Here is a 144,179-nt window from a genome sequence, read left to right on the forward strand (position 1 = left end):
CCCTGCTCTTGCAGCTTTTCTCCTGAGCTTTGTTCCCAGCCTGTCACTGTAATGAGCGCAGGCACCCAGGATTTTGGCACAGAAGTGAGGCGAGGACCAGGACGGGTCCGGCCACGTCGATCAATCACAAAGCTTTACTTTGGACAGAATTGAAATCATCCACCAATTTACCAACTCCCAGCCTGATGAGGTCTGGGATGATCAGGAGCATTTGGGGATACGTATTTATGTTCCCAGAGATGAAAATATAGGGAGTTATTAATAAACGAACCTAAAGGCATCCCTGAGACTGTGTGAGCTCTCATCATCTGGCAACATTTTGCTATACCCACTGCCAGGAACGTAATCATGTATGTTGTCATCATGTGCACCCACCATTATCAGCAGCACCATGAGCTTAGCCCCGCTTTGGGACAAGCTCAGTCTCCACCAAAAGGGCAGCAACATTTTGGCCCCCATCCAAGGCACTTGCAGAGGAAATGGGTGCCAGAGCCTGGGCACAGCCAGGACATGACTGGACTTTCATCTTACCAGTTCAGCTGTTTCCACCTTCCCTTGGGAGGACAGGCTCCCTTCTCCTCTCTTCCCAGACAGACCAAGGGGAAAGCCTGGAGCCACCCTGTGGTTTAGTGACAAAGGTACACTTGGGAACAGGAGGGCACCAGTGAAGGATGCGCCTGTCTTGGGGCAACAACAAAGGAGGATTGAGAACTTAACTTTGCTATCCTTACCTTGGAATAGGACCTGGCCAGGGCTGGGGAATGGCTGGACCAGTCTCAACTTCATGCCTAGACCTTGTCAGCATGCAGATTGGGAGGCTGGAAGTGCTTCTCACCACCTGTACCCAGTGGGGCCAGAGGATCAGGTAGGACCTGGCTGCACAGGCCAGGTTTCCAATGCACTGTGCATCACTATTTACCACAAGGAACAGAAACACAACATCCTTGTCCATTTGTTTTTATGTCCACTCCTCTATCCCCCCCCCACCCCCCGCCATGAGTTTCCCTTGAACCTGTGGCCAGAAAAGACTTTGCTGTCCAGCTCCAAGGTAGCTGGTATGCAAATAGACGATGTAGTACGAGAGGATACTGTCCTTTTCCAATAACGTCTCCCAGGTCTCTGCTGTTGGTCTGTAAAGGCGGAGGCGCTGGCAGAGAGCAGACTGGGGTACCTGCTGCTGGAAGGGGAAAGGCTGGAGAGGAAGGTGGTGGAGCAACCTGATTCCTGGTTCGAGTGCTTGAGTCCTGGGTATGGCAGCGTGCCGAACATCTAGGGGGACAATATTATGTAAAGCCAACTACATTAAATAAATGAACAATTTTACCTATTTTTTTTTCTAGAAGCCTATGAGTTTTCTAGGCAAAACTTTTCTGAACATGTTAAAATACAGGTAGCTCACATCTGCTCTGTTCTCATCCTTTAGTGTGGTCATCTGGCACCCCCTTGTAATGCTCTATTTCTAGAAGGTCATTCTACTATGAGGCTATTTCAAATAGCTTAAAATTAGTTACAGACTTATAAACAATCACATATTTGTGTAAGGTGAGGGATTATTTTTTTTTAAATACACATTTAATAAGACACTCCAAATATAAACTGGCTATGTTTGGGGATTTTGTTCATTTTTATGGCGTTTCTACCCATTTATTTTATGGGCTCTGGGGAGTGGAGGCTAAAATTGAGAGCTTATAAGAGGCTATAAAAGAAAAGAACGGACATATTTTTCATGGCAGTTTGAGTAGCCAGGTTGGAAAATAAAAAAAAAAAAAAAAAAAGAAAAAAAAAACAGCAATGCTTTATATTCACATCTTAGCCAACACTTTTCAGCCAAAGGTAGTAATAAAAAGACACACACATAGAGCCCCTAGACTGAGCAGTACCTGCTCAGCCTGAGCTCAGCATCATTTTTTCTAAGAAAAAGTGTACTGGACTCAGGCACAGAGACCTTTATTTTTTTCTCATGGGCTTTTCTCCAGAGTGCCTTGGAGAAAAGCCCTCGAGAGCTTTTCTCCAGCTCCACCAGCATGAAAGCATCTGCTTTAACTGCAGCCCGAGGAGTGGAGGGCTGCCACTGCCCCCACCTGCGGGACCAGGACATGCCAAGGAGAGGCTGGGAACAGCCATGAAGTGCAGGGGCCCAAGAGGAAAGCTCCAAGACCTGAGTTGTCGGGGTACGTGACACCATGAAACTCTCTAGATGTTTAAAGCATCACTCCTGCTAACGTCTGTCAAAGCTGCAGGCACCTGGCACTTCTGTAAATCAGATTTTCAGGTCTTTGGCAGGCATTAGGAGAGGGAAGAAAACACATTTATGTGCCACCCACAGCCAAACACTGCAGAGGTCCAGACACAGATTTGCACAAACCAGGAGGTCCACATGACCAGGATGGACTGAGGAGCCAAAAGCTCAAACTCCTTGTGTGTGGCTGGTCACACATCTCACGAGCCCCGCTTCTGGCCCCTGGTTTTACAGCAAACTTCTTGAAAGGAGAGGAAACAACTGGTGAATAATTCATTGTGTACCCTCCCGGCTGTACTGCAGCCTCTCTGCTTGTTTGCAGGCAGGGTTGTCTGTACCACCACGAGCCATTCCCCCAACGCTGCTGGAAACAAAGACTCCCTTTTTGCGTCTGTTGATCCAAAGGACATAGAGAGGGACGTGGGAGGAGGTGGGGAAATAGCAGTGGTCGGAGGTCCCACCCAGCATGGTCCCTCCTCAAGGAGTAGAGGTACCTCCAGGCAAGGGGGGCTTGGGACTCCCAGCCACGTCCTGGGTTTATCTGCCAGCTCCATTCCCCTCACCACCAAGCCTTCTCCCAGCTTACTAACAATAAGGACTCATCCTCCCATATCAGAAAAACTACTTCTCAACTTGGTAATGAAACTGAAGTTGTGAAAGAATTAGTAAAATTAAAGGATTAAGCAAATTAATTAGCACAGTGGGGGAAGAAGGCTCCAGGAACATTTTGGAGGGTGAAGAGCAGGGCTGGGCACAGGATGTAACAGGGGCAGATTCCCAGTGGGAGCTGTGGCTGTACCAAAAAGTTGAGTAGAAGCATGGTGCCTCTTTAAAAAGTCCTACTGCCTGGGTAGGTACTGGCACTCTCCATGTGGAGTTTGCTGGCACACAGCAGCCCTGGGAGACATGTCAACAGGGGTGCTAGCTCCAGGGAGTGGTTTTTTGGGGAAAAATCCAAGTGAGAAACACTCCAAGTGGAGATGAGCCATTCCCCAGGACAGGGCTGCCAGCTGGGATAACCACGCTGCTTGTCTCCTGCCGAGGACCCCAGCCATCATCTCACTTCCAGTTCATCTTGAACTGGCAGAAAGTTATTATACTTACTGCACCTCCCAGCCCATAACTCGCACATCTATTAGTCAGAAACACCCCACTACATTTTTTTTTGCCATCACTCGCAGCGCTTTAGATGTTGCCAGAGTCCAGCACAGGGAATGTTTCTCCGAGATGTCTTCAGACATAGTTAATAAAAGGACTCCTTTATCAGCTGACCGTTCCAATTAGCCTGCAGCACGGACACCAGGAAGAGGTTTTGCAAGCACTTTTTACAGGATTGCAGTAAAAAGCTGTTTCCTCTGATATCCAAGAAATTTCCTGCGGGAAAGAGCCGGGTGCAGCCATGACGCCACGTGGAGGGTCACGGGCTCCATCTGCAGACATGGCTGCTTCAGGCAGAGGGCGAGGGGAGGTGGGCACATAGCCTGACAGCCCTCCCCCCCCCCCCCCAAGCCCACGACCCCACAAAAGGCTGGGGGAAGGGCCCAAGTCCAGGCCCCCACCACTGGCCAACGCTGCTCTTCGTGAGCTGCACAGATGCAGCGGGCGGGAAAATATTGGTCGAATCCTGATAGACCTTATGCTAATTCGCCGAAGAGCATTTTAGACCCTACACGGCCCCTTAATCAAGCGGGAGAGACAGCAGCGAACACAACATTTAATTACGGGAAAGAAAAATGAAGTCTTTTACCCTGCATTTGGCGATCTCCCAACACACAGTTAATTGTTAGGAGGGTATATTAGAAGGCAATGAAGGAGAAGATTGAAAACCCTGATTATGCCAAGGTCCTGAAAATGCTGAATTTATCAAATTTCACATGAGAAAACACAGGCTGTGCCACGCTGAGGGCTGTGCCAGCAGCCAGCTAAGAGCTCAGAGGGTCTGTACGTGCATGTTTGAGGAGGACAAAGCACTTCAATCTCTTTATGAACCCCTGCCAGCTGCTGGCCAAGGCCTGCTTCATCCCTAACATGGGGCAGGTCCATATAACGGGGTAGATGCCCTTGAAGCCTGGGCAGACCTTGGTGTAGGTGATGCCCAAGGCCAGCATGTTCTTCAGCAGCTCAATTTTCCTTTGGAAAGGATCTAAACAGGCAAAGCCGGAAAGGATGTTTCAGCTGTGACCTCTGTGTAATACATTGAGCTGCTTTTGCCTAAATTTGGCAAGAGTCTGCAGCAATAGCAAACCCGAACCACTTTGGGAAGCACTGGCACAGCTGCCCACAAGAGTTGGGCTGGATCACACGAAGGTCCGTCGGTCCCGGGTGCACCCGGAGGAGAGGGTACTATCAGAACAGAGAATCGACAAAAATCCTTCCCCAAAATTCCCGCTGCCTCCAACAGTTTGATTCTCAGGCACGTCCTCGGGCTGCGGTGTAGCTTTAGCATCCCTCAGCATGTTTCCCTGTGAATTTTCTCAGTTGCTCCTTGAACCACATAAACTTTTAGCCCCTTTTTTTTGTTCATGCCTGGTCGTGGGTGAGGGGCAAAGCTGCAGCTGGAGCTGACCTGTGGATTTAATCATTATAGCACAATTCTTGGCCTAACATATCTCCCTGGGAAACTCTCCCATCCCAGGAAGAAGAAAAGTGCTAATAATTGCTGATTCCTTCATGCCATTAACAACTCCACCTGTGTTTGCTGAAGTCAGTATAAATCGCTCAGGATTACAATGTAGCGAGATGCTTTTTTTTTTTTTCTCCTGCCCCCACCCCCCCTTTTTTCCCCCTTTAACATGAAAATGTGCACTGATAAATGAAACCCAGCTTGTGCCGTACCTGCAGTAGCTGGAGGTGTACTGCAGGGGGTAACCTTTGGCTGCTGATGCACTCTCTGCTGCAGCGAGGCGAGTGGAACCGGCACCGCAAGTCACCTTCTGCCGAGAGCAAACTTTTTGTACCCTGGTCCCAGTTTAATTACAGCAATCTTCTGGTTTTCCTAGTTTTAAATACCCTAGGAAAATTAGCCCTAAATATAAAGTAAAAAAAAAATAATAATTAAAAAGAGACAGAAAGACACTGACATTTGGGGTAAGGTAAATTATTATTTTGCTTCTCTGAAATCTCATTATTTTTGTGCCTGACCAATGTCACCGGAGACACCCCAATTGAACACCTGAAACTGCCTCACGGACACAGAGCTGTCACTGCAGAGGGGGAAGCACAGCAGAAAATGATATTTTCTAGCTTCTAACAAAGTGCAGTAAACTGGAGGGAACCTAAAAGTCTTATGGAACAAGAGCAACACACTCTTTGCACCAGCAGTCAAGTAGGTGTCCCAGTTCAGAGCGCTTGGCTCACGCTGAGCTTTGAAGTGAGCCCCAGCAGCTTCGATGGGAGTTAAGCTAATTCCCGAGTCAGGTCCCAAACCACTGCTCTGGGCGGCCATCAGGGGCCATGCGTCCCCCAGGACACCCCCTGGGTGCTGCTGCACGCACCCCCCCAGGACAGGGAGCTAAGGCAGAACTATGTGACACGGAGCATCTGCTCTTTGATGGAGATTTGGGGGTGAAACTCCACTGAGCTGAGAAAGAAAAAAAAAAAAAAAAAACCACCACCCAAAGAACTGACAGCGGGTCTGCCCCCCGCAGCCAAACGCACTTTGGTTTTGGCTTTGATTTACCAGGAGTCTGACCCAGCTCGCACTCAGCAGCGAGCACTGGCCAGGCCGTGTTTACGAGGCTGGCGGTGGGCAGGAGCTCTGGTGCCAGCGTGGGACCCCCGGGCAGAGCAGGGCCAGCGGCCGCGGGACCTGCCGAGAGGCGAGACCCAGGAGCTCCGGCTCAGCCCCGCAGCTCTGAGCTCTGCCTGCCTCGTGCTTGCACCCTCTACCCCTCGAGATACAGCATTTAGGTAAATAATTAAGTTGGGCTCTTTTTTTTTTTTTTAATTAATTAAAAATAAATTTTGTAGCTAAAACATCCAATATGCTCTTAAAAATTTAATTTAAACGCTTCCTATTGTTTTTATAACACTTGGCCCTCTCTGTGGGATTTTTTTTGGTGAAGCAATTTTCTCCTTCAAGCCCTACAAACATTTTCTTCCAATGAGCTCTTCGAGGAACGGGCTTGCTGATCATTTGCAAGAGCGCTGTTCCCCGGGGCCGTTTCCAGCGCTGCTGCTCCATAAATGCTCCAGGAGACCTGGCAATGATTCACCCCTGAGCTGTGCATGTCCTCAGTCACATCGAATTTTCAAGAAACATGTCAGCGTGGAGCTGCGTGCCAGGCGCCCGCTGCCCTGCCCGGGTTAGCAGGAGGAATGTGTGAGCCCACACCTACGGGCAGGTCACACAAGTGGAAACAAAGGTTAGAAAAGTGCCAAAGCCAGACAGCGGTTAAAAGCAGCCTCCTCCTTTTTGCAAGGATTGATTTGGATCATTTGCCTTTAGTCTGCAGCAGCACCCAGACCCCTCTTGTCCTGCCAATGCAAGTGTCCTCCGAGAAACCCAGAAGACCTCTTGATGTAAGGAAGAACGAAAGGCCTCAAGGTAGCATGGGCTCATCGTCACTGGAAAAGCAGTGACACAAACCCAGGCCTCACTGCAAAAGAAAGATGATAAATAAATACATTAATAAATACTTTTTTTTTCTTGTTAAAAAAAAAAAAACAACCACACAACAAAAACTCAGAACACAGCCACCTCATCTACAACATTTTTACTATGGAAGTCAAACTGAAGATCTAACGACTGGCCTGCGCAAGAAGCACGTTTTCCTGTCCCCTGTACAACAAGCAGAGAGTGGTTTCGGTTCAACAGTGGCTGAGCTGTTGCACAACACAACTTGCTGATGAATGAGCTAATTTAAAAGCAATGGAGCTTTGTCCTCTTGGTGGCTCAGCTTCTCCGCTGTCTCTAAATGTTTGCTTACAAGTGGGAAATGACTAACAGGCCTTTGCAGAAACGAAGGCAGCTGAGGCTCCAGCTTTGGGAAGTTACCCACAGCGTCAGGCAGATGGAGCCGGGGAAGCCCCATGAGAGCAGGGGCTGGAAGGCAGCAGAGCAGAATGGATCCAGCTCCATCCTCACCACCACAGGCGACCTGAGTTCAGCTGCTGGAGACTGGTTCAGTCCACCAGAGCCCCAAGAGCAGGCCTGAATGTCACATCCCGCTGCTCTGAGCTCTCCTCACCTCTCCCGACACCGCCATCCTTACACTTCTGCTAAAAAAATCCAACCCTCAGGCACACCTAGCCTCTGAGAGCACAAACCAAGCATCGCTCCCATCTTCTCCAGGTGACAAAAAGCTGGAAGTGGCAGCACCAAGAAGGCTTGCCTTGCCGTTGCATCTCCACAGGCTGTCAACTCTGAAACTTAACGAGGGTGGTAAAACAGCGACCATCGTTTAGTTGCTTCCAGGGACCACTGCAGAGGACTACCAGCTGCAATGGGCTCGTGCCACCATCCCACACTCCTTCCATGAAGTCCCAGCTCCTTGGAAAGAGCATCTAGCTTAGCCCACATGCTTGCCATAGCATAGCCACTGCAGCAGGCGGAAGACTGGAAACCTGAAAGCTCACCTCTGATGTAGGACAAAGTGCAACCCACACAGCACGACCTTACTGTACTCACCAAGAACAGCCCAGACGCTGGGAACAACAGACCAGCACCCTCAGGAGCCCATGGGTGCCAGCAGCAACTTCAGAAAAGCTGCTTTTACTCTATACAAGCAAGCAAAGACCTTGACCTCTTATCAGGCACTTATGACCAGGACAGAGAAAGGTGCTTGAACCCTCAACAAAACGTTTTTCTTTCTGCTCCACAGAACACATGAATTGCAAGAGCAGCCTGTCTCCAAGAGTACTTGTGCCACAGAGAGAGCAGCAAGATTTCCAGGGTAAACTGATATGAAGTCTTATGTTTCCTGTGGTCTAAACCTAATCACAAGTATAAGGAATCTCAAATGCTGACACTATTTAAAAAAACCCAATCCAACCCAGCCCAAGGGCATTACCTCTCCTGAGCACAAGCATTACTCCAAGACCTACATCCCCTCATCGTGCTACACTGATATATTAGCCCAGACCCACTCTCCTCAGTAGTTTAAGCTGAAACACCTGGCTGCAAATTGGGACACAGGCACTTCTGTCATCCTGGGTTTGAGGGTAGAAGAGTGGGGCTAAAGGCTGGCAACAACAAAGCAGAGATGTGAATAGGGGAGCCTGAGTATTTTGTCTGTCTCCTGCAATACTTCTTAGCATAAGCTATAAAACTCTGGAAAGTTTCATTACTCATACACATTTCCAGCCCCTGGAGCTGTATGTAAGTCACCATGCATAGACCTTTCCTCCTTGTTTGTGTTACCCACCTTCCTACTGGATTTAGTAAAAATTCTCATTTTACTGAAGTGAAATTCCCACCCGCGTTATCGGGTGCTTCAGCAGATGCTGCTGTACCCAGCTCCAGGTGAGCTGCCGAATGGCAGCACTCCCAAGAGCCCATCAAACGACCCCTGTCTGCAGTGGACTACATTGGCGTGCGTGGGGTATGTGGACAGGCTGCGTGGCCGGCATGGGCACAGGCCCTGCCCACACTCCGGGGCATGCCATGCTCCGTGGTCCTGCCTGCACCAGGATCTGGGAAGAGATCTGAAGGAGCCCAAGACCTTGCCCAAGCGCGCTTTGCACATTTCTGCAATGAAAAACCCACACGTGCTCCAAACACGCTGTTCACGTCAACGGTGGCTGCTGCTCCAGCCCCACCGCTGCCAAGGTGGAAGGCGATGGTGAGCCCAGCAAGCCCGTCCTGGTCCCGGTGTGCGAGCAGGGCCGCAGGAGAGGTCTGGGAGCAGAGCTGAGGTGGAGCAGCCCACCAGAGCCCCCACACTCACCCGTGATGGCTCAGGCGGCAGCAGGGAGCAAGCCGACCTTTCTGCCGTGCTTAGCAGCTGTGGGCTCAGGTGTTTCTCAGCCTCACTATTTATACCAACCTCACCGTTTATACCTGGCTTGTTTTTGTCACGCCTCTCACCTCCTCGTTACCTTACATCGTCTTTTAAACCTTTTTTGATTTCTCTTTCCTGGGCTGGAGGCATCACAAAATACTGGTGACACCTTGGAAACATCAGCCCTCCCATTTCCCTAAATTGCACGTGCCGGAGCAGAGGGAAATCCTGGCAAGGGGAGCCGCACCCTAATCCCCCAGCCACTTACTGAGCCATGAAAAGACATACTATCAGGTAATTACCAGAATTTCAGTGGCAAAAGCAAGGCTTCCAAATGGAGAATTGCACAAAACGATGCTAGTGCCAAATCTTGCAGGTAAAAAGCGTCGCCACCCTGATTTTAGGCGTCTTTACATGCACAAAATGATCTTGTTGCCTCTACACAGAGGATAGCTACTGATTTAGAAAAAGAAAAAGCAAACTGAAAAACCCTACTGTGAACTTGCTATGGTCTAACCTCCTGATTATAATTGCATTTGAAAATTTCATTAGAAAATAATTACAGAGAAACCGGAAATATTACGGAGGCCTCATCACCAGACCCGGGAGGTTTTCTTGGCAGCAGAGCAGTTTCAGGCCTCACCAGAAGACTTCTGACTATTTTTTTACAAAACGAAAGGGAAAGAAAGGCTCCTTCTGAACGCCACTTTGCAGCAAAAAGGCGTTTGACTGATAATCCAATCTTTTTCAGGAAAAAAACGGATTTCCTATTGGGACGTACACGCCAGATGAATATCTGCTTATTGAGGCGGCAGTTGCCATTGGAGTTAACTGCTGTAACGCAGCCGCTTCCCACCGAAGGAAGCTCGTGACAGAGCTGCCCTCTTTCCTCATCCCTGTTTGTTATTTCAACAGACCCAGCGGCAGCCAAGAGTGGAGAGAACGAACAAATGGGAATAAAAATAAATCCTCAAAGACATGCAAAGCATTAGCCTTTGTTTTTTATTTTTTTTTTTAATCTTTCTGCTTGGCCTTATATTTATTGTGTTTTACGATTCAAATGGCAGAGGGATTTATACAGCAAAACCAGATGAAACACACCCTTTGTTCTGTATGTATACATGTATGCATGCATTGTACTGTATGGATCTGCTCCTAAAGAAAAGTGAGGCGGCTGCTTTGCTTTTTCTTAGATAGGAGGAGATCACCCTGCAAGGAGCTACGAGGTCAGAACGATCCCACACTGAACAGCGGGGTCCGAACAGCCGCACCTGACACCAACATTAAATATACGCTAATCACAAGTGAACTCAAATCGTTTAGGCCCGATGGTTGAATAGGTAATTTGTGAGTTGCTGACCTCCCAGCTATAAATGCCTTGGGGGGGGGGAAGGGTAACAATCCCTGTGGCAACCTGAGCATCTCCACGGTGATGTTGCTGCAGCAGGAAGATTTCTTTCTGCTTTGCTCCAAAGAGGCTCTATCCACCAAAACCTCATCTAGAGATGGGCGTCTACACAGCCCTGACGAGTACAGCCTGCTCCAGAAACCAGGAGCCTGTGAACATACAGCTCACAGTATATACCTACGCATCCCTTGGCTTTACGCAAAGCCATCTCAGCATCCCCAGCAGCGTCCCCTGGAAATAGGACGTTGCTGCGCCAGCAGTCCTGGGGCCCTGAAGCCTGGAGAACCACAAGATTCATTCAAGCCAATTATAGCACATTATAAATAGAGGATCCTGCTTGTTTTGGAACCGGCAAATAGCGAGCGGCAGGTTCTGCTTCCACAAATAGCCCAGGGAAGCTGGTAAGGTCAGGCTCGTGTCAGCTGGCCTGAGAAATGCTGGGGTTAAAATGACATCTCCGGGGAGCAAATAGGTGCCCCCACCCCAGCCAGAAACCGGGGTGGACAAGCCTGGGCGCCCATCATCAGCAGGGTCAGGCTCTGCTTCAGCAAAGCCTTTATCTTACTTACCTGCGGGAAAATAGAGCTTTCATCCTACACCTTCCTCAAGTCTTTCAAGTCAGCAAACTTTAATAACCACAGCTACACTTTTATAGATAAACAGATGCTTTTGTAGTGATTTTAGGTACATTCATGATATACAATGCAAAAAAGCAGACACCTTGTTGGTTCATTACCTATAGCTCTATTCTTAGGGAGCAGAAGGGCAACAAATTCACACTGAATTGAATCAGGCGCCTGTTCAGAGCGATTCCCAACAGGGAAGGCAACTCCTTCTCTAATTGTAAAACACTGCATCATTTTTCTAACCTTTGAATATTATTGATTTATTTTTTTTTTGTTCAGGTGCAGAGAGAGAAATGCCAAGTGTGATGTCAGCAGGCAGCAGCACATGGCACAACTGCTCTTTCCAAAAGCAGAGCGCTGAATGCCAACTGGATGTTGCGTGATAAGAGAGACGAGCCACGCTGTGCACATTTGGGGTAAGGGAGATGAGGGTTTGACCCCTCAGGCCCGTGGGGTTTGCTCTGCCAAGGCCAGGTTGCTATATCATTATGATAAGGGTAATCCTGTTAGGCAAACACATCAAACAAATAGGCATTCCTGATTGCAGACCTTGTCTAGGCAAATCTAACCCCGGGTTAAAAATGTGCTGAGTGCACAGTCCTGTGGCACAGCACGCTAGGGGCTGAGCGAGGCATGCGTGGGGTCTTCTGTGCCCCAGGACCCCAGTGTACAGAAGCCTCCGAGGCTCAGGCTAATGCCTGGAAGCGTCTAAAAACTGCAACAGAATAAGTTCACTCTCTTTCCCCTTCGCTTCTTGTGTAGAAGAGGACAGATGACTCTTATGTCAGGCTGTTTTGCTTCTATATTTATGTTCTGCCTTAGGCTCACAATGTTCAGCTCAGATGCAATCCAGTCTGGTCGTATTAATACATCTGGGATAATATTTTTAACAACCAACATCAAGCTGAAGGCCATAATCGTCCGCCAGTGCCAGGAGCTCTCTGACTCCTCTCATCTGCTTGCTTACAAAACAGAAAGGTTCCCCAAAAAGTACCTTTTCATCTTTTAAGGGACAAGTACACTTTTCAGCTTCCCCCTGTAACATGCTGGATCAAATTTAATCTCTGCTGCAGCTCTGGGAGTTTCCCTAGGTTTCCGAAAGGATGAATGTAGCTCATTTATTACAGGTGCCAAAATCAAGGCTTAATGAGGAGTGCCCTGCCAGCCTAGCCAAAATAAAGAGGACACCGATGATAACCTGTGACCATCCCCGAGGGTTTGTGAGATAGCTACAGCTGAAGGACCTTATCACCTTGCTGCCCACCTCACTTCTGCCAGAACATGTTTCTCTGTTAAGGAACTAGAATGAAAAATATGTTTCAAAGCCTTAAAAATTGGGTTATCCCAACAGCGGACACTGACAACCTCAACAGATCTGTGACACCGTTTATTCAGCCTCCCATCAGCCAGCACTGACGTTTGAGAGCGGTCAACCCTCACGCTATGTACTTCCTCAAGAGCCCGTGGAGAGATTTCCTTTCTAAAACGAAGCGTTCCAGAGCTTCATTTGGGCTCCCAAGCCTCATTTGGGATGCAGAGTTTTGGAAGGGTGTCACATTCACTCAGCAGCAGCCAGGAAACAAGAGTAACAAGAGAAGGCTTGTTCGCTTTGCTGTTTCCAAAGCAGATTTTCTTTCATGCTGTGGGTCAGGATGGAGCTGACCCTATAAAGCAGCAGAGAAAGCAAAGCAGGCAGGGTTACGGGTGGCTCAGGCTCCATGTAAAATGATGACTCATACAAAGTCAGGCAAGTAGAGAGTGCCTGTAAGACAAAAGAAGACTGAGGAGGAAGAAGAGGCGGGTGCTGAGCGAGACAGTGTGGGGGTGAGTGGTGAGAACAGGATTCAAGGCCACGGCTCCTCCCCTGGGCAGAGGGATGTTGTCTGAAGGTTTCAGCAGGAGAGCCGGCAGCAGTGCCCCAACCCAGGTCACCGCTGACTCTGTGGCATCTTCAGCGGTCTTGTTTCTCAAACGAAAATATTTTCCCACTTCCCGGGAAAACTTCTGTGTCTTTGTTCCAAAGCAATTTGAGATTCTGAAATGACAGGACAGAGTGATTTTTGACAGCCACTTGCCAATATGCTACCCCCCCACCCCCCCAAAAAATGGAGCTGGGCAAAACAGGCATACACAGGGCACGTACACAATGGATGTTACAGGCTCAGAGGTGGGTGTAGGAGGGAGGTTGCTTTCCTCTCCACATCTGATGTGCAACAGACACCCATGGTGAGTTGCCCTCACCACCACGCAGGGAGGAGATGTGCCCTTCTCCTTCTTGGGGACTGAGAGGACAGTCCCCAGGCAGCCTTCCCGGGCTGCCTTCCCACCCCTGGTCCTGCAGGCAGCCAAGGGTCCTTCTAGCTGCTTCCCAGCTGGGGGCTCTGGAGATGATAGAAATAAGGATAAGCTCCTCAGGTGGAGAACCAGCAGCAGCAGAGGAAACGAAACAGAAAGTTTTCTGCAGAAAATGTTTATCTAAGGCTTCCACGAGGTGTCAGCAACAGCTATTAGTCATCACAGCTAAACAGGGGTGCCTGGGACTGCCATCCACCTCTTCACCTGGCACGTCCTCACCGAAGAAGAACATGTCCCACCTAGTGACTACCAGCAGCTCTGCCTCCTTGTCTCCTTGCAGGCCAGCACCAGATGACCAGTCTCTGTCCCCTGTCTAACACAGCAGAGCAGAGGGGTCCCAACGCAGAGCCAGGACCCCAAGGACCAAACCGATATGCTTGCATATCATCCCTAACCTAAAGAGCTCACCGGCTAAAACAGGATGGTCGAAGAGGCATCACTGCACCCCTTCTGCAGACAGGATGCTGGGGGCACAACGAGATCAAACTGGAGGTCAATGATGTACCCGTGGTGGGAGGGGGATATCCGGTGTGTATATTCCAGCCCCGCGCCCCTACTGCAAACCCCTGACCCTCCTTACGCATTACTTCTCTCTTAAGATGTTTAATTCCAGCTAAACGGGACATGAGGTGTTTCTGTCCGACTTGTTGACGAAGACCCCAGAGCCAGAGGCTTAAAGCAGCTCTGCTGCTCCAGCCCACCATGGGTCCGGGGCTGTTGTCTGAACTCTGCTGACCTTTAGTCCTGAGCCTGCTTTCAAGAGAGGAGACTGGTAGATGTTTGTCATCAAACTTGCATACAAAATCCTCGCCAGAACTGGAGTAAAACCCATATCTTTCAGCCCTTTTCAAAAATAGGGATGTACTTTTTGCCCATCCTTCCTCTCACACTCAAAACCAGCGCTAAACATTAACTATGTTCCTCACTGATACTGCCTATTTTCATATTGCTTTTAATTACACCCACAATCATGTCCATTAAGTCAATATGATCCTGCCCTCAATTCAATGACAAACTCAGGGAACAAATGACGTCTTGTACAAGAAACGACAGAGCTTTTCCTTTCGTCCCATTACGTGGCTGGGTTTCGATAGCATAAGGCAGGTTTTAGTTGACCACTGGCTGGAGAAACCAAAGGACCAACGTCCTGGAGGAGGGTGAAGAAAAAAATAGCTCCGAGAGGACACGTCACATTACTCAGACGCGCTCGCACCGACAGAGTAATCTTCGTCATGTGCCAAGGAACCTGTGATAAGCCCTCTCATAGTCGGATCAGTAATAAGATCAGTTACTTAATTCAAACTGATTAAAACCAGGCTGGGCTGCAAACAAACAAGTCACGTCCGTGGGTCTGTGCATAAAATATATATTGGAAAATTAAAACCTTTCTGGGCTATCATGATTCATCACTAGTGCTGGGCACGCTAGAAACAATTTTGTGGGCAAATGTAATACTTTTTCTCCAGCGCAGCCCACAAACAGGCTGCCTTTCCTACAGGCGGGCTCCTGCTTCAAATGTGTGTGACAAATGCATTTCACAAACAGGGACCAGACTCTGGGTTACTCACCGGCCACGAAGCTGCGAGGACTCAGCCCGCTCCAGCCTATTTTTAAGCCAGTGCTGAGGCCTGAGGCACCCTATGATTGTAGCTGGTCCCCCCAACTCCTTAGGAGAGCTTGGCCTGAGAAAAACAGTCCCACTTCCACACCAAAGACAATAATTTCCTATGCAAAAGCCAATTTGGCTTTGTGACTATGCTAATCATAGAATCATAGAATGGTTTAGGTTGAAAGGGGCCTTGAAGGTCATCGAGTTCCAACCCCCCTGCCATGGGCAGGGACACCTCCCACTACACCAGGTTGCTCAAAGCCATATCCAACCTGGCCTTGAACACCTCCAGGGATGGAGCTTCCACAGCTTCTCTGGGCCACCTGTGCCAGTGCCTCACCACCCTCACAGTGAAAAATTTCTTCCGAATGTCTAATCTAAATCTACCCTCTTCCGGTTTGAAGCCATTCCCCCTCGTCCTATGACTACATGCCCTAGTAGAAAGTCCTTCCCCAGCTCTCCTGTAGGCCCCCTTTAGGTACTGGAAGGCCACAATAAGGTGTCCCCGGAGCCTTCTCTCTCCAGGCTGAACAATCCCAACTCTCTCAGCCTGTCCTCATAGGAGAGGTGCTCCAGCCCTCGGATCATCCTTGTGGCCCTCCTCTGGACCTGCTCCAACAGGTCCATGTCCTTATTATGTTGGGGGCTCCAGAGCTGGACGCAGCCTGCCTTTCCTAATCCCTTGCCTTTGGTCTCTAACACCACTTCGGTACCAATTATCCCGTGGCCACAGTAATAGGATGGAACTGACAGGCAAGTGCCCTGGCGATAGCGGGGAGCAGTGGAAGCAGCTGCCTTTAATGAGTTTTCATCTGGAATCAGACACAAGCGACGAAAGAGGATTTTCCGTGCCGCAGCTGACATCCAAGACGCCAGGAGCTGTGGTGGATCTGCAGGGAACCTCGGGTGACGAATCGCGCTGACAAACGCTGGACGTAATTCTCGCTGGCAAAGCAGCTCAGCACAGGTTACCCTGATTTCTCTTCCCTCAGATGTGGTCACCGACAGTTTCCGAGCCTGACAGTGGCGTGCAGCGTTCCCGCCTGGCTGCCCCACACCTGCCTGCATCCCCCCCTGCGCAGACCCCCCCGGGGTTTCAGTGTGAGCATCGCGTGGCAGGGAAGAAGCTACAAAGCAAAGCGAGCACAGTTTAAGCATTGTTTCCCCGGCTGAATGGCGGTTCAGAAGAGGCATGACAAAGGCAGCGGTTGTTCTTCGCCAGCTTCGTTCTCCGCGGGGTCAAGGGGAAGGTTGGCAGTGTGCTGTGGGATCCCCCCCACACACACACTGCCCCGAGCAGCTTCACAGAGCCCCGCAGCCGATCTGCCCCATGTCGTGCTGGACAGTGGCGAGTGTCACCCGTTCCAGCGGCGACCAGCAGAAGTCATGCTGGTGAGGGGAAGGCTGGGGAACCCCAAGGACAGAGAAACCAGAGCTGTCGGCCATGAACCCGACAACAAGTGGCATCGCCAGCCTGCGGAGGGTCTGATCACACCCTCCTGGGTTGAGAGGGTGATGGCTGTGCGTGGGGGGAGACACCGGGGTCAAACACACGGCACGAAAGAGGGAAATGCTCTGAACCCGCCTGGGGGGGATAAGGATGGAGCAGATCCCAGGATTTGGTGTCTGTAAGGAGGCCTTACGAGAGAGCAGATCCCAGTAACAGCAGCACTTGCTTTACCAGCACGTGGCTGTTACCTGTATGTGTGCATTTGAGGGCCAAGGGACTGCAGGTGCCCGAGGGAGGCAGTCGGTGGTGCAGGGCTGCTGGCAGTGCCGGGCTCACCCCGCACTACGACCGCCTCCTCGCTCTTCCTCAGCCAAAGCCTGACGGGTGACTGCCAGCGGGAAGGGCTGCAGGCAAATGTCACTACCCGGGAGAGGAGCGAGAGCCACAAGTTCCACAGCAAACACGTGTGCGCACACACGTGGGACCCCGCAGCTGGCGCGGGCTGCAGGGCACTGCCAGCCTCCGGCCACCGCCACCTGCGGGGGGCGGGCAGGGGGTGACCCGAGAACTGGTGCGGGCCAGGCTGGCCCCTGCCAGGGCAGGCAGGGAGGTGTGACACCACTTGCCCGGGACCCCCTGTGCACGGCGCACTGTGTGTCCGCAGCCTCCTGCAGCCAGGAGACAGGGTGTCCCAAAGCCCCTGTACACAGGCCTCCCTCGACCCCATGTGTCCAGGCCCCTGTGTACCCCGGATCCCATAGACTCAGGACCCTGTGCCCCTGGGACCCTATGCTCTTTGTACCCCATACCACCTCATATCCCCAGGACCCCATGTGCCCTGGACCCATGCCCCCATGTCCCCATGCCCTCTGGACACCATGACCCTGGGACCCCAAACTCCCAGGACCCTATACCCCCTGGACCCCAGGCTCCCAGGCCCCCAAACCCCTGGGACTCCAAGCACCTGGGACCCTATACCTGCAGGACCCCATGCTCCCTGGACATCAAGACCCTGAGACCTCATACCCCCTGGACCCTATACTCCCTGGACCCCATGCCCCCGGGCCCCTATGCTCTTTGCATCCCTTACCCCCAGGACCTCATATTCCCAGGAGCCCATGTGCCTGGGACCCCATACACCCAGGACCCCACACCCCCTGGACACCATGCCCCCAGGACCCTGTACCCCCAGGACCTCATACCCCCAGGACCCCATGTCCCCGGGACCCATGCCCCCTGGATCACAGGACCCCACACCCCATACCTCCCCCCCCCTCCCCCCGCCCGGGCGGCCCCCGCCCCCGCCGGGACTCCGAGCCGGCAGCCAAGTTTCTTGGAACTTTGCCTCCCGTGACGCAGGCGATGGTGCAGGGCCCCGTCCTCTCGGCGCAGCCAATGAGCGCCCGGGGGAGCCGGGGCGGCGGCCAATCGGCGGCGGCTGGACAGTTCCCCGGTCCTGACCGACCTTCACCGCCCGGGGCGGGCGGGGGGTGGGGATAAAAGGGCCCGGCGGCGGCGCGCCGCGCTCCCGCCCCCCGCCCCTCCACTGCGGCACCGGCACGGGCGGCGGCACGGCGGGGCCAGCGGAGAGGTGAGCGCCGGGCGGGGGCGGGAAGGGAGCCGGGCGGCCGTTGCACCGCTGCGCGGGGGGTGGTTGGGGGGAGATCCCGTGCACCGGGAGCGGCGGGTTACCGTGTAGCCGGGGGGAGGAGGCGTTACCGTGCACGGGGGGTATGGTCGTCCTGTGCGCTGAGCGGAGGCCCTTCCCCTGTACCGGGTTCCCGTGCACCGAGTTCCCGTGCACCGGGGATATGGGAGCCCCGTGCACCGGCGATGAGTGCGTTCCTTGCACCGAGGGGGAGGGAGCTCTTGTGCACCGGCGTGTGGGTGTCCCCTGCACCGGCGGGTGTTGTCGGGTACAGCGGGGCCGCCGCGGCTCGGGGGGGACCCCGGCCGCACGGTACTGACCATCCTCCCGCCCCCGCAGGTCCGGGCCCGATGCGGGCTCAGTGCGCCGGAGCGGGAGGCAGCCCCCGGCGGAGCCCGGCCGCCCGCCATGCCCTGGAGCGTCCGGTGGGTCGGCGGCCGCGGCGCCCAGTCACAGAAGCAGTGCAAGAAATCCTCCTTCGCCTTCTACCAGGCGGTGAGGGACCTGCTGCCCGTCTGGTTCCTGGAGGACATGCGGACCATGGAGGTCTTCCACTGGGAGGATGGGGGCAAGGTGAGCGTGTACTCGCCCTCGGAGGCACTGCTCTACGCCCTGGTGCATGACCACCAGCCCTACGCCCGGCACCTCCTGACTAAGTTCCCGCAGAGCGCCCTGGCCGTGCCCAGCCAAAGCTTCAGCTGCTGCCAGTCCTCAGCCCCACACCTGGCCATGGCCGTCCGCTACAACCGCGTCCGCGTCCTCTTCCGAATCCTCAAGGCCATCCAAGCCTTCCCGCCCAGCGACAGAGTCGCCCACCTGGACCGCCGGGGCTGCAGCCGGGTGGAGGGCGGCAAGACGGCCTTGCACGTGGCCTGCGAACTGGTGCGACCCGAGTGCCTGCTCCTGCTGCTCGGGCACGGCGCGTCGCCCTGCTTGCAGGACAGCACGGGGAACACCCCCCTCGACACCTTGCTGCAGCAGATTTCCCACGCACCGGCCACTAACACGCGTGCCAAGCTCCTCTGCCTCGACTGCCTCTTCTTCTTCGTGCCTCAGGACCTCCAGTTCACCATGAAACAGCAACTGTTGGACAACCGGCAGCGGTGGCAGGACCTCTTGGGGGAGAACAGGTTCCAGTGCCTGGTGGGCTTAGCTCCCCCGTCGCTGTTTGTCGGAGCCATGCGTGTCTTGATCAGGACCATTGCGCCTGAGCATTTCCCAGAGGCTCTGGACAATCTGCCTCTGCCTCATTTTCTAAAGCCTTTGGACTTGAAACTGGAGAGCTAGAGAGGTGGTACGAGAGCCTCCCGCTCACCTGACAGAAATAGACTGTTGTGCTAAAAATGTTATCAGTATACAAAGCTGCTAATGCAGCAGCCAAGTATCTGTTTTAATTAGAACTGCATTTTTTAAAAGAATTGTATCTGGCACTTTACAATATATTTTATTTAAAGATCCTTGTGGTGAGGTGAGGTCCACACTGCATTTTATAAAAACATTCTATGGCATGTACAAATCAGGGTATGTGGGAGAAGATATTTGTAAATACATCTGAATAAACCAGTTGCAGATGCGATCAAAATACCACTTGAGCGACTGAAAACCCTGAAGTGGCACGTGCCTCGGAAAAGTGTGTGCGGGGTAGGAGAGTCTCTTTTCGTTAGGACTTCCCTCTTACATAAGCCTCGCGGTCCTGGAACAGGATGACTCCTTTTTTTATAGCTCTCCTAATACATCTTGGCAGGGATGCAGATTTTTTTTTTTTTTTTTAAAGGCACAGATGAAAACTTCCTCATCTTGTATACAAGACCAAAGAGAAGCAAGATACTGTTAAGACTCCCCTAAACAAGGCTGGTGGGGATGTGCAGCTGAACAAAATACATTTTAAAATATGCATAAAGAACAGTTGGTTTCCTTGCAAAGTTCCCTCTGTTCCCCTGGGAGAGTGAAGGTGCTTGTTGGAAGGCAGAGGAGAGCAGGAGTATGCACATTGCTCTGGCCAAAAATGTTCCTGCTCTGGCAGGAGGCAGGAATGGACCCTGCAGCCCCCTGTGTGATTGCTGCAGGATGAGGTGTGAGGAAGGTAGCATGGAGCAGGAGCGTCACCCTCCTTGTGCCTGCCCTCTGCCATGCCCAGAAGGATTTATGCAGGAATGACAATGGCCCAGGACCCCAGGGCAGCTTTTTTTCAGTGGGTTCTGGCCCTTCCACTGCCAGTCCCCAGCAGGATGTGACAGCTTAGGTTCAGCTGAGAGAGCTGTGGCAGCCAGTTGTCCTCTCTGGGTACCAGAGGAGTAGCTTAGATATCCACCCTTCCCCCAGCTACTCCTTCTGAGATGCGCCAAGGTACACAAAACACCTTTGCAGCTGCTCCAGATCAAAAAGCCCTCTAGGGGTAATGTCCTGCTTCCGACACTTGTGCTTAGACACATCAAAGTCCTGAGCAAAGGGTATAGCTTCAGTTCTTTGCTCTGTAACCTTTACTCTACAGCAGTAGAGTATTCTGGGCAGTCACGCTGCTTACTTCCCTGTAAAACTGGCACTGCCCCTGCCGGCTCTGCAGGGAGCGAGCTGCGCCGGCTCCACCAGCATCGCAACGACAGAAACCTCCCAGGCCACAGCGCCGTAGCTTTGCCTCTGTTCTTGGAAGTCATCAGTGAAATTGTAGGGTTTCGTTTCAGCACTTAAATTCGTAGCCAGGGAGTTGTTTGCCACTTGAACTACTTCAGCACTGTTGCTCCCTTTGGGGTCATCAAGGAACTGATGTGCTCGGAGAGAAGAGAGGCCATGTTCAAGTCACGAATTTCTTCTTTGGTGAATTAATTTTGGTTAGGGGAAAAAAATGCCAACACAGAATGAGGCACTATAAGCTGTTCATGCTTCAGCAGAACAGAGTGGTATTTCATCTAAAGTAATCTCCATACTGCATGCACAATAAAAGATAAGCCATACTTTTGAAATTCGAGATGCAACAGAAAGAAGATTGCTATTCTTAGACTGATGGCACTGAAAATGTTTCCTGGAAGAGCAAATGTTCCTTTTTCCCAAGAAACCAAGCTGATACGTGCTCAAGCTAATTACCATGGGAAATTTAGGTCCCTTGCTAAAAAGCATAGAGTAACTCTAACTGTTCTTTTCAGCTACCTTGTTGATAATAAAAATACAGAAATCGAAAAACCAATCCCTTGCTTAGCTGCTTAATTAAAAAACAACAACAACAAAAAAGCAGAAATAAAAAATCTATGTTGCTAAATTCTTTATTTGAGTACATGTTCCCCATTGCTTCTCTAAGAATGGTGTGGAAGCATCTTCCAAAACAGATGAGAAGTAAAGTAGTCAGGTCTAACTTCCCCACGGAAAAGTGTTTTGAGGCGGGGGAAGAGATGGAGCTGGGAGTGGAAGGAAAGGTTTACCAGCCTTGCTGACAAAGACATAATGAGATTCAGCAGTGGGGAGTTGGTCAGTTGAACTGAGCACTGGAAGACCCTCCAGCTCCCAAGCTGTGAGGGTAATTACACGTTGGAACAGTATGACAGGCCAGGCAGGACATCCTACACCTTAAAATGAGCCCATTAACAAAACAAGAATTCAAGGCCAAAGCTGCCCCTGTGATGCCCTACAGCCCTCCCACCAGCTCTCGGGTAATTCTCTTTGACAAACAGAAAGGGTCCCCTCAATACGTTGTGATGGGTCCAAAGTCAGCTAACTGCTGTGCCCCTCCTGTTATTCTAGGCCAGAAATCAAGGCTATTGCTGAGCCCATGCCAGGATTGCTCTGCTGAAGGTCACCGACAGACCTCGCTACGTGTGGCCCATTGATGTGTCTGGGATGCTTAATCTGGAGAGGCTGAGAGGCACCGTGTCGCAGCGGTGACTACACAGATCACTCACCCAACTGGGTCCAGGCTTGTTTTTCAAACAGAGCCGCAGCTTGGAAAAGGCTGGGGCTTCTCAGCTTTGGAAACAGAAGTCCTTTGTTTATAGACCAAGCAAGAGTGACATCAGCTTTCCTCAGACTTGTCCCGACTTGCCAGCATGTCTCTGTCCTCTGCCACCTTTGGAGCACAGCGGAGTGCAGGCTCCACAGCCCGTTCAGTTCTCCAGCTCTTGGCGAAGGCTGTCAGCAAAAAAATGCCAATTAGTGCCAGTTGCAACACCACTGAGAAGCTTAATAAAGCAAACACGAACAGTCACTATGTCTCTGCAGAAGAGGACTGCCAGTGGTAGAGTCAGGGAGCTGGCCACAAAGGTGCAGCAAAGAAGATTCACCAGGTCCTAACACCCTGAAAAACAGCGGTAAGGATACGTAGTTAAAAGCTTCCGTCTTACCTGCACAGGTTAATCTAGTCACACAAGGCAAATTACTCATCTGTACAAAATGCTTTCAAAAGCGTATAAAGGCAGCATATAGAGCCAGCATTCCTGAAAAGCTTAGTTACAGACAGTTCCTCTAAAAGGCTACTTTCTATCATGAAACAGTGATGAAATATAATAAATATTTCCCATGTGTTGCTCAAGCACTTTCAAAACAAAATATTCATACGCTACCCACCTTTTAGTACAAAGTGGTTTTATTTGCTGAGACAGGTGAAAAAGGCCTGGAACACTTTCATTCGTAAAGCAAGGAGAGAGGATAAGTACTGGGTTACTTTTATTTTTGACTCTTTGCAGTTGACTCCTCTCCGCAGCTGCCTTAAATATTCCAGTAGTTACAAAGCTTAGCCTGTCTAGAGTCTGCTGAAGGAGCTGAAGTATATTGTCATTTCAAGTAACTCGTTTAAAAGATGGATTTGGCGTCTTTAACAGTTGTCTTTTACAAGTATTGAGTAGTTAAAGAATTTAAATTGATGCGAACACAAAACTAGGTGGTTTAAATAGCCTAAAAGAATCCTTTACGGTAACATTTGTCTCAGTCTTGCTCGCTGATGTACTGTCCTGCCATAAAAGCTGCATCCTTTTTCTTGCCATGGTCACAGCCTGGTATGAGCATTGCCAGAGGCGGGCACCTTAAATTTAGCAGAAGATGCAGGTGTATTATGTACACCTAAAAATCACTCCCTTCGTGAAGACGTATAGATACGGAGTATCAAGCCTAACATCAGCTTAACACTCAGCGCCGCACAAAGAATATCTGCTGCAAATAGGTAAAGGATTCATACAGTTTCAGAGGGAGAGGAAGAGGGATGTTAACGAACAGACTCCTCCGCGTGGACAAGTCTTGCGAACTAAACCAAACTGCAGCAGGCATGAAGGAAAGAAGGAAGCGGGAATCCACCGAGAGCGAGACCTGTGGGGAGAGGAGGCCTTGGCTATAAGGCAGGGCTGCGATTACAGACCATTTTGAAAATGAAGCAGAAAATAGCAAGGACAAAGATCCAGCACAGCAGCATGGAAAGACAGAGACTAAAAATGGGCTAGGGTGCCAGGCTTGTTTCCTAATCCCTATTTGTCCTATGTCTGGCATTCAAGTCATACGCGTTCTTGACTTGCAATATAACGAATCTATTGACATCAGCAGATCGTTGTGCATTGCATCACCCCATCTTCAGACCAGTGTTCCCAACTAGACAAACAAAGCACCCATGCCATGTGCTTAATATTTAAACAGCACTGTAAATCCTTTTAAACCAACTTTTGTAACACCTACATTAATAACAGTACTTCCATCACTGGCTGGTGCCAGAAGCTCTCTGGGGTTAGATCACCATTAATTCCCAGCCTGGCTTCAGTGGTCTCTCCTCCACCTACGACGTGTGAAAAAGAAACTCTGCCTATTACTTGTTCAGACCACATCAAACTGTCCTCTATTGTCGTGCACAAGGATCACGTCTATGGTGTTGCAAGGCTGCTGCTTGCACTGGTTTACTGCTGCTCTTACCACCAAGCAGGTACACACACGTGTGTAGCACAAGAACGGAAGGAGCAAAGCTCTCACGAAACGTAACTCATCAGTCACAGCAGAAAACAGAAATACAGTTTGCAAAGACATCAGAGATCCCTCACTGGTGCTAAAAGAAATGGATCCAAGTTCAACTGGGATAAAAAGGTTTCCCCCACTTGCCCTGATGACCTCTGAAAGGACCAGTATCTTTTTGCCCAGTGTTTTAGCTGATAAATGAAAAGACCACATAAATCAACAAAGCGAATCTTCAGAAGCCTCAAATGATGAGAAACACATCACGTTTAGGAATTATTGCTGAAGTCAGAAACGTCTAGTCATCTAGTATATATTGCGCACGACGCGGGCCAGAAATTCCCATGTTGGACCTATCACATCTGATTGACTTGCAGCATCTGCTTTAAGTCACAGAATCACGGCATTTTCAGAGTTGGAAGGGACCTCTAGAGATCATCTAGTCCAACTCCCCTGCCAAAGCAGGATTGCCCAGAGCACATTACTCAGGACTGCATCCAGGCGGGTCTTGAAAATCTCCAGAGAAGGGGACTCCACAACCTCCCTGGGCAGCCTGTGCCAGTGCTCTGTCACCCTCACCGTAAAGAAGTTTTTCTGTGTATTTGAACGGAACTTCCTGTGTTCTAACTTGTGCCCGTTACCCCTCGTCCTGTCACTGGGAACCATTGAAAAGAGCCTGGCTCCATCCTCCTTCAACCCACCCTTTAGATACTTGTATGCCAAGTCCAACCTTACCTTATAGATTTTCAAACAGTGGAGCATCCAAGGCTCTCTGCAGAACTTCTAGCTGAGCCAAGAAAAGGTCCCATCCAGATCACCCCAATTTCTAATCTGTCCCTAAACCGCAAAACATCCCCTGCCATCAACCCTGCCTTCTTCTTCTGCAGGAAAAATTAATCACTTCCTAATGCAAACGCGAGAATTGACCAGAATGGATCTGAGTCAGTGAGGAGGGGAGGCTGAGACCCGCTTCAGTGAAGCAGGGAAGGCAGAAGGGGGCCCTGATCTGTCCCACACTTGGGCTTCAGCTCTGCGAGCAAGGTTTCAGCAAGGGTCTGAGCCAGCAAGTCAGGGCCCCGGGCGAGCTCCAGCCACACCAGCCGTTGTAAGGTTACATTTCCTGTACTAGAAGTCTAATGGGAAACAGTGCAAATCAACCCTTCTCCTTCAGGAAAGCATATTAGGCCCCAAAAGTTCGATTCCCAAAGTCAGGCTTGACGCAACCCATTCTGAGCCGTGGAGAGACACCTGCACGCCTGGGATATGAGGGGAGACCGTGGGCCAGTCTCCCCTTCCCCGCACTCCCCACCTAAGGCACACACAAGGGCAGGAAGCTCCATGGATCTCAACGGGGAGGTGAGCAAAGCACAGGGGCCAGCCAAGCCCTTCCCTTAGGCTCCTCTGTGGAAAGCAATGGAAGCAGGCCAAGGGAAGAGAGGCTTCCAGGCAGAAAGTACTTGGCTGCATTCCTCAGCCAGGACAGGGAGCAATTTCCAGCTCCGAGGAGGACAGCATCCTCCCTGCTGCTTGGGTCCCCGATTCCTGCCCCATTTGCCATGGCTCCTCTCCCACAGCCTCGTGGCTTTGAGGGCAAATTGCCTGTTGTCCCACCTCCTGCTCACACACCAGTGATTCGGCAGCGTCCGCAGACCCTGACTCTGGGCAGCCCCATCTTCTCTCTCAGCCAGCAAAGCTCCCCAGCCCAAAATTGTCCCTCTGCTCCTTTGTTCCAGCCCCAGTGGTAATTACTGTTTTGATGTAAGGGTGTTTTTTTGGCATCACGCTCTTAACATTCAGGCTTTATTTTATAATCATTAGGGATCTTCTTCTTAATGGTGCAAGTAAATTATAGTAAACACATTATACTACATCGCATTCATATTTCTCATGCGGTGTCGTTTCCCTGACAGTGTTTGAGGCAGCATTTTAGAGCAAAGCCTAAAAGGATAAGTAATTTCTAACTCACAGTAAGAGAGAGAATGAAGTCCCTTGAGAAACTGAACATCCTTTCCTCCCAAACCATCTGCTAGTGCTCTCCCGCTCTCTCCCGCTCCTGCAATAAGGAAAGCTAGCGATGGTTAGTGACTAAAAGTGACAAGACAGAAGGATGCAGACTCTCAAACTGATTTCAGTCCTTCGTTAATGACATGCACAGATAGAGCTATGGCCAAGGCAGGCTGGACAAGAATCTTGAACTAGTAATGGAGGTGACTTGAGCGACTTCTTGTCCACCACTTCTGCGAGGAGAGGGACACATTGCTTCTTTCACTTATAACGCATTTGCAGGCTTGCCCAGCAGGAGGGATGATGGGACCCTGGGGACCACAGGGCTTAAGGAAACTACCGAGAGCCATAGGGTCACAGCCGTCTGACAAAAGCCATCACAGAGCTCCCAGCGCAAGTGAGGGGGGGGAAACACTCACATGCCAGCAGGAAGAGCCTGGCACTCCCTCAGGTCTGCCTCCTTCAGATGGCCAAGGTTTGACTCAGCTTTGCTGCTGCCTCATCTTCCCTGCCAGGAGCAGCACCAGGGCGGGGGTTAGACCGAGAATGCCCTGGCAGAAAAACACCTTCTGAGACAGCCTTGAGGTAGGAGCTGCTGGGAGGGCAGACCAGGTGAATCACTCACTGAGTCACTCGTCTGGTGGAAGGATAAAACCAGGTCGTTTCCTTCAAAGTGAAATGCCAGCTGCACAGCTAAGGTAGAGCACGTATCGCCCAGGTTGCCTTCGCTGTAGAGAACATTGGCTGTGGTGTTGGAGCTCTGTTCAATGTGCTGGCCAGAGATGGCCACTTCACATCCAGTAACATCATCTCAACCTTCCTGATAGGTCGGCGAGCTATCACCCCATCAGCCATGGCCACAGTACCAAGCTCTAGGTGAAAGACTCCAGGTGTATCTCCTCATAACCCTTTGCTCCAGCCAGTCTGATCTCTTGGGAGACTATAGCTTCTCCTGAGGGTTGTCACCCCAGACTGGGCGTGTAGTGGGAAACACTCCACCCTCCATTCCTTCTCTCAGGAATAAAGCCCTCTCCCCCAACACAGCGTGTCCTGAGACCCTTGTCTGCTACTGGCCACTTCCAGCACTGCTTACACCCCTGCTCTTAGGGTGCAGGGGAAGCACACTGCCAGCACAGTGATGGGTGAAGAGCATGGCCAGCATCTGAGCTATCCTTCACTGCTGAAGAGACTTGGTAAGTCCTGGCTCCCCAGAGGGATCAGACCACTGGAAAGCACAGAGTAGGAGGCACCTAGGGGTGGGGGAGGACAGCACGGCCAGACAGACAGTGGGGCCAAGCACCACAACACGTGTATCCCAAATGCTGTGAGAACCTGAGCTCTTAATTCTTTGGTACCACATGGTATCAGCTATGCTTACGTACATGCTTAGATACACCTAGCAACGATATGCCTGTGGTACTGATGCATTGCCCACATGATGAACAGCCAGCTCACATCACATCTCCTCCCCTTTCCAGTCTAGGGAGACACAGAGCAGTTAAACCCTGGCTTCTGAGCTGGAGCTCTTTCTCAAGTGATATCAGCAAATCTTCTTATGACCAGAGGTGTCTGGCTCAATTTTGCCCTGCGGTGGCCACAGCAGTGGCCTTTAACTCCTCAAGTCTTACGGGCATTCACTCAACACAAGCCAACGAGCAGCAGATCTTGCCCTGCAATAGTCCACGCTGTACCTGCAAACCGCATTCTCGCTTGTACAAGCCAGGGAGTTACCGGGCAAATGTTTCTCTCTACGGCACAGCTAAGCCTGCCGAGGCCAAAAAGAGAACGGCAATCCTCTGCGCTCTGCTCAAACTGCAGGACTCTGCGGTGTTCTCATCCTCTTTCCACTTTTGCTGAAGGACGGAAAGAGAAAAAAGGGGGAGCGAATTGTCTCGCTGCCCCTGGTAGTGAGGGAGTAACTTTCCAAGCTAGAACCTGGCAGAAGAGGGGAGGAATAACACAGAACTTGGCTCTGCCCACCTCCAACACAAAAGGAAAAGCTCTGCTTAGCAAGTGCTGTGCACTTCAGATGGTGCTAAGCAGCACTGAGCACTCACTTTGGGAGGTGACAAGTCCCAGCTGGTGGTCTGCGTCTGCATCTATTCACCTTTTCAGCATTTGCAGTTCATGCATGGCGAAGTGGCACTGCACTGTACCAAACCAAGGCTACAGAGCTGGGAGGGTATTCGGAAGTCTTTTGTTCCAGAATCAAAAGAAGCCTTTCCTGCCTCCTGCTTGGGATTTGATGCTTTAGAAACTGGTTGCTCAGATACCAAACAAATCTTGTGTAGACTCCCTGTTATAACAAAAGCACAGAAATTTATGCAACAAAATCCCTGCTTTGGACTGGGACATTACCAGGCCCTGTTCATTAATTAGGCTACAATGAAGCTTTACTCGGATCCAAACCTGATACTGATGCAGCTGACTCTTTAGGAGACACCCTTCCTGATGGGACACATACCGAACATGCTGTTTTAATGCAATGTTGCCCGCAAGTGGCCTTGATGACCCTAGGCATTAAATATAGTGTGGCAGAAAGATACGTGTCTTACTTCTCTCTATTAGTTGGTATCCGTGGAGAAAAGAAAAACAACCACAGTTTAGCTATCTGAGCTGATGGCTCAGCTGGCAAAAGGGCTGCATGTACCATGATAGCAAGTCCTCCTATGGAGAACCTGTATTCTTTGTGGTATCAAAACCTGAAACTTTAGCACAATGATCATGGCATTTCTGCTCGCCTTCCCAGCTTCCCCAGCCTCTGCAATGGGAAAAACATAATTCTTTATTGGTTTGTTGCTCCCTTTTCTATTACTGTAGGACGTACCTGCCCTACCCATGCTACTCTCAAGCCCACATCCTCATTGTAAAGTCTACGCTTGACACCCTGCTGAACTTGTGGTTAGCGAGGGTCAACCCCCCTCCCCCCCCCTCACCACTCAGGTTTACTCCTTTCTGAGCAGCGTTTGGAAACAGCCCCTGAGCACAGTAAGTCTATCAGCAGCAAACCTTCAACTCCTGTTTCTTGTTTGCCTGCCCTTTTCGTTACGGGCCTACAGGTAAAGACAAGTTTACTGCTGATCATCCCTTTGGAAAGTGCTGCTACCACAAGAAAACATGGGGAAATACATGAGATGTCTGGCTTTGGTGAAAAATTAAAAGGTTAAAAAAAAAAAAAAAAAAGGCGTTACACCACACAGCTCAGACCTGTTGAAGAGAAAGGTTGATACTAAATGAGAGCATCCACTTGCGGAGGGATCACCTCTGGGAGAAAGATTATTGAAACCAGCACCTACAGCTTGACAAAAATGGATTTACTGCATAAGTCTAACCATTTTCCTTTTATAAATCTGCCATATGAATCACAGAATGGTTTAGGTTGGAAGGGACCTTAAAGATCATGTTGTTCCAACCTCCCTGCCACAGGCAGGGACACCTCCCACTAGACCAGGCTGTGGTGATGTCAAATCATCAGTGGTCAAATGAATCCCTCTCATCTTATGCTCGTCATACCGATCCCAAAAATAAAAACAACCAAACAAAATCCCACTTATGTTACAGCTATTACAGGTGATGTTACGTGTATTACTAGCCAGCTGGTTGCTTTCGTGCCTCCTCTACAATAAAGAGCATTGTTTTCACACAGGCTGTCAATAAGCCCTGAATGTTCTTACATATAAACCAAAATAGCTGGAGGACCGATTTGCAGAAATTCTGTGTCCACAGCACCAAATGACATCAATGGAAGATGCACATGTTCTGCACCGTCAAAAGCCCTGACTTTCTGCTAATGCCATTCAGATCTACCAAACAGAGCACAAAAGGACATAAGAGTACTTAAAGAAGCGAAAACAAGGCGATACCACCTACATAAAAGAATCAAACAAAGCAGCAAAACATTAAATGGCTCTGATATATGTTCTCATCCCTTGATATCATTACAGGGATTGTTCCCTTTGTCCAGTCTTAAATGGGACTGTCAACATTTCCTAACAACAGCACAACCAAATAAGCCATACTGTGAGGAAATGTTTACTGCCAGTAAGCCTGATCCTCCCTTCCTCATTCTTCATCCATAGGTCAGAATTATTCTCTTCACCATTCCCTGAAACCATCATATTACCTCCACTCACACTAGCAACCACGGATGAAGGCAGGTATTCTTTAAAGCCTCTTTGACTTTTATTCCCCTCCACTCCCCAAGTCACTGTCTCTGCTCAGTTCATTATTAATACTGGTTTTCTCAGAACTTCTTTTCTGAAATTCAGATGCTTCCAGCTGTTTGTAGTAACCTAGATGTGAACACCTTGATATCTGAGAGAAAAGAAACTATGTTAGCAATATGCAATGCAAAAGAACGGAAGGTCCTCCTGAACGAGGACCAAAACTGCAAATATTATACAAAACCTACTACACAGGTCTCTCTGGACCTTGACTATCTCCTGAAAAGATACGCTCTCGTTTCACAACCAGTGGCATAGAATGGCTTCCAAAGACACTCCTTACTTATCTGGACTACAGCAGAGACACTGGGAAAAAGAGGATGGAAAAAAAGACGGTTCCTTCCCCAACCGTCATCTACGTTAAAACTTTATGAGTCAGTGCCAAGGAAGACAGACGTTCAGTACCTGGCCATCACTTCATACAAAGTAGTTGCATTTATTTTGCAAAATCACTTGCCTGGGATGGCATCCAAAAGCATCCCTTACTTAGCTGAACAGAAGCAGAGTTGCCTCTAGAGACGTCATATGGTGAAGCCTCAGCTCCTACTAATGATGTTCCTGAAGCCATATTCAGATTCATTGTAGTGAAAGCTTTGCCATGGATTTTATGTAGGACTAAATATGAAAGACAAGCATTCCAATATCCCCTACTTGTCTGGCTGTGTTGTCACAAAATAATTTTTCAAAAGAATCGAAAGATGATTTTTTTTTCTAGTCACCACGGTATGGTTATAACCATATGGTTAGCAGTATTTCTTGAGCTTAATGTGACAACCGAATTCAGATATTGCAAATCTGATATTGGGAAAACAGCTAAATACAAGCCAAGAGATCAATGAGACCAATGTTAATAAACAAAAATGAACTAATTTTCAATAGTTGCCAGGTTATTTATTCTTATTCTATACACACTTCTACTGCAGCAGTGTTTCTAGAGCAGTGATTCTCCAACAATGGTCCATCAGGCCCTGACAAGTGGACTGTATTTGGTTTCCAGAAGCGTACTGCTTCTGCAGTGCTTTTTAATAAAAGCTTGATGGAAAAACGCAGGGAAATCTGCAAGGTCAACCCACTCAAGAATTTGGGGAAGCACTATTTTAAATTTACTCACTCTGTACAAGTTGGTACTTGTAAAACAGAGATCCATAATGAAAGATGAGAACCTTGAATGCAGAAAGCAAATAGGATAATGATATGCAAATCATCTGGGTACACAGAGACAGGTCTAATTGTTGGGTCCATTAGACACTGGATGTCAAAAATACCCAGCTCAAGCTGAAAGTCACTGTGACCCATTAAGGTCCTCGAAAAATTGTAGGTAGAACAAGAGCTGTGCTAACTTTTTAAATGAGAAAACTGCATGAAATTTGGTGAAATTCAGCACGAAGAAAGTTTCACTTGTAACAATTGATCGAGGATGTGTTTAATGTCTGCATTATGCTGACATGTTCCACCTTGGCTGTCAGGAACAGTAGCAGGGAACCCTAGACCCAAAGTAAGAATCCTTAGAGACAGACCTAAGAACCCACACATTTGCCAAAATCTGCAGAAGATTCCTATTACTCACCACAGAAGCTGGCAAAACTCACAAGGTAGGGAATCATACGTAGGCTATGAACCTGTCCGTGCTGCCCAGAACAAACGTGCTATGGGAGGCACTGAAGTCTAGCTCTTAGCAGTACGCTTCTGCAGAGACAATATTCTTCTCTAGGTCTGTGAACCTGACAGTAAGGTAGAAGCCAACCTGCTCCCAAAACTGGATTTGCAAAATCAGTGGATGTACGACTGCAAAACTTAGGGACTGAATGAAGCATGGCTTTTTAAGTGAAAGCAGAGCTCACCTTGCTCAGTATGTTTTGAAAACTCATCTGGCAAGATACGGCATCTCCTGCCCATTAAGAAAAAAAAAAACAAAACAAAAACAACCAACCATCTGTCACCTTCCATCTTGAAAGTTTTCTATGAAAAGCGAGTTACCATATTGCAAGCAGCCAGCAATAGTGATAAACACGCTGCAAAGGACTATCGACAAGGTTAGAAGTAATGCAAAAACCTGCTGGCTTTAGCTTTGGGTTTAATAAAATACCAAAGCTTAAGTAGAAGGAGCTGCTTTGTAACCTCCCTGGACCTCAACTCCTGTCCTAGAGCAATTAGAAGTGGCAAGGTGGGAAGGAAGGAAAGAAGGTGACACAAAACCACTCAAATTGCCTCTAAACAGTCCTGTGTTTTCCTCCCAGGAATGCTCTACATGGGCACCATATGATCATGTAGTTGTGCATGGAAGGACAAAAGAAAGATCTCTCCACTAAGCAAAGAACAGCATGAAAAGAAGTCAGCAGGCCTTAAAACCAACGGGATTCAGCTCTCCAATGTATCTGTTCTTAGTACAGACAAACGTGTATTTTGGACTTTTTTTGTTGTTGTTTTAAACACACACTCCCTGCCGATAGTATTTTAAGTAACCAGCTAATTAGACCTGAAGCCCGATAGATCTCCTACAGAAGTACCTACAGCATCAATGTTAATATTTAACAAGGTCAGCATTATTATTACAGTAATTATAAAGTCAATTAACAGTGCTAAACCTGTTATTTCAAAGTGTTACACTGATCATTTACCATGTTCTCCCTAACTTAGAAGGCCTGACTTTCACCCCGGCAGCATGGAACGAAGTGCAGATCCGCTGCTTCACATGTTTGCTATTCCCAGTTCGGAGCGCTGGGTGCGGCTCATGGAGGGAACAGACTATAGCCCATCTGTTGAGGGAGAGAACGGATTTAGCAAGACAAGCGTGGGAGCTGAGCAAGTAAAATCTCAGTCATCCTAGCAATTACCCTACTTACTTTGTACTGCCCCTGCTCAGTTGGCTGCTCTGTCCCCTATAACAACCAGGGATTGTGGGGTTTCTTGCTGGCAGTTGCATTTTTCCCCCAGCAGCTCAAGCAACCTCATTCTTTTTTGTACGTCCCCCGCTGCAAAGCCAGGCACATGTGCCAGGCAGTCTGCTGGGGGCTACCCTGGAACTTTCCTCCCAGTCTTTTTTTTTTGTTTTTTTTTTCTTCTCTGGCAGAGGTCTAATTAGCTTGATCTTTCACCTGACCCAGGGGAGTTTTGCTAAATTCATCCAGCCCCTGGTTAAGCAAAATACAGCAGTGTAATAACTTCAGCAAGGAGTCACCTATTGAGTATTCTTATGTATTCTTATTTCATGCTTTAACAGACATAATATCTATGCCACTTCCCCATTCTATATACAAGGCACCTATGCACGCTCGTAACAACAGAGAGCTCCTCCTAGCAAAGGCTCACTATACTGATTAGACTACAGGTCCACTGAATACAAATAAAGCATGCAGTCGACTTATGCAAATTCAGGATGGTAAGTAAAGGGCATTATAACAATTCTGTAAACTTCTCTAGGTATATTTTCTCTGCATATGAGAATCAAAACACAGGTGATGTAAATTGAAGTCTCCTTCCTTTGTCTGCCATAAATGAATCTCAGCTGAGGTTATTAGAAAGGTATATTAAAGAGGAAAAACCAAGTCACTAGTTTCTTCTATATTGGACAGAATAATGTTTGAAAGATTAATTCACAACTACAACTCCACTCAGCGCTATTCAGTTGTGCACTATTCAGTGCCTGTATCAGAATCACAGGCTATGAAAATCAGTATATTTTAGTAATTTCTAAGGGCCACAATAGAAAGGGCATTTTCCAGTTTGGAGGATTTAGTCTTTTTGGCATTTTATTATTATTGTATTAGCTTTTAGGGAACAGAAATCAAAGCTTCTATGTGTGTGTATATATATATATATAAATATATAAAGAGAGAGAGTCCACATTCCATAAGAACATAAAGTTTCTCAAACAGATCTTTAGTTTTTCTACAGTGGTTTGTTTGTTTGTTTTTTTTTTTTCCCCACTAGCACCAAGCAGGATTTTAACTTTATGGCTATTATAACAACTTTGACAGACCTATTCAAATATATTTCAAGTCAGATAAACTCAAAGACCAAAGGAATCATAATGGTAATTTCACCTAGCTTCCAGTATGATACCAGCCACAGCATTATCTACATTTCCTGCACTGACCCCAAAACCTCACTTCCTATCTGGATTTCAAGTGATGAGAAATCCATAACTATTTATGTGATAAACCTAGATATTGCCATTCAGCAGTCTAGGGAGATCATTTCATTTATTCAGATATTTTAATCTTTATCCACAGAGCTCTGCCTGTAATAATTCACAAAAGATAATGACTGCAGCTCAACTTTCATTTTCCAGTAATTAAAATCTAGTCCTCTATATTACAAGTTCTCTTCTGTTCTGCTGATGTGAGAGTCGTTATTTTTAACTACAATAACTCATTATCAACCACTCAGGGTGATCTACTTTGTTTGGCAAGGGATACATCAGCTTGCTTTGCTGGCTACTTGCCACCATACTACGACTTCCAACATGCAACTTTCACTTTTGGGAAGGCTATAAGAGGAATAAAGCCTGCATCTCACATTTTACAGCTAGAAATCCTCAATCCAGGTCTTATCTCTCCACTCCTGATGGTAGGAATGAGATGTGGACAGGGCTAGTTAATGTAAAAAATGAAGAACAGAGATTTTTCACCAAGGCAATGAGGAAATCTCCATACCTTCATGTGATTTATGCTTTTCTAATTGCTAGTTAACAAAGCAAAGCCATAGGCATACGTACGGCACTTGAATTTCAAGCCTTTACACTCAGAACAGCATTTACTGAAAAGTTGTCTCAAGGTAGTTCCTTGAAACCTATCCAGAAGTCTAGCAGAAACAACAAGCAACAACTCATTCATTAAAGGAAGTTGTATGAGAGAGGCAATAAGATGAGCCAGAATGGCACGCTAGTCTGAAATAACCCACAAGTGCCTTTGAGATACTTGACAGGACTCATCTATTGAGAAGTAACATAGAGAAGTAATGGGGTTCAGACCTTCTGATGTCCACGTGTGCGTGAGGGGAAGAAGGGAGGTGCTTGTCCATCGCATCAAAAACTTTTTGTAGGTGTACAAAGAGTCACGTTTAGTCCAAACTCTTTGTGACTCTTCGTACCTGTACAAATAAAGCTATGTTTAGACAATCACACAAGTCCATAATTAAGTGTTCCTCATTATAATTTTCTTAGTGGTAACAGTGTTTCTTAACAGCTGTTCTACTATCTTACTTAAGCAAAGAATGTATTCTCTTTGACACTTGATAGTGAAACATTTTCTCTATATCATTTAACATGATTGTATTCCCTTTTATTGCTGCGAGACAAAGAAAACCAAGAATTACTTACAAGATGGCTGTTTCACACCAACCCATCACAGTCATCTGAACTTCCATAAGTTGTGACATAAGGATCACTCCTGCATAATAGCAACGGGCTGGTGCTGTAAGGAGACTGCCATTTCCCTGCAGGAGCCAGCAGAAGCAACTGAACCGGTTTGTCAAGATAAAAGCTGTAATAATTAGCAAGGGCATTGCCATCTGAATCTGAACAGGATTCCTGTGGCTGGAAGTGGGTTTAACTGTCAGAAGGATCATTAATCATTGCTATGCTTTCTTGCGTGAAGTTACCCAAGTCGCAACTCCGTCAGTAAACAGCTGTCCCCTCTGGGAAGCGAAGCCAAGGTGCTCTCTTGAAGCCCCCCAGCTGCAGTTACAGTTAAAGGCCAGAAACACACTAAGCCTTCAGATGAGCTCAGATATTTTAAAACGCAAGGAAGGGTGCAGTTACAGCACGTGATACAATCACCTATTTTCTGCTTGAACATTTTCTAGCTGTGACCACACATGCATATTCTTCACTGAAAGCTAAGATATTTAACATACAAGTGCAATTTTTGTTTAGAATGTAAGGAAAGAAACTTGTTCACTTCTATTAGAGCAAGACCATCTTAATATGGAGGCAATAAGCTTCGTATTCAAATCGGAGGAGTGTTTAATTGTCTTTGCTTGGAACATGACCATGTTGCTGGTTTGATACACCTGTCACAATTTAAAAAAATATATGAAATAAGCTTTACAATATCCAGGTCCTTACATTGTCATTACCATATTGTCTGGGGTAACAGCAGGGGAGGGGTTTCCTAAGCATGTCTGTCTTTCGCATCAAGACAATTTCCAGACACAGAGAACTCTCTTGAGAATCATACAACAGATGAGTCTTACCACAGTAATTTATTTCTTAAAAATCTAGTTTATTGCACTTGTCTCAAAGCACAAACAAAACCAAAAACCTAAATACAGAAATAAAAGTAAAAAACCCATCCTACTTTAATTAAAACTACCCTAAAAAGTAGTCTGAGAAGAGCTCGACATCAATTTAATATTAATGACCATAGCAAGGTACAGTATTATACAGTAAACAAACAACTAGCAAGCTCAAGCCATTACTAAGATGACTTTGAAAAATGTAATACAAAAGTGTCACTATTAAATAATGCCATTGTACTTGAGCATCTGGTGCTTGGCAGGGCACAGAGAAGTACTCGTGTCCCTTCTCCAAAGCGATAGACTCAGGAGCTGCCACAACATACTTTTAAGCTGAATTTCAGCTTCTTTGGGGTCCTCAAGATACCAAGCCATGCTTGTGTTAAACAGACTGGGTTACTTCACAAGCTGATTCCATTACAATCCACTGCCAGACAGGCTAAAAAAACCCTCTGGGGTAATCTCCATATACGGATGAGATAGCAATGAAGCAAACATATCATCTGTAAAAGGGAAACAAATCTGTCCTCCCTGTAAGACTGAAAGATCAGATGGAGAACTGACAGCCAATATCACAAGTGCTACTAAAAAAAGTGACATAACTTGGTTCTCTCGCCACCGATTCACATTCTCACCTTGCACCATGTTTGTTCCAAGTTTAGTGCAGTACACACATGAATTATTCTGAAAGAGAACAGAAGTTAAAAAGAAAACACATCCTTTTCCGTATGTATTAAGTTCTCAAAACAGAAACATCCCCACTTTTCAACTCCTGGCCTTTTCTGAAGCTGGTTCTTTTACAGTATCGGTTAGCAGCTGCTTAAAACATTCTGATGATTTATAAGCTTAGAACGAACACAAAATAACTCCTCCGCCTACATACTGTACTGAAGTTCTCTCATCTATAGTTCTATTGCTTAAAAAAGATGAGGTATCTTTCAAAGAAGATTTAGAGTTTAAAGAAAAATAAACTACAATGATTAACTTAGGTTACTTCCCAGTTCATCACATACCTCTGCTGCAACATCTGTTAAGTTTAAGACACTTCAAAATTTAGCTAACATAGCTAAAAATGAGAATATTGTGAGAAATTCCTTAACAATATCACAATTTTTAATGGGATATATAGGTAATTCTATCAATCACCATTTTTCTTTTTAATACATCTAAGTTTGGTACTCAAAACAATTTGAGTCCAAACGTTAAAGCACTGGCTGGAGGCACAAATACAGCACAACAGGAATTATGAAAGCTGCCTTATACATTCCTGCTTTGTACTACAAACCCAACATGCAACTTCTTCCTATTCCAAAGTGGGACTTACCCCCCAAAATCTGTCAGCTTCCTGATGGCTGTGTGAAATGGGCAAAAGTCCCCCTGATACTAGGTGTAATCCAAACTTCTCCCTTGTGAATGAAGCCAAATTATGAACCAAATTTCTAGAAATGGAAGATTAGTATAGCCTTGCAGATATGTATATGGCAATGGATCAAACTGAGTTCATTTCAGTACCAATGCTGTGGAATCATGATGTTTTGAGATCTTACTAAGAAATACTTTGCCATATTTTCTTCCATGCTGCAAGGGAAAATAATTCTAAGTATATGTACAATAGTCAGAGAGCGTTCCCATCAGTTTGGAGTTCCAAGTACATGAAGAAATTGAGAAATGCTTAATGTTTCTGCTGTAGAGAAATATTTAATGCAACAGAATTCCTTCTCAAAATAAGTACACATGTATTAGTGTGCATGCTGTTGTGAAATAGTCACTTTCATTGCTAGTAAGATTAACTTAAGAGTTATATTTCCAAAGGAGCTTCTACAGTAGTACGGTATAACAATTGCAGTATGCCACACCTAAAGAGTCTCCCAAGAGATAATGGAACAAACATCAGAACTCACAGCTTGGGGGCTATTTAACAGGTCAGTTTTTCAATACAAAAGTGCTAATATCACAGGTCCAATATGAGTGGCTTTTAGATCCAACATTCTGTACATACATTACAGAAATTCTGTATGTCCTTCTGTTTTTTTCACTGCTTCACAAGCTTGAGAGACGTCATATCACTTCCCATTCATCTTCAAAATCATCAGGGTGAAGCAGAACAGAAGCGTCATTACTTTTCGGCAAACTATGGGAATGGCTAAAGGTCTTAGTGAGGCGCTGGAGAAGGGATCCTGAAGCACTGATGGCCCACAGTTCATCTAGAGGGGTCACTGCAAAGCATAAATTATCAATCTTTTAATTAAGGTAGCACGTTCTAATTATAAACATTAAATAAATAATATTTGGATCTATTTTCCTAATTATACCCAGAGAAGGTTTTTACTAATGTGATAAAAGCACCCTTGGTGAAACTCTCACTGTTAACAAAGCATTTAGATCACACAGCTCTCCCTGCATATAGTCAGCTTGAGCACCATCAGGCAGAAGTCAAAGCAGACATCACAATGTTTAGGACTGTCATACAGAACCAACTTGCCTGTTAAACGTGAGACATTTCCAGGAATCTTCTTCCAGTAGTCTCCTGCTGGATTCTTGTCAGTAATGCCGTATCGACGAGCTACATCTCCATTTGGACAGCGTGCCCAAACAGTCCTCGTACTTATAGCCAGCTGGCAAGCCTGCAAACCTAAAGATAATTGGACAGGAAGAGGGAATAGTCAGAGGCGTTCTTATATACTAAATACACTTGCAGAAAAGTTTATCAAGAGAAGATGGCAAGACTGTAACAGTTTTTATATACTCTTGTATTAATCTAGAGAAGAACTCTCCATTATAAAAAGGCACAAGGAAATACATAGTTTTGCAGGAGGCTTTCTAAAAAAGGATTGGCAAGAAGACAACTTAGTACTACCTATTTCCTTACACTGACTTTAGGGGAGTTGAACATAGTAGATGCTATTTGAATCTGAACTTCTGGCCCTGTGTAAGCAGAATATCAGAGAGTAGGCCATCTTCAGCCTATGAAGCACTGCTGAACAAAAACACTTTTTAATTGCAGACTTTGACCATAAGGATATCACACCGTGGACAGATTTTGTTATGTGGCCACAGCCACAAGCAACAACCAATTAGAGGATCTTCAAAACATACTTTTGGAGCCTCTGCTGCGTTTTACTACCACATGGGGAATAATCCAACAGTTACAATTTAGTTTGTCTAAAAATGGGTAATGTTATAAACATTGTGTACTTCTTGTTTCTTCCTCTTCACAAGAAAGCAACTAAGTGCCATGCATTTACGCAGTGCAAAATCTTTAAAAAGCAGACAGCATCAATAAACAGTTATTTAGAAACAAACAACTAAAGTTTAGTTTTATTTACAGGCAAGGCAAAAATGTAATTACCTAATCTAGAATGCATCCAGCACAGAGAATTAATAGAAAGATGTGCAAAATAGCATTAGTTTTTTGTTAGCCACATCTAGATAGGAACCCCATGTTGTATCCCATTTAAATACAGAACTTCCCACAACACAGTAGTCTCCCATTGCTTAGGAATACTGCCTTAGTTCTAACTGAAAGGGAACTGTACCATTTTTTTTAATTCAGTGGCAGCAGCCTGAAATAACACACAACGAATATTCATTAAAAAAAATCAGATTTCTATTCAGTTAACTACTTAGTGTTTTTACGTAAAACCAAGGTCCTCTTTAAAAGATAAGCCTTATCAAATACTTCGCTGTGTTTCCTATAAGTAAGCACGTTTGATGCTGAGAAAAATATTTAAGCATTGCTATCCAATTTGAAAAGCAACAGGAGAAAAAAAAAAACAACAAAAAAACCAACACGGAGAAAATGGCAGAAAGAACAAGGAACTGATGTATTAATTTTACCTGGTACATGTTCCCAGTCAGTGCCTACAGGCATTTCATCTGTAATTCCAACTCGTACGTGGACATTCCATTTGCTATCAATTGCCCACAACATCTGATCATTTGGACTTGAATGAATGCTGACCAAGTTGATTCCTACTGGCTATAAAAATTAAGCACAGTATTTAAACTTTGTACTGTTGTATCTTTGTACTATTGTATTACTTGTTGTTCAGAGAAGTACACAAAGGAAGTAAAATAGGCACCAGACACTAAAGACAGGAAGACATTTAACTGACATTTTATTTGTCATTGTGAAAAATTAGCAGCTTTCCAAAAAGTCAATCCCTTCCTAAATAGAAAAGGAACATGAATGAATGTCACCCAAAGTTACCGATAAAGATATTAATATTTAATGTTCTGCATCCAAGTCTAATAATATTAGTATTTGCTTAACCACTGTTATTCCAACAAGGTACGGTTTCAACTGCAAGTTGAAGAGAGAACTCCTCCACTGAAATGCACAAAGTGCAATATTTTCCTCTTGCTTTCCTGAAAGTTCTCCTAACATAATTAAACCTGCAGTTTATTTCTAAACATATACAAACAGTACATTTTTACAGTTTGAATGTCTCCTCTTTGCATTGAAATGGTCATCTACATTCTTCCCTGTACTCCATTCTACAAGATTATGACCATGGAACTCACTGCAGACCACTGCAGTACTGGAGCAGCCACACCTGCGGAAGAGTATCCACAACACTATCTGTTAGCAAACCCAGGTGTAACACACTTCCCATTTTGCTCCCAGGCAAGTCCTTACTCCATCTGCTTCTATGGGGATTTTCCTTAACTGCCGATCAAAATCAGTGTTACTGACCACAACATCGTACAGAGGTCAAAGATGGTGATTTTGTAGCAAAACATATCAGCTAACAGATTTAGTGAACGCAAATATTCTGCAAAATACGTGCTTTAAATAAAACACACATAAGAACAAGAAAAAATGTTTTTCTCTGCATCAGCCTTATAAAGTAACTGAAGAAGACAGTAAGATGCCCTGAAATGTGTCATCACCTCACAAAGCACTACATTTCTTGCTTTAGCCTCATTGGCATAAGCTGAATTTCAGTGTGATAAATACAAGAGCAAGCAGCCCTTCACATGCATAAACCCAGGAATACAGAAGCATAATCAGCACATATATATAAGCACACAGCTCAATCCCAGATGGGCCTTCTGTGTACATAACAGTTACCTGCTTTGGTTTTGCTATAAGAATTCTGGTGCTAAAATGTGTCTGACACGACTATAACCAAGTTTGACTTGGATCACCAAATCAACCCTGTCTATTCAGGTTGCAAGGCCTTTGACAGACTGTCTTCTCATGTTTGTGCTCTCATTAGGTACTTGCCCTCCGCTGGAAGTTTGAGGCTAGTAGAGGCTTGATGAAGTGTTTACCTCTGGTCACAGTAAATTCACAGTGGCTGCAGTTTGAACACTTACAGTAAAACACTAATTGTCTTGAAGAGTGTTGGCTATTTAGAATATATAACTGCCTAACTACTTTCAAATTGCTATTCTGCCATATTACAAATAAACTATACTACTGTATTGCAAGAAAAAACAACAAACAAAACCCAAACAAAAAAAAACCCCACACTTAAACCACAACAACAAAAAAAACCCACCCCAAAACCCCCCACAACTCTCCCCTCTGGTCTTCACTGGAAGTTATTCTCACTCCTGGCCTTGTTCCTGTTTTTTTTTTTTTTGCTTCTTTCTATGGCAACTTCATCTCCAACTCCTTCCTACTTCACCTCGCTCATCTCCCCACACCACTGTCATGGGGTGTGCCTCACTACTGTGCTGCTTCCAGCTTCATCACATCCCTCTCCATATTTCTGCTCTAGTAGTCTCATGTTTTCAAGTAAGGGAGCTGTGCGATTAACGGCTTGTGTAGACTGAGTTACTGCACATAACAGGAAACCTTTGCTTTTTTTTTTTTTTTTTTTTTTTAAATCCACTTATCTCCTTCTCCCTGCAATTTTCTTCTACCACAGTTACCTCTTCCTCAGATTTAGGACTTTCCGCTGCTCTTCCCCATCTCCTTCACACCACGAATTGACACTGTGTCTGTCTATGCTCCACCTCTGCAATACACTTCATGTTCCAACTACAGTCCTTCACAAACTGTGCCAAACAGCTTGGTGTGACCCTTGTTACTGAACTGCTGGGATTTGTGCACCTTGCTCTCCACTCTTCCATGTCAGGATCCCATCCCTCTTTTCCTCTGTCGGTTGTCTAGAAAAGAATTCCCTGAAAAAGAACTGGAGAAGTATTTCCATCCAGAAAGTTTTACTGAGTGCTTACACCCAGTACCTAAGCCTGTGCATTACTACAGATTTATAGGTAGTGGAAGCTAAGAAAAGCAGACAGAACACCCCAAAGGGGTAGCATGAAAGGAGATGCACGATGCTCAGCTACATTGCTTCTGATACCCCTGAAGGTTCAAGTATAACAAAAGCAATTACCTCTACCTTATTCTGCAGCACCAACATATCTAAGAAACAAATGGAAATTATCAAGTTCAAAGTAACATCTCTACAAGCTTGGTGAAAAATTCTTCTCATTCCCTGTTTAAGTGAGCTTCTGTATCCTCCTTAAGTTTCCATGCCTCTCTGGGTATTTCACTTTTGGCTTCTCTTCCTTTTTCAGGCTACTTAGCTCTTTCTGATAAACTCACATCAATAAAACAACCCTCCTACTCACTCTCATTATAAAGGATCCAGGCAATACACTGATGGCAGCATCCAATGCTCTTAACAGAAAACACCCCACTCAACTGCAGCTCTCTGCTGTGAAACAGACAGTAAAAGGCACACGTGACAGGACAGCTAGTGATACGACAATATACAGCAGCTTTTGGCACAAAACAGTAGCAAGACAGGAGGAAACAAGTACAGACAATTCTTAGAGCCTGTTGCAGAAGTTTTGCCAATGGGTTTTGCCTTTTTTTTTTTTTTAAACCCCAAAAGGAGCCACCTACAACAAAAAGGCGTTCTCATGGTTACCACAGTAGGCCGGATAAAATTAATTTAAAATTTTCTTGATATAATGTACCAGTTTTTGGAACAATCATACTGACATAATCTCAGATAGCCCTCATTTTCACTAAGCTGTAATTACCATAAGCATGCTTTAAGTATTTTATAATCGATATAACAAGAAACAGATCTCTACAGCAGCAGTTAAAGATTAAATAGAGTTCTCTCATAGCAGTAGATATCTGTGCAAATTTATAAATCTGCTGATAACATTTCAGAGACTGATAACCATGAAAACTAATGAATTATTTCAGTGTAGCCTTTTCTCAGCTGGTTTAACTTCCAATAGCATTCATGAGATTTATATACCTTGACTACAAAATATGTCATATTTGTAATTTACTGAAGAGTTTGGAATTTTGAGGAGTCTCTCAGCCTTCCTCCTCAGGTGCTGACACACCAAACTCTGTTTATAGGTTTATCCACAATACTCATCACTGCGACAGATTGACTTGTTACAGAGCATTAACAGACTCAGTGTTATCTGATAAAAAAAAAAGTAGAACATTGTTTTCCTTTTACTTGTCGTGCCAAAAATCCTAAACTTAAAAAAAAAAAAATATCTCAGGAGACTGACTGTTTTAGCCGAGAACAGAACACAGATCCTCCTGCCCGCTGGTCTTGTACTTCAGCTACAAAAAGCCCAGTCGCTCTCTGTCTTTTGAGGATTTTCCACTACAACCATAGACTGCATCACACACCAACCATGCACTTCTCAGCACTTAAAACTACATGCTAAGAGCTGTGCATACCATTATTGTTTGCTACAAATAAAACCAATGAAAAATAGTTTGCTAGCACCCACATGTCTGACAAGAAAACAGTACTGATAAAATGAAGTAAACTTGAAGGAAGTATTTAACCAACAAATTGATATCAAGATATAGTGTTTGTGCTAAATGTATTTAAGTTATAAAGTTGTCCATTAGCTTTATGATTCTCTGCAAGTCATTTCCTTTCTTTCTGCAAATCACAGAGAAATAAGCTTCAGCATAGGAACTTCATTTAAGCAATAGTATCTGACAAAATCCAAAGTAAAAACTAATGCAGTTCCCCCGACCTACTGCTCAACAGTTTTGTCTTATTGTAACTACTTTGGTCACGACTGAACTCAAAACACATTGATTCAACTTCCTTGTCAAGGAGGAAAGGACAAAACACAGACACACAGGCGCACACAAAAAAGGCATCAGAACATTTTCCACGTCACTTTTCAGGAGCAGAGAGTTGGTGTATCAGCAGACCTTCACTATCTCTGTTCTATTGCAAATATCCAGGACCAGAAAGACTAAACATAACGTTCTCAGTCTGTCCAAGCCCAATCCTTTTTATAACAGGTTGGTTGTTATAAGTAGCACAAATGTACTCCTCATCTTCAAAAGACAAATCAGAAACACCTTCCACTGGTCCAGTCCAGGCTGTAAGAAGCTCAGCTCAAACACACTTCTCACACTGTCGAGCATTATCTGTAGATCAGACTAATCTCACTATTTTCATGGCTAACAGACATCCAGACCCTATTAACTAGTATAACAAACACTTGACAACCCCCCAATATAGGCCTATTTGCATATTCTTTTCCGAGCTCCATTTGAATGAAAGTTGTAAAGCACTTTCACCATTAGAGATACCAAGAAAGCACAAGCAACCTAGGAGCAGTATTGATGAGAATGTTTTGCATTCAGACTTTGAAGAGAACATCTTGCTAAATTAAGTGCCCCTTTTTTTTCCTCTGCAGAGAAGTTCAAGGCAATATACAAGAGAAGGAAAGAAGAATCTATGTTTAGTCTTCCTGGAAGCCACGTGTTCTTCAGTAATACTGCCATTGAATTGTCAGAAAAAGATTATTATTTATTGACTGAAAAACTGGAGCACTATTTTCCTCAAAAGCCTTAGAACAACGTGGTCCTTTCCCCCACTTTCTGCCTCTAGCAAATAAACAGATGAGGGCCTTAGCTGGATATCTCCAGCCTATGGCTAGCACAATCAGGAAGAAAAGGCAAAGCCAAGGAGTCAACTCCTTGACCTCTCCTTTGCCTACTATAATTTTGTTTATTCCAAGGGGTTTTCTTGCAGAAACATGGGAAAGACTAGAACATATGGCATCAAATCCTAGAAAAGGTCATACCAAACCCATGAGACTATTCAACATGATAAAGCTCAAGAGAACCATAAAATACTCTCAAAATATTTAGTACAACTGTTCCTTCCAAGCAATAAAAAAAAATTAAAATTTAATGCAATCCAATTTGCCCAACTGTCATGCTGTCTTATACTTTAGATTATAAACTGTAGTGTAGGAGATGATAAGCTGTCTGTAATTACCACTACAGGTATTTTGAATAACATACTGAAAAACTGAACTATTAGGACAAGAACAACTAAGTTTTTCCAAAAACGTATGTTAAGCAAACACTACATGCAACAACTTCCCATGAAACCGAACATAATTTAGCACGAGGTAATAAAAACCTTGTATAAGCAAAGCTATGAGTAACCAAGGCTTTTTTTTGTTTTGTTTTTTTAAAAGACACCTTTAACAAGCATCAGTAAAACACCCTCTCACGCAAGCTATGCCAGTAAAATGCACCTCTCTAGTTTTTGAGACTTAAATGCCTTACCGAGGGAAGTAAAGCATTTTTGTAAGGTAAAAACACCCATGCATTTTTAAATTCAGCCTCAGCTCTGCTTTGCTCTGCCAATTTTAAACAGTTATTAAACTATTGCTTTTTCTGACATTTTGCTTTTTAATTTTTGTCCATATTTTTTAATACATTTATGACGAAAATGCCACACACCTCTGATAGTAACAGAAATTCCCGTTTCATTACTGCACTGCTTTATGAACAAATGTATAACCTTTATGTGTTAACAATTCATTTACATAACCAGAAGGGAAAAAAAAAAAATCAAAACACCTGTAAATAAGAAAAAACATACTTATTCAGAGGGGGAGTAAAATAAAATTTAAAAATAAATAAATAATAATTTTAAAAAATCAACAAATGTTTACCAATTGTGAAAAGTTACAATCTGTCAGGATGCAAAATACATTCTGTAAATCACAGGAACACTGGAAATGCACTCAGGATACAACAACTGCTACTCATCTAGTAGCACTGGACCAGCGCTAAAGCTCTGGACTAAGTACTGTCGCAGGTAAAGCGTGGCCCCCAAGTACAAGGCTATGCAATGTGTTTAACTAATGTATAAAAACAATAGTACTCCAGGGGTCAGGGTTCAGACATGAGGTTGATGCTTCCCAGACAGACTATATAGTCCAACCTCCTCTGCCTTGCTTACTTCTTAGCTTCAGTAGACTTGGGTACAGTGGACAGGGTCTTCCTACACACCAGACTATGTGGCAGTTGTGTAGGAAGGACCGTTCAAGCCGGAGATACATCACAACCCAACACTCCAGCTCCATGGGAAGGCAACTGATTCCTAGGTTGGTTTGCAAAAACAGGTCAACATCACCTTGTCTGCTTACAACATCATCATAAAATAGGGAGACAATAGTACACGGTAGGGAGGGGCCTCCAAGCTCCTAATTCAAGGTCAAAGGGTCTGATGTGCTCACCAGTTAACCCAGGGTGTCTCTTTACTCAGTGTGGACTTGTTGGCTCACTGAAGTTCTGTTCTCTTCACTGACCATAGACTCTGAGCTTAGCACCCACCTTCGCTGCCCCAATTTACTTCACAAAGCTACACTCCCAATTACACAGCTATCAACTGGATCTCCAGCCCCTCCCCTCCAGCTTTAAAAATCAAGTAAGCTGTAGTTCAGTCACACAAAAAACAACAGTAAAACCTACTCTAACCAGAATTCAGAAAATGTAGTTTTAATAAAAATGAAACAAAACAAAAAATCCACAAAACTCTTAGTTTATACTAGTACAATTTTTTATGACTGTGTCTCAAAATCAGTTTTCAAGGACTCCTACGTATTAAATATTTCAGGCTATCACTACCTGCAAGCACATGAACAGTTCCACTGAAACCAAGGCACATGCTTGCCAAATCAAGGCACATATCCTTTACCCATGAATTTTTACACCATTAACGTTTTTATTTTTAAATAGAAAAATTCTGCAAAACTCTCAAAATTCATCAACGATAATTGTAGTTACTTTATTTACCCAAACGAATGTTAAATATATTTCTCAATCGCTCTGAAAAATAATTAAACATATACTTCTGTGTCAGCTAACCAAAATATAGACACAACGGTAGAGTGCAGATGTGAGGATGTTTCTAGTACTGAACAAATGAAAGTATGAAAACAGACAGTTCTCCTTCCCACCATTTTTGGTTTCAGTGTAAGCTAGTCTTCCAAAAAGCAAATATACCACCTTGAGATCACATTTCAAAAGGATATGGAAGGATCGTCTACTCAGTTTTCTGGGTGTATCTCATTTTGTGCGTTTTTTGTGATCTGAAGCTGCTGGTGCTGATAATAATTGCTATCTAATGTGACAGGCTACATGCACGCTTTTCTGAACATGGTGATAGCAATGCCTTAAAACAAATATCAGAAGGCTAAAACTCCAAAGCAGAAAAATACAGTGAAATATAGTGACAGCATTTTCCTTAACTAGCAACAAAAGGAAGATAATAAGCACTGAACTGAGCAATGGAATCGGCATGAGGCAACTTTAGTAAAAATGCTGGAATTGCATTTTTGCAGTATCTAAAGCAACTTTTATGTAACTTATGATTTCTTAGAAAGGCATGCCTGTGAAGAACAGCACACAGTTGAACTTAAACATTATGGCATTCTAAATCAGCTAAACTTAATGAGTGTATTACCTCTCCAACCTAAGCAGAATTGGTCTAATAAAAGATACTTCCTCTGCATCTCGTCTTATCAGCCCAAAGTAGAACTCATAGGAACTCTGAAAGATAATTTGTGCAACAGCTAGGTAATGCAAGCTAGTCTGTGCTTAGTGAAAACAGCCAGGCTTGAAAAGAACAGTCATGTGGATTAGATGCATCAGTAAGAACAGTTTTCCATGGCAAGTACTTTCCAAAGGAGCTTGGAAGTACAAGTTATGAAGCATTTTCAACAGAAAAATACCTCCCGCTCCAAATATCCAATCCTGGAAGATCATTTCATACAAACCCTTCCTACATTTCAGCTTTGATTTTGGCACTACCAAAAAAGATCTAATAGCAAAATCTGATCTTGAGGAGTACTCACCACTTCCTCCTGTAAGTACCATTTAACACAAAACTGGCCTTAATAATAATGGAAACCTCACTGAAAAATGCAAAGGCAAAGCAGATGACAGAGGAAGAAAGTCTCCAGGTTTGCATTAAGTATTCTGTAAGGTAAGCAGAATTTTATTTAAAGAGAGGAAAGATAACAAAGATCATGACAACCATTTCTAACAAGTCACACTCATCCATTAGGCACAGCAAACCTCCTTACACCGAGGGTAGATTAAGACAAAGGAAGGTATTGAAAAGAAATGAAATCTAGCGTGTAGTGATTTTGCAGAATTACAGAGAAATTTCCTAAATTTCAAATGATATTTTTAACTACCATTTGCTTTCAAGTTTTACCAATTTTTGAATGACAGTGAAAGTGTAAACAGCCTTAATTTTTTTTTGTGCATGTGTGGGGGAAATAAAAATAGCTCCTCCTAGATCAGTAAGAATTTCGACCTTCTTATCTGTGATATCAAGCTTAAAATATAAAGAGACAATTACTAGGTTGTTTATGGGAGAAGCAGTAAAAGTTTCTCTGACTTGAAATGCACATACTGCAAGAGATCATTTTATGACCAACTAAGTTTAGGTTAAGCAGTATCCGTCTTCTGAGACCCTAGGAACTACAAAGGATATATGGTGGCCAAATAGCAAACATCTTAAATAAACCCCTTTTACTCCACAGTTTGAAAAAGTTATGTGGAAACATACATAAACCTCTCAGTTTAATAAAATTGTTTTTTCAACCCTATTTTCTATGAAATTTGGTTATAAAAGACCAAAGAATAGCAATTAAGCAAATGGCTATTAATAAACTGTTTAATCTATTTTTAGAGTAAGATTGATTCTTTACAAGGAATGCATGATTGGTCACTCATTACAAATACTTCTCCTGATCTTTATTTCCCTTAATTTTCTTAAATAAAGTTCTGCTTATCTGACAGAAACCCAGAAGGTGGTTCTTAAGACCAGTTTTTATGTTAAGTAGTACTTGCAGGAAGCGAGCATTCCCCAAGATCAGATTTTGCCTCTGCATCTTTTTCAGAAGGTACCAAAAATCACAAAATCGCACAGAATCACAGAATTTTCAGAGTTGGAAGGGACCTCTAGAGATCATCTAGTCCAACTCCCCTGCTAAAGCAGGATTGCCCAGAGCACATTACTCAGGACTGCATCCAGGTGGGTCTTGAAAACCTCCAGAGAAGGGGACTCCACAACCTCCCTGGGCAGCCTGTGCCAGTGCTCTCTCACCCTCACCGTAAAGAAGCGTTTCCGTGTATTTGAACGGAACTTCCTGTGTTCTAACTTGTGCCCATTGCCCCTCGTCCTGTCACTGGGAACCATTGAAAAGAGCCTGGCTCCATCCTCCTTCAACCCACCCTTTAGATACTTGTACGCCATAATAAGGTCTCCCCTCAGCCTTCTCTTCTCCAGGCTAAAGAGTCCCATCTCTCTCAGCCTTTCCTCATAAGGGAGATGCTCCAATCCCTTAATCATCTTAGTTGCCCTTCGCTGGACTCGCTCCAGCAGTTCCCTGTTCCTCTTGAACTGGGGAGCCCAAAACTGGACATAGTATTCCAGTTGTGGCCTCACCAGTGCAGAGTAGAGGGGGAGAATGACCTCCCTCGACCTACTGGCCACACTCTTCCCTATGCAGCCCAGGATTCCATTGGCCTTTTTAGCAACAAGGGCACATTGCTGGTTCATGGACAATTTACTGTCTACCACAACCCCCAGATCCTTCTCCTCAGAGCTACTTCTCAGCAGGTCCGCCCCTAACCTATACTGGTGCCCAGCATTCTTCCTCCCCAGGTGCAGGACCTTGCACTTGCTTTTGTTGAACCTCATTAGGTTCTTCTCTGCCCAGGTCACACTGGATGGCAGCATGGCCCTCTGGGGTGTCAGCCACCCCACCCAGTTTGGTATCATCAGCAAACTTGCTGAGGATACACTCTGTCCCCTCATCCAGGTCATTAATGACTATATTAAACAAAATTGGACCAATCAAAGCTGAAGTGTTGAGAGAATTGTTTTTAAACAAGTATTCAACTTCTGGGGACATTTTAAAGCAATTTGATGATTTTTAACTTTTGATCAACTTCTACTCCATAATCACCCAAATTAGTCTTATTGCCTATATTAATTTTATGTTTGATTTTTAGTTATTATTTCTTTAGGTCAGAAACCTGAAAGCATTATATCTTCATTAGTATACATGCAGAGACATGTAGAAACATACTCTATAGTACCCACCTAAATAATATTTGTATTTCCCATTCATTTATTTTTAATTAAATTTAAGGTATATTGAGGCATGCTTCAGCAGGTAATAGTTTTATCCTGTATATTAACAGTAGAATGAAAAACACTTTCTATTTCCTGGACTAAAATAATTTCTTCAAAGAATTGTGATCAGCTTTGTCAATCTCCTTAATGCAGCTTCCAAAAAGCTGCTTGACTACATAATTATTTTGACTTCTAAGACTGCAGAACAGAATGGATGAAGCACAGAAAACATCTGCATATAAACTACTACTGCTCAAGATACTGTAATGATGTTATCAACCACTTCTGAAGTGTTGGGTAAAATAAAGACAAGGGAGGGCAGAAAACATAAAATGTTATTTTTCATCTCAAGAGATACTGCAGTAGGGAGTTACAAAGGGAAGAATAACAAATGAGGATGGTTTTAGTCTAGATTAAAAACCAACCATACAGCATCACAGCGCAAAGACTGAACTTAAATTATACGTCCTGATTTTAGCATGAGTAAAATCCCATCAAAACTATTGTTTCTGAATACCTTTGTGAAGTTGTGCAAAGATGGATGCTGTGCAATTGCAGCACTCCTTTAACAAAAAGTGACACCATAAAAGCAGAGTCTGTAGCTGCTCATGAGCTGCTCGTGAGTCATGAGATCTGGGATATGGCAAGTCAGATTGGCTCTGACATTTACTAGGGAATGAAATATCCATAGTTGGTTTTAAATTACGTTATTTGAGAATGTTCCTGTACTTAAAGCAAGTGAAAGGCAATTTTGATTTCCTTCTTCAAACAGCAAATGACTGAATTGTTCACAAATACTTCTTAAAATATTTCTGTTGTTCTGAAGATAAAGTGATGCAGCATGAACTGTGTCAAAGTCAATTAAGGGAGAGGTAACAGTAAAGTGCTGCTAATAAGCAGATACTGTTCACTGAATAGTCCACTTCTCAGACATCATCTGTTACATTTGTTACCCAAACACTAAGCTAGCATTTGGAAATAATTGTAAAGTTCACATATTTTCTTATTTTGGATCAAGCCTTTGTAAAAGTATGAATGACTGCTCCTTCAGTACTTTAACGACTTGTTTTAACATGCTGGAATTGTCTCAAAACAAGCATGTAACCCACAAGTTTTCATCTTCTCTGCAAGCAATGTTTGCATTTTTGCCCTTTCATATTGACTCATTAAATTTGCAATGTCAGGTGTTGGCAAGATAACAGGAAAGAGAATGACACTGCTCTGAGTATCAGAAGGTTATCATTTTGGAAGGCAACATCATCCAGCTTCCTCAATAAGCTAATAGGAAATAACTTGATTTTCAACTTTGTCCACTTTAAGATTTTCTACATAAGGAAGTCACTGCTAAATAATGAGTCACAACAAATCCCAATTTCTTGTAAACACCTTTGTATTGAGTAGTTTAATCTACTTAAATGAAGGACTAGAGAGTGCAGTTAGTACAGACAAATAGTATCGGTGTAGAGAAACAGCTTTTTGGGCCAGTTTCCTGGATAGACAAATCTTTGGTAAGAAGATACTACAGAAGTTTGATTCTCTCTCTCGGCAAACTCAGTTGAAGTAGAACACATGCTGGAATGTGTTTCCCCCCTTTTTTAAGAATACTACCCTTATGGAAGACATCATCACTGATACCCTCATTCTCCTCTTCCTGCTGCTCTATCCCCTGTTAGCAGGAAAAAATTGTAATCTTACAGATTACATTAGAAAGATGCACTTGCAGCACACAAAGAATGAGCAGTATAATCCAGCCCTTGTTGCAAGTCATACTGGTAATTATTTATCAGTCTGTTCTGCAATTCTGCACAACTAGGTGTCATTTCTCTAGACCTGACTGACCACATCCCCAGCACAGAAGAACAAGTCCAACAAGTGCTGTGCTAACTGATGGGATGCAAATCTGCAGTTTCATTTCCCTGCTCTTCTATGCTGCTACACCCTGAGATTCACAGAAGGCACTAGTAATTGGCTGATGAGAGATAAGCAGAACTAAAAGTGAATGATGTAAAAAACAAACAAACTATCGCAACTCCACTGCCTCAGATTTACTTTTATTTCTTAATATGTCCTTTAAAAAGTACCACACATTTCAAAATCTTCAAGAGAAATTCTGTAACATTATAAAATGTAAATCAAGTATGCAAACACACCTGGTGCTACTATGCTCAATCAGCAGACAGTTCAAGTAATTTTGTGCCAAGGAGCAAAGAATGAAATCAGCAGTCAGCTCCGTTACAGCAGTCCCAACCCATGACACAGAAATTACTCCCATTTCATGGTTTAATTTGCAAAGTATTAGAGCAGCAACGAAAGCAAGCACTGAGGTTTAAGAGGAGATTAAAAAAGAAATCAGACACTGGAGAAACATATTTTGTCTATTCTCCATATTCAGAAAAGATGCTCCCAGGGTACTTCAGGAGGCTTCTTTCCACTCTCATCCTCCCAGCTGACAGGTAGAAAGGGTATAAAGTTTGCCCATTCCAGGAACAAGAGAGAAGAGCTGCAATTGTACTGCACACTTACTAACCACTGGATGACAAGGAAAGTCCCTAAATCCAGGCGTAGCACCCTGGCAAGCATCCCAGACTCATAAGGGTGAGGATAAAGAGAGAGGGAGGCAGGCACTTCAGCACGATGCCACTTGAGCAGAGCCTTCCCACACCCTCTGCTTTGCGCTGTTTGCTGGTCCAGCCTCTTGGCTGGAACACAGCAGGTATTCAGTTCAAGACTGTATGGTTCAAGACTGTATTCTACTACGTGCCTGTAAAGCTGCTGTGTTACAAGAAAAGTAAACTTTTATTAAGGATAGAAAGCGAAACAAACCCTTCCATTTTGGAGAAAAAAAACAACTAAAGTTATTCGATTTGTAATGATCAGATGACCTATGGGGATAAGGCAGCATATTCAGAGTACATTATACAGACTCTGGGGTTTCTTTCTTTTTTTTTCCTTGATTTTTTTTTATGTTTTTTCCTGAGAAAGAGAGAAATCCTGTAGAATTCAAACATGTGGGACAAAGTTTTAAGCTACACATTTAAAATCTGGCTCTGTTTTCTATGAGTGTTAAATTTATTCTTTTTCAAATCATAGAGCTAAACCACTGGGTTACAAAGAACTGTAATCAACATTTTACCTGTATAGGTGGCTCAATCATTATCCATGCAGGAAGCATCAAACTTGGGTTAAGAGGTTGAGTTCCTACACGGAAATAAATGCCACCACTGGTGTCACAGGCCCAAACATGCTGATTTCCACAGGTCAAGCTGATCAGCTTTACAGCACCTAATAACAAAGAAACTATTAGCAACCTGGCATTTTCCTTTCAAATTCAGCTAATAATGAGATTTTTTCTTTAGACTTATTGTATTAAACTAGCCTTAAACACAGTCACATAATAATGATTAAAAGCTGATACAACTTGTGAGAGACAAAAAATCACTAGATACAAAGAATAAAACCAACAGGTAATGTGCATGAGGTGTTTCTCTTTTAAATCTAAAAATAAATGTTTTAGTCATAGGATACCGCAATTTCTAAAGCGCACTGAAAATATGATATCAAAATAACCAAATTCAAGCAGGGAAACATTCCATGACAAATGTTATCAGTGCCTAGACAAACTTTCACATGACCCAATGTGAACTTTTCTCTGTAGCTGGCTGTTCTTCTAGACTGTTAAAGGTGTTGAACTGCTAATACATTCAGCAAAGAACATTCCTAATGCTACCAGCACTTTGAAAATATGAGAGCATATGGATTATGCATTTCAGTGTTAACATACCAGTGTCACATCTGTAAATAAAGGAGCTGATTTTCAAATGGATTTGTATTCAACTGTGTACATATTTATTACACCTATCTCCAAAGTGCAGCAGTATTTTAACCTTATGTAAGTCAGCACAAAGAAAATACTGCTAAATAAGCCTGTTTTGTAATTTTGGGACTTTTTTTTTTTTTTGCATATCCAATTGCACCCACCAACCTTGCTACTAAAAGTTTACAAAGACAGTAGAGAAGCATACCTGGTATTTTAGACTAAAAAGAGCTGCTAGTTAACTGTCAGCTGGAACTCTTACTCTTTCAAATTAATTTTAAAATAGCCATGCGATGTAATATACGTAACATTTGATTTATTTTTTTTTCTCCCAGTGCTGGGACAACACAATGCTACGTAATGGAAAACACGTTCTACAGAAACAGGGACCCAATCAGTACAGATATACTACAGAAGGAATGCTCTGGTCAGACTCCAAACTAAAGACACTAAAAATAGGCCTCACTGGTTGACTGAACATGCCAGTGCTGTTTGGGATATCCCATTCTTGGTAACAGTTCTTTCTTCAGTGATGTGAAATCTGGCAACAAATCCTTGTACAGTGCATCAGATACAGCATTCCTTAAAGAGGGAGGTGCAACTTTAAAGCACTTGTTTCTGCAGAAAGCAATATTCCCTGTCGTTAAGGCTTGCTGCAGGAAAGAACATGAAACAACAGCACTACACAGCTTTACCTTTTAGTTATCTGTAATAGTTAACAGATCTTCTCATGAATTATTTAGTTTTCTAAATCCTAGGAATTCAAATTGATTTATCTCACCCCAAAATTTCCTGTAATCATACAGCTTCATATTAAAAACAAATGACCAAACTATACATAAAAGCTTCTAGCGCTTGGGAAAAGAATATCTAGAAGTCTCTTTTGCAGACAGAGGCTTGACATTCAGCTACAAAGTCAAAATCTTACTTAAAACTTCATTATTCCTTCTAACATGAAGTATGACTCGAAGCAATGGCTTTGCCACGTGATGCCTCAGCTGTTGAAATGTTCTGATCCAAACAAGCATCAGCACTCAAACATGGAATCACATATCACCTACTTGGCATAGCTGATATTATTTATGTCTACAGTACAATTTGATATTCAAAAATGCAGTCCTTATGTAAATGTTTCGGGGTTTCTCCCTCCTCCCACTTACTGTTTTTATCTTATGAGAAGGTCACGCTAACCACATTCATCTGTTGTTTAGAGAAAGTAGCATGATTCAGAGGCATTGTTTATTGTTGAAACCTAAAGGTCATTCTACTGTGTTTAGAAACCTTGATATTGATAGTGGAATCCTAATCAAAATAATTTACTAGATACTACTCCCAGCACATAGTGTAAAGGTAACAGGAAGATACTACCAAGATAATATGAATATTTCAACATTAATGCTGGCAACTCCATCATTTCCATACAGAATTCTAAATTGCATTTTACAGCAACTTGCCCACCCCCCTCTCCCCCCTGTTACACTCCTAATGTTTCAGGAGTAAACTTAAACATACACTTGATCAATAACAATAGTTCTCCAATTTCTTCACCCTCAGCAGAGCAAATAAAGGCTCTTATATTATAACCATGTATATGCACTATCTTATCAGCAGTGATCTACCATATGCATTTAATTGGGGGAAAAATGCCTAAAACATTTTCACACTTAAGTATTAACCCACAGTGACAGGTAAAGCGGAGTGTCTGAAGTATTTCCTGATCCCAGATTTCTGCAATACCACCACAGACTGCCACAAAGCTAACAGGAACAGCTGAAAGTAAAGGTTGAACTTGTGAACTGCTGAAGTTCATAAGCAGATATTACAGTCAGCTGGCACAAATTACACTGATTTCCTTTACAAATGCTTTGAGGTTTTCAGACAATAGCAAGAAGTTATTTATTCTTTCAGTTAAACAGTTATTAATTATCTAAACTGCTGGAAAGCAATGGTATCATAAGAAAAGTTTCAAACTCTACTAAGCAACATGAGGTGGAGAGTGTAGACAAACCTATCCTGTAGGTCAGTGAAGGTAAAAGGCAACAAGCAGTGCTTAAACTATGGTACAATTAGTGATTTGGAAGCAATTCCTCAGGTCTGGAAAACCTGGTGTATAACTGGCAAACAAATTAATTTTAAAAACCACATTTTAAGAAGTTCTTCATGAAGTATTACAAATTGTATACTAAAATTGTACATATGGCTTAAAGCCTGCCATCTGCATCTGCCTTTCCTTAACCCTCAATTTAAGACTGCTTGTCTGTTCTCAGACCAGTCATGAACACTGCCATTAAAAATGGAAAAATTGCAAAACATTTGAATTATTTTAAAATGGTATGAGAATGGTGCATAGTGTGAGAATGGTGCATAGTGTCAATTTCTTTTTATCTTCTCTTGAAACAGGAATGCAGGTTAGCATGAAGAGAAAGATGTCCTAGCAGTCAGACCATGAAAGAAATAAATCTACTTGTAATATTACTGATGAAGCTGACAAGTGGCCTGATTATCCCAGAACCAAACTGAGAGGATATTTTAACGATCAAAACATGGTCAACAACCTTGGTCTTATGCTTAACCAAATAAAAAGAGCAGTTAACCAGCAGCACATTCTTAATTATGCCGAAACATTAAATCAATATCAACATGAACTTAAGAGAGTTACCCACTGCATCACTTATGGATGAGCATAATTTTTCCTTGACGGGATCCTGTTAAGAACGCATTTAACCACAATATTCCAGGCCTTTTGTATGGAACTGGCCAGGACCACGCGATTATGGTCACACTGCAGTACAAGAACTAGACTAGTTAAAGCTACCAATACACCTGCACAACATTGCCAGGCCGAGTTGTCCCAGACTGACAAACTGTAAGAAGCACGTCTACATAAAAAGCATCCTGCAAACAGTGAACATGCTGTCTCTAGCAAAAGGCTAAATGAAACAATGTTTGAAAGCCAAAGCTGCTCCTGACGTTTTACAGTCCTTTGCTGTGAGGCCCATTATCGTAAGGAACTATTTAACCCAGTAAATGTAGTATTCAGTATCAATAAACCAAAAGATACTTCTGAAGGGAAATACTGACTGTCTGCTAAGCGAGTTAATAGATACTCTTCTCAAAAAAAATGTCATACCTAGTTGAGAGAGATCCAGTTTTGTCCAGTGCATCCCTGTTGGACAGCTGGATGAAAGTGTTCTGATAAATATCTGCCCAAGACTATCCAAACCCCAAATGGCATCCTGGCAGGCAGAGTAGTGCACCATTTCAGCCTCTGGTGGCAGCTGCACCGTAGAAGGACGAAACTGAGGATTCTGATCACTGACACAAAACAGATCCTTGTTGCTTTGGCACAGCCACAGAAAGCTTCCTATGGGAGGGACATTTCTGTTATTAAAATCATTCCTAATCCACTCTGAGAAAGCTTACACATCTACTTCTGAAAAAATGATCAGTACGCTTGAAGACAAAACTAACGCTTCTTGGCTACGTTCGCAGGGTAAGATTTTGAAGTACAAATACATATCCTAAGCCCTTATTTAGGCACCTAAATACTCCCTTTCTCAAATCAAGTAAGTAGTAAGTGATCTCATTGGAAGAAACATCTCATTTGAAGAAACTAATAGAAGACAGACATAACAGTGCACTATCACTTCCCTTTATTCTTTTGCTTTTCTTTATCCTTGATAATTGCCTTTGAAAAACAACATTCTTTGTCAGCTCTAAATCATATATTTTTGCCAATAAAGCCAGTATAGTCAGATAATGCAATTGCTAACTAATTATAACTAGCAGTTGAATTCCCTAGCGTAGTTGCACTTTAACCAATAAAATGTGCAATTTTGCTGCAATAACTGCACTGACAGGAAGAAGTACTTGGTTACTACAGGCATTCCAGCAAAGCATGCTCCAAGATTTCAGATTACAAATTCTGGCAATTCATGCTGCAGCAACTTACGAAGTTACTGCTTCTAAAGGACTACCTGGTTTCTCTGTTGGATGCCACTCCATACCAAAGGTGGCAGAGTGAATTATAAATTATATACCTTTTTTTTTTATCTCAAGGAGTTTTACAGATGTATTTCTACCCTACCTCAAGGATTTTAGATCCCTGCATATAGAAGAGGCACCCAAAATCTGAAGTCATTCAGGATATTTAATCACTTACGCCATCATTTCCACTCTATTTAAAAATCAGATATTATATGCCTTCATTGTTGATTTACTAACCTTCTTTAGATGAAGCTGTGGAAGCCAACACAAAAATCCATTTTGTGGCAGAAGCAGTACCACGAGGCACAATATTATTCCAGTAAGTGCCTTGAAAGAAAGAACAGAGTGGTATTAGTACAAAACTTAATTTTCTATTAAAATCTGTTATTATTTAAAATGTTACCATTTAAAAGAAATTATATTGTAATAAATTATTAAATATCATCTAGACAAGATTTTCTATGTAAATCTTCCAAGAAACTGCTTTGCATAGTCACATCAATCATGAACCAGACTCCATTGTGCTAGATGTAACAGGTACAATACCTTAAGGTTGCCTTCTCACACCAGAGAAGAGACACGGTACTAAAAGGAGTAACTTGTGCACAGTTCCCTTGTGCAGAAAGAGTTTTCCATGAAAATATTTCCCTTTAAACAGTAAAGTATTTAAGACGAAATGCTAAGGAATCATTTTATCTAATTTTTAACCATGGAATTGTTTGTTAAAGCTTTCCTAATTCAGCATGCATAATTTTTGTGGTGACAGAACTGTCATTAGCTACTTTCTCCTATTATTTTTCTTAACTTAAAAATATTAGATGTAAAAGCACACCAACCTATTAAGTTTCCCTTTGCCACATGAAATTCATTTTTGCCTGAAGAGATCCAGACTCCGCTGCCATTAACTCCAAGGAGGCTGGGTTGACACTGAAGCTGCTGTGACCAAAATGCCATTCGAAGTTTATCAGCCACCTTCTCCACAGGTGCCTGAGCTGCTGTTGCCACTGTATGAGTTGCCTGGATTATCGTCTGGAACAGGCTGCACTGGTCAAACACTACATAATCAGTGATGCTTACCTGGGGAAAAAAAAAAAAAAGAAATCTTGATAATTAGTTAAGCTTTTAGGTGAACTGCAGAATTTTTAATCAGAAGCTCTGTGTGTGTGTGTGTATGTGCGCGTGCACGCACGTGCTTTATGTACAGGACGTCTACCAAGAGTTTAGAAGCCTTCAAAGTGTAGGAAGGGAAAAATAAAACCAGTATATTTTGAATAAGTACGAGTCTTGATAATAAACCAGAACCAATATTAAACATCATCTTATAACTCCCTCCTACCTGACAACCTATTTTGAATTCTGCATTTTAGGAAAGCTGTTTGTTTTGGGATGACTCTTCTCCCCCCCTAAAAATATGATGAACTCTGCAAATTTAAGAGGTGAATTTTCAGTTTCCTAAAGGAAGAGAGAAACTTGCATACCAATTTAAATCACATTGCAAAAACTTGTATATAATATTCCTTCACAACAATCTCATGGGCATTTTAATTTGTAAGGCAGAAGGGGGTCTAAATAAGCAATTGCCCAAGTTCTGTTATGGGCAACTAGGTTGGCAACACTCTGGGATACTTCTAGAAAGGAAGGAAATGCCTAAGAGCACAAAAAGAAAAGCAGTTTGCCAATAACCTCAAAGCCAAGCTGTTCGTAACACTCATATGCAAGAGGAGATCATATATGCACATAAACGGAAATTCTTTTAACTTAGGTAGACATGTAGACAAACGCATTTTTTGTACAACTGTTTTTGTATCCCTTTCTTCCCCACACCTGTCTCTGGGGAAAATAACAAAAGCTGAGGAAAACAAAGAGTTGAAAATTCTAAATCAATACCAGGGAGTACTTGCAATAACTTTTTTTTTTTTACCCACATGATCTGCAACTGAAGCAAGGAGCCCCACATGGTTCGAAGAAACCTCAACTGAATCAAAAAACGTGTCATAAAAGCATTTTTGCAAGGTTACTTACTATTTATTCCACCTAGCTAAGGAAAAGGGTGGGTGCTGGAAGGCAAGAGAAGAGACTGCATTCAGCAGCCACACTTGAACACTCTGCCTCAACAGCTTGTCCTATTGCCCCTGTTAAGATACCAAGCTACATGCACCATTGATATGACCTGGTAGAGCATTTCTTGTGGTCTTGAAAACTGCTGTGATGCTGCTCTGGATGACCACGGGATGGGGGATTTTTCCCCCCGTTTTTTATAGCAGACATGAAAAGGGATTTCAGCCATAGACACACTGTGGTTTTTATATATTGAATAAACAGTACTATAATATAACAAACAATTCATTGAATTTTATCTTAGAATCTCATGGGAAAACAATGCTAATAATAAACCCAAAGTAAAAGACTAAACTGAAAGCAAAATAAAAAAATGCCTACTTGCCACCAATGGTTATCATCTCCTTGTGGTTTCTTTGAAACTATACCAGTTCTGAACCACAGGTTTCCATGGATATCCAAAGCCCACAATGTCTGCTGATCTCCAAGGGTTATGCACACTGGTTCCAAAGCTTGCATTTCACTGGAAATGCAAACAAGTAAAAAAAAAATTAAAAACCTTACTTCAAATTTATGCTTGCGGTATTTTAAGGAAGCTGTTACAATGCTAACAGCAGTTCAAAATGATCGAACTCAGTGTGGCCAAGCTCAAAAACACATTTGATTTAAAATTTTCACAGTTATTCAGTAATTTAAATTTTGTTTGCATAAGTAAAAAACAAACATTCAACCACAAAAATGAGTCTTTCAAAGATCACTCAAGATTTGAAACTTAGGTACATAACAATGAAACTAAACAATAACTATTCTGCTCAGTAAATAAGAAATAAAGAGCTGTGTTCTTTAAGTTTTTGATAAAACAGCTTCATAAATGTATCTCCTCCAACTTCCTTGACCTATTCTGAGAACAATACTAGCAGTTCAGGGACCATAAATAGAAAACTCAACTTAACTATATGGCGAAGATCAAAGTTGAGTTTAGGACTGTACGTTTCATGCATGAGCAAACAATTTTCAAGCTCAAAGTCAACAGGATCAGGTGATCATATCAGACATTTAAAAGGTAGCCAACAATGCTATTTCTTTCAGAGAACTTTTCTCAACAATTTAAGAACAAATACGGATTGCTTTCTGCAATTTTAATACAAAGCCTGAGAACATTAAGTGTACCTAAGGCATAGGTCAAGCAGATATTTTCACTAAATAAACTAATCAAAGTACATGCAAATTTCAGATTTGAACCAAGACACTGAATATTTCCTTAGACTTTTTAAGAGCCAAATACCAGGTTGGGAGGTAACACAAGTTAAAGCTTCACAATAGGATATTCTGTAGAAGATAAAATCATATGATGACAAGAACTGGAATTTCTTCCTATACCTGCTTCAGGCTGATGTCAAGAGAGACTATATCAGAGATTCTCAAAGCCAGCTGTAAATGCTCAGTGCTTAACTTTATCACAAACTAGCTACCGCGAGCATAGGCTCAACCGCAAAGCTAAAAACCAATTACCCAGAATATTTATAAAAGTCTGTGACTGGGAAGTAGAAAAGTATTATCCAGCTGTGTGAATGACCAAGAAAACACTTAGATTTAATCTCAGAAAAAATTCACTCAAATATCTGGACAGCTCATTAAAGCCATTATGGCAAAGATTAAAGAAACAGTATTTAGTAAAAAAAAGTCATATTAACAGACATTATAAAGATCTTTTAAAAAATTTTCTCACTTTCTTAAACTCATTTTAACTGTGTTACCACTTCTGTTTACGTCAATTTCTTTCATTGTATAGCAGTCATTCATCAGACAGAAAAAACACCAGTTACTCTGAATATAGCTGGACAAAGACTAAAGGACAACTATAAACACACACACATATCTATGTATACACACGAGTTCAGGTAACATTTTTTCAAACATCAAGGAGATCCAGCACTGAAAACAATTATTTGTGTCATTCTGGTTATGATGCTGTCCCACCTGACAATATCACTCTTCCATTGTTCTCCTTCAGGACAAAAGCTGCGTACTCCCTCCCGGTATAGCAGGGCTCGCTGCTCACTCAGTGCCCACACAACATTATTTCTTGATGTAACCTGCGATAGTGGATAAGGGCAGTCAACCTTTACTGCTCGGGCACAAGGACGATCCACACTCAGGCCTAGAAATCAAAAAAGGAGGACTGCTTTACAAACTTTGGCTTTTTGCAGCTAAAAGAGACAAAGCTACCCAACAAAAGAAAATGAGGAGGGGAATATCCCCGACATGCTAACACTTTTCATTTGATCACTATTTCCTTTATTGACAGTTCTATAAACTATTATTTCCTCCGACATGGCTGAATATATGTTTTAAGAAATTAAACCCTGTGTATCCCCTTCAACATCCTGCAGAGCACCCAAGTCCTGTCCTGTCGTTTCTGTTCCTTTTCTCCCTCTAGTGTCACTATCAGGAATCTCCACTTATAAGACATGTATTAGACTTGACAGAAGCATCAAAGAAAAAGGCAGTAATGAAAGAAATTTTGCCCAAAACATGCCAGGGAGAGAGTCAACCTGATCTGAAAAGTGGCAGCAGAGCTATTACTAAAGAGCATGCCACAGCATGTAGTACTGAAAGAAGGAGAGAGGTTCAGGTAGATTTACAAGTTGTTTGCACACGTTTATACATATAATCTAGACGAACGTGTCTTCTTCACAGTTACACTGAAGCTCGATTTGCATGGCTGCATGTGAAAACACTTTGAGACAAAGCTTTGCTTAATCTTCTCATGCTGCCAAAGCAAGTATGAACTGACTTATCTGTATGGTATTCTAAAATAAGAAAAATGCTCATTTCCAAACCTCTGAACACACACTTTTGTTATAGAAGTTAGACAGGATCTTGGAGAAACAACTATCACTGACTGCCTCAAATTAACAAGACAGATATAGTGAGAATGTATTTTTGGCATCAGAGACAAATTTAGAAACCTAAGAACAGCAGAATGCAAGCTGATATAATCAAACCAATCTCTCAGAGGAAAGAAAAATATTGATTCAAACCTCCACAGAGCCCTGTGTGATTGGCATCAAAAGTTCACTCTTTATCACTACTATCCATGCTTGTTGGCAATATGCATGTGACCTTGGGCAGGCCGCTTGATTTCTCTGTAACTACTACAATTAATTAAAAGATAGTAATTCTAAGAGTAGAGACTCTTCGAAACAATGTTGTCTATTTAAACAGTTTTTTTCATCATGAAGAATTTCTATATTGTGTTACAGCAATTAAATCTACAAGACAAATTAGGAGAGTACCAGAATTAAACAGGAGACAAATAAGAATTTTCATAGTCACTCTGAAATACTGTCCAGCTTTAGTGTGTCTTACTGTTTCCCCCTTACCTAGTCGTCCTTTTACTCCTCCAGTAATTCCTTCATCATGTTATTTGCAATTTTTCTTTACCAACTCATCTCTCTGTGCAAAATCTGCATGCCAGAGTCCTTGATATTTTTCTCCTTTAACTCTAAATCTTAGAGCTCCACCCTTCATCCTAGATCCTTATATTTCACCTGAAGATTCTCTTCATATTACCTTCCAAATTCATCCTCTTCTATTCACTGAAGCAGATAAAACTAAGTCCCTCACTTCAAAGTTGCCACTGTACTGCCCCTGTTTCTGATTCTTACCTCATTCACGTCCAGTGAGAAGGCAGCTGTAAAGATTGTTGCTCCACAACCCGTCCCATTCCTCCACTGGCCTTGCTTTTTCTATCACATAAAATACATACCATTTCCCTATACTTCCAAAGCACTTTATGATTTTCTGTCTCTGAATACCTTCCTTTCATTATCAAGTGGTAACTCTTACCTTCAACAGATCTCTGCTTTTTAAAACAAACAGCTTGTACTTTCCTCACTCTGCCCTCCATACCTGAATTTCTTCTGAAGAGCCACACGCTATCTCATCGCCTTTCAAAGTCCTTAAAACTTTGTTAAAATCCTTAAAGCAAGAAAAGAAAACCCACTTAAGGCTCAGTTGTTTCGGTGCACCATACCATTTTCAAGGCAAGGATACTCTTTCAATATTTTCTGCAGTCCTTTTCCATTTATCTGCATCCATTCCATGTTGTTCCCATGTCTTAAATTCTCTATACTGTATGTACTCCTCGTGGCACAAAAAATAAGTGGCTAAGAACTGGCTTTTCCAGCCTCCTACACAGAATCTCACAATTGTTTCCAACCATTTCTCAAGATAAAAAGGTTTCCCTATGACCTGGCTGTGGATAAAAGTTTAAAACAAATTGTGATCATTCCATAGGCTTGAACTCTAATAATTTTAGCCTGCAAAGATTCAAAGAGCCGGCAGTTAATTCAGGTACCTGTTTGCAGATACAGATCTCCATTTGTTCTGATAATCCAGGCAGTGTCATCACTTAAAGCTACAAACACAGCCTGGGGTAAAGCCTCGTACCAGTGGCGTTTTCCTTTTATAGTTACTTTTCCACAAGCAAATGCTTTGTTAGTCTTCTGTTCAATCTTCCAGAGAAGAGCCCCTGTATGAGGAGTTAAGAGAGAACATAGTATCACTTGGTAGTTACTGTAGCAGAGACAGCTGATTTGTCCTACCTACACCTAAACTAATGTGAGGGGAAAGGCAAACCGATGGCATTAAACAAAAATGCAAGACTTAAAAATGCTTATTTTTTTTTTTTAAAAGCAAGACCAGAACAGCGGCCAACTTCTCTAAGAACCGCTGAAGTGCATTTCCCATTAGAGTATGTGGGATTTTTAAATGCTCAAGTGCAAGCCACTTCTCCTTAGTTATACATGGAAAACTAACAAACAAAAGTTCTGTCAGGCCAAATAAGCGCACCATTAAGTGACTGAAGTTCATGGCTTGCTTCTGTACTAGTTTGGTACATCCTCAGTACATAAAGGAAAAGGGGTTAATTGTAGTACTTTTTCCTTTTACAAATACTAGTAGCAAATCACAACTTTTGTGGACCAGTCATGAGCGGCAAACACCTGAAGAGGTGTGCTGTCCCACACTGCAGTGGGCAGTGCTAATACCTGCTCGTTACATAGCACATCAAGAGCAGACAAAACTCAGAAATGCAACTGCACAAATCCACCTTGAGAACTTTTTCCCTTCACTCGAATTAGAAAGGATAGCTCAGAAAAAGAAAACCAAATGGAATCCCAAACTTAACTGCTGATTGGCATCCATGCTGGTTCCTATCAGAGCAATACATTTCCATACTAACTTCCTTTGAATAATTCCACAAAGGAGCATTTTATTCCATTTTGGCATCTGTGGTTAACATGCTCTTGTCTTAACACATCCACAGTTTCCCATGGATGCTAGAAATTTGGATGGATTCAATGAAAAACTGGGTGAGTTCCTGGAATCGAGGGACAATAAATGCAGAGAAACGACCTTTTGCCCAGGAAATCTGAGCCACCAAGAACTGCAGTCTGAAACTACCAAAGGCAAATATCATACATGCTGGCCCGTTCCTTTCACTTTTCTGCAGGCATCTGCTTTTGGCCACTGTTAAGGACAAGATACTGAGCTGGATGAACCTAGTTCTCACCTAGTACAACTAGTCTTAAATTTTTTTGTCCATAACAAAGCTTAGCTACAGATGAAATAGAACATCTTCTTAAAATAGATAGCAAATCTTCCCCTACAAAGAAAAGGGAAGATTGACATGTCCTTTTAGAGATGACAGGGGAAGAAAAGTAGTGGCAAGGCAGGAGACTAAGTAAAGAAAATGGCTGAGAAACTTGCGTTTTCACACCAGTCCTGGAACAATGTGGAAGGCCAAAAGCGATGCAAGTTTATAACCAAAACCCATTTAATTTTAATCCAACATAATCCTCATTCCCAACCATCCAGAACAAACTCATATGTAAATGCACCAAAAATTAAGGTTTTTTTCTTTAGTACATAAAAAAGTCAAATCAACAAACAAACCCATACACAAAACCAATTCTACATTTACAACAAAAAGAATTTTAAATTTGGGAATCATAAATAGTTCTGTATCAAAAGCCAAGGTTTTGTATAGACAAGGACCTCTTCATTTATCTCTGCCTACCACTGAACTGCTACTTCTGAAGTTCACTTTAATCAGGCAGCGGCATGTTGAAAACTTCCCAACGTGCAGCATGAACCCGTTCGAAAGACAGCCACTTAAACTAGAACATGTTACGCAGAGGTAGTGAAGATGCAGTCATATCACCCAATATGACTTATTTTAAAAAAGAAAAACCAAGCCAACACACTACTTTTACATGAAACAAGCCTCAAACAGCCAAGTTTCTAGAAGCGCTGTATTAAAAAACAAAGAATAAACTGCCTACGCAGAAATTACATATGCACTGAACTGTATATGTAATCTCAGAAAAATGACAAGTTTCAGCTAATTAAATAATAGCCATTATTAAAAAAAAATAAGAAAGCAAAGAAAATGCACGATTCTATGGAAGTTTCATATTTAGGAGGTTGCAGGGGAGCAGAAACCAACCGACCTGAGGGGGAAACTGCCACCTGCTGGACACCATCTTCGAACTTCTGCCACCGCAGGCCTGCGGCGGGCAGGGCGCTGCAGTACAGGCTGCCTCTGTAGTCCAGGCACCAAATATATTTTTCTGAGACAACCAGGCTCAGGATGCCGTAACCAGGGCCAGAGTATCCCATCCAGCTCTCTGCAAACTAAAAACTGGAGAGTCAGAACAGCGTCAAGTGTCTTCAAACCGCACAAAACAGCTATATAAGCACAGCAGCTCCCATATTTTGATTAAAAAAAGCTAAACTTACAGTTCTTAAGTACCTTAATCAATGAATAAATTTGCCTTGTATAAAATAAAACTACATCTGTCAGTGTTCTCTAAGATAGGATGTACTGTGGAATAAGACTGCTAGAACAAAAGTTTTAGCAAAAAACTCAATTTCCACACTGTCATCTACCTCCAAAAAGTAAAACTCTTATTAATTAAAGAACACATATTTCAAGTAAATGGCAGATGCAAAAAAGAAAACCTAAAAATGTAAGGTCTGTCTGTAGCGCATGAAATTATTTACTATCTATTAAGTGATGAGCAAAAGGACCAAGATAGCTGGAGTGCAGACAGCTAAATATCCAACACCGATACTCTCTGGATGGTACAGGAGCCATGTGTTACAGAAGTCTGGTTTACAGACTGCTATCTTAAATTTTGATAGCTTGCGTGAGGTGAACCCAAGCACTGCATACATGGCCTATAATGTAAGCATTTATGGAGCTTTTCTAAACATTCCAGAGCGTAAGAATATCATAACCTGAAATTAAAAGTCTGCTATACTTTGGGCTGCAGTTGTTACTCAATACAATGCCATCAACTTATAACTCAACATTTATCAAAAAATATTTGGTTGATCTCAATACAAGGCTGTTACAGATTTCGAAAGAAACAAAGCCCCCAATCTAGAACTGTATTTCCTCCTTAAGACTTCTGCTAAAACTTCCAGTGATTTTAGCAATTTTGCAGATTTTACAATTAATTTTAGTACTTCTCTTCTATAGTCTATATGAGAATTACTATTTCTGGAACCCACAAATAACAATGAAGGAAAGCAGGATAACAGAAAAAGGAAAAATGTCAACATTGTAAATAGTACTAACTGCCGCCTAGGGCACAAAGACAGACTAATCCTTATACTGAGTATTTACAGGTAAAATGATCCTTAACCGAGTGCCAGCTATGTGAGATAATCAGCATTAATTCCCCATTAAGTCAGCTGAAGTTGGAAATAGCGTCATGCAGAATTTGGGCTACTGGAGATCCAAATAAGACATAGCCTTTGAGCATGACTTGGTTTTACTGTTCATTCTTTAATGGATGGGCTTATAACAGCATTTTTGTTGAGCTGTGAATACTATACAGCCAGTGCAGCTTCTTCACATTGTAAGCACACATCAACCATTCTGAAGCTTGATATATCACATTGCAGAAGAGTTGCAACACATACTGCTGTTTGGCTTTATGCTTTACTTGTTTACTCGAATCAAGTAAGAAAAAAATCGCTGTCCTAAAGAAGCAAAGCATAGTAATTACATGAATGTTTCTTTTGCAATGCCACAATTACATATTTTAACTAAACTGAAAACATATACCTGATCAGATTTTGACAGAACCATTTCATCTAGGCTTATCTTGGCCACATCCTGGGAACCAGGCCCAGCACCAACTTCAGGCATGCTAGTCTCTGAGGATGAATACGGTAATCCATGTCCATAAATATCCTCTTCATCACTTGAGGCAGATTTCTCAGTCTTACTTTCATGAGTGTCTGTTACCCATTCAGCAGTGCTAGTACTAGATTTAGCTTTGATTGCACTTTCAAAATTCCATCCAGAAATGGAAGTGGTATCTGAATAAATGTCGGTGGAAACATCAGAGTGGAGCACAGAAGGATCTGACAGAGCACTGTGTATTAGAGAGAGTTGCTGTTGGTCTTCCCTACCAGTTTCATCACTTTCCTTTGGTGTCAGTGACACCTGAACACCAAGTACACTGTCATATTCCAGTAACATTCGGTCTGTAAGGTCTGGCTCTTCAAAAGATTTTTCAGTATCCTGCAGCTTAATTTTATCTAAATTTTCATCTATTTTACACAATGTAGGAAAATCCTGCTCCTCCTCTTGGCTCAGCTTTCTAAGGCAGCATTCATTGCTTGCAGAAACCACGCCGCCATTATATTCACCATCAACACTGCTTGTCAAGTCTTCTGTAAAGATTACAGGAGAGACAGATGTCAAAGTATCTGTAACAGTTGAAGTACCCATGCCACTGTCACTGTGCGGAAGTTTCTGTAAATCAACCATATCTCCATTTTCTTCATTAATTAGTACAGTTGCAGACTCAGGAGACTGTAAGACACTGAATGTTTCTGAACCATTATCTTCTTGCAAGATCGTATGGGATTCCACACTGAACATGCTTTCCTGATCTGGAGATCCAGTGCTCAAATGATCAATGCTGCCACTCATTAGGCTGGAAGTCATGGAAAAGGAGTCTGCATTCAGTGAATGTGGACTATCACCAGACAGCTGACGCTCATAAACTGGTGTACCTTCTACAGAGCTGTGGTTTTTCCTGGTCCCACCTTCTGTTCTCACAAAACAAAACAAAACAAACAAACAAAAAAAGGGATGGTGGTGGTGCAACGTTAACAACATCTACTAAATTTTGATGCAAAGTAAGAAATTAAAATATTTTTATCATTAGGGGAACAACAGACTTAAATCTAAATTTCAACATACCGTTTTTTTCAACTTCAACACTAAATGATGCACATAAAGCCAAAAAAGTCTCAATAGCAAAACATTTTAAAGTTGTAACACCAATATAGTAAACAATTAAAATAATCAAGTACTCACACTATTTTAACAAACTAAAAAGCATGGCTAAGAAAGACACTGTCAAATATTCTAAATAGGATGAATAGATATTACACAATTCCAATATCAAACAGGAAGCAGAGACCACTATGTTACCATTAATCCATACATTAGAACCTTAAGCATGTTTACATAAAGCAAAACAAAGTTCAAAGAATAAAACAAATAGATCTAAAAATACTAAATCAATTTATCATTTTCAAAACAGACTTTCATCTTAAACATAAATGGCCCATCACAACCACTCAAATATCTCAAGAGCATGACAATACAATATAAATATAGCATGTCAAACGCACACACTCTCTTCTGTGAAACATCAAAAGTAACATGTACTGATAATGAGCAGTGGCAAGGAAATTTCTGCTAGACTTACCTTGTTTCTTCTTTTTTTTCTTTTTCACTTTAATTGGTTTTACAATGAGTTCTTGATCAAAATCTTCAGAGCTGATTGTGCTGAACCGCTGCGAAGAGAGCTGACCTTCTCTCTGAGCTTCTGAAAGTTGGTCTGCACACATCATAAAGCTAGAGCCACTGTCCACAGAATTTACTGAACTGCTCCTGCTTCTTGATTCACTTACTACAGAGCAGCCCCTTTTTCGTGTTTCATTGCTCAAGTCTCCCACTCTATCAAAACTTTTCTCCGACAGCGTTGGAGTTTCCATATCATCTTTCACTAAAGAGTAAGAATCATTTTTATCACCGACAACTGAAGGGGAAGTAACCATTTTTTTATCTGTTTCCACTGAAGGGCTAGACGAGACAGATGCAACTACTGATAACGGAGTCAGCAATTTAGGACTTGTATCTGTTAAAGGATTCAGCAATTTTGAATTCACATCTGAAACTGATCAAAAAAAAAAAATGTATAAGTACCAGTGTGTCAAATGAGTAAGGTCACAGTTCTTTTTAAGTATTGTAAGAAAAGAAGCTTTATGCAATGGAAAAATATTCTAATTTTGCGACATTTCAAATATGTACCTGCATGCACATAATGTAAACTTTATGTAAGTAAAACTATATTAAATCATTTTAGTAAAATCAATCCCCCAAAGCCTGTATAAAATGTCTATTAGCAAAATTCTGAATTTATGGTTATGTATGAAGAACGGTACAGGTCTTTAGCTTGGAAGACCCAACTGTATCACACGCTGAAGTGCCACCCTGTATCTTCAACTTCTATCATTCAAACATTCAGTGCAATTCAGTGTCTTGAAAAAAAATCAAGGAAAATTGATAAACCACTGGGGTAATTAGAAGAAAACATACTTCAAGAAGGATCCTTTCAAACTTTACTTGAAAATTAAGATTAAAATAATAAACATGTCCAAGAAGTTTGTGAGTAAAGAACTGCTTAAATGACTGAAGCCATCACTAATATGCAATGATAAGAAAGTTAAGTTCTCTAGCATTCACTGAGACTTCATAGCATATTTACTAGCATTTTGCTAATACAAAGCTAAGATGAAGTATTTTAAATGCATAAGTAGTCCTTCTGTGAGTATAATATGCTGCATAATGGTGTTTACAATCTTTATGATTGAGACATCAGCCAGCACCATCATTAAGAAAGTATCATTAATCCCTTTTAAAGAGAGTTCTAGTAACAGACACTGAACTCGGATGGCAACAAATAAGAAAATAAACTCTCAAATTCTTTTTGGAATTGTAGTGAGTATTCTTTGGGGGGTTTGCCAGTTCTTTCTTTTTCATTGCTGGGAAGGCTGAAATTTCCTCTGGAATGTGGGTGGTAACAGGTGGCACAGAATCAACATATTCAGGTATCTCCAACCCAGATAATTGAGATTCATCAGGAAAGAGACAACTATGATCAGGAATCCACATTGATTCAGCATAATGGTTTAGAATAAGGTCTCAAATGCACAGATTGGAGATGCCTGGCTAGGATAATGCTGATTCGCTCTCAAAAAAAGGGAACCATAATTAATTTCTTAATGCCCCCATTCTCACTGCAGCCAAAAGAGAAGCTCAGAAGATCACATAAATCAGATATCTAAATATATACTGTAGAAACAGATAAGTAACTCTACAGAACCTGGTAGGTTTTTGCAATAACCTGAAGGTTTTTGTGTGGGGTTTGGTTTGAGGTTTTGTTTGATTATTTGTTTTAATATTAAAAATGTATGATAGGTACCATGCTCCATGAGGTACATACTAAAGTTTGCTAATCTATACAAACCTATTGATGACAGTCCTTCAGGTCTACTTGAAATTCTTATTATGTCTCTATCGCCCTTTAAGAGAAAAATCTCATTGTTGGTACAGGACACAGACACAATATCACCATATACTTCCAAGCCACCAATCAAAGCCTATAGAGAGTCAACACAGAAAGAAATAATTGGCATCAGATTAACACACTGTTTGGACAAGATGGTGCTCTCAACAAAAGTGTTCGCTGGAATTTAATCAACACATATAGTTACAGAATAAAGATATTATCTTACCAAAAAGAAAGAAAATAGAAAAAAGAAACAGGAAAGCACCTTTTACTCATGATGTAGCTCATTTTTATACTACAGATCTATTCATTTTCTCTGTCCAAACTAGCAGCAACAATATAACAACTTAAACAATATAAAATTTGGAAGCAGAAAAGAGCCACAGTACAAATGTTTAATACCATTTAGACAAAAAGATACTAGCTTGTATTCACTTTCATACACACTTTTAAGATGACTATATAGCTAAACAGGTCACTCTATGCCAAATAAAATGTAATACCTGTTTTTTTGCAGACACCAACAGCAGTAAAAGGGAAAGAATAGTTCCAGGCACATTTTATAGGCATAAAACTTTTTGCATCAATTACTAGATTTTAGATTTATATATGCTTCGCTAAGTATCAGAATTTATTATGATGTTAACACCTGGATTGACAGTTTAAATATATTTAATTTTCATATATAATATTGCGAGCTAGTTTGTGAGTGTATCATTGCAATGATAAGTCAAAGAGGGAGAGAAGAAAGTCTTCTTTGTTAGGCTTAAATATGGATTTAAATCACACAAGTGTAATGGATAACCCAAAGATAATCTCAAGGCATAGCATGAATGAAACCAAGTAAGAAACAAAATATGGACCCACAAGATTTATCTACCTGGTTCACAGTGTCTAGTAAGTAGATGCTGTATTCATTCCAGGTCAGCACCCATCCTTCTCGGAAAAAGCACGAAACAAGCCCAAGGTGTTTCTCTGGGGAGCTGTAACTTCCTCTGTCAGGTGGTTCCAAACGAGGATATAGTTCAAAAGTTTTTATTCCTCCAGCAAATACATCTTTCAATATGAACGTCGCCTGAACAGTTCCGTGAACATCAGACTTCCAGAGACGAAGCCCAGGTCTGGCAGCAAATAGTGTCAGGTCACTCTGTTTGCATAGGCCAGGTATAAAACATGCTCCATATTTGCCAGTGCTAAAATGCAAATGAAGAATTTATTTTAAAAGCTATATACTCAAATTAGAAACAATTTTTAAAACTAAGGGCACAAATTTACAACTGCAAATTATCAAAAATAAAAGTCTCTTATTAAAGTAGTCAGTCTGAAGTAAAAATTTGGTTACAGTATGACAAGAACAGTGCTTCCAAATAACAGTTTTCTCTCAGCATTAGATGTCAAAACACTACATCTATTAAGCAAGTTAAACGACTCCTCCTAATAAGATTCATAGCCTTAATGGTACTTTTTGTCCATCTCAGAAAGACCCTACTATGCAGTAATCCTTCTCCCAGAATAAAAAACAAGCAAAACACTACAAACTAATGCGAAGAAACTGACCACCTCTACTTGCAAGAAATACAGAACAGACCTCAACTGTTAAAATCTTGCTCTCTCACATGTAAAAATACCATTACAATCACCCAAGAACACCCCTCGTATATAAGATGGTCCTCAGTACTCCTCTTGCTATTCATATCCCTGAAAGATACATTATAAGCCTTTATATGGTCAATTTCCTCTACTTTGAGATACAGTCAGTCATGCTGTTCTAAGGGTTCCCTCTTCCTTCATATCTGAGAGAGGTTACACAACATAAGATGCCAGAAAGTCATACAAGAAGCTCCTAGCCTTCAGGTCAACTTTAAGTGCTTGCTATACATTTTCCCTTGTAATACACTGAGTGTACAAGAAAAATTGGGATGCTGACTTGCTTTTTGCATCAGATATTACATCACCTATTAGATTGACCTGATTAGAATGCTTGCTCACACCGAGTCACAGTATACCAAGAGGGTCTGCAGAGGAAGTTTGGCAGCAATTTCAGTTTAAACAATGAGAAAACATCTTAAATATTTTTACGTAATAGGATTGTGACATATTTGCAACCAGGTACTTCCTAAGTAGGTAGAATTGTCACTTCATGTTTGAGCACACACAGCTACTGTAACTTTCTATGAAAAGACTGCTGTGTTGTATTAATTTCACTGCTTAGATCACTCTTTCTGTAATCCACTCTGAAAAGCTAGAATTAATAGATGTGCCTGCATCAAGGTTTTATGAGGGTTACTTTTTTCTGGGCTGTGTTCCAACTTGCTTGACAGATTTCTCTTCTGTGTAAAAAAGCAGAGTCCGTTGTAAAGTAGAGACGAGCAGCACTTTCTGGTTGTAATCCAACTGGACAATTGAAGATGGCTCTTCCAATACAAGGCTGGAGTTGCAAATACCCTTTTAAAGATACATGCAATTAACAAGAGTCAACCTTTCTAAACAGGTAAGGTAATAACTAACACTTCAAAGAAATGAATAAGCCCGAGAAAACAAACAAACAAACACTTTTGAACTACTGCAGCATGAAGCTCACTTAATGAATGTGGAGTTCCTTTATGCAGACAAGAGAGAAGTTAGAGTGTGTGTACCACGGTGACACACTATGAAATTCAATTTCTCTTGGAATATTAGCTAACACTTTTCACTTGAAATCAACAGAAACTCTAGGACACATTTTCTTCCTTCTTCTCCACTGCCGGTCATACAATGCCGAGACACTCATTACATTTGGAGATGTGGAACCTTTTTGTCAAATTAAATGAGGGATGGTCATAGGTAAATCAGGATGGCTGCTGTTTAAACTTCTCTCCCATATAGAAGGTCAAGTTAGTACTTGTTTTGCTGATGTCCCAGGTCTGTATTAATTAACAAAGCATTAGAAAAAAATCCATTTTTTGGTAAAACGCTACTCACCCTGTAGAACCTAAACACTACTTTTATTCTACACTCTAGATGGAGATGCTGTACAATTCTGAAAAAAGTCCTTTATCAATATAGTGAATCAGCAACATCACATCATTCAAAAGTACCCTTTCCAAACAAAAGATGAAGTACTGGCTGAAAGCTGAAGGAAGATATAATAGTTATTTCAGGCAGAAACGTGATAAAATGAGAAGGATCACCACTTTTTTATTTTATATATATCGCTTATATATATCGTTTTTTGAAAAAGGTAAGGCAGTTGTGAAGGATACTCAATGGTTGCCTTTCTGGGTGTGTGCACGCTTGGCCAAGTGTACGTAAACCAATGAAGCAGTTCAACTAAATACATGACACTAAGCAATTAACTAACACTTAAACACACAAGCATTCTTTCAGAAAATTGTAAATGGCAGTTAAGGTCTCTATGCTCACCTGGTCTAGGTCTAGAGCAGAGAAGACAATCTTCCCTTTGTCATCTCCAGAGAATAACTTCATTCCATTGGGACTCCAAGCTAAAGCTGTAATGCTACTTTTGTGGATACCAGCAACATCAAATCTCCGAAGCTGTGAAACAATACCAAAACATTACAAGGAGGGGAAGAGAAAATGGAGACACAAAGCCTATTCAGTGACTCTGACGGATAAATTAGAGATCAAGTACAAAAGCACGGGTCATTCTAATGTTTATTTAGCACAAAAAAAATCTAAACAATCAAAAAAACCCACCACAAAACAGCTTAGCCAGTTATTACAAATAAGAAACTTCTCACAAGCATTTGTGATTAAATATATCTTTTGTAATAAAAAGCATGCTTTAAGATTATTGCTTTTATAAGCTTAACATATGAAGCCTAAACCATATTCACAGATATTTCATCAGGCAAAATTATGTGGTTTTCACTATTATAAAGAATCACAGTAACACTACTGAGATTCACCATACTAAACCTCACAGAAGTTTAGCCAAATGCAAAGATTTACCTGTTTGTTTCTTCCAGGTAATGAAGATACAAGCTGAAAAACTGCAACTCGACCTGAGGCCGTACCAACAGCAACTAGATCATCGAAACAACTCAACAGCTTTACAAAAGTTATAGATTCACACTTCCCCTGGTGAAACAAACCACACATAAAAAGTTAATGAGAGACAAACAGCAGCTCAATTCTGAGCAACTCAACTTCATTAGAAGAGGCAAGAGTAAAAGTTAGCATTTACCTCAAAATTATATTTTTTCATCTGGTTTAAATGTCGGCAGTAGAGATAAAGCATTCCAATGCTGCTCCCCACAGCAATGTAGTCTCCATTGGTATCAAGTGCTGTGAGGTATACCACAATAGAGCGAAAGCCTTTTTGGATCTTTGTAGGAATGGCATTGAGAAGATAATATAAGGGACAAAACTCCTTAAATATAACCGGTGAAGCCACAGATGCCATAGCAAGCACTGGCATCAACAATTTTAAGGCTGAAATAAACACATCTACTTAATCACATATGGAAATCTGAAAGACAAAAGCAAAAGACATGTCATAGAATTGTTTAGGTTGGAAAGGACCTTGAAGATCATCAAGTTCCAACCCCCCATGCCATAGGCAGGGGCACCTCCCACTAGACTAGGTTGACCAAGGCCAGGTCCAGCCTGGCCTTGAACATCTCCAGGGATGGGGCCTCAACAACCTCTCTGGGCCACCTGTGCCAGTGCCTCACCGTCCTTAAAGTGAAAAATTTCTTCCTAATGTTTAATCTAAACCTACCCTCTTACAGTTTCAAGCCATGCTATGTCATTAACTTCTTGGAAAGAGTAAATGGTTAACAGAAAGCCACCATTTAACAAGTAGGGATGCAGAAATTCTCAGGTTTTGCTTTGTATGAAGAAAAAACAAGTTAAACTCTCATAGCGAATGTAAGTTCTTTTTAGAACCTTTTTCTTAAGAATAAGTTTATTTCTTAGGTTCAGCCCACATCTAAGGATATAAGGTAACCACAAAATATAGGATAACTTTTTCTTGCAGCTGTGAGCTCATCAAAGTTGAGTTCAAATGCAGTATTTCTTCTCATTTGGTTAGTGAAAGAACCATAAGGGCTCTGACACTTCACCTATCAGCAAACTCCACCCTCAGTCCTCCCAGTGCTGAAAGTATGGGATATTCACTGTGTTAGCACAGTAAGATCAAAGTGTCAAACGAGTACCTATGCTCCACTCCTTAACACCCCACACCTCAAGAAAAACATGGCTGAGAAACAACATTCTCAAATAATAACAAAAAGATAAGAATAGTGTGGGGAGGAAGGGGCAATGCAAAATTGAAAGAAATCCCAGTTTGACAGACACAGGAAAATATCCATGTAGCAACTGAATTTAGAAAGATAAGACGCAAACAGAAAAAAAGTACCATATGCCGATGTTTCCCTTTATGGTTAAGCAAATAACTTCATGTTGATGAGTGACACTGTACATATACTTAGGGGACAATTCCGGTGTCTTTCTAAGAATAATAGAAAAAAAGATTCTGTTTGCCTTCTTCAAGAAAAAAATGTAGTCAGAGCTCATCATAGTAATAATGTACTGGGATCTTCAGAAAAAGCTGATATGACTATGATGTATGTTAAAATATTTTAAAAAATTAATTAAACCCAGTAATTTTTCTCATCATGGGGTGACAATCTTGACAAGAACAGTTTGCATCAGTAGCTATTCTCCTCATGGATGACTTCATATTGTGGTTTGGGCACTTCAGAACAGGAAAAAGGGAAGAAACCTTCACTCCTTGAATTTTATTTTGCCATGAGCAAATCTGATTAACAGAATGGTTTAGAATTGCCAAAAATACCTGTCGTTTTCCAAGACAAGGGGTTTAGATTTCTATAAAGAAGATAGTTTTCTATGTTTTTTAAGCCTGTAACGTGAAGATTTTATTTAGCCTCAGCAGAGTTATAACTTCCTTAGAGAAATGAAAAACAGAAATATGGCGATTGAAGTTAGAAACACTTCTAAATGCTCAAAATTATTCTGTAAAGTATTTCTACTGCAATTTGTGTGATATGTCCTACTGTGTTGTCCTGGTTTGAGGTAAAACAGGACCAATTTTCTCCAGTGACTTTACTTTCTAGCTGGGCTTCTTCTCACTACTGAAATTACCAGCATATTGTGCAGATGCTGCCTACTCTCGGAGTGATAACACCTATGCTTACAGTTGATGCCAAGCAATGGTATGCAGCCAGGCTCTTGCTTATACTTATTGCTCTAACACGCAAGGCCAGATAACTCTGTTGTGTGCCCTGTTGGAGGGTTGGAAGCAGAAAAGAGTAGAGGGGTCACACCTGCAGGGAGGAGGGGACAGGAAAGGTGACCCAAAACTGACCAACGGGACATTCCATCCCATCTGCCTCATGCTCAGTATAAAAGCTGAGGGATCAAAGGGTCAACCCTCTTTCTTCAATGTCTGGCATCTGAAGAGGACTCTGTCTGTTCATCTGCCCATGATCCTGATCCTGAATCCAGATCCAGAATCCAGTTCCCGTCTATCACTGAGTCCAGTCTGGGACTTCCCCAGTGCCAGCTGGTGATCGTCATCCTGGGAGCTTGATTTGTTTTTTTATTTCATTAGTTTATTTTTATTTTATTATTAATACTTCATTAAAGTAGTTTAGTTCCTTCTAAACTCATAAGCCTCTCTGTCTCTCTCCTACCTCTCTCTTTGAAGAGAGGTGGGGGAGAGCATCTGCGGTCACCCAGTGGCCGGTGCAGCCCAAACCCCGCCATGTGTCTAGTTTTTATTTCTCTAAGGGTAGAAAATGGTATTTGTTTGGCAGCTTCACACATTGCTTATGGTGTACATCAACTAAATTGGAAAAAATATAGCTGCTGTAGATTAATATCTCCATTACTGCAAAAAGATCTGATGTCTCAGTTCTCAAACTATTTCAGTTATTGTGCAAGAGCATTCAGCAGACTGGCTTTGGGCCCTGCAACACTTGCTGTCAACATACAATTCCACTAAATCCACACGGATTACTTCTATGGCATTACCCATTCAAGACCATGTTAGACAAGACCACAGGAATAAAGATTGGTTAGTGGACCCATATTCTATCTGTGTTACAAAAACTGCCAGTAAATAAGCTGGCAGCAGTTATTAGATGTTTTTAATTGTGATAAATGTTAATGCTTGCTATAGGTTAGAAATTAATTCCACTCTCCTCCAGTGTTTACTACCTGTCACGACACCTATTTCATAAAATATCACAAGGATTAGCTGATTAATGTGTCAAAACTATTTCTGAATGAATTCCTTTCAGAGATGTCTACTAAGTTAACAGATAACTTCAGTGCATTACCAGCCTTCTACAAGATTTTCACACACCATCTATTTCCTATTTTATATTTTAGGTCTCTCTTTCCTTCAGCATTTACTATCTTCTGTCTACAGTCAACTAAATAAAAAGAGAACCCACTACTAAAGTCTCTTGTTTGCTGTTCTAAACATGCTGCTTTGCCAGTTTAGTAATTTTACCAGCTGCTGGTCTTTTTTTTTTTTCTTTCTTTTTTCTAATAAAATAAAAACCATTCTTTGTTCTAAGTCTCACATGTACAAATCTTCTTCTGTCTAATCTTAACTTCTACCACTCCCCAGCTACTGCCTCATGAATTTCACATATTTTGGTTTTTATGTCCCCTTTGTCACTCCTACAATTCACATCTGTCATCATCCCAAGCTGCTCCCATAGCTGGAACCAGCTCACACTCCCCCTTGCCAAAGGACTTTGCAAATCCTCAAAATTCATCCTCTCTCTTAGTTTCCATCACTTATCCTTCTATCTCATCTAAGCTGTTAAAAACATAATAATTCATTATAAACAATGGAATTATGGAAATTTCTATTATCCAGAAAAGGACTATTACTCTTCCCTCTACAACAACCCTATCTGCAATCTGATGCATGTTTTGCAAGTTTACACTTGATTTACAACGAGAAAAAAAAGGGAGCATTTGATAGGGTTCCCCCCCCTAGAAAACACTGGGAGGAATTATTTTTTGTCATATATCAAGTTAAATTAAAAAAAAAATCTGCTGTCAGGTTAGGGTTCTCACTCTTCATAAAATTTATATACAATCTTATTTCAATGTTCTCTGATGGCAAAGTTGAAAAAAAAAAGAAATTAAATTTTGTTCTCTATAACCCCTTCACCCTGTACAATCAAAAAACATATTAATAAACTGTAATTTCTTGCCATCATACACAAATTAGTTTCATCTAATGGTTTACAGACTAATCATCTAGTGGTTTACAGACTAACAAAACACTTGCACTGCTTATGTGAAAACATATAACTGAAAGCTCAAATCATCGCTTGACTAAAAATACTGCTCATTAAGTAATTTTATCTACATAAAACAAATCTATAAAGGACTACAGAATTGCAATGTGGCCTATATACTAAAAAACTCTGCACAAACACCACAATTCTGTGCTTTTGCGCCTAAAGTCTTCAACATCGCCCTAATCACAGTTGTGTATCGTATGTAGTCTCTTTATTAACAGCTTTAGGATTATATGCTATATGGTTTTCCTACTTCATTAATCAAAGGCAAACAGTGAACATAAGCTATTTTCTCAGACAGATTTTGGAATTGGACTCACATGTTCACTGTGTCAGCCACACTTACTCAGAAGTACATAACAGCTGTATAGGACAAATCAGCTTGTGCTAAGCAGCTATCCTGCAGCAGAGATAAAGCAGAGAAAAATACCTTATGTTGCACATCAAAAACAACGACCAGACAAAGGGAGTCCTTCCTTCTCAACTCACAAAGTTCACAACAAGCTTTTAGATACTGCATTCAAGGACATGTTTTGAAAAGCAAGCTTTTTTTAAATTTTCTCTGGTCTCAGAAACAGGAATGCAGTTCAATGCTGCCTAACAGAGGCCACTAAAGCAAGAGATAATCCCATGGTTAAACAGACAGGCAGTGGTTAAAGGTTCAGTGCCAGGGTATGCCATGGACTGACCGCAGGAGATGAAAGCTGTCAGTGCATCTCTCTGAGCCCAAGAGTCCTGTCTGTGGAAGAAGGACAACAGCTCTGGATTTTTTTTAGTCTTTGGCATAAAAACTTAACTTTAAGATCTTCAGAGTATGGGCAAACTCACATGTATGACCACAGCTAAACACAACACAGTCTGATCTAAGATAGATCCTGCCAACTGAAAAGAAAAGCAGTTTTATTTTCTAATACTTCTCACGTTTTCAGCCGAAGGAGCAGGCTACGTGATGGCCACATCTCCAGGGCTTTTCACAGCACACAGCAGCCAGGCAGAGGGGAGAACACAACCGCGCACCTCGGGGAGAGCAGGAGCTCTGCCTTCCCGCATCCCCTCTGCGGGCAGAGGGCCGGACAGCACACAGGGCGCGATTAGCTGATTAACACCCGCATCGCTTTACACAACTCACGAGACGCTCGGAAGAATTTCCTTTGAAAGGAAGAAAAAGAAAAAAACAAACAAACAAACAAACAACCACAAAAACTCAAACGGAGGCGACAGAGATGGAAAGGACCGAAAAAGGAGCACCTGGGGTCACTGCCCGTGCAGGTACGCCACAGGCTTTACTCTCACGGTCTCGGGACACCCAGTTTTTCCACGACACCTTCCTTCCTTAAATGCCTTTCGATATTCCGGCAGATGCTTCAAACCGTTCCTTCCCAATACGATGTTTTGTAGCACTTGAGGGGTTGCAGCTCCTGACAGGGGAGGAAGAACACAGCCGGCGGCTCCCGCGCGGGCAGCCGGCAACGCCGCCTCGCCTTTCCGCGGGCTTTACCTCAGCTTATGCCGGATTTAACACTCAGACCCGGAGCCCCAGCCGGGCCGGAGTGGGAGGCGGTGGGGGCGGCGGAGCCCCTCCAGCCGCTCCATGGGCGCCTAAGGGCCGCCTCACCCCCCGCCTTAGCCTGCCGCCCTCCCCAAACACCACAGCGGACCCCCACGCCAGCGCTCTCGGACGGCGAGCCCCCAGGAGACGGGCGGGAGAGCCGCCCCGCTCCTCCTCGCCGCGCCGGGCGCAGCCCCTCAGCCCGGCCGCAACAGGCGACCGCGGCAGGCCCCGCTGGCGGCGGCCAGGGAGGGGAGCGAGAGCCGGGGCAGACCCTCAGGCGGCTTCCACCCGTCTCAGCGGAGAGGCGGCTTCACTCACCTCCTCAGGAGCGCGGGGCGGCCATAGCTACCAGCGGGGCGGGGGGGATGGGAGGGAGGGAGGTGGTGGTGGAAGGAGAGCGCGGCGGCGGCGTCACCCAGGCCCCGAGGCGGCGGCGGCGGCGGCCCCGGCTGCCTGCGCCGCTCGGCGGGGCCGGGCCTGGGCGGGGCCGGACGTGAGCGCACTTCCGCGGGGCGCCGCCATGGCGGGTGAGTGAGGGCGGTTGCGGCTGCGGCGGGGGCTGCTCCCCTCCCTCTCTCCCCTTGCTTCGCCGAGTCTGAGCGGCAGCACCGACCAGTCCCGGCCCCTGCGTCCGCTGCTCTCCCCTGGGCGGGAGTGAGGGGCGGTGGGGGGCCATGGTTGGGCCTGGTCCGGGGAGCAGCCAGAGGCCGGGCCCTGGCCTTGGCCTTGGCCCTTCCTAAGTAAATTAATAAAGTGTGAGTGGTGCCCTGCCAGCCCGTGGCCGCGTGGTCCCTCTAAGGACACATGGCGAAGTGTGGGCTTTAGGCCCAGTGGTAAAGCCCCGCTGGCTTTATCAGGGCCCAGCTTTCTTCTCCCATACGCTGCAGGCTCACGTGTGGATGTGAATTAATTGAGGCGTTGGTGGCATGAGCGCTGCATGTGTACCGTAATTGCTGTGATTTCTTACCATCACATGCTGTGTTAGTGTTTTTGATTACCCTACAGTGGCAGAAGACTGCTAGATTGGACAGTACTGCAAAGCCACTCCTGTCCGTGTTAACAATATCACGTTTCAGAATGCGCTTGTGTTTTTTAATGACATTGTTTTCTTGTAAATAGTAGCGAGGCTGATAGAGGAAGAATTAGATTTCATGACTGAAGATAGCTAATGTAAATTCCATTATACTGTAATCGATATTCAGCAGTAAAGCAAGGAAATCATACATACAAACAGCTGCCAGACAGCACACTGATTTGTTTCTGTATGCTTTAAATAGCTTGAATTTCTTTATTTTCTCATATAGCAAAAAGTCCTGCTGATGGTACTCCAAGAAGACCTGTTTTATCTGTCAGTGCAAGGAAAATTAAAGATAATGCAGCAGACTGGCATAATTTAATGATGAAATGGGAGAGACTGAATGATAATGGATTTACTACGGCAAACAAAATAGTTAATATGAAGATCAGTGAGCAGTAAGTATACTAATAACACATGCAAGTAAAGACAGCATAAAGATTGCCTTTATTGAGAAATTAATTTGTTTTCTTCACTAGAAAGTTAGTTTTGGAGATGGGGGGAAGAACATGTCAGAGTGGATAAGCTAGCTCAGATCAAACTCAGTTGTTGCACTTTTTGGGTTGTATAAACTATTTACGTTTAAATAATAAACATCTCATAAAGATTAAAATAATCTCATAAAGTAATGATATTTGCAAGAAATGGAAGATTTTTATTATATATAGTCAAGCATAACGAACATTTAAAATACTTATATAATGTAGAAAGTTAGAATCTTAATCCTATAGATCTCAGTGCATGTGAGTTGCCTTACTCTCTTGCATATTTACACTGAGGTCAATATTACCAGATTTCACTAAAGTCAAAAGTTCAGCAGATTTTAAGAAAGAATCAATTATTTAGATAGACAAAAAAGTTATAACAGTGATGATTTACAGAAAAAAAACAAAAGATAACTTTGGTAGAGCTATTATCTTCATGCTATAAAGAAGAACCTATTATTAACAGGGTTTTGAGAAGACACTTCTCTAAAGTTTTGACAGCTGAACAAGGTTTGTCTGACAGGGTTCTGACAGGTACAAGCTCAGGAATATTTTGCTGTAATAGTGTCAGATGTTGCTTTCACTCTCTAGCAGCTCCCTCTCCCCTGTCTAAGTTTACAGCCTCTGTGGGAAAGTCAGCAAGACAGGATAGGTGTGTGCACATTCGCTGCTGTTCACAGTTAAGTGTCTTGGCTTAAATTGTGCATGAAGGTGAGTTTGTTGTCAGACATCAGATTGTCAGCTGGAGCAGCTGAAGCCTGGGCATGCCTTGTCCATTATGAGAGAATAATCTCCAACACAGGGGCGAAGTAAAATGGGAAGAGGTGTTATTTTAACACCTGCAACTGTTTTTTCAAGCATACGCTTAAGTAATTCTGTTCCTCTGAAGATTATGGTACCAGCCCCAATTACTCACATGGCTAGCAACGTCTCTTGCTATTTTTAGGTAGGAATTCTCATGAACAGCCTGTGAGAGAGAGATTTTGTAGGATCAGACTCCGTGGATTTTAAATCTGCACAGCTCAAGTAAACCTATATGCAGTTGTTTCCTCTGCCTTATGTTTCTATTTTAGATTTCAAGACAACAAACTGGAGATAGCGTGTGATAACAGTGCCACAGAATCTGAAAAGCCAACTCCAAAATATAATGAAGAACTGGATAATTGCTGTGCAGAATTACTTGAGACCTTAAAGCATATGGTAATGCTTATTTTTCAATCTTAGTTAATATGAATCAATTCCAATGTGTTCAAGTATGACATAAGGAAATGTCATCAAGTATTTGTCGTAAACAGAAAATTTGGATTTTTATTCATGGTACTTTGGCTTCAAACCTAAATGATTGTAAATCCAGTATACACCATTTATTTGCTTAATTGGTGAATTTGAAAGTTGGTTTTACATCTGCCTTCTGCTTATAATTCTACTCCTTCCTTTATAAAGTGATCTGAAAATGGGTCAGCAAAAAAATGCATTCTAAACCTGCCCATTTTCTGTTTTCTCATCCTGAATATTCCCTCTGTTTAGAACCAACCAAACAACAAAGCATAAAACAGTGCTTTACCTGGCATCATATCTTTGCAGCTATCTTTGATCAGACGTAATGCAGTTATATTTTTAGTCTGCCTACCTGCATTTTCTGTGCAGAACTCCTTCTCGAGAGAATAGAGTAAGGTAATTATTATGTAACCCACCTTTTTTTTCTGGGTACACTTCTGGAAATGAAAGTCACCTGTCAGTTTGACAGAAAACAAAGAGTTGGGGGGTTTTTGCCTGATACTGTAATTTAAAATTCTTATTAAAAATAACTTTTGCAGACTTCTGCCATAGTGGAGGTCCATTAAAAAGACGATAGATCTATTTTTTTTTATATAGAAAGGATACCGGTCCAGGATTTAGAATAAGCAGGAAAGCAACTAGATTTTCCTCAAATTTTGCTCTGTGGGAAAAAGTAATAGTAATTTGGGGTTATTTTCTTTTTTTCCCCTTGAGGTAGTTTTGTATTCAGACTACCAAGTGTGTTGATGCAATTTTTTATTAGTCCCAAGTAACAGGAGTCTAAGCAGCCTGTGTTAGATTGGATACTAAACATAGGTACTACAGACATACTTTGTTTTTCATTCCTTATGAGTTTGTATGAGCTTACGAGTTTATAGAAATATCTGTATTTTAGCTTCTTGACTTAAAGATACTGCCCGCAAGCTCTATTTTGTTGTAAATATTAGTCCCCATCAGTAATGCACAAAGTCAGGTGAACATGAAGGAAGTGGATGGAATGACCTGTTTTTTTTGAATCAAGCTGTTAAATCAGCCTAGATATGTTGTCAATCATAGCTTGAGCTGCTTTTCTTACCTGCTGCTGATCTTTTGAAGTCAAATTTAAGTCTTGACACGGTAATGTAAGAAAACGTGTTTATAGGACCTGTGCCACACTTGTTCCTAGACAGTCTCATGTTTTTCCCCACGAGTAAATTGCTATAGGAAAAACACAGAGAGGGGTAAAAAAAATGAGCGCGCACTTTAATATATTTCTACATGGTGGAAACAAAAGAATTATGCAAAATCAGAGTCAGTAAGTCATATCTGCAGTGTTCAGAACTTTAGGGTATCTCATATTAAATTTGTATATAAATTCCAGCTTTGATTCCTGTCTGGAGTTAAAAAAAGTGAGTTATAAATGTTAAGACTAAAAAGTCTTCAGAAATAGTGTGTTTAAAGAAAGCGTTTAAGATTATAGTAACCTAATGTTCCCGAGATGTTCATTAACGTTACATTTTTGTCATTTTCAGACAAAAATACAACTGAAAATGGAAAAGCTTACTTCAACTACCAAAGCAATCTGTGACTTGGAAACATTCCACCATGGAGCTGGGAATTGCGCACCACCCTTCTTTCATACATGGCCCACAGCATACTTCTGTAAGTAAAATATTGATTATCTTAGCTAATTGCATTGTGTTGTTGATGTCATCTAATTTAGGACTGGAAAATAAACCCTTTTATCTAGATGTCTTGCCTTAGAGAGAGAGAGAGAGTGTGTATCTGTCTGCTTTATAATTGACTGATCAATAGACAACGTGAATGCACCACTTGGCTTAGGGTTACTGCTGATGACTGCTTGTATGAATTGCCAAGCGTTGTCTGACATGCAACAATTCCAGCATAAAACTAAGCTTGTCAGCAGCTTACAGTGTCCAAGTTGCAACAGCCACCTCTTTTGTGGAGAGAGACATATTTGCAACTTGGTAGTGTTAAGCCGTAGGCTTAACTGACTTGACTTGTTACTTGACACTGACATGAAATCCGTGAATGCAAAGAACAAGCTATGCCTCAGTTAATTCTCAGGCAGCCAAAGAAAAATTCCTCTGATCTCAATGTCAGAAATGTTCAGTTACTGTCTAATGTTAATATCAATCCTTTTAGCATTCACTTGATGGCAAAAGGTACTGCCTCACAACTTGTATTACCGCAGTTTTAAAACTCTTTGAATCCAAGAGAAGCCTGATTGCATGCAAACCAACTGCTGCCTGCATGAAGTGAGTGTCATACTTTTGTGAAGCCCTTCTTCCTACTTCACTACCACAAGTCCGTGGGAATTTTATGTATTAGTTTTTGCCAGCTTAAAAGGGTAGGAATGACAAAGACAACTGCTGTCAAAATGCTCGTTGTGACTGAATGATTTAGTGATGCTCTCTACTCCATGGAAGACTAAATCCTCCTGAAGGTAGCGATAGTTCAGGCTAAGTTAGAAACACAAGATCGGTCTCTCTTTAAAAATTATTTGTGTGATTATTTCTTAGAAAGTCAAACAATTAAAGATTACTACATGAATATATTTTAACCCCCCTACCAGTATTACTAACGTAACTAATAACAGTATTAGTTTTTTATATTACACATTTCGGTTTTGGTCTGTTGTTTAGTTTTACTGTTACTTTTCACTACTGGTATCACTTATTGGTGATTGCTAAAGTGCCTGACAGCACGTGAGGACATCCTTTAGATTAGCTGAAATCAACAGTGACTCTAAAATGTGAAGCTTATATTTTAAGATAGCGTTACCAAATTATAAAATCAAATTTCAGTTATTCAAAAGAATAGCCATCGTTGCTAATTTTACAGTGGGTCCTGAGAATCAATACCACTGCTTATTCTAGAATTAAAAGGGGATTCATGTCAAAATCACAAGTGTATATAATACATCCAAAAGCTGAGGAAATTGGTTAATGTTTTATATTCTAGTGTAAAAACATTATTAATGCTGTAAAATACAAGATGTCTAAATATGGGAATAGCTTATGTAAGGAAAGTTTTTTTTAATGATCAACGTATTACAGATATAATTTAACTTTTAGAGAATTGCTGAAATGTTGGGGTCAATGTGCTTGGTTTTTCAATCCATTTCAGATGAGGTTTCTCTGAAGCTCTCTGAAATGTACAAGAAGGAACTACAACTCAAGCAAACAATTGTACAAGAAATTGCTCATTCTGCTGACCAGGATCTGATGATGGTCTATTTATCGTCATGGTTATACCAGCCTTACATTGAGAACAGCAGCAAACTACTACTTGAAGCCATGCTGCTGGAAACAGGACATAGACAGTGCTAGAATTTCAAATGTTACATGGCTTGCTTCTCATGATGCTTATGTGAAACTGAAATGGTAAATGGCAAGGCTTACTAAGTTGATTTTTTGTAAAATTTATTAAAATTTTTTTCTCTATTTGTTTTTATTATTTTGTCTCAGCTGATACTTCTTTTTCTGCTTGGGACAATCTGGTTTTGGTTGCTTTATCCTCTTTAAGTGCAATAGAGAGGCTACAGGTAGGAAGCTAAGTCCCCTGTAATCAGAAAGAGGTAAGCACTACTTGGTGGTCTGGGGAAAATTCAAGGCACGTAGACTCCTAGAGCAAAGAATTTAACTACTTTCCAAGTCTTGACAGTCTAAAATACCTACGTTGTCCCTTTCAGCACAGAAATTCAACACTTCTTGATCTTTCGTGTTTTTTTTTTTTCTTTCAGACCTAACAGGGCTAGTGCTTTTGTGCTTGCTTTATAAATGGGGAAAAGGAAAGGAAAGCACAAAAGGCAGGATCCAAAGGGATCCGCATAGTTTGGCATGTGGTTCTGAAATGCTGTTGCAGACGCTGGTGTAAATTCTGGCTTGGTTTTGATTGTAATGTGGTTAGGAACGTCACCCTTGAAGAGTGATCCAAGCCTGAACTAGCATACTGGGAAGGTTTAGTACAACTCACCCTCCCACAGTCATTATAGGAAAAGGTCTTGTCTCTTTTAACTCATTGTAGCTTTTTTCTTTTAGAGGTGTTTCATGAAAGCATCTGTTGAATAAAAACAAGACCTGCTTCCGTCATGTCCTTATCCCATATTGTTTGCTTCCTGTCACAGTGCTCAGTGAGTTTTTCCTTGGATTACTCTTTCTGATGTCAGGTGGTTTTGGGACAAAGGTGTGCTCCTGCTGTATTTTTAGTTAGCAGTTTACAAGAATTGGTGGGTCAAATTCTTGCTTTTCTTTTTTTATGCTGCTTTCTTGGAAAAGAGAGTAGAGAGTGTGTTTGGGATAACCACTTAATGCAAAAGCTGAACGCTGAAGTGGAATTCAATAGCCTTATTTGCTTTCACTCCTAAAGACCTAATAACCCCTGTGGCATACCCATATGTCAGATCTGGGTAGCATGGAGAAGCTGCTATGTTTACCCAGCCGTAGCAACTGTTAGCTGCTATTGCAAATTAGCACTTTTCAGAAAATTGTATTACAAACTATGCAGCTGTATCTTCAAATTTTTAGTTAAATCCCTAATGTGTAGTGAATTTAGGCCTTCTGCTTACTTCATTATGATAATCTAAATTCTTCCCACTTACTGATTGCGTGTATGAACTGCTCCTATATAAACTGTTGATTTAGATCTCCCATTTCACACAATCATGTAGTGTTTCTGAGTGCTGTTGCCGCACTGTTGTGCCCTGACAGATGTTTACCCTTGATTCATCTTGAAACAATTATTTGAACTAAAAGACAGTAAAATGAAATGCACCCTGCTATGAAATGACCATAACAGCTGTGGTTTGACACTAGAAAAATCTAATTAAAACTGTGAGAGACTCTGGAACAGATTTCTGATGGGAAAAGTAGGGTCACTTACTTAACAAGTTCCAAGCTGAAACCCTGTGAACTTGGTGAGGGAAATACATGGCTTTCTTGCAATAATGGAACAGACAGACACAAATTGGAAAAGTTTTCTTGACACACTGCTCTGTTCAATTAGGTTGTTTCAGAAGCTTAATAGTGTTCTGTTCTTACCCTAGATTTGTAGCATCTAAAAAGAAATTCTGCTGTAGATCAAGGAGAATACAATCAGCTATCAATAGCTTTGTTGGGTTTTATTATTTTTCTATGCAAGCGTTCCACCTATTTTAACAGCCACCTCAATTTGTCTGAGTAGGGCCAGACCTTTGTCACTATGGAAACACCTTCATACTAGAAAAATATTTTCCAAGGAGAAAAGGTTGGTTCACTTATAGAATTGTTCTTTTAAGATGAGAGTAGGTGTATTGTATTTCCCAGCATGTGCAAATCAATAGGGAAGGCAGAATTGAAGCAAATTGTCATTTTCTGCACAGGTGTTTTTGTTTCTTAGAGGAAATAAGCTCTTCAGGAAGGGAGTCTTCATATTCACAGACCCCCTTGCTCATTGACTGCTATCAGACACGGGAAGATTACTGCAAAATCATTGCAGAGGTGTTTTGCCATTATAGCTCCAAGCAGTTGATTGTTATATTTGAAGCCCTCAGATGTAGTTATTAGACACTCGGTACAAAAGGGTGCAATAAATAATTGCTCGTTGCAATCGAAGACCAAAAGACCAGCAGAACCTTGCTTTGTATGGTATCTTCACTTATAAGGTATCTTCTGACCGTTACCACCTCTTAAAAAAAAAAGGGGGGGGAGAAAAAACCCCAAACAAAAACTACACCATAAAATAGACCATTGCAGACTAAAGTGAAAAAAGGAATTGGTATCTCATTAAGGAAAATCAGATCACTACTTACACACCTCTCCATTTCTTCCTAAGTAACAGCGATTTTTAAAGGTGTGGCTGAACATTAGACAAGCGTACTGAAATACATTTCCAACAGTTCAGTGCAAATCAGACCTTGTTTGAGGCTATTTTTGTCCCTAACTCAGTAGATGCTTATTTAAGTAGGATCAGCTAGGCCATCACATTGTTCCAGGAATGCACAAGTGTGGATTATCCTTAAAACTGCCCATTTTTCAAGGCAAATTTATGCACATCAAGTCTAGATGGTAATGAATATTCAAGGTAGCTTTAAGAAAGTGCAATAACAAAGCGTTTTATAATCTCAATGGCACAGAATACACACATTTTTAATACAGTTTTTATTTTACCCATATACAGCTTGCCAGAACACAGCACATCACTGCTGAACAGCAGTACAACTTACTGCATAATTTTAGATGGCTAGAGAGAAAAGGAATTATGTAACAAAAGGGAATAGTGCAACAGTTTTAGGGTTGACAGATTTCCACTTTCCACCCATCCCCAACATATAAAGCAAATAGAACGATGTTAATTCTAGAATTTTTGGTTCCAATGCTGCTAGATTTATATAAACATAAGTTATAAAAAGTACAGGGCATAGAAACAGTTTACAAATAAGTTAAATTTCAATTATTTCAGTATTCACATTAGAAAAATATACATTTTATAGAGTCAGTCTTTTCCAGAAGAAAGCATATACACTTTTCTAATTTATGGCTCCAATTCACTTTGCGAGAGCAAAACATCTTCACTTTGGCCATCTGCTTCCATTGCCAGTAGTGCTTCCACAGTTTCCAAAGGTATCCCCTCAGGTGTGCGAATGTGCATTGTAGTACCATTGGAATCGGTTACAATAACGATGCCCTCTGCCTGAGACAAAACAGCAGCATCTGGATGGGACAGGATGAGCCCATCTGAAGTCTGAATAAAAATCTGTTCATGTCCCTGAGACAAAAAATCATGGCTCTCATCAGTAATCTCAAAGGCTACAGTTTCATCTACAGTAACTGTATTCTCCAGCTCATGCTGCTCCTCTGTCTCACAAGAAAATTCATTCATGTTTTTAAGAGAGTCTTCATGGTTCACATGAGCAGATAGGGAGGCTTCCTGGATAGGGTTCTGGTGCGACTCAGTCTGAGCGCTGTGTGCGTAGTTTATTGGCACAATGTTTGTTGAAAAAACTTTTTCAAGTTCCTGCATCTCATCCATGGTACCAGCATTATGAAGTTGTTCAGAATGTTCAACTACAAAACTACAGTTTTCTTCTTGCACTTTCTGGTATTTTTGATTGTGACCATTTTCTTCACTCGTTGCTAAGTTAGTGCTCTGACTGCCCACTGCATTCTCCAACACAGAGTTGCAAAGTTCAGGAGCTGGCAGTCCACCTGCTGTATTCTCACTCACAATGTGCGCTTGAACTACTTCAGGTGAGCCATCTGCTTCAACAGGCAATACAACTTCAGTGTGTAGCAGCGACACGTCACCTGCCATATCTGGTCCCTGTATGTTTACAGGTTGGGAATACTCTATCCTCATTTTCACAGTCTGGGAGACGGTACCTGAATTTCCAGCATCAATTCTAACTCCTGAATCAACAAGTGAGTTATGTTCCTCTGCTGTTGGTAATGTACTTCCAGTTGTGCAGCAAGCAATATGCCTATCTTCTGAAAGCAATATTTCTCCATTTAATGGGTTAAAACCTGAAAAGGTGAAAGAAATATGATTTTGTTGGGCAATGTAATATTGCATTTCCAAAAAAATTATTTTTCAGCAGTAATTCTGGAGGAAAAGCTAGACTGCTTCCTAATTAGCAAACCTGAAGCACCTTACAAGAGTTTCACAGCACTTGAGAAAGTGAGAGAGCCAGTATAAAAATACTTAAGGAATTTTTGGATAGTGAAATAATATTCAATATTTCCATCCCAAGGGATCTTACATTAGAAGCAGCATTTTTCTGTTAATCCTGAAAACAACCTGGGCTGAAAGTCAAACTCAATCTTTTACATCTGGTATGCAGCCGGTAACGTTAAAAGGTAAAGAATATACCAGGCACAAAGTTGTCCGCTGCTCATCCCCGCTACCATTAGTAAATTGAAAGAAGCATTTAAATTCGGTAAAATTTCTGTTGCTAATCGAGCTTATCCTGGACTCAGACATGTCATCAAGCTACTACATATCTAATTAGCTGCGCTAACAGCCCTAGGAGTGCTTTTGTCTTGTGAAAGAAAAGGTAAAACACACTAAATTTCTAGTGTGTTTTACCAGTTACTTGACCTGGACTAAGAGCCAGGTCAAACCCTAAGCTGCAGTAGCATGAGCTGTCAGTTTTTATTACTGAAGATCAAAAGGAACAAAGAAGTTACTGGGTTTGGGTTTGGTTTTTTTTTTGTTATGAGAGCTATCACTGCACGACAAAGGAGGCCTAAAACTGCAGGAGGGACCATTTTTAACTTTTTGTGCTGTAGATTAGCAAAAGCCCTACCAGCAGGTGCAAGTGAAACAACATTTTAAAAATAAACAACCCACAAGAAAATCATAATACAACAAGAAATAAGCATGGTCATGTAGAGAGCCTTTCAGAGAAAGAAAAATAAACTAAGGGGGAAAACAGAAGAACCACCCATTGACAGAAAGAGGTGCAAAGGGCAAAAGCAAAGCAGCTTACAGCAATACCAAAAAAAGACACGTACAAAGCAAGAGGACGGTACTGATATACACATCTTACTAGGAATGGGTAAGGGCTGGAATCTTTCACCGTGGTGAACATAATGCCTTGAATTACTGCAACGCTTCCGCATAAAAGACCTGTGGAGTTTTGGGACATTACAGGTGGGGACCCATCTCACTTTCCTTTCTAATCCACCCTGCCAATCCTGAGGGGCAGCGGGGATAAAGACAAAGAAGGGATAAAAAGAAAGGCAACCACCCAAAGACTGTGGTGGAAAATGTTGCCTCAATTCCAATCTTCAGGTCCTGCATCTCCCCTGGGATAAAGGACAGCCGGCACCAGCTCCTCCCCTCCCCCCGGGATCCACAAAGCTCTGATGGTTCTGCTATTGCAGCCTGCTGGGGCAAAGAGGAGGGACAAACACACTGCTTCCTCTTCCTTTGCTCTCCCGCTGCTGACATAAAGGTCGTGCACCATCTCGGCTGTAAGGGACAGGGCAGACAGGAGGCATTCAGGAAGCGCACAGTAGAGGACAGTACTATTCTCACAGTACTGCAGTAGTAGCAGTAACTGGATTATCATGCATTATCATGCATTCATTGAGCTACTGCTGTGGTCTGCATCACCCATAACTTTTTTCACCCTCCACGAGACCTTTGCAGTTAACCAGCTGATTTTGAAGGACCTGGGAAACAAGTTAAGAAATGAAACCTCAAGACAAAAACCACAGTAGCATGAAGAACAAAGAGATTTGTTCAGCTCCTTCACAAACAGAACAGAATTGGAAAATCTGCAGAGGTTACCATCTTTTTCAAACAGCGTACACAAATTCCCACTCTTTTCTTTCACTTCGTCTTGACTGGCATAAGCATTATTCACATTCTCCATTACGTCTTCTAACTTGGTCCTTTTGGCTGATGGCAACAGTTCCTCCCCTGAGCTCTGTCAATACAAGAGATAATTAACTGGCTACCACCACCGTAACAGCTGACAATACTGGAAAAGACCACAAAATAACTGTGGGACTGCATGGCAGTGAACTGATACTCTCCTTGAAAACAGGATTTTACACTAAAGGTCTTCCTAAATGGTAAGGATTTAAACCCAGCCCTCACACTTTGCCAAAATGCCACTGATTGCTTTTGATATTTGGCTGAAACAATCTGTCTTTGCTTCAACATCAAAGCTTCTCTCTGAGCCTTTGTGATTAGCTGTACAGCATGAAACCTGCTACAAGCTCTCTCTCCAACTTTGGTAAAGGGCTGCAAACAGCCTCCCCAGCATTGTTTGGTTAATGAAGACAGACTGATCAGCTCTTTAAATTTAATCACAGGCAGAAAGTGGAAAGGCACTAGTCTTATTTATCCACCACCAGAAACAACTCTGGATTAAATAAAAAGTAGAATAGTTAAGGGGATGGACCATAGAGATGTGACTTTCAAGGAGTGGAAACATAGCTCCCTGCTACACCTGTAGACAGACTAAATCTGGTCAACTGACTTGTTAGAAAGAAATGAACAGTTTTCATGCACGTCTACCAACCACCAATTAGCAGGGCAACCACTTCTCCAATGTCTGAGCCTGCTGTAGGTTAGCCCAGTTACTCCAACACAAGATTCTCATAAGAGAATCTGAGGAACCTTCTCACTGTGGGGCCCCCATTTACTAGCGCCTCAACAAAATTCTTTCTCCCTTGCATCATGAGATTACCTGTAAGCCTTTCAGATTCTGTCCTGAATGCTACCAAGTATCTTCCCAACGTATATCTTTAGCATGCTAGTTCATATGCTCTGCTGTGATACCACAGTAGAGAGTACTACTTTAAGTATGTCCAAACTCCAAACACCATGAAAGCCTTACTTTAACACGAGTCAGATAATACTAGTATGAATTTGTAAGGAATAATTATCTGTTTTAACAAGTTTTAATTTGTCTTAGTTTCATTTTTAATTTTCACAAATGTGTTCCATACCTCAGCTAACCGTTTTTGTCCCAGTATCTCCACAGGCACTTGCTCACTAACCATTTTATTTCTACATTGCGAACAAGAGTCTACACCTTGTGTCTTTCGTTCTCCGGTGAGTATTTCTGTAATTCCTAGTGATTCAGCAACCTTTAAAAAATTATAAGAAAAAAAAAGTAAAAGTTAGTCTCTGCAATCTGAATACTTAAATGCTGAATACTGATTTGTTTTCTGGAAACTGAACTGGAACTACACAGGGTCTAATCTGACAATCACTCACCACAGCTCAATGAAGTATTCAGACTCCCCCATGTTTTCTGCTAGCCTCCATACTAATATAGAACACGACCTTCATTTGAAGGTGAATATCAACAGGCAAACTCGAAAGAATTAGGAGTACAATAGTTATATATAGAATCCAGAGACAGTTACTAGGAGCAGAGTTTAATAAAGAACACTGTCAAGGCTCTCCATTATTTAAGAAACATGTAAGTCTTCCTGTTTAAGAGTATCTCTTAATAGTTCAGGATTTCCCCCCCTCCCATTCCATTCCTGGGCTTCATCCTTATGTAGGTGTGCTGTTAGACAGCTTCTCAAGGCTGGGTTTATTTGTTTGATTTGGGTATTTTGGGGGACTTTGGGTTTTTGTTTTTGGTTTTTTTTTTTTTACGTTATGTTTTTAAAGAGCATAATTCTGTATTAAGAATGCACATTAACACTGAAGAGAAGCAAGAAAGAGGTTCCATACTAGGACTGCCAGTATCAACAGCATCCCTTTACTTGGTGCAACTTCATTTCTCCAAAGGGAATCATCAGCGAGCGTTAAGTACAAAATAGCCAGATGAGCACGCAGTAATTCTAGAAAGTTTTTTAGTACATACAGTGAAAAATAAATATTAACACTGCTAACAGTCCATACAGGACTTCATTATTTAAACCAGGATTATTATAAGAACCAAAATCTTATCTCTACTGAACCTACTCTGAGTTTTGCAGTATGCTCCCCTCTCACAGTAATTGCAAGTTCAGTGCTGATGTACCTTAATGAGTACATTGTTTAGGAATTTTGTTGGAGGTAGTATACAAAATAAGTCTTTTCACTACTGGAAACAGAGAAGGGAAAACCTAAAATATGCTATGTACAAAGAGCTGCTTTACTCTAAGCATGGGGAACACAAATTGGTAAGCACCCACAAGGATAAACAGATCTACATTAGGGAAAAAAAAAAAACAAAACACAAACAAAAAAACAACCACCAGAAAACCAAACCTACATTGTCTTTCTAGATACAGCTACATAATCAATGAAACTGAATAGTGACCGAAATAATGGTTTGCAGTTTTATTAATGTATTCACTACCTTTCGTATTTGTTAGTACAATTGTGAACTGCATAGATGCATTCAGTTTGTCCTCATTTTGCAATGAAACCACTTATCCCTTTAAATCAAGGCCACTCATTTTAAATATAGATCCCTCCTTCCTAATCAAACATCAAGATGTACTTTTATTAGCAGTTAATGCTAAATACACCTTGCAGTAACATGCAGCTTCATACTACCCCAGATATGCAAGGCTGATATCAGCGCTGCTAGAATTTTTTTTTTTTTAATATTTCTAGATGTATCTACTGCCATAAACTAGAACTGTAGTTTTACTATGGTTTTCTTCTTCTCTTTAGTTAGTTGTTGGACTTTTTACAACAACATCTATTTTTGCTCATCAAAGCCCATGTTTTCTTCAAGTAACTTTACCAGCACGACAAAGTTTATCACAGAAAAATAAAAATACAAATCAGCTAAAATAAACAAAACAAAACAAAACAAAAATCACAGTTTCAAATAGAATGCTTTATTACCTTAGCATCTTTTATTTCAACAGACTGCTGGCAACTCAGCAAATCAGAATTGCTGAGGTGATCATAAGCCATTTTCTTTACCATATTATGCAAGTCTTCAAATTCCCTATACACATCTGGGAAGTAAGCTTTGGCTGGATACCCTTTTTCAACCTAGAAATAAGAGGGGAAAAAAAGGGTTTGTTTCCCCTTCACTTTACCTTAAAAAAAAGATGAAATTAAAATCTGTCAAGTTGTTTTGTTCAACATTTAAAAATAGAAACATACAAGTCAAAAGACTATGGAATATTCAAAAATGCCACTGAACCAGGCAGCAAAAAGCAAGGCTTTCAATCAAGAGACCTACTAGAGCTTTACCTGTGTAAGACTGAAGTGATGGGTAGAACATCTACATTCTGCACAATTCTAACTTAGGAAATTCAGATACATCTCTCAAGGAATCTTTTTATGTATACTAATGGAAGTCTCTCTGAAATAATGTAACTTTTTTTACATAAAAACTCACCTTCATCAACAGAAATTCATACACTGTAACAAGCTTTGTAAGACGTGGGAGAGCCAGCTCCATTAAGTCTTCATTATCACATTGTTGTATTAGCTGTCAAAAGCCAGAATGAGTTTATTAGAGTAGAGCAGCCTACAGAGGTTATGCATACCACATTCAGAACATAAAATATCACTACTTTTCTTGAAGGATACACTATATGTTTAAGCAGCTTTGAGAATAGACGCAAACATAACGCCAAAAGAGGAGATAAATTATAAAACCTCAAAACAGTTACTACCCATATACAGCCAAAACTCAGTCCCACAATGTTGCCAATTCATAGAAAGAAAAGCAACATCAGTAGATTTAGTAGCCATAAAGGATCTTCCACAACACACTGGAAACAAACAAAAAAAATGTGTTAGTAGCATGGATTTTAATCCCCATTTTATCCTCCCAAAGAGCTGCTTTGTGGGTTTTTTTTTCTTTTCTTTTTTGATGTTGCCCAACTTCAGTTGAGTTTATTTATTTTTACTGCGTTGGAGGAGACATGTAATAGTAGCTAGTAGCTTTCCTTCTCCAGAAAAATGATAGTGAGAGTATATCTACATGTCAAAAGTCCCTTTCCAGACTGAGCTCCCATTTTCCCTTTGTCCAGTGTTCTGCTAGAAGTATTTTTTCCTTAAAAGACAACTTAATGTTTTCTTCTTAGACGATGTCTTAGGCTTTCATCTTTTCAGTACACAAAGATGTAAAAAAGAAAAAAAAATCTTTTTGAAAATGATTCCTTGAAAATAAGCGATTAAAAAAAAAAAAAAAAAGAGGGCAGGGAGGAGATACTTGTGAAGTAATTGCAGAAGAGAACCATACCTCTTTTAACCTAGCTTTTCTTCTGAATACATTGTGCTCTGCTGACACACTACTAAGTGACTTTGAAGGGGACTGACCAGGTCTGCTAAGCCTTCCAGAACACCTAGATCTTCCACCCATCCTTGGTCGACCACGTCTCTTTGGTCGTCTGGATCTTCCAGGTCCTTTTGGTGTTATGGGTCCCCGGTGTCCTGAACTGGTTTCATTTTGTTGTTCTGCCAGCAATTGTCTGCTTTCTACAGACTTACAAGCCTTAATTAAAAGAAAGAGAAAAGTATTCACTATTTTAAACAGTGTTTTGAGGAAGACAATTTTATAATTAAGTTCTTCATCTATGCAAACAATAAATAGCATATTAAAGAAATGCAAAGCTGGATACAAGCATAACTGCAAAGAAAGTTGTGGAATAAATCCAACACATTAGTAAGACTGCTACTTCTGCAATACATATATGCCACTATTTGCAAAGTTAACATTTTTGATCCACAAAACGTCATACTAAATACAGAGATTAAGGGAATATAATTAAGGAGCTGGTTTATGTCAGTTACTTATGTTTAATGTTTTTTAAGTAAAATATGTGCGCTTCAAATAAAGAGCTTGTAGAAATAATTCTTAATTAGCAGTAAAACGTACCCAAAGAAGAATTTGGGTTTCATTGTGGCTATGTCAAGGCATGAAGTCTTTATATGAAAGACAAAAACTCTGAACAGCCACGAACAGTGACAAGCTCAGTAAATAAAAATCAAAATTGTCCAGTTTCCATGTTTCAAAATCCTTAGTCTTCCCTAAGAACACAGCAAACAAGCAGCTTGTTATAAGACAACATGGGAAACTCAAAGTACACTTACTATTTTTAAGTTATCATTGTGATATCAGCGCAAAATTTTTTTACTGATCAAAGCAGCGATTTCTTAATGAACACATCTTGTCTTCCCTTCTAAGCTAGAATTTCTAATAATGTCCCAGTACCTTTAAAAAGAGGAGTTTACAATAGTACCGAGGTATATCAGGCTTCTTTTCATACTTGGTACATTTTCATCCCAAAGTTCAGTACCTCCCTACTATTCTAGTGATTAGGAAAGCTCTAAAAAGGACAAAATTATGTCAGTTCTATCCAGGGATTAAATTACTAAATTAGTTCTAAATATGACATACGACTACATCGAGCGTGGGGATCTTGAGTGCCTTCCCATCTGCATCAATGTACCAGTTTTAATAAGCCTGCTATTCTTTCTATAAAATATTTATCTGGCCAAAACCCGTAATAAATCAGTAAGTTAAAATGCAAATTTGTAGAATCCGTATTTGCTAGTTAAAAGTAGCAGATACAACAGCAATCTAGCAGTCAGTAGTAGTATTGTGCATGAGACTGACTGAATTTTTTCTAAATTCTCATTATCCTGGGTACAATAAGTGCTGCACAGGGAAGTAACAACTATATAATAATACAGAGAGCAGAGTTCTTTATTCTGCAATTCTCTTTTTCCAAAGATGATAGAAGAGTGTAGAGGATGGGGGAGGCTTGTTTGCTGCATTGGCATCTTAAGCTCTAAATTTTCACATTTCTGAGAACAACTTCACATTTACAAATAAAAGTAACAAATGTGACATTGCTACATCTAAACGAGTATTTTTTCCTAAACACCAGCTGTATCAGCTCTTGCTGCAAGATGTTAAGAGTCATTTTAATATTAAAAGAGAAACTTTACTTTGAAGTGACCAGCTTAAAACATCACGGAAAAAAATTTGCAGCTAAAGCAGCTTCCAACCCAGAGACTCAAGATTCAACAAAGCGTTTGGTCTGCAGGGATAGCTAAGCCACACTTTGAAAACCTGCTCTAGGAAAAGCTGCAGTCCACTGTTAGATTCCAAATAAGAGATTTTTCTATGATGACACTATTTCAGTAACAGAAATTGATAGGGCAGATGATGTCTTGCTGTCTGTCATGCTAAAGGCTGTAATTGAACAACACTGTAGTCTTATTTGAATGCAAAGAATGCTATTTACGCAATGTTTTTTCAAGCTGAAAACCTCATGTCAGAAAACCAGTAACAAAAACTCAGTGAACATTTTGATTTATGTGTCTGTGCAAGAATACTATTCCTGCAACACTGCAAGAGACAATAATTTGATTTTTAAAGCACTTCAATGGGCAATTGGTTTAATTTAGTATATTGGTGGATATTTCTGAGCAGTACAAGACTATGCAGCTACAAAACTGCCATTCTACTTTCCACAGAACTGTCAGCTTTTTTAAGTAACACGCTTTACCTGTTCTCCAGCCTTTGAATCAACAGTTTCTTCCAGATTGGTAGCTAGTGCATTTTCATTATTTAAAGTGACAGCAATTGAATCCAAATGTGCTAGACTCGTCATTTCCTCTCTTATTCCACAGGCATTGTCCACAAATATACTTCCATTAGGCTTATTTAAAGGTATTTTTTGAGTTGAAGACTCCAGCTGTCCATGGCCTGGGTTAAGTTTATAATGCCTTGCTAATCCTCCTTTTCCTATATAGGATTTTTCACAAGTCTGACATTTAAACCTTTTGGGTTTCAGATTATAATTTGAAGAACTGAATAATGCATCCTTTCCCTTCACCTTTCCTTCTTCATCATCTTCTATGCTCAGCTCAGAGTAGTCATCAGAATCAGACTGATGACCATCAGCCAAATCCTCCATTTTAATGAATTTATAATCTTTAGCTTTGTATTTGGGAGGGCGTGAAATCCGTCCGGAACGAGTTTTCACATTCAAGGATTTTTTTAACTTGTCATCTTTCTGTTTTTTTTCAAGGCATGGTATCAGAGTATTTGCTGAATTTGCAACCATGGTAATATTTGGAGACCTTGTAGCAGATACTGTGGCACGGGTAGCTTTCTGTCCATTTAGCATCTTAGATGTGGGAATCTTGTTCACAGACACTGATCCATGAGATGGTAAAGGTCTCTGCATAAGCAACTGAATTGGAGACTCGGAAGAACTATGCAGGAATAGCTGCTGTTCAGTTCCTGTAACAGGCTGTATCCTAATTATCTGGGGATTAATAATGCCAAGTCCTGGTACACTAGAATTTCTACCAACCGGCTGACTCAGCGTTATAGTTTTGGACTGGATTGGTGCCAATGATGGCATCGGCCTTTCAGTTTCCTTCATCTGTCCTGGCTGAACTTGGACACAAATGGCTTCCAGCTGCTTTTGTGGAAAAAAGGAAGAGTTGAGATTACACAAATAGAGTATTTATAAATAAAGACAATATTTATCAAGATGATACACACATGCCCTTAAAGCAAAGCACAAAGAAACCAAAGCACATCATTAGTTTTTCATTTTAACACGTCAAAGCACAGATTTAACATCAAAGCACAGATTCCCTTCCTTCAAGCTACGGGCTTTCCTGTACATTTACTGATGTGACTGCTGTTCAACTAAAGCATGTAAAGTTTGCTCTTAGGCCATGTCACAGCTTTGTTTCCTGCTAGCGGGCATGTTCTGGAATAGCAGAGTCAATGCCATCACCTGAAGGTTATGAACCTGCCTAGCAAACCCAACGCAGGGGAACTACAGTCTGCTAAACGACACACGCCAAATACCAGACCCGGGACATACTGTAGTAAGTGCTCAGTTCAAAAAAGACTTTGTGACGATGATTAAGAGAAGGCATGCGTTACTGTTCATCTCCCTCATAGTCTCCCCTCCTCATCCAAATTTCTGCCTCAGCTCAAACCGATCACTTGACACCCCCCGCACTCCAAAATGTGGGCTAAAAACCCAGGTACTGTCACCTTCTGTAAGAGGGGCACACATTATCTGCCTGTGCATCTCCACTTAACCACTATGAAACCGTTCCTCTGAGCTGTCTGAGCTGCACGTGTAATCGGACTGGAACACTGGCCACAGCGGCTAGTGTCTACATCCAAACACAGATTTTTCTAAACCACATTGAAACTTGTGTCTTTCAGCTGCGAGACTCGAGTCTACGCACCCAAGGGCAGGTGTGACTGAGGAGGAAGGCAAAAAAATAAAAATTAAAAAAAAAAAAAAATTAAACACCCCGAGACCTGCCCTGGGCGGTGGATCATCACCAACGGGGCGCCGCAGCCTCCCTCCCCCCCCAGCCCCCCTCCTCGCTTACCTTCTGCGGGAGGAGCCGTGCGGCCGCTATGGATTTGCCCTGCTGCAGGGCGACTTGCTGGGCCACGCTCTGCAGCTGCTGGGCGGCGTTGTGCATGATGCTGGCCAGCGGCGGGGCGGCCCCGCAGGCCTGCGGCGGCAGCGGGCCAGCGTCCCGGGGCGGCGGGCACCCCCCGCCGCGGCAGGGCGGCGGCCCCGGGCCGGGCTCCAGCTGGGCGGCTGCCGGCGGCTTCTGCTGCTCCTCCTGGGCCTTGCTGACTTGCTCGATGACCCGCTGGAGCTCCGCGGGGGCCAGCGGCGTGGCGGCGTGCCGAGGCAGCAGCGGCGGCGACAGCTCCGCCGTGCCCGGCCCCGGGCTCTCGGCGGCGGCCAGCAGCTGCTCCAGCAGCCGCCGCTGTTCCTCGGCGCTCAGCCCCGCGCCCTCCACCAGGCTCCCGTCCGCCTGCAGGTAGAGGACGGTGCCGGCCAAGCCCTGCGCCAGCTCCTCCCTCACCGCCAGCAGCTCGGGGGGCGGCTGGGCGGCGGGCCCCACCGCGCCCCCGCCTTCCTCCTCCTCCTCCTCCTCCGCCTGGGCGGCCCTGCCCGCCGCCACGCTGAGGGGAACCCCGCAGGCGGCGGCCGCCCCTCCGGGGGGCTCGTCTTCAGCAGGAGGAGGGGGTGGCGGCGCCGCCTCGGTGCCCCCCTCCTCGGGAGCCGCCATCTTGGCAGGCGTCAGCGGGCGGGAGCCGCATCGGCACCCCCCCGGGGAGGTCCCGGAGGCGCGGGGCGAAGCGAGGGGCACCGACGGCGCGCGGGCCAATGGCGCCCCTGGCAGCCGCCCGCCCGCCGCGCCCCCGGGGCGGGGCCGCCCGGCACCGACGGCGGCCTCGGGGGGGCAAAAACCTCCGGAGGTGTGGCGGCGGGAGCGCGGGGCGCCGGGTGGGATCCACGAGTGACAGAAAGCGGCGGTAGGGAACGACCGCGAGTGCGGGGTCCCTCCCTTACGGCTAAGCATGCGCCGCGCCGCTCGCTCTTCCTCGGTGGGGTTTCGCACGCCCGCGGGGAGTAAGACCATCAAGCAGGCGGCAAGTGAGCGTGTGCCACGCGTGAAGTGGAACTCTCACAGAAGAAAACGCGGCTGAAGGAGCGACCCGAGCAGGCTGCAAGCCGTCCGGTGCGGCAGTCGCCCTCGCAGAAATAGGAACCCACGTTTTGCCGGACTCGGGGGCCATGAGCCCCCTTCCCCGCGGCCGTGTCCTTGTGCAGCGGTAACACGCGTGTCTCGGCAGAAACGCGGGCGGGACGGCAGCCGCCGGAACATAGTGGAGAGGGAAAAAAAAAAAGTTTCCTTCTGGCCCGTACGGGGATCGAACCCGCGACCTTGGCGTTATTAGCACCACGCTCTAACCAACTGAGCTAACCGGCCAGTCGACGGCTACGTGCGCCACCGAGGGTGGATAACGCGCTGCCGGCCCCGCCGCTCCCATCCCGGCCGTACTAACGAACCTCCCTTGGGCCCCCGCTCCCCGGCCCCGCACAGGTGGAACACGCGCGCAACCGATCAGAGCTCGGCCAAATAAAAACCACCTCGCCTATAGGGACGCCGCGCCTGGGAATGCAACAACCACAGGGACACGTTTACGGGTCGACTTCACCTCTCAGTCAATAGGCTAATACTTCCCCAGGGTTTGCTAGGATAGGATTTCAGTTTCATTTAATTACAATATTTATTTCGGGCATTTATTTTAAAACATTTACTCTTCAGGCTGTTTAATGCGCCGATAGGATCTTAGTTTGCATGGACAACTGATTCACCTTTTCCTAATATTTTGCTTGTTACTATATAGGCAGCATTTAAAAGACAACTCTTCTTCTCAGCTTCGAAGCCCACGTTAAAATACATCACGTCCGTTTAGCAAAAGGCAAACGCCGCGAAGGGGGCGGGTGGGGACACCTCTCCAAAACGCAGGTTTTTTTGGAGACCGACTCGCTACAGCTCGGTGAGAAGGCGGCGGTTCACAGGGCGCGAGGCCGTCGTCCGGATCCTCGCCCGTCTCCATTTGCTCCTCGGCTGAGCTGGGAACTGGAGACAGGCACTGCCCCACCTCGCCACCAAGCCAGAAATAAAGCCCGCGAAACTCACGCCTGCAGTGCCGCAGGGAAACCGCTGGGGATCAGGAGATCACCGGAGATCAACTTCAGCTCCTCGCAGCGCTGCCCAGACCCAGCGCGGCGCTCTAGCTGAGCCAGTGCAGGGACAATGATGGCGGCGGCCTCGGCCTGCTGCCGACTGCGCGTGCGCCACCTCCCCCGCTTCCCTCCCGTCGGCCGCACTGCGCCTGCGTAGAGGGACGTGACGTAACGCCGCGGGAGGCGTGGCCGGGCCCCGGGGCGGGGAGCCGGAGCCTGCGCGGTTGCCAGGGTGACGGGAATACAACATGGCGCGCTGAGGGCTGGGCCGGGAAGTGCTCGGCGGTCGGGAGGGGCCCGGCCGCTCTCTCGCTCACCCCGAGACCTGCAGACGAGCGCAGGATGAACAGTAAGGGGGTGCGGGGGAAAGCAGCGAGTCCTGCTCGGTGTGGTAGGCCGCGGGTAGGGGGCCCTTCCTCAGAGGTGGAATGGGCCCGGGCGCCTCTGAGGAGGCCGGCCGTCACTGGCGACCCTGGCCTGAAGGGACCGGGGACCCGGGACCCGGGCCGCGCGGGGAGCACCCGGGCTGAGGTGGTCGTAGGTGCTTTTGTAGACCTTGGAAACCGCCGTAACTGTAACCCGCTGCCAGCTCCTATATCTCCTTACCGAGACTGCGCATCTAAATGCTCTGCATGCCAGTCCTCCTCTTCAACAGGGTGCTAATAAATCTTTCTCCCACTCCCGTGAAGTGGTAGCCTGGCAGTCCTCTGTTGTCTCTAAGTACTTTCTCAGAAATTGCTAAGTTTTCTCATTCTTAGTTCTGCAAGCCTTTCCTTCCGCTACTTGGCATCCTTCTCCAAATCATCCCATGTCACTTCCTACACATTTGGCATGTTTCTGAATGCAATAATTACATGCCATGGCCGTGTGACTGGCTGAAGCTGAACTTCTTGTTGCTTTCTTCGTTTGTTTTTTTTTTTTGTTATTTTTCTCTTCCCACATGCATCAATGTCATATTTAAGTGTCACGGCCTTTTCATCCTGGCATCCTTGCAACAAAATATCTGCTTTAGATTTTTATAATATCCTGTTTTGACTATTGTAGTGTTATCTTTTCTGACATTTTGCATTGGATTCTTTAGTTCCAAATGATGATTGATTTTTCTTTGCTTTCTAGTTGCAGTAATACAGGTGTAGTCTTTGAATTCCATCACTTGCCCATGATTTCAATTTAAATTGCTCTTAATTTCCTGAGTCCTGTAGCCTTTTGCACATTAAACCGTCCTTCTATTGAATGATAACCTCTCTGCCATTCTCATGGCCACTTTTTTGGTGTTTGACTAGTTCAGATTGCTACAACTTACTCTTACAAATAACTTCTGCCATATCTTTTATACTTGATTTTGTTGATTTTTATGGAATTTCATTTCACTTTCCTAACCTTTATCTGCCTTTCCGCTAACCATTCTAAGCCTGAACATCTGTGTGTGCTGAAACAGAGGAGAGGGAAGGAAGAGGTTAGGTAATATGTAGCTTGTTATAGATGCCATGAAAGAATTGCTAGCTGGTGATTAGGCCTTCTTTATTCTTTAACATTATGTGCAAGTGTAATTAAAACACTTTAATTTCATCCTCAAAACTTTGTCTTAAAATGCTGGTAAAATTTTTAACATTTCTGTTATTCTTCATCTTTGAGTACCACAAATTCAGGTAAACTAACCAGTAATTAGTTTTGTTTTGTAGCTGTAGTAAGTTTCATAGCGTAAAATTGACATGCTTTCACCTGACTGTTCTCTTTCAGTGTGTGTTTGAAGTCTGTTGCTTTGGTGGCTTTCTTTTGCCACCTGGTCACTTTTGAAGAATCGGTTATTTGGTGCTGAAGTGGATTTTTAAGAATCTCTGGAAATTTTGGCTTGTGTTAAATTGTTAGTACATTTAAAGTCTAAATTTTATTTCTTCTTATTCTATATAAATTTTTATGTTGTTATTCTTATAATGTCTGAGTTCCTCTCAGATTCTCATTAAATGATAACTAACTTGTCACATGATCGTTCTCATTTTTGCCTTAGGAGGAAAGCTCTCTCATCTTCAGTGATCTTTTTTGTTGAGAGTTTACACATTGATTTCATGCATCAAAGAGACATCTCAAATAATGCAATTTTCAGCCCTGATTCTGCACTTTATTCAATCAGTTGAAATTATTCAGGTATTTGCTGTCATTCTTTTCACTGGACAGCACTCTCAAGTGCCAGAGTAAAGCCTCAGTTGTTTGTTATGTGTGAGTTTTTTATTTTGTATGTATAGCACTCTATTGTAAAAAATTAAAATAACAAACCTTGCATGCTGAAATGAAAAAAATCTTTAGTGCTGTAAGAATGTTTTAAAGTGTGTAAAGAATTAACTCTTCTTATGCTAATAGAACTCTTCAGTTTAAAATTTTTTTTAAAAATCGGATTATTTTGAGCCCTCCACTGTCACCTGGACTTCTCTTGTAGGAGAAAAATACATGCATAGAAGAAAATATAAACAAAACCAAATTATATAAACATATACTATCTGTCTTCCTTATACATCTAAAAATATTTTCAATAAATTTGTACAATAATGCTTTCCCTGTGTTTCTCTGCTTAAGTACCTTGGTTCATTAATGCCTATGGCTGGTATACCATAGATATTAATATCTTATTTTCAGATCATATGATTTGAATTTTTTTTTGTGCCAGAGAATCAATTACTTGCATTTAAGAAACACTTATTAGAATCAAAGAGTAGGTCAACAAAGAACTGTGGTTTTTGTATCTGCCTTGGGTAATTTTTGCCTCAGGGACTGGGTCTGACATTGTATGAACATATAAGGTAGCCAGTGTGTATCTGAAAAATTGGAGAGTATCAGTTGTTACCAACAAAATCCATTGACACTTTTTCTTTAAAATTCTGTAAGAGTGGGGTTTAAATATTTTGAATTTACTATGACCATCTTATATTTAGCTATTTAGATAGGAAATGAAAACTTAAGGTGGAGGTAGAAAGCACAGTGCAAAGTGTGATTTTTGCTGACAAAGTATATTACTTGCTCAGTTGCATTGCTTAGTAAATGCCAAAGGCTGGGGATTACCTTGCTTAAAACACTAATTGACCAGTTATCAAATGACAGTTATCAAATGAATTAAACAATCTCATGGTTTCTTCCCTATTTTTGAGTCTCTGTTAGAAATCGCCCTCTTTACCCCTAATGATTTTCAAATTCTGTTTCTGCTTTTAATATAGTTCTATAGCTAAATTGTCTGTATAGAGTGCATTAGATGGTGTCATTGATTTTAAAATGCACTCCTTTTTCCTATTTTTCAAATTTTGATGGCCTAATTAGTTAGTTTATGATCCAGCATGATGGATAATGATCACAAAACCTAAGCAGCAGGTGATAAAAATGAGAAGAGCAACTGACAATTCTCACAGAAGTGCTGCTACTGTATTGGAGAAAGAGGGTTTTGCAAGGGAAAGTTTTAATTAAAATATAAGCATTTAAATCACAGGGGAAGACTTCCCCCCCCCCAGGCGTAAGTGTGAAAGTTGGGGAGAAAAGTGAAGACAACACAAATTGATTGCTAGTTGTAAGACAGCATTAGAATGCTCCTGCGTAAGGAACTTTTCCCTCTGCAAAATTTCTTGGCAGGCTTTTTCCACTGTGAGGCTGTATTTATCCTTGTGAATTAAACATATTTGGAAATCTTCGTGGACACAAAGAGCAACTGGCATGAAATGGCCCACATCTATGCTAGTAAATTCTCTTATCTTCCAAAACAAAGCAGTAGGACAGAAAAGGAGTCCTCGCATCAGACTGGGAAGGTGCCTAGGACAGTGGTAGTTGTCACAGGCCAAATCCATGCCAGAGACCGTTGTCACAGAAACTAATACGGGCAATTACACCTCATTGAATTTACTGCTGTCAACATAGCTTAAGACTCCTACAGTTATTCTGACTCCCATAAAGGGTTGAATATGATAAAAGAGGTTTCCTGCTCTGCCTCCATTAAAATGACTGGGTTTGGATCTTGCTTTTGACATAGTCTTATTATTTAAGAAACAGCAGCATAAAGCTAACCAGATCTGGGTTTTGCTCAGATGAAATTACTGGAAGAATTATCAAGGATAGAATCTGTAGGTGATAAAAATAAAGGGAAACAGGAGGACAAAGTGGGTGAAGGGAACCAGGCAGTGGGATTGGTAAGGAACAGTTAATCACAAAGCTGAAGGAGAATAAAGGAGGAGAAATGTCAATTGTAAAGGAAATTAGGAAAAGACTCAGAAATTAATATAAATAAAGCTTTCTTCATAACTCTTATGTTATCTGCTTTGTCTCTCAAAGTTCTGCAGAACTAGAATTGACTGATCTTCATATTCTTGTGCTTGGTCCACTTCAAACAAACAAAAAAACCCCAACCCAAAACAAACGACACCCCCAAACATCCAAAAAACATGTTGGAACAATGACAAGATACACTTGCTTTTCAAGATAATTTTATGTTATCAGTAGAATGTAACTGGGGGGGGGGGGGCTGAAAGAAGCAAAGAATAAGTTCAGATATGAGTTTCTAATATGCTGCAGCAGAAAAAAGGTATGAAGAGCTGCATGCAGAGGCATCATGTCTCTGAGCAAGGAGGTAGTAGTTTACTGTCTAAGATACGCATATATATCTTATGTGTAAAAACCCCTTTTATTTAAAATTTTTTCCGTTAGAATTTAACAAATCAAGTATGGCTTAATATGCAGTCTTCATAATTTCTATTTTAAACATGCTGAAACAGTATCTTTTTGGTTTTAGAATATAAACCAGTTGGTAAGATAGGAGAGGGAACGTTTTCTGATGTTCTGAAGACACTGAGTCTTAGGGATGGAAAGTACTATGCATGTAAACACATGAAGCAACATTTTGAAAGGTATGCATAATTAATCATAGTACTACGGAAAATCTTATTTAAATTCAGTGGGGAAATGTGAAATTAAGACTAAGTGAAGTTTTTTGAATACGCATGTATTAAAAAGGTTTGCATATAGTACAGAAGGGGGTCTCTGCTGCTGATTATGCAGGGCCTTCCCATTTGGCATTGGGGTTATTTCCTTGAGTACGTTAATTGATGCCATCCACCGTATTAAATGCTGCTTGGCACTGGGTTGAGAGTGAAACAAGAAGAATGAGGACTATATAGTTGATCTCTGCCTTTCCAAATGCACTGAATATAGTGGTGCTGTTTTTCTTTTTGCTGTAAATAATCACAGGAGGAGGAAATGTATCCATCCTCCTCCTGGATAATACTTTTTTCAGTCTTACTTAAATATTGTTTTATTGCAAGTTAAAAACACTGTATTTATCCTTAGTCCATGTATAGCATTAGTTTTACTTCATATTTGCATTTATATTTAATTACATTCATGAGCAAGACATTATTTGGTCACAAAATAGGTGCTTTTTATCAGTTAGGTAAATAGAGAGGGCTGTGTGGAAGTAGACATACGTTTGGAGGAGAATGTAAAATCTCTAAGTGCCAAACAATGCCTTTTGGGTCACTGACTTTGTATTCTCAGTTAAATATATTAATTTCCTAGTGAAATCAGTGGGAGTGATACATTCGTACATATGAAGTAAAATGGGACATTTTGCTCTTAGGTGAGGTTTCACAATGTAACTCAGAGCTTCAAAGACTAAGGAAAAGTGGAGCTCTGAATAAATTACTGTAAATTAAAAAAAATCATACTCAAATATCTTCAAGTAATGTGGCTTTGGATTCTGTATTGTGTTCTTAGAGAACTGTTGGTCTATGTATAAATTACCTACAAGTGACCAAATTGTCCAATTTGTGATCAGAAGAGTATTTAAACTAACTGTTTAACTACGTCAACGGCAGATGGTATACAATTCAGTGGTAGGGCATAACATAGGGCATAACAACTCTTCTTTTCATGTAGCATGCTTAAAACATCTTTTAGGCCTTTAACATTTTGATAAATTGACTGACAAATTCTTTTGATTATATGAACTCTTTTAGCAACAGATAACAGTGTTTTAAACAGAACCTGCCCATACAAGGTATTTGTCCTAGTTTCAAATTGGAAAATATTGTTTTGGTGTTTAGCTTTAAGTCCGACTGTGAAAAGGTGTACGTTTCCAGTTCTGATCCATTAAATAGTGTGCAAAACTCTTTGTTTCCTGCTTCCTCCACAGAGTTTCTGTAGCATGTAGTTTATTAAAGTCTAGGAGGGCGACATAGTAATGAAACAATAGTTGGAACAGTGTCTATTGTTCATAGACAATAGAGGTTAGCATCAAAACTTAATTTTAAATGCTAAATTTGGCAAGTCTAGATTGTCACTTTCAGCATCATGCTGAGCAGGAGCTGGAATGTATACTACACCAGTGCAGAATAAACAGTATCACACATACTATTATGCAACACAGAATTCCTCCCAGATAGCTCCTTGGCATGGTAAATGATGTCTGGAGCACAATAAATTACTACTTATCTTGTTTGGGTAAGTCCAGCTGCTCCAGGCTGCAAGAAGGAATAAAGCCATTCTCCTGATCACTGATTTGCTCTATGAAGAAACAAAGCAGGCACACAATTTATCAGGTCCTGCATTTGAAAGTTCAATTACAAACTAAAGTGGAGTGGGTTCTGACAGTCTGTCAGGATGCAGTCTCATGGCAGGGAAGAAAGACAGTTCTAATCCAGTCCCTGATTGCAAGTCAGTCCTCCTCTTTTCTTTTTAATTCAACTTTAGTATGGAGCAAGTGAATAATCTGAGAGAAATACAAGCGCTAAGGAGGCTGAGTCCACATCCTAATATCCTTATGTTACATGAAGTTGTTTTGTAAGTACCGTGCATTCATTTCTTTCTTCCTTATTCATTTATTTGAATGATATCCAGTAACTTTTGGGTCTAGAGAGATAACCTGTAGGCACTTAACCAGCTTTTTATTCCAACAGAAAGAAAAAACCAAGAAATTTGTCCAATTCTGAAGTCTTTATGCCTTTTTTTGTTAAGAAAATCTGATGTAGCTTTCACTTTCTCTGGTTCTTTTGCAGCAGACCAAAAATATTTCAACATCAGTATTAAAATTACAGACTAGATATATTTTAAGCATAGCTAAGCTTCATATCATAATATGTAATTCGTGCTGGTGATTTCAACCCACGTCCCATACTCAATGAGTGCTTTAACTGCACAACATCATGTCTGCTGGAGACAGTATTTAGGTTAGGCACACTCAGAGCTTATCTGCTGGAATAGGCGCTGGTACTTCAAGGATCTCGGTCTGACTTCTCAGTTTGAATTAGGGATCTAAGCAAACTGTGTGGCAGTATCATTTTATAGGCAACCTTACAGACACCCCTTTGCAAATAATAGAAATTTAGATCTCTGAATTAGGCAGCAGCCGAGCTATGAATATGGAAAGAGATCAGTCAGTGATGAAGTTGGGTTCCTTAGCCTCATTAGGCACGTAAGTGTCTTCTGGGGACATGTTCTGTCTCATGAAGAGATGAGGTTTTATGACAGCATTTATTACGTTACTGTGCATTACAGTTCATCACTATGCAACAGCAGACTTCATTATTCAAATATTTGACGCAAAACTTGTTGAGTGCTCTAAAATGTTTTTTCTTGCTCTTCAGGCTGTCTTATTCCTTTGCTCAAAGCTCTGGTACTATACTGTTATTGACAGGTCCATTTTCTACAAATATACGGAAAGCCAGTAATTGTGCCAGCAGCTTAGCTTTCTGGAATTCTCAGCTTCAGCTGCTGTGTTGTTAATGAAGTGTAATCCAGATGGCCAGCCAGCTCGCCTAGCTCTTTCACAGTCTGTCTGCGAACTGAATTGCAGACTGTACCCTCAACCTTTTGCTGTCTGGGTTAATGGGACATTGCAGAGGGGATGTACGTTAATGCAATTTTCTGAAAAGGAAAAAAAAAAATGACCTACAGATGTCTGCCTCTGCAGAGCAGTGAAATGGAAAATAGTCTCAGATGTATTATCATATCGTGATAATACTTAAAATTGCTGTTGTCAGCAAAACACAGATTCCAATCAGATACCCCTTTCCATGCAATAGAACACTACTGGTAACCTAACTAGAAAGTATTTTCATATATAGGCCTTCATATCTTTTATTGTAAGATTGTATCAGTTCATTTACCGGAAATTGCTTGATACTGAACAGTGTGATATGTCCAGAAAACACACGTTCAGATAACTTCACAGAGTAAATCAGTTAACTTTTGCAACAGACACTTTGGATAGTATAAACTAAAAATATGATACTTCAGACCCTAAGTTGAAAAAATTTTATGAGAAAGTATCAATTAAAAATGAAAATGTCCATTTTAATACTGATTAAATTAAATACATTTTTTCTATGCTGTGTACAAATCAACATCTAAATTTTATTTCTAGCTTAAAATCTCTTTATATTTGTTTCCTCAGTGATAAAAAAGCTGGCTCCCTTTCACTGATATGTGAACTTATGGACATGAATATTTATGAGCTGATAAAAGGTAGGTAGCATATGCTTAAGAAACACACAAACCCTCCTTGTGTAGATCACAAAGTGGAATTAATTATTTTTTCACTTGGTTGTTCACTGTTACATATTATAAAACTCATAACGAAATTTTGTGCTGCACTGCCTTACTCTCTATTTCTTTCCAGAGCACTTGGTTAAGGCATGGATGCATACAGAAGGTTTCTAATGAGTCAGGTCAATGGCCATCTATTTCTACAGTCAAACTTTACATGAAAACAACCAACCTTGACTGCAAGACACAAAATAATTGCTTTATGTAACAAAAAGTACAATTTAAATAGGTTCTTTGTTAGGACTGTAATGATATAAAAGGAAAATTATTCCCATTTGTTTCAAAAACTACTGAATCTATGAATAATGATTTCCAGGTTTTATGTCTAGAAAAAATGCCTTTTACCAAGATTTCTCTATAAGTAACATTGCTCCATGATACCTCCTATATTTAAAAATTCTGTAGCTGTTTGTCGAAGCAGATGGGAGACCACAAAAGCTTAAGGAAGAGTTACTACAAAAAAAGTTTAGAACAAAAGCTGATTTAATACCAGATCTCATACAGACACCAAAGGAGTTGGATACAGCAAATGAAGGGGCAGTTACTTATAATTCAATATTAAAAGATGATTTTTTTCCTGAATAATTAATAATTTGTAATGTCTTAACAGTTGGGAGATTCATTTAAACAACTGAGCATGCAACTGTCATTCAGGGTAATAGAATAGATAAAAGGCTTGCTCCCAAACATTGCATTGGTGACACTGAGTATTCAGATCTCTAACAAAAGTAGTAGCCCTGTTCCTGACATAGATAAAAAATTGAGAATAAAATACAGTTATGTGCTGATCAGTGAAGCAGACATTAATATTTGCTGGTTTTAATAAGACATTTTATTTTTCTAGCATAAATTTGTTAAGTTGTAATGTCAGAGTAATGGCATACAGGAAGGTGTCCTAACTGATAGTAAGTTAGTCCAGTGCATTAAAACAATCCTGCATCTACTCCTTCTAGGAAAGATACTGTACTTCAGAAAAATTAGAATGTTTACGTTTGTTCTTTAACTGCCTTTTTTTTAATGCCAGAATATTTGCTTTCATTTGGTTACATTTTTCAGTGTTTCTCTTATTCTTTTCATGTAAAAAGCTTGCTATAGTAAGCATTGTATACAGATGGAAATTAGTCTAATACTTTCACTATGTTTTTTTATTTATTTTAAAATACAGTTTTTATCAAATTCAGCTTTTCCATAAGAAGATTGTTTTCCTGCCACTTAGTTTTAAAAACCTTTTTTAAGGCATAGTGAATCAGTTCAAAATGAAATCTGTGTTCAATTGTAACCTAAAATGCTGCAGTTAGAGGTTTTCTGAACATTAATCTGGGTCTACCTGAACTTCTATAAATTGCTGGTTCTTCTTTATGGTCTGGATTTTGTGTCTGGACTGTGTTTCCCATGACACGATGTCTTTTTTTCACCTTGTACAAGGTGGTGGCACATGGGGTGGAGCTTGTCAAATCATAGAATAAAATGGGAAAATGAACAACAGATTCCTCTGGAGATTATAATAAATAAAAGAAGTATTTTAATAGTTTTAAGTATTAAAGTATTTCATTTGTGTCAAGTGTTTTGCATTTTTCAGAAATGAATTTTGGGAGTCCAAAGTAGACATGTCAATACCACAATTTCCTGTGGGGCAGAACTAGCTTTTTATTTGTTTTCTTCCCCAAACAACTCTACTTGTGGCTTATTGCAAAGTCAAGAGATGTAACATGTGGTAGTCATTTCAAGCAATAAATATAGCAAAAATTCCAAGTACGTAATTAAATTGGAAAATTAATCTTAGTTCTGAGCCAGAACACCTACTGACTCGGGATATCCAGTTAATAATGGCAAGTAGAAGGAGCTACTTTTGAATTTTCAGCGTTTTGATCTGAAGGAGTGCATTACTAATTTGTAGGACAATAAAATTATGTTCGTTAGCAATGCTCTGTCACAAAACGGTTTTCAGAGTGTACAAAAGTAGTTACCTTTCAGATGATTTGTAGTCTTTTGTAAATTTCTACAGTGTATAGTAGTGCGGATGCTTGTCATTTGCTGACTACTCTGAATCTTGCAAAATTAAGTTTAATAAAGGTGCAGAACGATTTAAAAAGCTTTGAGTTAGAAAAATTTAGAGGCAAGCATGGTTTGTATGAAATTTTGTAATGAAGAAAAACTTGAACCTGGGGTTGAGTGAAAGTGAATTTCTAATTTAACAAGGTGTGTATGGAGAGAGACACTTCTGTAATTAGGAGCACAGTTCACTGTAATGCTACCAATGTGGAAAGTTCATCCTTTTGGTTTTTTTCCTTAGTAAACTGGCAGGTTCGTGTTATTTCAATCAAGACAAGGCTCTTTGTCTTTACACAAAATCATAATTCTCTTGCTATTCATTTATAGTGCTATCTCAAATCATTTAATAACTGAAAAACAGTCTTGCCTTTTGTTTAATCAAGAACAGTTTGGTGATTTAAAGCGATGAAAAAAATATGGCTCAGAGAGAGTGGGGAAGATGCCTCAAGCAAAAACGATTGTAGCCTTAAGTGCCACCACTTTACGATTCACTTCATCATTACTTCCAAATAAGGTTTCTCTAATGATAAATCTGGAAGTAGCAGAGCATCTGCTCCAGATTTTACTAGTGACATGTAACGAAAAAACTATTGAGTGTGACTCCTTTTTGTAAGGGCCTGATTTTTTAAATACTACTAATAATCTGAGTTGGTTTGAATAGCTGCTTTTATAAAATCTTTTCTCCTATAAATGACAAAAATCCAGATGTTGAAAACACCAGTTATCTCTACTGGAGTAATAATACTACAATTCCTGATGTAAAGGGTACTCTGTTTCAAGTGCTTTGTTATCTAATCCTGCTCAGTGGATTATGTGGCTGGCTGGAGGAGTACTGTAATCAGTTAGGAACACAAGTCCCCATGGTTGCTTGGGCTCGCGGCCTCAATGAGTTAGTGTCCTGATAATCTCCCTCCTCCTCCCCAGCCAATTACTCATACTACTGTCATCAGGCAGATCAGTACCTGCTTTGTTTTTCAAAAATGGGATCATTTCTGCCTCCGTTGATGACATTGCAGTGTTACATAAAGGCATTACAGCAAGATTAAAAGGCCTTTGGAGCCTATAAAAGAAAAAAAAAATGAGTAGTTGCTGAACGGCTCTGAAAAATAGATAAATTTTATAACTGTCGTTATTGTGCAATGGCAAGAGCAAGCTAAACTACATCGGTTAACCTTTAATTTGCAAGTCAAATGTGAATCACAGTCATTTAAGCGTTTCAGTAATTTGAGGTGATTGATATGGATCTTGAACCTTAAGGACAGTTACTTTGTTTAGAGAGGAAATTAGATGTTTAGAAGTGAAATACTGCAATTCTGTTAGAACTTGGGGAAACAGATACTGCAAGAAAAACATTCAGTAAAAGCTAAGGTAGATTACAGGCTATTGAATTGACAGTTGTTAGCTGAGCTATTCTGGTGCATACTGAAATTCTACATTATGTCTGAAGTAGAGTGGAAAATGGATTACAAAGCCTGACAGAAATAGTATAATTGAAAAAGTTAGTATCAATACACTATTGGAAGCAGAAGAGTAATTTTTTTGTATTCTGTTGTTTGCTAAAAAGGACTTGTACAACTTGAAATTTAATTCTAGGAAGGAGAAAACCATTACCTGAAAAAAAAATTAAGAACTACATGTACCAGTTATGCAAATCTCTTGATTACATACATAGGTAAGAGACCTGTTCAGCAAGAGCTTTACAGTAAATGTATCATACATTTATTTCAGGGTCATCTCTAAGCAGAAATAAAATTGTCTGGGGCAGCAGACTGCTGCGGGGGAAAAAAAGGCCATGGCCCAGATGCATCTTTACCTGTAGCAGAGCCCTGGGAGGCAGGAAGCGGGCAGCCCAGGCTGCTGCCAACACTCCAGAGGAGCTGTAGTGAAGCCTCCCTGGGAGGGGGTGGCCCCTGCAGACCTTTGGTAACCCTGGTGAGAGCAAAAGCAGAAAGTCCCCTTCCTGGACTTGCCTTTTCCCCATTCCCATACTTGTAAGCTGTTGGTGGCAAAATGCAATTTTTTTAACTATGGTGTTGATAAGTTTAAACAATGTGTTAGTTTCTTTAAGGTTTTGTTGTTTTGTTTTTTTTTTTTTTTACAAATAACTGGTAGCACTTATAGTGCTTATCTTTTTACTCAACTCTTCTGTCTGATGTGTTTATGTTGGTACAGAAATGGGATATTTCACAGAGATGTGAAACCAGAAAACATATTAATAAAGGTAATTAATTTTATGTGAGAATATTTAACTGAAAGTGAAGTGTATCAGTGTTTTTCTCTTTACTCTGAGAAGGTAATGCTTCTTCATGAATTAAAAGTACAGTTTTTAGAAAATATAGAGACAGCTACTTCTAATACCGTATTCCTGATCTAGAAGAATGAACAAGCAAGTTTGTTATTGACTAAAACCTTACATGAATCACATGTATTACAGCCTGCATGTGTTCCAATCTAAAAACCTGCTCTTTGTCCTCTATTAATTTATAGTTCCCTTTCTGTGTTAACCCAGAAACCAGTGATAGGGTTCAGTTCTGCAGCACTTTCTTTCTGCATTCAATTCCTACGTTCAATGGAAGTTACTCACACAAAAGACAGCAAAAGCTTTCAGAAGATTTCTTCATTGAAATCTATTCTGACAGTTTCAGAATGTTATTTTGTTAATGTCTGAAAAGGAAGGATTTAAAAATTCAGTTTATGATATTTTATTTTCTGGAGATAATTTTTTCTTTTCAGTCTTAGAAGTGTACAGGAGAAGCTGTTACAAAGAGGCCAAAGCCACCTATTATATCCCTACTAAACACAAGAACTCTAAGAAAATAACTTAATCCAGATGTCCTATTTAGTCTTTCTTTCAGTAATAGTCCATATGCTTTTCAATTAACTCTTTCTTTTAATGATGTACAGAATGGTATTTGCACATATTACGGGACACAGTTATCTTCAAGCGTGGAGCTACGTGCTATTTAAATGCAGTTTTTCTGCTATAATACCACCCCTGGGATTTCTGAAAGTTTATTCTTAAAGTAGTCTGTGATTTCTTTTATAATGACTACTTCACACGTTTAAGGAAAATCTTTGCATGAATATTTCAGTGTTTCTAATTTGTCAAAATATTTATTTTTGCAGCAGAATAGCCTGAAGTTAGGAGATTTTGGATCTTGTAGGAGTATCTATTCTAAGCAGCCACATACAGAATATATCTCTACACGCTGGTACCGGGCACCTGAATGCTTACTTACAAATGGCTACTATAGTTACAAAATTGATATGTGGAGTGCTGGCTGTGTTTTCTATGAAATCACAAGGTACAGTGTTCAGTGGAGGGTCTTGCTTATTATTAATCAAGAAAATCAAAGGTAAATAACTCTAATAAGGAGCACATGGTATGGGTAATATGATCTTTGTTTCCATGGTTTTGTGGAAGCTTCTGTGATTAGTCTGCATGGTTCATGCAGCATTAATCCTTTCTTGTCTGGCACTCTTCACCCTATGGCAGGTTAGTAATAAAGCAGTGGGATGTTCAAGAGAACATGGTACCAACAAACATTATTTACAAGTAAAATAATGTTTTTGAACAGTTGGTTGTTCTGGTGTTTGTTTTGGTTTTAGGATTTTTTTTCCACTGGCTTCATGTTTGAGTTTGGTAAAAATGTGTTTTCTCTGCTTTATCTCTGAATGGATCATTTCCTGTCATGAGCATCGCTAACTATCCTCGATCTTGTTAATGCACTTGATGGTAAAACTTTTCCCTTGTTTTTTGACTTACTATTCTGCAAAACCAGAGGAGATTAGAGAAGACATTCCCTCTGATTTACTACTTAGATTTATACTATAGTGTGTTTAACAACCTTGTATCAGGACCTTATGTTCTGGAATATTTTGAAGTCGGATTCTGATGAAGGAAGAGTTCAGGGAAACCCAGATTATAGTCCTTTAAGCTTTTCGATGATGATGAAACTATAACTCAAAAAATTTGTCACTGGTATTCAAGAAAAGAGGAAAAATAACCACCATGAGTATTTCTCCATATCTTTGTGCCCTAGCAACAGCAGCAGTTCTTCTTTATTCTCCTCCCACACTGCAGTCTCTGATATGCAACCAGGAGTGACAACATTTGCTTAGCTTCTTTCTTCCTCCTCCACATGGCAAGTGCAGCTGCTGCCATCATCATCACATTAAATGACAACCCTTATGCTTTGCCTGCTAACTTGTAGAAACAGTCCTACTTTGGTCAGAAAACTGTTAACACAAAAATCCCAAATGTGACAGTTCTCTTACAAAGTAAATTGGGACCAAAAGCTTTAAAAATGCCGTGGTTTTCCATTTCAATTTGAATCAGGTGGGCTTTGAAGTTTGGCAAGAAAATTATACGCTGCAAACTTCAGTTTTCTTAGGGCAAAAAACCTTAAAGATATTTCCACATAATTTTAGGTTAATGTAACAAATTTCATTTTTTGCAACCACTGCACATTTTCAGAGACGTGATAGATGTGTTCAGAGAGAAATGAGGGATGTTTATTGGAAATTACCGAATTAAAAAAGATACAGCGTTGCCATGCTAAAGGAAGTTATGGACAGGCTTGTTTCTTTTTAAGTGTATCTTGCAGTGTATGCTGTTGAACATTTGCCTAAGCTTTTACACCACATTGTGTAAGAATTTTTAGTCTTTTACTCAGCCATGTGTATCTTTCAAATCTTGGTCTCCCTCTTTCTGTTCCTTATAAATCGTGGTTCCTGAATTTTTTTTTTTTTTGTGGATTACACAGTTGTTCTTCCTTAAGTTATAGCTTTACATTTAGAGACAGCACGTTTTTGTAGTTCACAGAAAAGCTACTCCCAACTGCTTGTCTTGATCTAGCTGCACAACATGAATCAGATCTCTTTTCTCTCCTTCCTCTACTCAAAGCTTTATAAAGACATTCAGAGAAGTGTGCAGGCAGCTGTTTGATTGAATTTGCAAACAGTTAAATCCTTCTACAGGGGGCTAACTGTATTACTTTCAAGAATCATGTGGTGCTACTGAAGTGTTTCTTAAATTATAATCCTCAGGATATGCTCTGCTAACATGGAAAAAGGCAACACATGCAAGAGATAAATGTTAGTGGATCTAATTTGTTAAGTCAGATTGTTCTACTGATAACAATATTTTCAAGGACTCTATGCAAGTTTTATATTAACTGAGGATCAAGCTCAGGAATGCAGTTCAAATTACCATCTTTCCAGTATTGCTGCTTGCAAAGAACCTGTGTGTGAACAATAGGATATTTCTTATAAATATATTTCTATGTGCATACACAACAAGAGGGACTGCTTGACTCTGCTGTCTTAAAATGAGAAAAACACATTGTCTTCTGGGTAGAAGAACACGCAATCCCATTTCCATTGCCTTTCACCAGGGAGGGATGTTCTCCTCACAGGTTTGGGGTAAAATATGTAGAGAGGGCAACTAGTTTTCTGTTTAGTAACCTAAACTACTCTTTCCATCTAAACATGTAGTTGTATTAATCTGCTCCTCACATGTTATCCTTCAGTTGTTGGTTGGTATTAAACTGTCCACAAATTAATAATCCTAAAATGTGCCTTCCTTGTAAATGAAAATTTTTTAACTAAAGTGGCAGCTGTGCCACTTAAACTAGTTCAATTGTGTCCTCTCTAGTGCTAATACCATCTCTTATCTTGCAGTTTTCAGCCTCTCTTTCCTGGATCTAATGAGCTGGACCAAATTTCAAAAATCCATGACGTTATAGGCACTCCTGCTAACAAAACTCTCAACAAGTTAAAGCTGTAAGTATGCACTCCCATAGTTATTAATCTCACTGTTTAAATATCCACAATATAACTGTACAACTGTGTGCAATTTCTGCTCAGGGAAAAATCTAATACTGTTGTGACAGCTGCTGACCAAGGAGCAGTGTCTTCTATCCCAAGCCAGAGATAATCATGCATTTGTGATCCTTGCAAGCAGAGCAGGGGAAATCTGAGCCTGTATCAATCTTATTTGCCCTTTTATTTCCATAGGATCTTTAAGGCAGTGTCTTCTATCCCAAGCCAGAGATAATCATGCATTCGTGATCCTTGCAGGCAGAGCAGGGGAAATCTGAGCCTGTATCAATCTTATTTGGCCTTTTATTTCCATAGGATCTTTAAGGCCAATGACAAAACTTATTAGGAAAGAAAACATTTTTTCCAAGTATTACTTACTTGTCCCTAATAAATGATTACCTAAGTCAGATTATAATATTTTTTTTTCCAGTAAATTTTAATTCTGTCTGAATCTGCATGAATAATTGTTTGTTCTTAACTTACTCAACACAGGTCAAGAATTGCAAGTTTTGATTTCCCCTTTAAAAAAGGAAAAGGAATACCTCCTCTTGTGCGCAATTTGTCTCCCAAAGGCTTCTCTCTCCTGTACGCAATGATAAAATATGATCCTGATGAGAGAATTGCTGCCCATCAAGCATTACAGCACCCTTATTTTCAAGAACTCTGGCAAGTGACTTCAAATCACTTCAATCTTGAAGACTAAAATTAAAAAGTGGAGGGAGCACTGTGTGCTTATTATTTAAAGTGGACTGAAATGAAATTTGCTTACAGTGCTAGAACTTAGCTTGCAAGTCAGTGAACATAATTCAGTCAACATAATTCTTTGTGTTGAGCCCAAACTTCACCTAAAATGCAGCTGATGTTTTTCTCTTTTTTTCTTTTTTCCCCAAACATTTTAGGGCAGCTGATACACAAGCTTTGGCCATGCATAAAAAATTAAGATTACTAGGAAATACAGCAGGGCAAGTACCTCTGCATTTGTGGCAAATTTCAAGGGAAAGTCAAAGACAGGTAATATTTAGGTGGAAGAATAGTCAGCCCATTTAGAGAAAGTAATTTGTGACACTGAGCTTGTTAGCTGGAAACAAATGTTTTACTTAAGCTGATTACTGGGTTTTATTCAGTCTGCCTAAACGTTGATCTTTATTGGGTCTGATGCAGTTCTACCCCCTGCAAGCCCTGAAAATCATGAGTTAGAATTTAGAAGCTGTGATACCACATAATCCCTTCAGCAGATGGTTGTCATAGTTGCTATTACTTAGAGGGCGAGTTCCACATTTTTTTTAAATATCTGCATCCTGTTCTTTTGTTGTCTGCCTTTTGAGTTGAAAAGTTGTACAGATGAAGTTCTAGCAGAGGCAGAAAGTGTGCTTTTGCCTTTTCAGACCTTCAGTCTACAGTTTGAACAAATAAGATTTTTTTAACTTAATTATCCTGTATTTAGATGATATCTGGGAAAATCCGAAACTTGTATTTGACACTGGAAATCAGCGAATTAAAATCTCATTAAAAATTCTAGCCAGTTAAAACTTTATCTTCAAGCCATGTAAAAAATACTCAACATATTCACTCTTTAAGAGTTTACTATATCTGTAAGGTGAGATAGAAGTTAGTACTACATGAAAATCTCTCAAATACATTTTTTCCCCAAAAAACCCAAATTACAGTAGCAAAAAAAAAAAAAATCTGTTGTGCATTTAACCTTGAAAGTGTGAACTCTTCTATAGGAGCAGCCACATTTTCCATCAATTTAGTTCTAGGGTTCATCAATGTGAGCTTAGCAAGAAGTTCCTTCAGGAAAAATTGCAAGAAACATCCAGTAGGGTAGTAATTTTTTAAAAAGAATTAGCTGAAGTAATGTTCGGCTGAGTTTTTGGTGTTTTTTTCCTGATTGGTTGTATTTTTTCTTTTATTTTTATTCCTTAAGATGTTATCAGAAAGAAACTGAATCTTATTTCTTTATTTTTAAAGTATTCTCTTAGGAAAGACCAGGAAAAAACAAAACGACATGGACCTCCTCGTGGAGAATTACCAAAATTAAATCTTTCTGGAGTAGCCAAATTGACTCCTATGTTGCATTCAGTTTTCCGGGCACCTAAGGAAAGTGGTGAAACCCCCGTGTTACAGTCTGTTAGATTTATCGGATCAGACATCGAGGTATAGACTCTAACTTGCTCATTAAAGTGTAATAGCAAAATGTGTTTTACAGAGCGTATTTCAAAATTCTGTTGTTTCCTCAACAGTCTGAGAAACAGAAGGCACTTAAGTCTTCACGAAAACATTTCCACTTACCTGCTATAGAACGAAGAGGAGGAGGTTACTGACTGCCTTGTAAGGTATTCGGAGTGTGAGGAAAACCCACGACTATGCAGTGCGAGAGACCCGATCATGCTTCTGTTGTTAGAGATCTAACAAGAACAGCAGTGCCTTAATTTGTGTTTCTCTGACAATTTATAGGAAAGCCCCACAAGGTTATGAGGGCTGCTTACCTACCATTTTGGTATGCTGTTCCTGAAAGATATCAATATTTAATTAAAGCATTGCTCTGGCAGAGCTTGGAGAGCACTCTGTATTGAACTTTCTAAGTATTTTTTCCTTTTAGAACCTGATGGAGGAGGAGGTTGGTTAAAAATAACACGAAAGGATTCTTTGAGCTTCAGTATTAGGAATGGAATGTTATGTACAAAATATAAGTTTTCATATTATATTATAAATAGCAGCTAACTTTTGTATATTTTTTAATGTTAAAAAAATATTTTTCAGTCAACTGTGGAAAGTATTCACCTGTATTTAATAACTTCAACATCAAGTTTTATTGAGAATGTGCTGATTATGCAATCATATGAGATACTTGATTTTGATGCAGTTTCTGTACCTGGTGAATATTTTCATATAACTATAATCTAGCTAAGAGCTAAAGCAACTGTTTATCTGATTCAAAAGCAAGTAAAATTTAGTCATAGTTTTCTTCAAGCCATTGATTTTAAGATTAATCAAAAGTTTTAAGGGTAACTGATCCTGCAGCTAGTTGCTTAAAAGAGCAGTAAAGGAACATATTTTCTCATGTTTCAGAAATTTTGCACACAGATCATCAGTAACGATTTAATATAGCGTTACTGTTTGCTAGTGCTGTAAAAGGCAGAGTTAAAATGCAGCATTTTTATCTTACTTGAAAAAAGTAGTTATTGCAATTTGATACCATTGATTTTAAAACTCCCCAAATCTCTTAAAAATTTGAAATAATTAATTTGCAATACTTAAATTTGGTGATGTGTTACAAACCAGTTTTGCTATTTAAAAAACAAATGAGTTTGTGCAAGTCAGACTTAGCTGGGGGTTTAAAAATCTTCTGCCTACCAAGTGTGTGTGCGAGACTGGTTTTGCAAAAAAACCTTTTTTCGTTTTTGGTTTTTTTTTTCAATAGATCCCAAACTTACTTTGCTCATAATTGGGAAGCGATCAGCTTTTTTTGCAGTAACCAAACACCTCTGTGTCTGCTGCTGCTGTTGAGAATTTTCTGTTCAATAAAAAAGTGAAAATCAAGCAATGGTTGATGAGAGAAAGCAGGCAAGGGGCACGTTGCATTAGAAGTCACTGCTGCACGTGAGGCACTATGGAAACAAAGAACAGAGGCCGTGCACTGGGGTACCAGATCATGTCAAAGTTACTAAGCCAACCCTTAAGCATCAATTTGAGAGTGATGCTCTAAATCCAGACAAACTATTTATTCTAATCAGTTAAGATGCAGCTCAAACAATGCAGTAAAATACACATTAGCATAAAGATTTAATAAAAATACTAGTCATGTAGGATAAAAGTTATGCCCATTATGCTCGCAGTTCTCCTTCTGAGATTTTATTAGGCTACACATTTGTGAAAACAATGATTCTTCTCACTCAGTTGGAGGTTTGCAAGTAGTTGGCTTTTTTTGTTGTCTTTTTTACTAACAGATTTTTTAAAATGTGAAAATATCAGCAGGCTAAATGTTTATGGTACATACCATGGGAGTAATTTTTTGGTATTGATTTGAATTTGATTATCCAAGTTGAGTATCTCGCACCTGCATCATGGCCTACTGTACCTTTGCTCATTTTATTCTATTTTTTCATAGCAAACTTTCAGAATAGCAAGAATGGAAAAACATCCCAGCCCTGGAAGAATTCTTGTAAAATAAGGCCATAGCACATGAACAAGGCTGTGCAGGGAAACCTGTATTGCTGCTACTTATCCTACCTGTGCCAGAGGAATAGCAGATTTCTCTTACTAGGAGCAAACAAATACAATAAGCAGAGCTTTAGTGGAGGAAATGTTCTATACCAATAGAGTAAGAACACCATAATAAAGGGAGAATTAAACGGCAGAACGTAACGGTATAGTTAACAGCTCTTCCTCCTTTTATTGAAACTTACACTGTATGGATGCTGTCTTTCCTCCAGTTCTAACCAGAAAATATGCTCCTGATCATGGTTTCTCAAAGTGCAGTGGGGGGATACATGCAGACGGAGTGACTGTTTTACTGCTGTGTTACAGTTAATCATCTCCCCACTTTGCCACGCTTTCATGTTAGCAGCTCATACTGACAGAACAGATAGAGCTTCAACAATACAGCAATACGGTATTTGTTTGAATACCTAGCATAGGGATGTGCATATATATAAAAGAAAGGTGTGATACTAAGCTTAGGAAATGGAATTAAGACCTGCAGGTCTACAGGCAACATGGTGCGACGGTAACCTCTGGCTTCTTACCTTTGGAACTCTGAGCAAAAGGTGCCATGAGCTTATCCAGGTTTTCTTCCAGAGAGGAAGATGGTGAGTTGCTTGGTGTTAATGTATTTGGAGTTGAGCATGGTGTGCAGCAGTAAAAATGATGATCTAAAAATAGGTAACATTTTATCTGAGGGATCTTGCTCTCCACAGCTATTAATTTCTTACAGGATTAAAAAAAAAAAAAAAAAAAAAAGACAAATCCTAGGACCCACATTTGACTGATCATTCAGACTCAGAGCTCTTTTACCTAGCAGTATACAGCAGGGCAAGGCTCATATTGTCAAGAGCATGTTCCTGATGGAGATATGTTAATTGTATTGGTAGCTTCCCATGATCTTTTTCTGGAAAGCTCAAACCACGGATTCTGGAGTTTAAATACTTCCATTCAATAATTCAACTAAAACCAAAAATTAATTCCCTCAGATGTTTTGGGCACAAGATACTTTCCTGTTTTCAAAAGTGTTATTGCAGCTGTTTACTTCTATAATATCATGTAGGTAATTACTTTATTCATACACCAGGAAAGTGGCGTGTTTTTCTGAAAAAGATGAAGCCAGAATTTTTGGTAAGTTTTAACTTGGAGAGCAAAGGCTATCAGAGTAATATCTTGTATGTTACCAGCAATTCTCTCTCCACGTACTCTGTGGCTCGGGCTGTCAGGTTGTTATAATGAAAAAGGCAATTTCACATTCAGCAGATCATTGTTGCTCTGAAAATTGGGGATTTCAAGTGAACGACCGCATTGGAATGTTTTCTTCATTTATTTTACACTTTCAGGTGGATCTTACACAGTCTGGCACACATAGTGCTTCATGGGTATTTATTTCATAACAAGTTCTTTGCTGTTATAACTCTGGAGACAACTTAACGCTTCTCTGGCTGTTGGATTAGTAGGCAAACTTGAGTTTTCCCAACTTTGTAGTTAAAATACACTCAACTTTAAATTACAAACTGGCAAGTATTGTTCCTACTCTCGTTCTTCGAGCTAAAATTCCATTTTGAGATGAGATGTGTTCTACTCACTTTTAACTTTTTTTTAATATAGCAGGAAAAAGTTATTTATTAAGAGCTGTATCTATAGTACAACTCAGTTCTTTCCAGGTAAGTTATCAGTGTCCCTTTTCTTCCTAAAATATTTTTTTTTCCATATGGAATAAAGGATGGGATGGGCAGTTCAAGCTTCTAGATGATTGCGCAATAGTAAAGAAGAGCCCCAAAAAAGAAAAACTGCATATCCTCCTTGTGTGCTGTTCAACTGAGACCTGTAGCAGGGACCTACTCTGCAAACGCACATGCAAGTAGCTGCTACTTTTACCCTCATGTTGGGTACTACGGTCCTTTCAGTACTGGCTTTGTATTTTTCCAGCTGAAGGAAAAAATTCTTTTAAAGCTGTTATATATTTTCTTGACTGTTTCATTTTGACTCAGATCGTATGAAGCACTTCTATAAAAGAAGTCTACAAGGAGATAACTACACTAGTTTTCAGTGATGAGGTTTATCTGTATTTAACAGTTAAACCCACTACGTTAATAAAACAAAACTTCTGAACAATAATCCTGCTCAGTTTCAGTATTTTCCTCAGTCCTCATATTTGAGAAGAACATAAGTAGATCAGAATTGTAGAGTACAGCTCCATCTTTAATAAAGTAGACAACCTAAATGCCAGCTTATAAATGTATCTGGCAGTTTTCTACATGCTAGCTGCATTACAAGAGTTAAGACTTCGTTACAACTAGCTACTGCAGTTGTTTCTTCCCAAATTATCATTCATTTTCTGAAAAAAATTAACTTCTCATGCCTGAAAATGTCTCAAGTTCACTTGCAACTTAAAACATTCTACACAGCTTTATTGTTGGAGAGCAGGAAGGGCATTAATGTGTGCCCACGTATACAGCGTGTGCGTACTGGGGCAACTTCCCCATTCCCAGGCTAGTGGCCTCCGTTCCACCCTGCCTGCCGCCCGGCTGCACGATGCAGTAAAAGTCAAATTGTGAATATTGCTACACGGGATAAAGGGAAAGACGTGGCGGATGCTTCTATCTTTTGTCATTCTGGGGTTTGATACAGAGCAACATCTCTCGGGAGGTGTTTTAATCTTGGCAAGAACTACTGAAAAGAATTTAAGTGTTTTGTTGCTGACTGATTAAAAATAACGTGCTCAGACAAGCAGCATTAAACTATACAAATACACGGGTATGTCTAGCTCCATAACACTTACCAGTTTAAGAGCATTGAATTATAAATGAGATGCCCAGTTTAAGACAAACAAGTTGTCTCGGAAACTTATCTACTCCAATATGTTGACCTAATTTTAGATTGCCAAGTCGGAAAGTGTGTATGTCTACTACTGCTGGATCTTTCACTTCACGACTCGCAAGACAAGTATATGGGGGTACGTGATTACAAAATCCTTACCCCACAAAGCTGTCTGTCTGCAAGATTTCCGCTGTATGATGGGCTTAGAGATAAACCATTAAGAACAAGAACAGAACAATGTTGTTTCGCTTTCCTGACTGAAATTCAACTCTATTAAAAATGAAGCAATGTTCTAGATATTTTTCAAAGGAATTTGTTTTACAAAGTTTAGATGACATTTCTGTACCAAACATTTAATTCAACAAAGGATTGATTACATCAAAAGTGATTGAATTTGAACAGAAAGTAAACAAAAATGCATATTCAAGATAGTTTAATATGTATTTTCTGAATTAGAAATATCAATTTCTTGAATGAATGAGAATTTCTAGTGTAATGATCCATTACTCCCCTTCCCCACCACTGAATTACATTATTTATACATATAATACAGAGCCGATTGTAGTTGGAAACAACAATATTAAAATAAATGTTTAATAGATACAAAGGATCTTTTCTCCACAACATAGTTTTTCTGGTGTCTGGACACCAATTTTAAAGTAATTCTCTATTAGCATTAAACTATTTAAGTGCAAAACAATTTTGTTTTAAAAATCTATGATTGCAGCATCCATCTTCCTGAATAACATTTTGAAGCCAGAAAGTAATGACTTTCATTTTCCATGAGTGCATTCCAGGCTGTCTTCTAGCCATCTCTGGTTAAAAAAATCAGTGCAAAATAAACAATGGTGAAGTACTAGTTTAACCATTGAACTTACTTGAATTTAAGAAACATACTTTATTTTACACTATATATATATATATATCTTTTATTTATATATTTATATAGAGAGATTAAATTACACTGGACTTGAAAAGTAGAAAGAAAACCAAAAATGTTACTATTTTTCCTGCAGCACCAAAGGAAGCTTTTTTTTTTTTTTTTTTTTTTTTTTAAATGAAAACTCTTCCTTGGGTGAGCAGCCTAGCAGTATTAGCTGTAATAAGAACTCATTACATTATTCCTTTGCAGATTACTATGTGATTCACATAATTCCATGTTTACACTCTGCCACGTTATAATTTGTGATGCTCTTTGCCTGAAGAACAGCTCCTGGTTCCACTGTCATTACTTCTTGTCCTGCGTTCAGAGATTTGCTAGCAGTAGTGTGATGGCTATACTACAGTTCCACTTGGAGAATTGGCCTGGGTTTGGGATGACAATAAACCCTGCAAACAAAGCAGTTTACATTAATCCAGCAAGAGAACCTGGCATTGATTTTATAAAGTTCTTAGCCTGAAGCTAAAATGAGAACAATTTCTTTTTAACACCACTTGCTTACTTTAGACATCAGCACCTTCTTTCCTACAAAAGCATCTAAGCCACTATTGTATCGGTCAAGCAGCACAGAGAGCTTTCAAGTAGGAAAGCGTGTGCGTTTATGACACATAATGCATCTGATCCCAGCATTTGATTTACTCTACCTTGCATTTTGAGTCACTGTGAGCAGCAAAACTTTAAAAATCATACATCAAAAAAGCCATCAGTATTTTATTAGGGTAGCAACAAACCAACCTATTGGGATATCGACAAGTTTGACAACTAACCTGATACAGGGAAACGCTCAATCTCTTATATGCTATTGAATATTACAAGCTTTGAATAGAAAAATAGATAATCTAACCAAATATTTTGGTAATTTTAAAAGATAACGACACACTGAGCAAAAGTTCTGTAAAGATTCCCCATTACAATTTAAGCTTGCATTCAGGAAAACTTTTCACTAGCTTATTTAACTGCATCGCCATTCAAATAAATGAGACTGACTTCATTTCAGCCCCAATCACGCACCTGCGCAGCGCCCCTTGCTAGACAGAGGCTGTTCCAGATTAAGGCAACTATACCTTACGGACAGGTATCAACAGAGAGATTCCATTTCAGATTTATGTATAGCAGCCCCTTTTTAATCATTCATGCAAAAGTAACTGTATATCAGACTTATTTCGGAAAAGCTTAATATCAAAATACAGTCGTCTTGCAAGGTCATTACTGAGTTACAACGAGTGCCAGCAGGCTGAGGAGCACGATGGCAGCTAAGCTGGAAGCACACCCGTGAGTGTCACTGTGCTACTCCTTACTACGTAGCCATGATAAATGCAATTTTAGCCCTTCCTCTGAACAGCTACCAGCTTAGGTTCTTACCTCAAAAATTAAGATCCTGTGACTCAGATCCATCAAACTAGACAGGCTCAGGCAGCAATTAGCACACAATGTAGAATTAGGTCACATCTTCAGAATCTACAGGAGCTCTTTCTTGCTTGGATCCAAGAACTGAAAAGTCATGACTGATGGGAGGAAAACCCTGACCATAGAGCGAAGAGGTGGAAGGAGGGCTGGACTGGCTGGATTCAAGTCATCGAGTTTCTACTAAAACCATTGCCCTTCCCTTTAAAAAACATCTCATCTACCAGTTCAGACACATTATGCATCTGGATACCTTTGTAGGATTTATAGCAGACTGTGTGTGTGCGTGCAGGCATGTGTGTATATACACATGCACACATTTCATATTACATTTATATGTAATGAAGTATGCGGCACTTAATTCGGTGCCCTCCATAGATCACAACTGCAGGAACCAAAACACTGTATTTTCACTTGTTCCTGAAGTGGATATCCGATTCAAACACTGTTGAGGTAGACTGAAGCGGGTTGGTCTTTAAACTTGTTTGACATTCAGAATGCGCAAAGATACTGCATATTTCAGGAGAAGAGAACAAAAAGTTTCCTAGTTATTAGTTAAGGAATAAATGGTGAAAAAAAGGCAGGATTTTAGAGCAAACAAGCTACTGAAGCACTTCTGAAAATTTTTACCCAGAAAGTTTTGTTCAAAAGTGATGAAGATGAATCAGAACTCTATAGTTCATTACCAAAGCATTCTTCAGAAGTCTATTAAATCCAGCAGCAACTGGAAGCTCTTTCTTGCCAGAAGATTACATCCACTAAGCAACTTTCAAGTACCCTGGAAAAAGACGTCCAAAGGTATTATTTTCAGTCATTAACAAGTCAGTGATGTAAACTGTTCATATGCAAATACGTGCTTTATAAGCACATAGAACATACTAGGGATGGCATAACATGAAGTTTTTTTCAACGGGTTCATAACCGTGCTACGCAGACAAAGAGAAAGAAGTACTGTTCTAACATCAGATTTACACTGTAATGCAACCAATTGCTGGGAAACAAAATGAGGAGTCTTTAATTTTCCTACATCTCCTCTAGAAACAGGCGGCACATACTGAAGTTCCCCATGAACTACCAGACACTCTGGAATTCAAGTTCCAAGACAAGGAACAAGGAGTCAGTCCTGGTTTCATCCCCCAAGCCATGAGCCCGCCCTGCTTTAAAGAGCAGAAGTGCAGCACAGGTGGCTCTGAGTGAGTGAGTACCAGGCACTCCTTGTATTTCAGTCCTCGCTCTGTATTAACTCTGCAACTCTGAGCAGGAAAGCCTGCTGCTGCAGGCAGACACTTCAAAAATTTTGCAAGTACTGCCTTAAACCTTGCCCCAGCTTCCAGAACTTCACTTCTATGGGAGAGATCAGAAACTTTGTGAGTTCTTCCAAGTACTTAATTTCAGAAGACATCTTAGACCTTAGATGCTCATACAAGAAAAGCAAGAATAAGAATTTGGTTTTTAAGCATAGGTGGAAGTTTTACTGAAGTGGTGAGTGTTCTCGGTGGGTCCCGAGTAACAAAAAAGATTGTATAGAATTTTGCCATTGTGTAAGAGCCTTTCAAACAAGGCCATTTAAGAAGCCATGTTAGGTGTAACATGGGAAACTTTGGAAAGCCACATGAGAAAAGCAAGTGAGGGCTCCAAAAAAGTTAGTTTTGATACAAAAGTTACCCTATAAAAGTCTGATTTGCAATACAAAGGATGTGGGACTAGAATATTTGTAATTGCATTCTCTGGAATGTAATATGATGGATAAGGTTATGAAAAAAAATACAGAAAGCTCCTGCCTGAAAAGAAAGAATAAAGAAATTAGAGTGCAGTGCTTTCTGTGATTAAACTACCGAGTCTAGTCAACCAGGTAGTAAAAGATGGAACGAAAGCTGCAACATGTTAGTGGAACAGCAAAGCTGCAGAGTTTAACAGCTGTGACAGAAAACACAAAAGTTGAGATGCAACAACTGCAGATCTGCCACGTGGTACAGTGCATCAGCCGAAAGTTTAAGAACAAACAGATCACACTGAGAAAGCAGCAGAAACAAGTTAAGACACTGTTCAAAAAAGTTTTGAAAATAAATGTAGTCTTTATTAGCAGTATTATTTTGTCAGCGTGTGGGTCTAGCAGGGGGTGGGAAATGGAACAGTTAGGAGACCCAAATCAGCAATTTGATAAAACAATCCTCATCACAACCTCACAGAGGGTCCCCCAAGTAGGTGTTACATCATCTGCCATCTTAATAGATTACAGTTGAAATGTGCTTCTCTTGCAGACGACTCTCTCATTTTTCCTATGTCAATTAACACTGTAAGAGTATTGAACCCAGACTGTTTCAGCACTAAGTTTCCAGGGCTATTCCATGTTTATCTGTGTATTCTTGGACTTGCCCAAACACACAGGACTTTGCATATTTGGTACAAATAGGCTTGCATAGGTAGGAATGAAAAGCCATAACAAATACGATCAGAAAGGTCATTTCCACCCAAGGTTCGTGGCACTTATAGCTGTGGTGTGTTGAGAAGGACCTGCAGCAGCATTAAGTAAGACTAACCCTCACAGTTCAGGAGATTGCGGGAGGGGTGTTTTTTTTTTGTTTTGTTTTTTTGTTTTTTTTTTTTTTTTTTTAAGAATTCCACATATGCTCCAGCCAAAAGTTTGGGTTTTTTCCAAAGATATGAAACACAAGGCTTCACAACAGAAACTAATTTTATGGATGATCAGCACATAATTGCTACATTTAAAAAAAAAAAAAAAAAAAAAAAAAAACAACAACAAAAAAAAAAACCAGGAAGATACTACCAAGTAGAAAAAAAAAAAAGCCATCAGTAACTACTGATTTAATATTTTCTTCATGTAAATTAGAACAGGATTAATTGGAGCCAAAGATGCAATCATATGTAGTTTCTCTACTGTAGATAATAACCTGCAAGTTTGGACACACGAGCAGGACATGGGAAGTTAATGTCTATGTGCTTCTTCACAACACTCTTGGCACAGGCTCAGCCTTTGCCCTGGACGAGAGCCGCTCCCTCAGCGGCACAGCTCAGCTGGTGCTCGGAAACTCGCTGGGTGTCAGAACTTTGCACATCTTCCCTACGTTCTGTTTCAAAATTGAAAGGTAGAAAAAGCAAAGCAAAGGGTCCAATGAAAAAAAGAGAAAAGTCTCACAGTACACTTCACTAATGCAATTAAACCAATTTTAAAAATGGCTGAATTAATGAATGCCCATACAAAAATGGCATTAATTTGTTAAACCGTTTCTGCTATTGCCAGTGTATGAAATAATGGGAATTTATTATTTGAACAATATTCCATGGGTGGTTTATTCTTGTCTAGAACTGTGACATTCCTGGAGTAATTTAAAAAAGTAACCTGGACCGGGACCTTTGCTTGACAAAAGAGCCCACGGTTCAATACAGTTATTTGAGCAATAATAATATGCCAAAATAGAATGAGATTTTTTCACGTTTGTTTAAAATTCTGTAGTCAAATCAGCTGAATTGGTTTTAAGATTTGCATAAGCAAAATCCCTGACAGTTTCTTATTCAAATGAATCAGCACTTATTAGCATAAGTCTCTGAACTGCATATACTCACTAAATCAGATACTAACCTCTATTAGAGTCAAAATTAATTGAGAACGTTCAAGGAAGCACATGCTGAACATTCACATGGGATTTAGGGGGGATATATCAAAGCTTTTACCTATCTTTACACAGTCTGTATGTTCACTAAATGGAGTTTTAAATACATTATTTGTTTTCCGTTTGCCTTTTTTTTTCTTCCCTTTGTTCTAGTAGTGTTACAGAAAAGTATAAATGCTTAAACCATTTGACACCAGATCTTGCAAAATCACGTAGTAGCATCAAGGCGGTTTCACTTGCAACTTCTGTATACATAAAGAAGTTTTTCTCCTAACAGAGGTATATCACTGTTTTACTCATTGTCAACAAAAACAGAAGTCAAGGCTGTTAAAAAAACAGCAGACAGACTAACTAAAAATCTGTCTAGTGGTAGACTACTGTATGATTGGTAAATGGAAGATACACATGCCCAAGAGAAAAAATAATTTAATAATAATTCAAATAATAATTTAAGATACAACTACTTGAGTGCTGGGAAAAGCACAAAAGGTTTTTGCCAGCAGAAACCTGTTTTGGCTCAAGCAATGGGACCTTAAGCTTCATTTAGGTAGTAAGGGCTCACACGCTTAGGAATAGATGTTTCTCTCGCTTACTCAAACTGCAAAAGTCGGTACGGTTTAAAATTTTCCGCTTAGAAAATAAAGAAATGGAGACAAACCAGGGAAAATGTTGGGGGAAAGCAACCTTAAGGCAACCCCAGTTTGGTTAGTTGTAAAGTGTGATCTTAGCAGGAGAAGAAATGAGCCAAATGGATTTGGTAAGGTTGATCGGCACCTACCTAAAAATCCAACTTCAAAAACCAGAAAAGAATGTGATCATACAAGTTCTTTCCTTGAGAAGTTTGTGAAACATTATTTAATAAAGACAAGCAAGACAACACTTTTGTGTTCCAAGACACCTTTTGCCAAAGTATCTTCTATGACCACAGAACTCGTGGAAGTTAAGTTTCATTTCATGTTCCCACTGACTGTTGAGAAACTGGTTTGACCAACCAGTTCTTGCATAATTTGATGTAAGCGGCTGTTCCCAGAAGCTTTCAGGACGGATTTCATTTTGTTCCTCCACTGGCAACTGTTCTTAAATATACACATATGTTACATATATAGACCATCATAGTGGTCAATCAGTACCTTCTGAAGTGCCAGAAGGTTCTCAAGTTCCCATAAGAAAGATGATTTTCTCCGCTTCAGTCTAGAGTATTTTCAGCTAAGAGAGAGTCCTACCCCAGTTAGGCTGGGCCCAAAGTAACTAACTTTTTCAGTGAAATGTCTCAAAAGTGCCTTTGAAACACTTTAGAAAATATCATTTGTTTGGCTCCTCCATTGGTTAACAGAGAAGCACTGCTGCAAGGGTGACCCAATCCCTAGTCCACTCAGATGGAAGGGCAACATTTTAAGTCTTCGCCTAAAGTGGTTCCAAGAAATTTTGCAGCCAAAGTTTCAGACTAGTTTAGTTCTAGTTCCAACGAGTTTAATTCCAGACTAGCCAGTTTTTCTAGGCAGAAAACACTGGAATCATGTGAGTGAGCCACATCCTCGGGCTGTAAATTCAGCATCCATTAGAGGTAAATATCAAGATCTAAAGCTGGAATAAAGAACATACCCTGCACCAGAGTCCATAGAGGAAAGAGCTCCTGTAGAGTCCTAGAAGGAACGACAACGCTCTGTCCCACCTCCTGTTTGACAGGTAGGCAGAGAGAATCTAGAGACGTCCATGTCTATGTTTCACTGAATCTGAGTTTAAACAAGTTTGATAAGTGGCTTGATAAAGTATTCTATTTCATATCCCTCTAGTCCTAAAAAAAATAAACATCATGAGACATGACCTTATCAGCAAGATTTAAACATCGAAATGTATGCATCGTCTTGAGATGAAGTGAAACATTTACTCAGAGCAGGTTACAGGATGCATCAACTTCTTACTTTAAAATATGGCAAGTGAACAGCTTTCATTGTGGCCATTTGTTCGGTACAGTATGATAGCATAAGACCACCTAAGGACTGCAAGATAAATTAAAACTCAAATGTGGAAAGGACTATTGAAAGTTATCTACATTTACAGTTCAATCACACATTTTTATTTAACATCAGTATACAGAGGACAACCCCAGCAAGTTATTTTGTAATGTCAAGTATTTAGTAAAGTTCTTCAGCTGTAACAGTGACAATAGAACAGCTAAAAATAAGCAGTATGAAACAAACATGATCTTCTTAAAATTATAAATATACCAACAATACTTCTTAAAGCTTAATTATTGCAACAGTTAAATTAACAATAGTTCATGTTAGAAAGGCTCTATGAAATTTATTCAAGTTGTCAAGAAATTAGATGGAAGTGTAAAAAGGAAATACATATGAATTTTACTTTTGATTTTCACTAAAGGTAGTCAATACAATTTTGTACAGTATCACCTAACATGTCAATCTTTAACAAACTCCAGTATACAGAATTCATAAAATGCAGAAAAAAATAGTTTAATCTTTACATGTAAATTGACAGTAAATTAACTGACACAAATTTTATTATTGTAACATAAGCAGGCCAGCATTTTAAATATTAATTTAGTAGCTTTATGTTGTTAAAGGGGCAGACATATACAGTCATTCCAAGTACATAATCAACTTTTAAGAGGTGATGATTCAGAACATGGGTTTTCTAAGAAGCGTTTAGTAAAAGTCATGTTATTTCCTAATCTGGACATCTTCATCATAAAGCCTTTACAGGGTTATGATCTCTCCTGGCTTTACTGGAGCCACTAGTCACACCTCCTCACACACGCACACGCGCAAACACACATACCTTGCTATAAATATCACACCAGTGTACTAGGTTTAAGTTCACCCTGATAACGCGGGTATGCCATGTGCAACTTTGCTATTATGCACGTTACAGAAAGCTTCAAATTTCAGCATGGTAACCTGAAGTCATATAGCTGTGTTTCAGTTTTACTATAATCATCCCTGAAGTTTATACAGATACCGTATCACGTTGAAAGAAATCTATTTGATAGTACTTAAATACCAGCAATTGAACTTCAATTGTAATGATGAAATGCTCCTTTCCATTGAGGAAGAATTAGTACGTATAGCTGCTCATCTCACTCAAATATAGTACATGAATGTTTAAGTACTTTCACTAAAACAGAAGTCATACTAAAACATGATACTGTACTACAATTGTAGTTAACTAGAAAATTCAAGGATGTTATAATTTAAGTCTACGTTTTCCTGTACAATAAGTCAAATAAATAAATTCCATGTGCATTTGTTTTACAAGATGGTAGCATGTTTATCTTGCTAGGTTATACACTGCCATTTCACCTGTGCATACTTCTGGCCAATCTTACCTTGAGCTTTCTCACAAAGGAAACAACTAATCAGCAACTTTTACTTAGATAAAATGGTGAAGAAGATAGCGAATAGTTAATTCTACAGTCAAACACAGAAATTATACAGTTTCTCCGACCACTAAGTTCAGAGAAAACTCATTTTGCATATCCAGGTACTGCTTTGGTTTTTGGGGGGTTTTGTTGGGTTCGTTGTTGTTGTTGTGTTGTTGGTTTTGTTTTTTTTTTTAAATTGCTTCTGTAGGTCCTGTAATTCAGTTTGAAGTAGCTATAAAGATAACATATGAAGTTTACCTTGGTCTCTTTGAAATTCTTTTTCTGCGTTTTCAGATTAGTACAACAGTTCTGTAGTCCCATTTAGGTTTCCCACCAGGGGCTCGGAAAGACGGCGGGTGGAGACGGCTAACTGTCACCACGTCAAGAAGAAAGTTGATGCTCTTGTTAAGGCAACCTATTTTTCTCACCACACTGACCCTTCTTCCTCAGAAACAGGCTAACAAAAAGTGAGAGTAAAAAATTGAAACTAATGAATCCTGAGCCTCAATTCCACTTGTTTGTTCTGAAGTTTGCCATTCACTTGACCTCACTCCGATTGGGAGTTAGTACAACAGTTCTGGAAGTGCAATGCAGGAATGGCATATCCAGTGAGGAAGCTCAAGGTATGATTATGTATACACTGAAGTAGTAATTTGGAAAGTTCATAAACTTTCAGGACACTCTGTAAGCACTGTACAGCCTATCAGCTATCATAAGGATCACGGCTGAAAAGACATTTCTGGATTTCTTTTCCACTAAGGGCAGCACCAGCCCAACCAGAAAGATGAAGAGAACTTGTCATACACAGAACTGTCCAATTATCCAGAGCATCTTTTGATGGCTATTAAAAACGAGAGGGAAAGGTAGCACTGGCTCAATGGAAATTACATTAGACACTGCAAGCCTGCTTCAGTTTGCCATCCAATTCTTTCTTCAGGCTGGCAGTGGTATGAATTTAATGAAGGCCTTTTGAGGCAATGATGGAAGAAGCAGCAAGATTCAGAGGCTTTCACTCTAGAGTTGGCAGACAAAAACGTGACTGAGTTTTAAGATCACTTGGGGATCCATGTTTCAAAAGGAAGACTAGAAATAGCAGCTTTAAACCCCAGAGTAATGAGATAGCCTAGGATAAAACAGCTGGTGAAACAGAAATGAATGGTATATAACCCAGTAAGAAAGACATTACCATAAGTGTTTTCTACTTTGACAATTTTCATTAAATAAAATTATTAAGTGCTTTCCTATAAACAGAAAGGATGCTCATAACGTCCTTCTGGCACAAATATTTTCCTATCAAAGCCCTGTAAACATGCTACCGAAATTTAGTTTTTACCAGCAGAGTGAGCTCACTAGAAATGCAAGTGAAATCAGAAAAACAAATTCATTTGAAAATTTCTAAGTAAATACTTCCTAAACAATATGGCATTTACATCAATGTGCAATATATTAATTTTGAAAGTGATAACTTCAGCATGAAAATTACTTACCTGTAATTAAAGTTTTCCATATTGGCCAATACATAAATCCTGATTTTTTGGTACTGCATACTTTATCTCTGAAATATTTGAAATGTCATATTCCAAATCAAAGTCAATACACAAAAATATTTAAGTTATACCCAGTCTAACAAAACCCACCTCAGCCACTGAAACGAAATTTAACAGTGTAGTGTTTAGTAGTACGCAAAGGAGTTTTAGAACAGAAAGAAAATATAGGTCACAATAGAAGTCTGAGGCACTGCTGTATGTGTATAAAGTTAATTCATAACACAAGTGAATTGCACTGAGTCACAGAATTGATAACTGCTTTAGTATTTTCCTTTAGGACAAATAAATAGTTTAGTGTTTTGGGGGTGCTTTTTTTTTTTTTTTTTTTTTTTTTTTTTTTAAATTAATGCTGCATCTATAGGGTTCAGGCAAAAATTACTTTTAGGTAACACCCTCCTCCCTTCTCCCCAGAAAAGGGTTTACAATTTTTAGTTTTAGATTCAACCTTTAAATATGCATTAAGATGCAGAGCGGACATAGCTCTCTACACATACCTATGTTGTGACAAATTTGATAACATCTCAAAGAAACTTACATTGTACAAACAGTTTTAAGAAAAATTGTTGAGGTTTACTTAAAAGTTTATAGCAATGAAGATGTGGTATATAAATATATACAGTACCTCTACTTCAAAAGTCAGACTTATGAACCAAATGATTAAAACCTAACGAACATCAGGTTTTCATTTAGGTTGCCCAGCGTGGCAATATTCAGGTATTACCAGGTTATTTCTTTTGCTTCAGGTGATAACCTACATCCCCTTTCAGAATTTTTCACAAAAATAATGGTTCTTTTTGCTAGATCAACTCTGGTAATGTTAATGATAGCTGTATACCTTTAAAATATTGCTGGCAAACAAAGCTATTGTAGCACAAATTACTTTTTAATAAAATAATAATCACCACATTTAGCTTCATTCAAAATCTAGCTTGCTATACATTGGACAGAAGAAAAATAAAGTTTCATCTGTGTTCAAGTGCATTAACAACAAGAGTTAAAACTAGTAATATATTTTAATGCAGGTTCAACTGAGAGAACAGGTGCCATCAAAAAGCACGAGCTTGTCGATGATCAAAGTGCCTAACAAAACTGACAGTAACGTAACACTGAAACTACTTAGAGAAAGCTCGCATGATTTTCCCTAACAAATACATAAAGCAAAAATTAGAGTTCCTTGATAATACTGATTCACAATTTCAAGAGCATAAACTACAGTCAGTAAAGGGCTCACAAATCTGTGCATAAAACGGCTGACGTTTTAATAAGAAGTGGTTTTACATTAATGGCAGGCCACCACAGAAAAGTATGGAGGAACAAAACACTTTGGTTTTAATTTTTTCAGAGGCTCACATTTCTCATTAGACTTAAAAGCAGCAGCTTTTCATAAGCTACTCTCATTGGGAGTGCTGTATTTTGTAGAAAACATTAGAAGGATTATAATTATTTTAGTGATTGACAGGTTTTACTTCAATTTTTACATAAATAGCTTTCACCATATTGTGGTTATGCTTAAGTATAAGAACACTGATCAATAGTTTAGATGCACAGTATTTATTTCTTCTGCTGGAAGGCAACTATACTGAATAATTGTATCCAAGACACTTCAAATCATTCAGAAATATGGCATGCAGTATCCAAAAGTATGGCTCTGAGGATTTTTTTTTTTTTTTTACATTAAGCATAAAGAAATTTTATATTCAACATTCATTTATATTTCAAGAAAACTACCTATTCAGAGTTCTAGTTCTTTGATGCAGCATTAAGGATTAAAACTTACCACTTTACCAGGCCTTGCCCATGTGCAAATAAATCCCTCCTGACAAGCAGTGACTATACAGTCTTCAAGAAAAATTAACACAGTCAGTCTTTCATGTGCTATCTTTTTACAGATAAGAGGCTCTAACAAGGGAACATCTTCCATTCGGGGACAGAGAGGTGTTCCCAAAGTTTTAGCTGGGTCCGTTTTGGTTTTAGTAACTAGGTTCAGTTTGTCACTGCTCTTGCTAGATATATGTCCCATGCTATGATTTCTCTTGTGGTCTTTTTCGTGGTGTCTTTCCTTCCGATCGTGTAGCGATAAGGTTGCAAATTTACTAACGCCAGAAGCAATGGCACCATCCATGACACTGCTTTTACTGCCAGCATTTGAGACTGCAGAGTGTGGAAGGCTGTTTGACCGTGGAAGAGGAGGGGGTACAGAGTTTCCAGGTGTTGTGATACTGTTTCCATTACTTCCTGGGTTAGTTCCACCACTTCCAGCAGGTGGACTTGTGGCATTCATGACATTTGTATGTGTCCTTGCTCTTGAGAGAGGTTGGTGGGGAAAGAGAATATCTTCTGTAAGATCCCACAAACAGAGCTGTGTGTCCTGGCCTACTGAACCAAATCTATACGTAACACTTACTGGACGACTGTCTGTAGAGTTCCTTTTGGATAGCCTAGATTGCGTACTATTTGCTCGATCTCTGCCAAAATGAAGGTCTTGGAAATCCTCATCACTTCCGCTAAATTCCATCGGGTCACTCTCTTCTACACTAGTGGTATATGGATCAAACGCAACAACACTGACCCACGATTTATGTCCGTGGCCTCTCGCTATTACTCGACAGTCCACGAAAGACCAAACTGTTACCAAGTCATCCTCTCCACCCGTCACTATGTATTTCCCATCAGGACTCCAACACACACACAGCAGTCCTCCAAAGTAGCTTTTCATTGTACCATGCAATTCCACCGAATCAAAGTTAAACACACGAAGGAAACCATCCTGGCTCACACACGCCAAGAACTTCCCATCTGGGGAAAAGGCAAATTCATTCAGGGCACCCTCACCTACTGTCCATTTAAGCAGAGGGTTTCTCGTGGATTTACTCTTGCAAGTGTGAACTGCAAAACTTTCTCCTTGTTTAAGTAGCTGGTAGTGCGGGGCTGTGGTACCACAAGTGTGCTCCACGTTATACAAGTACATATTGCCACTGGAATGAGCTACTAGGAAAAGGCTTTCCGAACCTGGTACCCATTTTACACAGGTTACTCTGGACTTGTCTATTAGTCTCTGTGAAAAACAAAGAAGATACACATCAGAAAGTCTGAAAATTAAAGTTTTAATGATTAGATGTAAATCTGAGCTTTCCGAGGGGATGGGGAACAATACTTAACCAAAGTAAACTCAACTTTCTAGAAAGGAGCTACGTTACTGTATTTTCCAAAACTTATCAGGCAGTAAAGAAGAAATTATTTTTAGACGAAGTTCTACCAAATGTTATTATTATGGTCCAGTCACATCCCACAACAAACATACTTCAATCAAGCCAATCTGTTGTTATGAATATAAAGGTAGTGTTCTTAGTTTTACTTTTTGCTGTGTAGGTTGAAAGGCACATAAAGGAAACAATCAAGAAAACACAGAATGAGCTAAAATGAAAAAAAAAAAAAAAAAAGGCAGTTACTTATCTGTAATACGTAGCAAACAGGTTACAAAGCAACAACAGTAAATTTAGATTCTGGTTTTATCTGAAATCACAAATAAAATCCATCCTCTGAAAGAAGGGGGGGGGGGGGGGGGGGGGGGGGGGAGGGAAGAGGCTTTAGGAACCTTTACCAGTTTTTACTGATTCAGGCAGCAAAAGCTACATAACGGTGACCCTATTATCATATGGCTGGAAAGTTAGTAGTTAAATGCCCATGATTCAGTGAATTCACAAGGCACCACATACTTTTAACCTCGGAATTCCCACCCTCCAATTAGTTTTCATTCATTAGCCAATGACCTGTCAGTACTCTCAGTTACCACCTGGTTAAGAAGTTTCCTTTAAATAAAAACAGTTTAACAGAGTCCATGGTTGCAAAAGAATGAACATGCACATATTAAACAAACAGTCCTGACCATAATGTCTTCAATGCTGTAAGAACTGAGAGATAAAGTTTGACTCCTTGAGTTTGCTAGTGTAGTTCTGGTAAATTTCTAAAACTTACCAAGCTGCCCATGGCATCACTCAACTGCAATTTGGAGACAAGTAATTCTTTACATGCACATTCAAGATTTGTATTTGGTATAGACTGGTTATAGGCTGAAAGAAGAGCTGAGCTACACAAGAGGCAAGAATGCAAATACAAAGAGCCTAAGGAAATACCAGAACAAGTTACAAAAGCATTATAAAATAGAGGCAAAAAAAATCCCCCCAAAACCTTGCTATGCTGTTTAATCGCAAACAAAAAACCCCAAACTAATGGATAATACATTGACTATTATCCATTCTGAGCCTGTAACTATCACTGGAAAGCAGCACCTCTTCATTTTAGATTATACTTTTGCTGCTGTCAACCTCAGTGTAACACCAGGAAGCCTCTCCTGTAATTTCTCATTGGTTAAATCAGCCACTTTGTACTTGAGTGCCAAGAGATATAACTTAATCCGGGAACTTTTCCTCAAACGCAGTAGCTTTAAAATAACATATTCTTAGCCTCTGTTGGGATATTTTAAATAGTTTGTCACGTGCTCATTGATATATACCATTCATGCCTCAGTAATTACAATATCAGAAAAATTACACAGAAAGTTA

At 40.9% G+C, this 144,179-nt stretch overlaps 6 protein-coding genes across 8 annotated transcripts in view; 3 read left to right on the forward strand and 3 right to left on the reverse strand.

Moving 5' to 3' along the window:
* Window positions 1-18,170: 18,170 nt before the first annotated feature.
* Window positions 18,171-21,398, forward strand: ANKRD9 (ankyrin repeat domain 9). Of its 2 annotated transcripts, XR_014269343.1 has the most exons (3): window positions 18,171-18,219; window positions 18,616-19,917; window positions 20,051-21,398. XR_014269343.1 is itself a non-coding variant. In XM_082485663.1 (2 exons), exon 2 carries the CDS (start codon window positions 18,685-18,687, stop codon window positions 19,561-19,563), a length of 879 nt encoding a protein of 292 aa, XP_082341789.1. In that variant the 5' UTR covers window positions 18,171-18,219; window positions 18,616-18,684; the 3' UTR covers window positions 19,564-21,398. The 2 variants fall into 2 exon arrangements, 1 of the variants encoding a protein (XP_082341789.1); XM_082485663.1 differs by having other exon boundaries at window positions 18,616-21,398.
* Window positions 21,399-36,619: 15,221 nt separating this feature from the next.
* Window positions 36,620-77,024, reverse strand: TECPR2 (tectonin beta-propeller repeat containing 2; the record flags this gene model as incomplete). Its single annotated transcript, XM_082484890.1, has 19 exons — window positions 36,620-38,869; window positions 39,136-39,285; window positions 40,491-40,632; window positions 54,207-54,355; window positions 58,018-58,251; window positions 59,112-59,201; window positions 59,711-59,951; window positions 61,314-61,455; window positions 62,913-63,093; window positions 65,296-65,469; window positions 67,451-67,634; window positions 69,076-70,070; window positions 70,739-71,209; window positions 72,563-72,695; window positions 73,485-73,797; window positions 74,892-75,049; window positions 76,007-76,138; window positions 76,556-76,684; window positions 76,791-77,024. The coding sequence occupies 19 exons, from the start codon at window positions 77,022-77,024 to the stop codon at window positions 38,712-38,714; spliced, it is 4,410 nt and encodes a 1,469-aa protein (XP_082341016.1). The 3' UTR covers window positions 36,620-38,711.
* A 5,943-nt stretch (window positions 77,025-82,967) lies between these two features.
* On the forward strand, window positions 82,968-88,733 carry CINP (cyclin dependent kinase 2 interacting protein; the record flags this gene model as incomplete). The annotated part of the gene is made up of 5 exons (XM_082484732.1): window positions 82,968-82,974; window positions 83,752-83,920; window positions 85,081-85,207; window positions 86,797-86,926; window positions 88,415-88,733. The coding sequence occupies 5 exons, from the start codon at window positions 82,968-82,970 to the stop codon at window positions 88,615-88,617; spliced, it is 636 nt and encodes a 211-aa protein (XP_082340858.1). The 3' UTR covers window positions 88,618-88,733.
* A 2,621-nt stretch (window positions 88,734-91,354) lies between these two features.
* Window positions 91,355-103,841, reverse strand: ZNF839 (zinc finger protein 839). The gene is made up of 8 exons (XM_082485146.1): window positions 103,073-103,841; window positions 101,209-102,132; window positions 98,934-99,185; window positions 98,082-98,174; window positions 97,577-97,729; window positions 95,728-95,868; window positions 94,559-94,697; window positions 91,355-92,787 (listed from the first exon to the last, which is right to left on the reverse strand). Exons 1-8 carry the CDS (start codon window positions 103,769-103,771, stop codon window positions 91,799-91,801), a joined length of 3,390 nt encoding a protein of 1,129 aa, XP_082341272.1. The 5' UTR covers window positions 103,772-103,841; the 3' UTR covers window positions 91,355-91,798.
* An 8,171-nt stretch (window positions 103,842-112,012) lies between these two features.
* MOK (MOK protein kinase) lies at window positions 112,013-124,068 on the forward strand. The gene is given in 11 exon segments (XM_082485715.1): window positions 112,013-112,047; window positions 113,660-113,730; window positions 117,457-117,535; window positions 118,036-118,084; window positions 118,990-119,168; window positions 121,546-121,647; window positions 122,179-122,352; window positions 122,586-122,697; window positions 123,658-123,846; window positions 123,850-123,883; window positions 123,886-124,068. Coding segments are annotated over 11 exon segments (1,134 nt in total). The 5' UTR covers window positions 112,013-112,027; the 3' UTR covers window positions 124,011-124,068.
* A 5,140-nt stretch (window positions 124,069-129,208) lies between these two features.
* The window catches only part of WDR20 (WD repeat domain 20), a 48,277-nt gene continuing 33,306 nt past the window's right edge, over window positions 129,209-144,179 (reverse strand). For both annotated transcript variants that reach the window (XM_082485696.1, XM_082485697.1), the window contains exons 3-4: window positions 141,395-142,672; window positions 129,209-130,041 (exon numbers count right to left, since the gene is read on the reverse strand). In XM_082485696.1, coding sequence (XP_082341822.1) covers window positions 129,988-130,041; window positions 141,395-142,672 — 1,332 coding nt within the window. In that variant the 3' untranslated portion in view covers window positions 129,209-129,987. The remainder of the gene's footprint in view (window positions 130,042-141,394; window positions 142,673-144,179) is intronic.

This window comes from Vanellus vanellus (assembly GCF_965231255.1).
Source record: "Vanellus vanellus genome assembly, chromosome: 6".
Classification (NCBI taxonomy): Eukaryota; Metazoa; Chordata; class Aves; order Charadriiformes; family Charadriidae; genus Vanellus; species Vanellus vanellus.

Excerpts from the sequence above, each read along its gene's own strand:
- ANKRD9 (XM_082485663.1), top strand. The coding sequence starts at position 18,685 with ATGCCCTGGAGCGTCCGGTGGGTCGGCGGCCGCGGCGCCCAGTCACAG.
- ZNF839 (XM_082485146.1), bottom strand. The coding sequence starts at position 103,771 with ATGGCGGCTCCCGAGGAGGGGGGCACCGAGGCGGCGCCGCCACCCCCT. Across the intron at positions 102,133-103,072 it reads CACGGCTCCTCCCGCAGAAG|CAGCTGGAAGCCATTTGTGT; the intron begins GTAAGCGAGGAG and ends TTTCCACAAAAG. Across the intron at positions 98,175-98,933 it reads GAAAAGCTAGGTTAAAAGAG|CTAATACAACAATGTGATAA; the intron begins GTATGGTTCTCT and ends GGCTTTTGACAG.